Here is a 144,179-nt window from a genome sequence, read left to right on the forward strand (position 1 = left end):
GTGGCATGGGATGTGCATTTACTTCACTTCCACCACCCCATACCTCCCGTTTCTAATGCAAATAAACGGTCTCTTCCATCAAACCTGCTCCCTCTCCCTCCAAGTCCAAATTCTTAGGATCGATGTACCAAACCAGCTGCAGCCTTTCCCCGATGGCCACACCTTCAGCCAAAATCTGAGGCTGCCTTGTAGTGCAGGTCAGTTGAGCAACCTGGTATGTTCTTAATGTCCCACCTCCACGTGCCCCCCCCCCCTCCGCTTTTTTTAAAGAGAATAATTGCTACTCTATGTAAACTTTACATCAGGGCCTCATTTACTGCAAATGTTCTTCGGGAATAATGTAAGTCCCTAAATTGTCACAGGTGTCCTCCCCTGCCCCCTTCTAAAGATATTAACTTGGTAGTGAGGTTAGAAATCTATCAAAACCAATGACAGACATCCGTGCATAAAAATAGCAAGCCTCAAATTTAATACTTTATTGCCATATTTTTAAACAACTGGTTAGGCAGCTGCCACTGTTATCTTCCAATTACTTCTCATTTTTCCAGAGTTTGAAATGCAAGCTGTAACAAATTAAATCTAAATTTCTATATGCATACTTGGGGAAAAAAAAAAAAAGACATTTCAGAAAACTGCAAAAAAAAAAAAAAAGTTGAAGTAGAGGAAGAAAGAGATGTTGCCAGCAAGAAATCAGAACTCGGTTCTGACTGCCGCCAATGTTTCCTGGGCCTCCGACGTGCAGACACCCTTCCCAGCAGCCACACAGCCCCCATTCTGCTCAGGCCTACCTGCAAAACTTTGCCCTCGGCTAAAAATGCACGGGTCCTCGCCAAGTTTATAAAGGTGCTCAGGAAGAAATCCCTTCACCAAATGTGGGATATCTTTTGGGCTCTGGTGTAACTTACACTCTGTCCACGGTGCTCCCACACACAAGAAATCTCTCCACATCTGGAATGGGCCATCTTTTGGAGATTTTCGTTCAGGCAGAACTGCACAGGCTTCGGACTGAATGCGAAGAACAGGGTGGCTCTTTGTGCCAACCTCAACATGTTTTCGCCCTATATTATGAGGCTTGTGTTTAGCAATTATATTTTTGCTAGAAAGATAATACGTACTTAAATCTTCTGTTTTCTCCTCTTCTTTTAAATCTGACTCTAATTAGGGGGAGCTGAGAGTGAAGGTAGGAGGCAGATTGTCTTACTAGTAATTCCTCTCCCTCCTGCTGCCGGATTTCAACACAGATCTCAGCAGAGAAGGCACCACTGAGGCTCCTCCCCGAGGCCCGGCTCAGGGCAAGGCTGTGCAGTGGCCACACTCCGCTGTCCTGTCCTTACAGCTGCCGTGCCTGGTCGCCTGCAGTCAGCAGCCAGTAAACAAAGCCCTGCTATTGTCTCAGGCTCCGTGCACACCTGGTTTGGGAAGCTGATGTCTCTCAAAGGGAAGGCTCGGGCACCTGCATACCAGGCTCCTGCGTAGGGGGCTCTCTGGACCTGCAGGGTGTCCGTCCTGTCTTCTCCCTTCTCCCTCCCTCTTCCTTTTCTCCCCACCCCTGCCCCACACTCCCTTCCTCCAGGCCTAGGTTTATTAATTTTTTTGCTGTGTCTGGATTCCCCTTCCTTCTTCATGACCTGACCTGCTACCCTCAACCTCTAATAGAGGTGGCTACTCTAAAATAATTTATTGCATTATGTCTCCCCAAATCATCTCTGTTAACTGGGGGGGGGGGGGGGGGGGGGCATGATTTCCAGGCTTTGTTTCACACCTGACTGTAAAAATTCCCCAGGTAATAATGACCCAAAGCCAGATTCAGGAACCACTGTTCCAGAGCAAACGTTGGCAAACATCCAATCCTGGGGCGCCTGTTAAAGCACAGGTGGTTAGGCCACACCCTCAAGGCTCCTGATTCCCTGTCTGGGTTGAGGCCCAAGAATTTGCATTTCCTACAAGTTCATAGCGGATGCTCCTCTGGGGGCCACTTAGAGAACCACAGCCCTTGGGGAAGCCCCTGGGTCAGGACTTACTGCCCTTTCATTCCTGATGTTTGTCTGCTGAATCACCACCAGGAGGTGTTCTTACGCTAACACAATACAGAGGAAAACCCACAAGCAGCACCATTTTGAACGGGTAAGTTTGTGATTCCACTTTCATTCGACAGCGATGCTCCATGCGCAAAGTTAGGGCCCACTCGCCAAGTCTGACACAGACTCAGAAGTCACGCCACTCTTCTGGGATGGCTGGCTGACTTCCCTTCCTAAAGCCAGAGCTCTAGTACATAAGCGTCAGGAGAAAAATCATCTTTTCATCACAAGGTGCTTTAAATTTTATAAAGGTGCTCAGGAAGAAATCCCTTCAGCAAACATGGGATATCTTTTGGGCTACAGCTAATACGTATCCAGAATCCATGGAGGACTTCACAGCCAGACTCCAACCACTTTCCGCAGAGCACCCCACAAGTGCTACAGTTCGTTGATACAAGACAGAAGATTGTCATCTGAGACTTGCCACATCAGGGCTTCATCAAAATGCAAAATCAACACCTTCTCTTTCTCCCTCTCCTACCCCAGATGACTGCTGAGTTTCTGTACATTTGTGAATTCACAGAGCATGAACAGAATGACATGAACATCGCAAATGCAAATGTCTTTGTTCCCAACAAATCACTACAGCTCCCTTCCTTCTGTAAGTTGGGGAGAGGGAAGGAATGGACTCTACACACCATCTCATTTCAAGTTCAGGAGGCAGAGACAGGTGAGTTTTCCAAAGCGTTTTGTCAGGAGTAGCTCTGACTCACACACACACATACACATACACACACACACACACACACACACACACACACACCTCCTCAAGTATTCTTTTTCCAACACTGATTTGTACTTTCATAAAACTGACATCTGCATCTCTAAAGAAATAACTTCACTGTCAAAAGAATCAAGCTTAATTTTATTTGCTTGAAATGTTTTCATCTCAGACCAAATTTAGAATCCCCGCCACCTGTTTCTACCACCAATCTCAGCAAAGCAGCAGGAGCTCACCTCTCACATCCACTTCCCTGCCGGAAGATCAGGGTGACGGGGAGGCAGGAGGGGTTCTCATTAGCCCCCCACTCCTTGTTCTTTCTTGAGAGTGTGAAGCCTTTGTGCGCCAAATGCTACGGGGAACACACCTTATCGCCACAGTGCATCCATGAGCAGTGGGCATCTCACCAATAGAAAGGCTCAGCAGGTAAGGGTTTTGTGAGACCCAAGGGCAAGAATACCAACATGCCTCAGAAAGGGCCTGGAACCAGGAAATCCAGGCGTTAGGAACCAGGAAGCATTCTCTCCCATTTACCCCTCTCTGCTTTTTCCTCTATCTATGCTCTTCTCGGCTTCTCAGCCCTTTGTTACAAAGGGCTTAACCAGAGGTTATATTCTCAGGAAGGGAGCCCAGATGGACAATGGAATCCCTCAATCTCAATTTGTGTTCACCAGAAAAGGGTTACTGATTGGGCGAGGTGTCCACCAGGGTCCAATGATATACATGGACATTGGGAACTCATCACTGGGATCCTCTGCATTTAGGGGGTGGGGTGAGTTAGGGGGTGAAATAGTTCCCCAAATTGGGGGGGGGGGGAGACAATGGTTCACCACAAAAGATATCACACAAATAGGAAGCTATTTTGAAACTATTGTTCTAGAGGTTGTGCCATGCACTGGGCAGAGAACCCAAGACCTGAGCTCCAGTCCTGGCCCTGTCTCCTAGGAGTGTGTTAGCTCTAATGTTTTTGTTCACCGTCCCTGAGCAGTAATTCTCCTCCCTTTAGTATTCTCAGCACCAAGCACATTGACTACACAACACATTTGTGTCCCTTTCCCATTTCCTTCCAAATGAGAAAATATACAAGCGCTTTGTGAACTGTAAGATATTAATGTTGAAGATCGTTCTTAAAAGCCGCTTCAAATACAATGTAATTAGTCTATTCACTTTCTTCTCCAAATATCAGGGTCTTTCGCCTCCATAATAGGGGTCCCCCTTGGCAGACATGGAACATCAGAAACCACAAGCCAAAACAATGGTGCCCATCCATTAAGACCAGACTGGATATTTTACATAGGCAGCACATGCATTTTGTATTTCTCTGGCCCATTGCCTCCTGAGAGTGCGTTTCTGTTATAGTACAGTGGCTAGAAGTGGAAATCACCAGCTGCAATTCCTCTCTGTATCTCATTAGAGGGCTAGTTTCCCCTTAATGCACATGAAGACCTTTCATTAGCAATAATGGGAGCTGCACGCATCAAAGAGAAAGAGACCCTCACCATTGTGATCTCAGAGATGAGGTTATTGGGACACTCGCCTGCCTGATTGCAGAATTACGGCATTCGGAGAGGCATGATTAGATCAGGGCAAAAAAAAAAATTAAAATCTTTGCAGCTATTTAAAAAAATGAAATGCAATTTAAAAACCTCAAAATAGAGAAGGGTAAGAATCAAAACTAAGGAATCACATGCAGATTGACTTCAGGAATGAGTTAAGCACGAAAAAGCCAAATGACAAGATAAACAAAGGTGGGGAAAGATTACCCAGGGGATCTGACAAAACAAGAACCATTTCCAATACGTACAAAGTAAAACGTTGGCAAGAGAGACTACGGTCCAGGAAGAAAAGGCGAGGACCATTTGCTGTCAGAAGCAGTAAACACTGCTGAAAGTTAAACAAATCCTCTGCCTCCATGTCCACAAAGGAAGATGGAAGATGACAGAAACGGCTGTGCCCTGGAGAGGGGTCAATGAAAAATAATATTACGGAAGGAAGTAGAAGTGACACCTGAGTTTATGTCTTTGGGTTGACACAAATGCCAGAAGCAAGAATATATCCCTACTGCAATCTGAGTTATTTTAAATAAGGATGCTTGGAAATGGGCCACGCTGCACTGTTACAGGTTTGACGAAGAAATGGTAGAGCCCGGCTGGCATGGCTCAGTGGTTGAGCATTGACCTATGAACCAGGAGGTCACGGTTCGATTCCCGATCAGGGCACATGCCCAGGTTGCAGGCTCGTCCCCCAGTTGGGGGCATGCAGGAGGCAGCTGATTTCCTCTCATCATTGATGTTTCTTTCTCTCTCCCTCTCTCTGAAATCAATAAAAATATATATATTTTTAAAAGAAATGGTAAGAATCCCTCACTTTAATCCAAACGTAAAACCAATAAAACTTTTGGATTAAAAGAGAAAATCATCTTTTTCCTTTCTTTGTAGTACAGGATCAGTGGATCAGAACTTACTTACACTTTTTTTTAAGGAGACAAAGATGCACATGGAAAGAAACTAAATAAGTATCTGCAACCTATTAAAAAAAACTTCCAGGAAGCACGGATTCAGCACCCCATCCACTATCCCTGTAGCTCACGAATGTTCCAGGGAATAAATTAGTGAGACCTGAGGCTGCATCCAATCTTTAGAAGACTGCTTACCACTGATTCAAAGATTGAAAATGGATGCCTAACTCACAGTTGTAAGAAATTCCAACACCAATCCCATGAAGTCAAATTGTGACTCTAAAAAACTGTTCATATGATTGAGTAACCTATGAGAACAAGGAGGATACAGATCAAGAAATGTCTGGGGTAGACTAAATCCCTACAAGGTGGTCCACACTCCCCAGTGCAGGAGTGGTGGCCCTGGGAAACCATTTCTGCATCCATGGACTGCATCCCTAAAACCACCATTGAGGGGTCAGTATAGCCATAGTGGGTACTGCCAGGAGCTGTGGAGCCAAGCACGCTAAGGTGCATTATAGGGAGTGTCATCTATGTAAAAAGAAGCTCAAGGCAGTGGGAATGAGGCCACAACTGTTTGTTCCAATGCACTGTAACCTCCCAGTAGCTCTGGATCTCCATCTACTCACACCCAGTCTTGAGTAACTTGGAGTCAGATCAACCCAATCCAGGGGTGGGCAAACTTTTTGACTCGAGGGCCACAATGGGTTCTTAAACTGGACCAGAGGGCCGGAACAAAAGCATGGATGGAGTGTTCGTGTGAACTAATATAAATTCAAAGTAAAGGAGCGGAGGGGAGAGCAAGAGAACCGGATAGAACAGCCGGATGCGGCCTGTGGGCCGTAGTTTGCCCAAGGCTGGCCCAATCCATCCAAAGAGGTTCAGACACAAGCAGGTTCTCACTACTCCAGCCCTGGGCCATGGGATGCAGAAACCATCACTGCTTTCCCCTCACCTTTGTCAGCATTATGGTAGGCACACACCTGCAACCTTCCCTTTGTTACTTATCTAACAACCACTGTCAGCCCTTCCATACATCCCAAATAAGGGAGGATGCTCTGTTAAATAAAACAAGCCCTATAGCTATTTTGGTTGGCCCCATTTAGTATTATCCCTTCAAGCACCCTTGCTCCATTTCTATGAAAGAACTATGAGAGCAAAAGATGCCTGGTGAGAACAGAAAGGGAAACAATTGATAAATGGTATACTATATATTTAATTTACGAGGAATGTTTACTATAAAAATGGAGTTTACAACTCAAAATAAAAAATTATTTCATAACATCCTGATATCCACACCAGAGTTCTATGCCAGCACAATTTGAAAGTGAAGCCAATGTAGGTTTTCTAAAGAATGTTATAAAAAGCGTGAACAATGAGGTAACATTTTAGAAGACACTAAATATGAAATATTTAGATTCTGTAAATGAGAAACCACAACAACCTCCATTAATTAGGGTAATATTAGATAACCACATTTCAATTTCCAAAAGTGGGGGAAAACGGTTTTACTTTACCTAGATATTAAAAGGATAAGGTATTTTGGGCAGTCTAAAGATTCATTCCCTCAGATATTTTTTAATTAAGCATAATCTGTTTTCTAGAACCTTATAAGGCATTATCAATGATCACGGAGTTAATGGCAAACATTTTTACTTTCTTGATTCATAATTTTCATTTAGATTAACATACTAGACTTTTCTGTCCTTGGGTAAGTGAATGATTTATTAGACCTGGTACTCAGTTTATGAGCTTTTCTCATTTCAACTTGAAGAAACTGCAAATATTTATAGAAGATGAACCACATGTATTTGTTCCTGAAAAATGTCAGAATGTAGCACTCACATCAAATGCAGAACAGAAGCTATTCCCTAACACTACATACTGTGGAGACTTAATTCCCATTGACATGTTTTCCTAAACAGTTTTCCCACCACAGTAATTCTTAATTCAAAAATGACTGCCATCTCCCATTAAGCATGTACTCACGTATTACTGAGTTATGGGTATCTAAACAGTCATATGGAATTTACACCAAAAAAATTTTAAAAATCACACCTTTAAAAAACATAATTGAATTTTGTTAAATTAATCTTACACCAGGAGGAAAACAGTAATTAAGCTTACGTTTGAACTGATTTTTCTTCATTTTGCCGTTACTTGAAGGGTGCTTTGTTCAATTCAATAATATGTATTCCAAGTCCAGGCAATTAGAATGCAGGAAAGTTAATCAATAGAGTATACAGTCCACAAGGGCAGGGACCATGGCCAGTTTTGTTTATCGATAATAACCCTCTGCCTAACAGTAATACTCAAACAGGTGTTGATTCAAGTAAGAAATCACATGTGAGCAAATATTTGGATTCTAGAGTGATCAAGGACCTGGGCTTTTTAAAAGCAAAAACCTGCTAATAACCCCAAAGCCCGAATAGCCTTGAGTGTCTACTACATACCACCACTGTGCCGTGTGCTTCACCCACGTGAGGCTAAGCAACTGGTCTAAGGACAGACACACTAAAGGGAAAAGAGCCAGATATTGATCAGGCTGCCTGATCCAGAGCCCCCCCGGTGCTTCCAAAACAATGTTGTTGAAAAAGAGAATTCTCACCTTCTTACCCTTTGTCCACTCCTTTTTATTATCTTCCAGGATCTAATTCTTCAAGGTGAAAATCACCACAAGTAGCACAGGCACACCACCACCAGCAGGAAAGTCTGACTGGAATTACACAAACAGCGGGATCTTTGATGATCTTTCAAACACAAAATTAATAAAAGTTTTTCTCCAATGTACTACTGTCTTCCCAAATCTTCCTTCCTTCCCCCAAACCTGCTTTTAGCAGAATTTATATCATGGTATGGAAAAGATAAACATGAAGTTCTAAATTTGAAAACACACACAGAAAGAATTTCGTTTTCATACAAAATATAGTCCTTTGGTAAAGTGATTTCTTTTAAAATACCTGTGCCCAATGGCCTATGGGCTTGAGGATTGGCCAACCATCACCTGAGGAAACAAAAAGGTGGACCTCTGAAAAGCTCCCTGAGCGATTCGGGGGGGAGGGGGGGGGGAGGGGGGGGGCGACGACATGGAGCCTGTGGTTCAAGGGGCTTGAACGATGAAGTGCTAGGATTCACACTGGGTTCCAGGCCTCTGGGTCAGGAGTTGGAACAAGCAGTACTGGATTGTGTGGTTGAGAGGTGGCAGCTCAGAGGTAGCCAAGGTGATGGATGGAGGTCAGAGGCTGGTGAAGTTTCTGGTGAAGACTTTTGTATTTTGGAAATTAATAGGTAGAAGGAAGACAAAAATAAGCAACTAATATGTCTCAATCCAAATGAGCAAGCACTCAAGATTGTTTAATTAATATTTTATTATTGGCTAGAAAACTTTTCAAGATGCAAATATATTTCTTCCAAGAGCTGCGCCACTGTGATCTCAAGGGTCCACATTAACTCCTTTTCTGGAAACTTCCTTTTCTTAGCTGTTGTATTCTTGGAGAGCCTGGGCCATGAAGAGTTTGCCTAAGTTCTGGGCAGTGAATTCCTTGATGTTCTGGCAGTAAGTGTTAATCTGGCCTGTGCATTTGGGAAAGTAAGAGAGAGAACTGTAATGTTCCTCAAATTATAAAATGATCTGGAACTCAAACAAGGTCAACACAACACAGAACCACCAGTATTTTGTTCTGTTTTGAGTTAAGAGGATATAAGAATCAATTCTATTTTTCCATAGGGATAATAAAGATTAGAAGTTCTTAAGCTATCTTCTGCTCTTGGTTACATAGAGAAGAAAAATTACAACTTTCAAAAAGATCATCAGCAGTTAAGAACGTATTAGCTGTCAATCGAAATGTACTGACTATGCAGCTGAAATTAATGCTGCACACGGTAGAAAACAGCACTGGTCTTGTTAGCAGGTAGAAAGAACTGCAAACTAAGCCGACCCACCTAGCACAGGCCTGAGCAAGTACAGTGGTTTCCAGTCTGTGCTCTGGAAACACTGAGCTCTCCTCCGCCCCAAAGCTACCAGAGCAGAGCACAGACAGAATCCCCATGCAGAAAGGACACACACTGCTTTTAAGTCATAAAACTAATGACCTAATCTGCTGCAATAATTACCTATTTTCTGAAAGTATGAGGAATACAATTCTGCTTGCACTGGACCTTAAGTAAGGAGTGTGTCTCCGTTTCTCAAATTTAATTTATGTGGGTACAAGAAAGCTTTATAGAATTTAGATTTTCCTCCACCCTAATAATAGTTCAATAGAAATGTATCAATGGGAATTGTAGAAGATCAGCTTTTCTTTGCGTAGGATTTTCGATCCAATAAATGCCTCAAATAGTATTTAACGTTTATATAGAAATAAGGTATTTATAGCTAGTAAGATCATGAATGTTAAATATTCTAAATCAAATCCTAGAGTAGGAAATAAAAACTCTGCCACTTAAAGGAGGTGTTAAATGTTAAGTACCCACAGAGAAAGTCTATCCAGAATTGCATTCGTGTTGCTACAATTTAAGTCTAAGTAAGGGAAACACTCGCTGTTGAGTCAGAAAACTCAATTCAATTCAAACTCCCACACAGACTTGGGCTCAGTGCTGTGCTCCAACAGGAAAAGCAAAAGGCTCCAGCTAAATGATCTGCTACATTATGAGACTGTAAAAAGGTTTTCTTACTTCCCATGAAAGATAACACAAGTAAAACCTCCCATTTTAGAGAGTTTATAATGCCATCTCAAAAATGTTCAGAGAAACACAGAGAAGCACTGAAAGGACCTGGAAAATAAAAGACTGACAAATTCTTTAATTTCAGAAATTACAGGTACTAGACTCAAATTCATCATTCAACCATGTTAAATGCATTAGCTTTTATGATGTACATTCTCTGTTTTTTTCAAATCTCTAACTGCCGCCTACTTTCTAAACAACAGAGAAAACCGCCACATTTGCGCTGGCTGACAGTACCTGCGATGAGCAAAGAATCCATCCTGGCTGGGGGCTGCGGTGGTTTGAAGAGTTTGGAAAGATCCTCCTCAGGAAGTGGGGGTTCTCCTCGACTCTGGCGCTGCATGTTCTCCTGCTGGCGACGCTGCTGATACTAAAATTCAGAGGGTAAAGGACTTGGTTATTTTCCTCTACCGGAGGAGAAAGAAAGACCTCCCTAATTATGTGATCACAGCTCTGAATTCCAATCTGGTTTATCAAGGGTTAATCCTTGGTAACTCTTGCTTCTAAGAGACTAAGTATTGCAACCTTAGAAGAAAATTCCTTTGCTGTAAATTCCAGTCACTCTGAGCTTTAAGAATCTATGACTAGCAATTTGGAAAAGCAAAACTGATTATGTGAGAAACAGGAGGCTTATGAGGCAAAGCAGCTCAAGATTAGTTAGTGCTTGAAAGGGAGAAACGTGACCATTTATGACTATGGGATAAATGACAACACTGTAAGTACGAGTCATCTTAATTTTAATAACTAAGAAATGGAACTACCACAGTGGGAATTCTTTCAACTATCCCTACTGACCAAAACAACAATACTGATAATGTTGTTATACTAGAGGCCTGGTGCACGGATTCATGCACCAGTGGATCTCTCAGCCTGGCCTGCGGGGATCGGGCCAAAACCAGCTCTCCGATATCCCCCAAGGGGTCCCGGATTGCAAGAGGGCAGTTCTCGGGTGACACACCCCAGAACTGGGCTCCCTCCTCTCTGGTTCCAGGTGCGTCACCCGAGAACCGCAGCTGCCATTGCCGCAGCTTCGCAGCTCCTGTGTTGAGCATCTGCCCCCTGGTGGTCACTGCGCATCATAGCTACTGATCAGACAGTCGCTTAGGCTTTTATATATATAGACTAGAGGTGCACCTGCCCGAACCACTCTGCCTGCCTGCCTGATCCCCCTAACTGCCCTCCCCTGCCAGCCTGGTTGCCCCTATTAATTTTTTTAAATTTTTTTATTATTTTTTAAAAATACGTTTTATTGATTTTTTTTGCAGAGAGGAATAGAGAGTTAGAAACATCGATAAGAGGAAACAACGATCAGCTGCCTCCTGCACACCTCCTATTGGGGATGTGCCCGCAACCAAGATACATGCCCTTGACCGGAATCGAACCTGGGACCTTTCAGTCCGCAGGCTGACGCTCTATCCACTGAGCCTAACCAGTTAGGACCCTATTAATTTTTTTTTTAATCTTATCCCCTTCATACACAATTGTATTTCCTTATTGGCTTCTCCCTCTCACACCATTTTTCTCTTTCCTTTATGTAACACTTTTTCCTACTGACTCATCATTTATAAACTTTTCTTTCCTCCTTATTTCTTACTTCTGTTCCATCATCCTTCTTCCCATCTTTCTCCTACCCTCCCTCCCTCCCCACATTCCTTCTTTCCTTTATCTTTACCCCTGCCCTCCCTCCCCTTTTCCTTCCTTCTCACCTTAATTTTCTTCACTTCCTCCCTTGGACCTGCTTTGCTCCCTCCCCCATTTCTTCCTTCTTCCCATTCTCCTTTTAAGCTCTACTGGCTCCCCTTTAAAACTTTTCTTCCCGCCGAAACCGGTTTGGCTCAGTGGATGGAGCGTCGGCCTGCGGACTGAAGGGTCCCGGGTTCGATTCCGGTCAAGGGCATGTACCTTGGTTGCGGGCACGTCCCCAGTGGGAGGTGTGCAGGAGGCAGCTGATCGATGTTTCTCTCTCATCGATGTTTCTAGCTCTCTATCCCTCTCTCTTCCTCTCTGTAAAATATCAATAAAATATATTTAAAAAAAAAAAAAACAACTTTTCTTCCCTCCCACTTTCTCTCTCATCCTACCTTTCCCATACATTCGTCTCTACTTACTTCCACTGTTTTAATATCTATCTATCTACCTGCCTAATTATTCACTATCATTTATTATCTTCTTTCTTTTCTGACTCCTACTTTTAAAATCTGTCTCCAGTACACAACTATACTTGATTTTCATTATAGCTCCTACAGTTCACTCATACATCCTCTTTAACTATGCTCTCTACTGTCTCCTTTATAAAGTTCTTCCCTCCCTCCCTCCCTTCATAAAGCTTCTGTTGGGGAAGGGGGCACGGGGTGGGGGGGGGGGGGCGTTAACCCCCAGCCCAGGGCTCAGTCCCGGCCAGGTGTTTGCCGCCCCCCCTTCCCCGGCCTCCTCACCGCTGTCCTGCTCCCATTCCCTGCCTGGGATGCCTGGCCCAGTGAGGGTGGCCAAGGCCCACGAGGCCCGGGCGCTGCTGCTACCACAAAGTAGGCGTGCCTCCACCCAGAAGGCCTCGGACCGTCCACCACTCCGTCCTGGACCTGTGGGCGCCTCCGTGCCAAGGGCCTGGGCCAGGGGCCACTGCCCTCCTCCTGCATCTGAGCGGGGCTCCTGCCCCGCCCCCTCGCCGGGTGCACCTGCTCCCCCCTCCCTGAGGTTGCCACCCCCTCTGGCGTGCAGCCCTGTGTTTCCTTTCCTTTCTGTGTCTTTTTCTTGTTCCCTTTCTGTATTTCTGTCTCTCCTCTCGGCCTGTCTGCATGCAGGCCTGCCTTCCTCTCCCTCTCCTTTCTTATCCCCTCCTATCGTATCCTATCCTACCCTGGGCCTTGCAGCTGCCTGAGCAGAGGGCGGGGACGCAGCCTGCTGATCTGGTCGTGATGTGACGCTGTAATGGATAATTTGTATATTTCTCTATTATTAGTATAGATTATTTTAGCAGCATCATCACTATTATTATATGAGTAACTACTATTAGTATTAACAACAGATAAACCTGTGCTTTAAGGTCTCTAGCTAGGAATGAATATTAGCTCAGATAATGCTTCCAAAACTTTCAAACTCTGGATTCCTATGATTCTCTGAAGAGAAGGTGGGGATATAAATAAAGGTATAGAACACCTACAAACTTATGAATCAAATCACAGTCAAGAGCTCATAGTTGTAGACTGCTTTCAAAAGCAGGGGGAAGTAACATCCCACACACAGTCTTAACATTTTAAGTTCTTGGAGTCCTACAAAACCAAGGGAAATGACAGCTCTTCCTAAAGTAGAGAAGTAACTTGCTTTGCAAAGATTCCTATATTTAGTGGGGGTTATGAATGGTCAGTAAGAATAAACATCAAACACAAAAATTTAAGACATATCAGAATTCTGGAAAATGTTTCTAAGATTGGTTTTCAGAATCAATAGTCTCATAGGTGACAGATTTTTCAATTTGACACCCCAGGTTGAGTTCTTTAATGAAATAAAGCAGGGTTTTTTCCCCTCAGTTATCAGATATTTTCACCATCATCATCACCATTTTTTTCAGCTAAAATACTTTATAGATTTATATGCGTGTTTATAATTCTAAGTATGGCAGAAACAAAGAATTTAAATTTCACTAAATAAACAAACATATATATATATAAAAAAATTTTAATACAACTCTCTCAGAACCACTTAGTTATGCTTAGAATTCTACTATTAACAACATCTAGTTTAAAGTGCATTTTAATAAATACAAAATAGTCATATACAAACACTTTCCCATATAAACATTCTGGAATCCACTTATCTATGAATCAAATATTAAAAACACTGTAGAGCAATACAGCCCCAGAACAACATTCCAGGAACTGTGAAAATCATGTGGCCTTCAGCAACGCTAATAAAGAAAAGGTTAAATGGCCAGAGCAGTATATGTGTATATGAGAGTCTTCAGGTAATTCTAGGGTTTTTATCTATATTATACCATCTATTTCACAGCAGTTGGTCTATTATTTCCTATCAAAATTGCTTGCTCTTAATCACAATAGCTCAGTTTTTTAAATGAACTGAAGATTGCTAACTATGCTGCAATGAGCCACTACCAAACCAATTATAGTTAGTAAAGAAATGAGCTGTGACACTCTAGAATCTCTTTGCCTCTGATTGTTTCAATAAATGTAACTCTTATTTGCATAACCTTGGCATTACACTCTGAGCTTATACACTGGCTCTCTCTCAGACAGGTATTTTTAAGTACAACTTGTAAATAATATATTAGGAACCTAATACATAAAGAATAATCTTTTTAAATATGATATAGAGCTATTAGCTTTATATCTCAATGCTTTATCAGAGTTAATTTAGGTCATTTTGAAGATGACTCTTGAAGCATCAAACTTAGAAATGAATTCTGTTTGTTGAATTTTTCTGTAATACCAACCTGGTGTTTCTGCTGCTGCTGTTTACTCGTGTTCCTCATGTATGTATTATATTTAACTATATCTTGGCTCATTTCATCCACTCTGTCCATCAGCAACTGTAGAGTCTTTCCCAAATGATTGCTGAAATGTAAAGTAAATATAATGACATGTCATGTTTTCAAGTTATGGCTCTGCCACTGCTCTGAAGAGTTCTGAGATATTAAACTTATCTGCCATTTGCTAAAAGAACAGGAGCCCAGTACACCTGAAAGCAAGGGTAGAGGGAAGACTCTGAGTCAGGATGGTATTTAACCTTCCATATCTGAAATAGCTCAGCTTATTATTGTCAGAGCATTCGCACGTCAGGATAGGAACTGTTCCACATACCTGGCAGGATATCGCCAATGAATACTTTCTTTACAACCAAGTTTCAGTACTCCTGAGCCCTTTTCCTTAGCATCCCCTCCCCCAAACTGTGCACCAGAACACTTAAATTAGCAGCCAAAGGAAGGAAGAACCATGAAAACAGACTAACACTTCTGGCACACGGCGTCTCTATCTAGTAGGTTCTAAATTAGCAGCAGCAGCATTGATTCTGTAAAGCCAAGTGCAGCAAGAAAGTGAGTTCCTTTCCTCTTGCCCTTCCTAGAATCTGTAGTGCAGTCACTTATACGTCTTTCCTTCTCCAAAAATTTCTACTGCAGCTCATTTACCAAAACTTTCTTATAATGTGATACTAATGCACATCACTTTATGTGCGTCACTGATGTCCCAGCTAGGACAGCGACCATCATCCTGATTTCTGCCTGCAACTATCTCCTGCCATCGGAAGGCCTGCTACTACATGTGTGTACTATAAAGCAACTAGCTGACAAACAGTCCTCATTCATTCACTGAAGACCCATTATGTTCCAGTTCAGTGTTAGCAAATAGGGAGACGATAGTGAATGAGACATTCATGATCTCTATCTTCACTGAGCTTATAATTGATTGGGGGGGAGGGGTTGAGAAGAAAGAAAGGGGGAAGCAGAGAGACACTTTAAGTAGTACGGCCAGAATATCACTCTAAGGAGATGACAGGGTGAAAGCAAAGGGTTAGAGGAATCAGCCAGGCAAGAAGGAATGCAGGTGGAAGAAAGCACCGTGCTGAAGGCCTGAGATGGGAGAGAACTGGACAGATAAAAAGAAGAGGATGGGCATGGCTGGAGGACAGTGACAGGGCAGAGAGCTCAGACAAGCACATATGGGAAGTCATTAGCTGCACCACACAGCGCCCATTAATTAACACAGTGTGAATGAGACTCTACACCTTCAAGTGAATGGTGCCCTGGAGTTCTTACATGTCTGTGACTTGTTTTGCCTTAAATTTTCAAATGACCACTCTGGCCCTGACTGGTGTGGCTCAGCTGGTTGGAGCATCACCCCTTACACCAAAAGGTGGCGGGTTCAATTCCTGGTCAGGGCACATACCCTGCCTGTGGGAGGCAACTGATGGACGTTTCTCTTTCTTTCTTCCTCCTCTAAAATTTTGGACGGGATGGGACGGGACGGGAAGGGAAAGGAAGGGAAGAACAGGAAGAAAGAAAGAAAACCACTCTGGCTGCCATGCAGAGAACAGACTGGAGTATAGGAACCAGGAAACCAGTTAAGAGTCTATTGTGGACCCTGGATATGGAACACTCATACATTGTGGTAGGAATAAAATAAAAATGGTGCAGCTGCTGTGGAAAACAGTTTGATGGTTCTTCAGAAAGTTAAACATAGAGTTAATAGATGATCCAGCAATTCCACACCTCGGTATATACTCCAGAGAACTGAAAACATGCTCACACCAAAACTTGTACATGCACGTTAATAGGTGCATTATTCATAACAACCAAAAAGTGGAAAAACCCCAAATGTCTATCAAAGGGTGAATGGATAAATTGTGCTTTATTTGTACAACAGAATACTACTAAGTCATAAAAAGAATGCAGTTACTGACACATGAGTGAAACTGAAAAACATTACACTAAGTGAAAGAAGCCAGATATAAAAAGCCACTTACTATATGGTTCCGTTTATATGAAACGTCCAGAACAGGCAATCCATACAGACAGAAAGTAATCAGTGAGGCCAGGGGATGGGGAAGGAGGAGTGACTGCTTAGTGAGTAAGCGTTTCTGTTCAGGGTGATGAAAATGTTCTGGAATTAGTGGTGATGGTTGCACAACACTGCGAGTACATTAAAATGGCTAATATGGAGGGTTTTATTCTATGTGAATTTTTTAAAAATATATTTTTATTGATTTCAGAGAGGAAGGGAGAGGGAGAGAAAGATAGAAACATCAATAATGAAAGAGAATCATTGACTGGCTGCCTCCTGCTCACCCTCTACTGGGGATCAAGCCCACAACCTGGGACCTTGACTGGAATCGAACCTGGGACCCTTTAGTCCACAGGCTGAAGTCAAAGCACCTAGGGCGTATTCTATGTGAATTTTATCTCTACTTTTAAAACTACACACACACATCGCCTCTACTGTGGTAGTACAGAGACAAACAGAGCTGGCTTGGCCTAGAGCGGGGCAGTATGCATGGAGAAAAGTGGGCAGAACTGAACAGGGAATCAAGAATCAAGGCGGACTCCCAGTTTCCTGCTTTAAGCAGTTGCATGGTTGGTTTCAGCATCCAGAGAAGAAGAAAGCTGAGGAACACAGAGACTGGAAATACTGGGAATGAATGAAAGTAAATCTAGTTGAAGTATGAATTCTATATGGATTCCATCTGTAACTTGAAGAAAATTAGGAAGTTTTTGGCTCTTTCTTAAATAGTAGAAGCGCATAGAACTGGTGTGTCTGCTGGTGTATGTGTGTGTAAATAAATTTACCGTTTAATCCCAAGTCTGGCACTACCTACATAACCTTGACTAAGTGAATTAACCTGTCTGGGAATCAAGTGCTTTTTTCAAATTAAAGCTTTATTTCCTATTTATCTTATTTCGTTGTAATTTTGTGAATCACTTTCAACTTTGTTTCCCCATAGCTAATCAAATGTCCTGGTCCATTTCATTATATAGTCACACTGTTTTCCAAATAACTTCAGGGTTAAAATTTAACAATATTGTGTTATCTCCCATGTATCCTTCCAACACATGCTATCAAGTACATACTAACTTCGCCCGCACTGTTAAATACTAAGAGTTACACTCTGTAAGCCACTATTGCACTCAACACATTCTAGCGAGAAGAGAGGAAGGCAAAAAGATAACTATAACACAGTGGTGTTAACTGCTATAACAGAACAGAAGCATAAAAGACAGTTTGGTAGATCAGATGAGACTTTCTGAATTATGTGACCGCTGAATTTTGAGATTTTGAAAAGGAGTTGGAAATGGGAGTTGGAGACAAGGAAGGCAGGAGGGGGTCACTGCAGATACTGGGCACAGGCAGCATGTTCAAAGACTCCCATGAAAAAGCACAAGGCATTTGAGGAACTACAAGTAATTCGTATACCAGGAGAGCAGGAAAAGGGCAAGAATGGAGGAAATAAACAGCAAAGAAACTAAGGCAGACAACAGTCACAGCGCAGAGACTCTTAGAAGCAAGGACTCTAATCCTCGATTGGAGGACAAAAAGTTTAAGCAAAGGAGTAAGAGGAACATATAACTTGCATTTAGCAAGATCACTGCGATGAAAAAAGAAAAGGTTAAAAGCAGGATGTTAGGAGACTGTGAGAGGAAAGAGGAGCAGAAATAATGAGGTCCTCGCCTAAGGCAGAGACGTGGAAGTCAGATGAAGTCACTCCAGGAATGCACACGGGGAAGGCAGACCCGAGGAACACGGATATTCAGGGATGGGCAAAAGAGGGCTCACCGTGGGGAATAAGGAGCTTAGGTTTCAGACTCCAAAGGTTATCAACATATTAAATGTTTAAGAGTCTGAAAGACTCTATGTTACATCTGGCAATATAGTGATAAAAGCATCTTCAGTGACTTTAGTGAGAGCTCCAACAACACAGAATAGATGGAGCACTAAGTGTTGAAGATAAGTGGGAAATGAGAAAACACACAACAACATGTAGAAAATTCTATTAAAAATTCTGACTATAAAAAAAGAAAATGAAGCAAAAGGTGAAAGAAAATGGATAATAATGGCATGCGGTCAAAAGACGTTCTTTTTGTAACTTCAATTTTAAAATGAGACAGACTTAAACAAGTTTAAATGTCCTTATTCTTAAGAGATGTACTTCAAATCTTTAGGGGTTAAGAGTCAATGTCTGTAATTTTCTTTCAAATGGTTAGGGAAGGGGAGAATACACATTTTTTATGTATGTAGATAGAGAGCCAGTGCAAATGTGGCAAGATACACAACTGGTGAATCTAGGTAAAGGGATATGAGTGTTCATGTATTATTTTTCTGAAGAGTTAAACATTTTCAAAAATTTCTAACATTGGGAAAAACAAGTCAATAAACATAGTAGAAAAGAAACAGCCCAGAGAAACTGAAGATATCTGAGGAAGGAGGGCAGAGGAAAAAATTCGGATACTGAGAGGGCAGAAGAGGCAGGGCTGGGACTGGCCTAAGTTAATTACAGAATTTCTTGCATTTAATCTCATTTTAGAAGAATTGAGGCCCCCAAAATGATATTAAATGCAAGAAATGCCATAATTAACTACACGGTTAGAGTTGTTAAATACTAAGTAAGTCATTTATGTCTGTAAGTGGAACCATCAAAAGAGAAAGTTCATCAATCCTATGAGCAGGTGAATGGGGAGGTGAGAATGGGGGTGCACAGTGACAGTGGAGAAAAACCATGAAGGCAAGTTACTGTCAGATGCAGAGAAAGATCTAGTATTTGTTTCTAGAGTTTAAATCTTGGAGGCTGACTACACTGTAGCAATGAGAAAGGTATTACTAGAATAGACCCTTCCTCTCCACCAAAAAATGTCTTTAAAGTACTATCACTATGTATTATAGGTAAATATAATTATAGTGAAAGAACACAAACAAACAAAAAAGTCTAAAAAACCTGCACAATAGTCTTTGTAAGGCAAAGGAATTAAGTGTAATACATAACTATTTCACAGATACCAGGAAATCACAGGTCCATTACCAAGGGCAATTTTATGGGGATCTTTTCAGTACTAGTTCAACTAGAATTCTGAAACAGGGAGTTATTGTTAGGAGTTTTAATAAAATAGCCTTTTCTTTTATTGCAAAAGAAACAAAGCACTGAACACAGATAACTTAAACAGATGTCAACCAAGACATGCAGTGATAAGTCGGCTCTGGCTACAGTACCAATTTATCTTTAATGTATGATGCCCACCCTTCATTTACTTTTTTAAAAAAAGGAACTAATAGTTTTTTTCATGTGTGAAAAGCTCAAGGCTTTTGTAACACATTTTTAAAAAATTAATAAAAGCTGCTATAAAATAGCTATTACTAGAACTTTCATCTAATAAAATTAAAAATTAGAATTTTTTTAAATGAAAGGAACTGCAGTATGTCTTATTCACAGCACAGGCAAATTTACTAGGTAAATCAATGAATTGGTATCCACATATGGGTTGTGAAAAGCAAGGTCAAGCAAAATGTTTAAGGAGCTGCTTAAGAAAAATTTCTGATGCGGTTTCTTAGAAAAAAATTTATGGCAACTGGCCTGATTAATGTTATAAATTAAAATTTGAGATGAACAAAGTTTGTAAAGTAGTACTATCAATTTGGGTCAATTTAACAGTCCATTGATATAAACTTTGCTTCAAGTTTTCTCTCCCAACAGGAATACCAATTTACTTTTAAAATAACTTAACATGAAGAGCAAAGGGCCTCTCTCCCTATTTCACAAAAAACAGGGAAGATAAACACTATCATGAAGTATTTGTCTAGATCTTAGCAGCTATGGAGAATTGGGAACGTTTTCTTCGCCATTATAGCTGACGCTTTGGATAAGTAAACATCACATGCCACTGTAATGTTAAAGCACAGAAGGGCTATATGTGTTTTGTATGCTCAGTAAGGAAGCTTGGGAAAAGGTGAAGACATAAATTATATAAGCAAAAGCTTTCACATAGTAAATTTAAAATTTTTATATAACTATATACTTAATTCATCAAATTGTAACCCTGCTGAAAAAGGTTCTTAGCCCAAAGCTTTAAATACAGGTGTGCCGAATGGGTTTGTAAAGCAGTAAAGAAAAATATGACCTCCTTAAAGAGATGAACTGGAGAACTACCATGGCTATGTTTGCAGTTAAATGGCATATTCTTTAGTGCCAAATTAGTCTCGAAACCTGGCTGTCTCACCTAGCAATCGTTCACTAACCAGTTTCCTTCTCCTTCCCCTGTGAAGACTTTCTGGGCCTCTGTGGCACAATCATGCAATGAAAAGTGGCACTTCAACCACAGTTCTGCCCATCCAGACCCTGGAGAAGACACCGGGCTCTCTGGTCCTTCTGGGTTGGTTTATCCCACTTGTTTTATGACAAGGAATCTTATATGGTTCTGTTGTACAAGCTTCTCTCTGGGATAACTGAAAATCTGGTAAATAACTGAGCTTCTGTTCTATAATGGTTGCTTAAGAAAATACACTTTTTTTTTTCTTTCAGCCATTCAAACAAATGCATATTGATTGATTACCGACTCTGTCCATTTAATTTCACTCTATGTATCTGTGGTTAACCTCCATCCACCATAAAACAATTACTAATATCAAGCCTAAAGGGCTTTGAAGAGAAGCTATATATAGGAATCTATTCATATTCCTGTTAAGAGAATAAATTGGGGGGGGGGGGCGGTAATTTCATAAAGGAAATGATCTGTTTTGGAACATTTCAGTCAGTGTTTTACCAATATATTAAATAATCTTAGCAACTAGATAGCCAAAGCAGCCACCTGAAGGAAATTATGTCACCACTGTCTAAGATAGCAAGACAGTGTCAGGTCCAGAAAATTCTAAGTTTAGCTGGAAATCAAACGGGAAGCTTTCTACTAATAAAGTCTACATCTGAACAAGGGCAAGTGGCACCAATAAAAGAAAAAAAGTGGTTTTTTGTTTTTCTCCCGAGCATTATTAAATATCCAGACATAGTACCATAGCCTCTGAGGGCAGTGTACAATAAATAACTCTGAACCAAATAAAAACCCTCCCCTATGGGCATTTACCTTATCAGAGCAAAAATGATCCAGCAGAGGCAGCGGAGGGTTGCTAGAACAGGAACTAATTTGTATTCAAACACTGCTTCACTTTATCTGTTTGGCATTTTTCCTGGGATCTTAGCAAGCCAGGACAAGTACTACATGTTGTTACATGTCTTTGTAACCTCCAAATGTGCTTAAGTAATTCTTTTTTCTTGTTTGATAGGTTAGAGTCTAAATAAAAGAATCTTTTGCAGCAAGTGATAAAAAGGCACTTTCATTAGGCAGGACCTCTTACCTGCTAGCAAGACTGAGCAATTCATGTTTATCTGCTACAGCTGACTTCTTCTCAAGCTCCCACATTAGGACGTTGATCAGATGTGAATTTTTAATTACAATCGGCACTTCTTCAAACATGTGCTCAAAGGTGATACTTCCCTTTTTCAATCTGTGAAGCGTGTTAAAAATACTTTAGTCTGGTGGTCAGAATTAAATGTTAAATTGATTATTTCATACATTTTCCTTAATTACAGGCCCTCTCCAGGATCTTTGTTTCATTAGAACTCTCTAAAAAGGGAGAGAATGTTTTAAAGTCAAGCATAACTCGAGAGATTTGAATAACTGAAAATGATCTGAGTTTGCGCTATAAGCCCAGAAAATAAGATTCTTGGCAAAAGAAACTATTCTCTCTTTGTAATCAGGTATCTTCAAAATTTACTTGATAATAGAATATAAGTGTCATAGGAAGTTATGCTATATAATCTATCTCTAAAACATTTAAAATAAATAGCTAAAAAAGAGAAATACTCAAGTTTTTGGCAAGTTCATTTTAAAAGCCTACTGAAATGAAGAGATTAACAACTAGCAGAATACTACTCATAGAATATTGCACATGAATGCTTCACATCTGAATTTGCAAGAATGCAACTTCTCATAGTTTAGTTATAGCTATCACACCCAGAAACTCTTCATGAGTTAGCTTTTCTTTTTAAATTCTTTGCACCTTAATTTCAAAAGAGAAACTAGCAATGAACTGTCTGTCAATCCTACATGAAGTTAAAGCTGCTATAATAAGAATAAAAATTCCTATAATGAACACAAAATGAAGAATTCTGAGTATTTCTTAGAATTTTCAACATAAATATTCCAATGCCATTGTGTAGGATCACAAAACAGCTTTATTGATTAAATTCTATGCATATTTGCACCCATAATATTTCCAGTAAGCCAAATTCCTTACTGAATCTTTAAAATGTTTATACACACACCCCAAGAAACAGGAGCTCAGAAAATAAGACATACAGCACACAACCAGACTGACACAGAGTTTACAATCTGATAGCTGATGATCGTTCATTCCATCTCCCTTTATTTAATCATTTTTTCTTCAAACCCAGTAGCTAATTAATTCCCATTCCAATTGAATTCGCCCATGGTGAGAACAACAGATGAGACTTTCCATAAAGAACAGTTTAAACATGGAAAGGAAGAAATCAAGTGGCACTCGGCCATGCAAAAAACTTCTACCGTCGACATGGCAAAAACATTTTCATGCCACCGAGGATTCAATAAATGTGGCAAACTAAAATCTTAAAAGAAAAACACCCAGTCCTTTACTGTGTGCCTTACAGGCCCCCAAACACTTACGCTTCGGGAGAAAAATCCTTCTCTTTGCAAACTTCCATCAGTTTGGGAGTCAGTCTGTATGCCTTCAGTGAGAGAGACCCTTGGGCAGTTTTTATGGGATCTCAAATGAGAAAAAGAGAAAAAAAAAATTACTAAGAATTTTGTCAGGACCAGTGCTTGAATGACATTGGTTCTAGGCACATTCTGTTACTTAGCATATAATCTTTACAAAATGAAGATCAAAATAAATAATCAGAACACAATTTGAAACAGATTCAAACTAGTATAGCAAATAGGAAGTGAAAATGGAGGAACTTATCCTATTTGTAACAGGTAGAATAATTTCCTCAGCTAGAACCAGCAATCATGATGAAAATCAAATATATGTTCTATACATTTTATATACATTTGTTATGATTAGAAGGAAAATACTGATGAATATTAAGTATTAAAATTCAGTGCATGCATTTGTGTGGTTCTTCAGTCAACTAATTTAGATGACTAGCCCTGCAAACAAAATTTATCCATATTAATATGCATTATTTAAATTTCTTGGTTAAAGCAGATTTTTAAAAAAACATCACTAAAGTCAAAGTGCTATGACAAAAGTGTCATTTTAGTTTTAGAGAAACTCATTATGTCAAAACTAACTGCTTAAACAGTCCATGAGTAAGGGAGCTTAGCACTTGCTGCATGATAACGGCTCCGGCATGCCAATATTCGCCTAAAACCTGTGTTAACATTCATGTTGTCTGAAACTTAACACAGTGAAACTTTTAGCAATAGGTGATAAAATGAAAACCAAAATAGATTGAAACAAGTGGAAAATTCATCAAGGTCTGATGATGCAATGTTTCCAGCCAATATAAGTACACTTTAACAACTTGTTCTTTACTGTAATCCAATTGTTAACATACTGAAACAATTTTGGGGCAGCTCATAAGATTGATCGTATTCATTAGTATTTTTTCTGACAGATACTCAGGACGTTACATTTACTTCTCAGCTGGAAACTATATGCAAGTCTGCCAGATATGGCAAACTGTGAGTGTTTGGGGAGGGGGAAGGCTATAAAGCTGTTAAATTGCCTACAGTTCTGATACAGCACAGAACATCTGGTCTGGAGAGCTTGAGGAAACACCATTAAATAGGCCGAAAAGAAAAAAATCTTTGTGCTAAGAAACAGTCCAGGTTTTGTACGCTGCTGTCAGAGGTATAAAAAAAACTTGGCACGCTGTGTTATGATTGGTCAGTCACGTACAGAGCCAGACACTCCAGCAATCGGGGTTTGTTAGACATCTGGTCTAGTTCCACCAGCCCCTTCAAATGAGGGAGGGGAGATGGAGGAATAAAAATGAAGCAGCTACTCCAGCATTCCAAAATGTACACATCAGGGCTCTGATAGCAAGAAAAATAAACAGAAAGAAGGAAACCCTGTCTAGACTTAGCTGCTGCTGAGGCTGCTGCAGAAACAGGGTTGGTATTTACTTGAGAAGGCCTGCCAGGCTGCTCTTAGAGGCAAAAAGACAGAAAGCAAAAATAGTAGCAGTAATAATATTAAGGGAAGAAAAGAATAATAAAGGAAACTCCTACAAACCGTAAATGAGAACAACAGACTCTTCAATGGCATGCTGGTAGCTGAACTGAGAATCCAAGAGCGCCCTGGTGACGAACGAGCCATAGTATGTGGACTGGTACCAGCCCACATGGAGATGGTCAATGTTGACATGGCGAAGGCTGCGCATCATCTCCATCTGATATTGGACTAAACAATGGGGAGGAGGGGGATAAGAGAGAAATTACTGAATGATGCCACCAATGTAATTTCTGTACAACTATTTATTAGCTAATGGGAACAGGTTTCCAGACTTAAAATTCATTCAGCTCACATACAAAGAAAAAATTAAGCTTTCAAATCATTTCAAATCACTGGGACTTTCCTTTTTCAATCAGTGAAAAAACATTTTGTAGGAAAGGTATTAAAAACCCAATAATACCTGTGCTAAACACGGGATTATTTATTAAATGTAGTTTCCACTCCCCCTTGAAAAACTTAAAAATAGTATACACTTAAGAAAAAAATTTGTGTAATTACTAAACTGGCTGTAAGAAATTTTAATGGAATCAATAAGTGAGAATTGTTATCAATGTCTTCTTCAACACAGCTTTGAGAACTGAAAAGTTAAAACCATTAAGAAAACTAATGGGGAAACAATTAATTACCACATTATTTAAATATGAACAGGATACAAGCTGTAGCTGGCTTAAAAAAGAAGAATTCATTTTTGCCTTCATCTGGTGCCCCCTGCTGCATATGCTAAATTTAAAAAAGAATTCCTTTTTCTGGTTTCTTGTTGCTTTGTGTTAAGTAATAGATAATATTTTTATTAGAATAGAGTTTTATTTTAATCTCCACGTATGGAATAAAAAGATTGGATGACTTTTGCTTTTGTCATATTAATAACTCAATGTATATAATAAAGAAGCATTACTAGAAAAATAGGTGCAAACTGACAGTAAATAAAACATTAGAAGAGCAATATAACCCAATAATGAATAGCAAATATGTGATACAGTAGAAAATTTTATAGTCAATATAACATCTAAGCTATTTCTATATAATGAAAGTATAACTATGTTGAGTAAATATATTTCTTAATTCAAAATCTAACCATTTCATTTTTAAAGCACAATCCAGTTTCAACAAAAGTAAGGTTATATGTCTATCATTTCCTTGGTTATAGCACTACAATTTCACAAAGCAAACAAAATTCAGGATCATAAGTGTAAAAGAACCTCCCTTGGATGGATACCGTCTTATTCTTCAACACTTGTTACTAGGCAAAGAAATTATAAATCTGCTTATTCCAAGGGAGGTTCTATTTCTCATGATTAAAAAATGGCAGCCAACTCATCAACTACTCAAGAATTATACTGATGCCCTCTCCAGTTTGGCTCAGTGGATAGAGCCTTGGCCTGGGGAATGAAGGTTCCCAGGTTTGATTCTGGTCAAGGGCACATGCCTGGGTTGCGGGCTCGATCCCCAGTGGGGGCATGCAGGAGGCAAACAATCAATGACTCTCTTGCATCACTGATGTTTCTATCTCTCTCCTCCCTTCCTTTCTGAAATTAATAAAAATATTTTTAAAAAGAATTACATTGTTGTTGTTTTTCAATTTTTCTTTTTATACACAATATGATGGTCTCAAAAAGAGGGACAAAATTAAAAACAATAGTATTATATCTATCTTTCATCTTAAATTTTAGTCTCTTTAGCACACGAGACCCCTTCCCCAGCTAGTTTAACAGATTCATATCAGCCACATAAATTTAGGACAAAACCACTGCTATGGCCTCTTACTGTTTTAAAATTCCGTAACTTTTTAAAAGTAAAGTAAAATCAGATTTGGCCAATAAAATGTAATCCAATTTGGCTTACAAATAAAAAGTTTCACTATCACAAGTAAAGGGAGAACCAGACAAATTACAATTTATTTTAAAGGGATAGGAAAGAAGAGATGGGGAGAGATTACCAAGCAATTGACAGTACAAACATGATTTTCTAGGATAATTTTTAAACAATCAATACTTCCAAAGCACATGTTAAGTGTACCGTATAGCTATAACATAGACCGAAGTTAGATTCTACTAACTGGCAATAATAGAAAAGAAGACAAGACTTGAATCTAGAGATCAAGGTTCTCATGCCAGCTCTAAGATTTCTCCTGTGGGGAATCTTGCTGTCCAGTTAATGATCCTTCTCTGATGCTTAGTTTTCCCATCTCCAGAAAGATCTGAGCTCATCCCAGGCAAAATGCTGTGACTCCACACTGTTCATCAGATATGCTAACTATAAGTAATGATTTTTCTATAAACTAAAGCAGGCCCTGAGGCAGCATACATTAATACTTTCAAAAGCAATGCATTTCTCTGAAAGATATTCTGTAATATCTTACTAAAGTCTCCCCTCCAGTAGCCTAAATACAACAGATTTTACAATAGCATTTTCAGTATGCAGACAGTAAAAAACTCTATGATCAGTAGCAAACCTCCAAATTCCTTCTTCATCCAGAGTCTTACCTACCTTACAGCCCCCTGGATAAGGAAAAGAATGAAAATGAAGTGTTTCTCTCAGCAAGGGAAGAGACTAAGGGATGAGGCCTGCCATCCTATGGAGTTACCTACCATCCTCCATTGTATTTATTTCTGAGAATCAGAATTCAGAAATGGAGAGATATTACTGGGGACAGAAGGAGGCAATTCCACTTTCTGCTTCTACAGCTCAGAAAACCATGACACAGATTTTGTAAGACTTTATTAAAAACTTATTTTTAATGTGGTTAAAATTTTCATATGTCCTAAATATTATAGATGAATATAAAAATTTAACAGTTAAGATCAATGAGGCGAGTTGACAAAAATGTTTTTGAAAATCTACAATGCTATGGAATTTCGCTATTACAAACACAAAAAAATATGTGCTGGGCCTATTCTATGTGAAATTTCCAGACATTCTCTATCTTGGTTTGGAATTAACGTCGCAATTTTAAAAATCAAACAAAACAAAAACACACAACCTAAAAAAAAAAAGAAGATAAAATGTCCTCTTGGAGACCCCACACGGAAAAACAAGGACTGCAAGTGATCTGTGACAAGAGAAGGATGGGGTGCTTGAGCTCCAAAGTAAAGTTGGGGACCATTGAGGGCCAGTCCTCTCCAAGACTATTCATATGAAGCTCCAAAACTTGCATGGTTTGAAAGGTCATTTTGATTCAATAAAATTCTTAAAAAGTGATATTTTTTTTCTATGTATATACAAACCAAGGAACAAGAAACAACTCACAAACAGCCAAGTGAATTGCTTTATCTCTGCAGACTTTTAGGTCTGTGTCCTTCTGATATATAATCCTTGTCTTCCTTAATCCACACAGTATTTTCTCCTCCTCCAACCCAAGTTTTCAAAAGTACAAAACCAAAAACCTGCAAGAGCATCCTGGTAAACCTAAGTAGAGATAAGAAATGTAGAGCAGACTGTCCACTAAAACAGTGGTCGTCAACCGGTAGTCTGCGGACCACTGGTGGTCCGTGAGGTCAGAAAGGTTGGCGACCACTGCACTAAACTGTCTCAAAACTGTGCTTCCAGGCAGCACCATTAATGAACAGATCTCAGCCACCACACCTACTTACCCCTCCGGCCTACAGAAGAGACAAAGAAAAAAATCCTGAAATGGTGACATGCCAGTAAATTTTACAAGAAAAATAAGGACAGGTCATTCCAGATTCTGATCTCCGGAACAAATGCCATTGCTTGTGTGACTATGCTAGTCTCTCTCAGGAGTTCTATTAAGGGCGGGTAGGTATACATACAAGAAACCCAAATGAGCTATAGCACTAATATATGAGGTACAGGGTACAGGCTCATATTATCTGGAAGTGACTGTGACAATGCTGTGTCAGCCCACAGGCTCTGGCAAGTGGGAGCTGGAGCTGTTGGCCTTCTCATGCCCAGCCAGCCTCATGTTCCTGGGCTGGAGTTTTATTTAATAGGAGGATATAAAAGATGTGACTAGACAGAGATAAGGTTCACTCCTATCTAGGGAGTGTCTCACACCAAAGAACAAAGAGAATCTCTTCAAAGAAACAAGAGGAAAAGGAAAAATGGGGCCCCTTGACATAAAGTGCCTGAACTCCACATTGTTGAGTTAATGCAGATCAATGAAGTAAGAAACAAGCACTTATAGGCAACTTCGTAGAGCTGGTCCAGGTTAGACACGCTTTCATTTTCGTTCTAAAGTTCTCTTATTTAACAGAAACCCAAGCAGCAATTTCAACCAATGATACTACTTCTGAGTTAATGGCTAAATAATCCTGGGGAATTTCCCAAAGATGAATAGCAAGGGGAAAAATTTTTTGAAGGGGGGACTATTTTAGAGTTTATGATAATATTCAACAGAAGGGCTCAGAATTGCATAGTGAAAAGTTTAGAAAAGAACTTTTTAAACATTTGTAGTTTAAAAAGCTAACACCCTATCGAAGTAGTACACAGCAAATGAAAGTCAAAGACAAATCAGTAGTTACTACTAAGCCAATTCAATTTTCTACAAAAGCTACACTTAGATGTAACTGGGGTGGTGCTACAAAACTTTGAAGGATTGTAAAAATGAGCTGAAGTTTTCTAAATCTCTCCAACCTTTACAATTGTCTTAATTTGTTAAGTCTCTCCAAAGCAAAGAAGAGCCTGTTTTACAAAACTAAATAATTTTCCGAAGTCTGGCATCAATATATTCATATTCACTTTTTCCAGCACTTATTATGTCAGACTTCCTGCTAAGTGATCTACATATGTTATCTGACTTTATTCCTCACAATAACTCTAACGAGCTAATCACGATTATTGAAATCCTTTTAGAAAGCTGTCTCCCACAGCTTGTAAAGTGGCAGGACTCAATTTTACTTCAGAATTTGACTTCAAAGCCCAGGCAACCACCCATTTACAAAAATTCATCTCTTCTTACTGGCAAAGTATAAATTATTTCTGAATAAGTAAAGCATAATAAAGAAATACAAGAGAAATCCACAATTTCTAAAAGTTTTCAGAAACCACCGCATTTACCTGTTTGATACTAAGTTAACCAATAATTCAGCACTCCAGTAAGATTTTAAATGATGAAACTACCTTCAAAGATTTTTAAATGTCAAAGTTGATAATTATCGCAAATATGTAATCAAACTCCTAAAATATTTCATTCTGTGTTACTATTTGAAACTTATGCCAAGACTGCTTTATAACTAAGAACTGGCTCAGATCACAGATCACCTGTACAAACACATCAAGTAAGGGAACAGAGACCAAATCTAGTAGTACATACTCTTTGTAGCAAAGAAACAAATTAAACCCAATCAAGAGATGGCTTTAAAAGCAAACAAACAATTCTGAAACAAATCAATGATTTCAACAACAGAATAGGGAAGTGAAACACATCAGAATCTCCTATCTGTTCTAGCATGAGGACTAACCCTTGCAGGACTGTTAAGAAAATAATCACAAGCCTCTTTCCCAGCAGCACCATGGGACACCAGTGAGCACTGGAAGGCTAGGAACTGTGAAGGCTCTGCTCCATTATTTAACAAGACAAACGATCCTGTACTTTTCTCTTCGTATCACATTTTCTGCCAAGCTGCACATACGTTTCAGGCAATGTTCAAAGCTAGTAGCAGATGTAGATTTACGCAAACAGAATGTGCATTTGGAAAAAGAATTAAATACGAGTCTTCTTTGGGTGGAGAGAACAATAGAGTACACACATTTCTTAAAACTTCCATATTATCTTCACCCAGGCTGTATCACATATTCATCATTTTTTCTTTCAATTAGTACATCTGTTATGAAGGCCACCCCTGTGACTGCCTAACAAGTGTGGTTAACAGTTCCATTTTTCACAATATAGTGTCCAATATAATTTCTACTCTACCTATTCCATTTAAATTGGAGTAACAAAAATACTGCCTTTCTTAATAATCTTACAGAAAATATTTAAGTAGTTCATTTGTCCTAGGTGGTTTAATTTCTTCTTTAAAATGTTGATGAATTCTGACAAATAATCTCTTCTTAATACCAAACTGAGAATAAGGGAATGGGAGGAAGGGGGTTATCACTTCATCTTTTAAACCTTGTAAGAGTTTTGAAAATTATTGGAAATCAGGTCTTAATGTGTCTCAAGAAGTTTTCTATGAAATGAACTAGATTTTTCACAGAAAATAATAAAATAACACGTACAAACTGTAACAAATTCATATTATCTTCTTATCCAATTCATGAAACACATCCAGGAGATCCTATTTCTTTGAGATTATAAGAAGTTGAAATATATATGCCCTTGGTCATAAAAACACATGCACATAAGTGGATATTAGAGAACAGCGACTAAGTTAATTGTATGATGCCATTTGAGATCTGTTTATACAAACAAAGTGAATTCACCTTCATGGTAGTAGCAAGAGTTTTAGACCCCTTACCTCTCACCACAAAGAAGTCTCATTTAAAGAATAACCTACTGGCCACTGCTACCTCTTGCAACAATTAAGAGCTTGATATATTAGAAAACCAAATGAGAATTTAGAGATTTAGAAAAATATATTTTTTTTCATGCAATAGACTCTTTCAAGAGGAGAGGTAACACCTGTGTCACATTTACAGCTCTATATCAGGTACTAGATTAATGCTGGCACAGTTAGGTGCTTTTTAAAGTACTAGAGGCCCAGTGCATGAATTCGTGCACGGGTGGAATCCGGCCAGCCTGGCCCCAATCGGCAGATCGGGGCTGGGACTGTCAGGAGGAGGAGCTGGAGGGAGGTTGGCCGGCGGGCCTAGCCAGATCAGGGTGGTGGGGGCCCATCTGGGGCAGGGCCAGCTGGGGGGAGAGGCTGCAGGAGGTTGGCCGGCTAACCTCGCCCCCTATTGGGGTAGGGGGACAATCAGGGGCGGAGCCAGTTGGGGGGAGGGGCTGCAGGTCATGGGGTGTGGGGCTGGCGGGGGGGGGGGGGGGGAGGCCGCGCCCTCGATCGGGGTGAGAGAGGCCTATCAGGGGGCAGAGCCGGCCAGGGGGAGGGGCCACAGGAGGTTAGCTGGCCAGTCACACCCCCTGATCGGGCGGTTCCCTGGCCCCAGTGGGCGTCAGTGGGCATCATAGTGACCGGTCGTTCTGGTCATTCTAGCATTGCGGTCACTGGATTTTCATATATTTAGATTCTAAAAGAAAGGAATGTTTTAAAAACACGATTATTGTTAATACACTAGAGAAAAGTCAAATTAGGAAATTAGGTATCTCCATCTTACCATCCATTTTATGATATTCACCAAGGACATGAAGTAGCATGAAAACACAAAGTAATCAGTAAAATCAGGGCCAGAGAAAATGTGAATTAGAATACAGAAAGTGGAAACTAAAGTGAGGCAAAGACCTACAAGTTAAGCAAGCCACGGATATTTTAATTAAAATACATAAATTTAGTCTGAGCACTCTGACAATCACAACAAAGAGAGAAACATGGTCATTTACATTATCCAAAGGGAGAAAAACATCAGATCTCAAAATAGCTAAAACTTTCTCTAGTTCTTAACCCTAAAGTAAAATTTTCATGTGGAAAAAGGAACATTTTTATGCAATTTTTTGAGAAGCAGAAGGCTTTTCTATAATAGGATAATCAATTATACTTGATTTACCTTTCCTATCAACCTAGGTTTTTTTAACGTAAAACAGAATGGCCACATTAGTACTTTTCATAACACAAAAAAACAGTTTGTACAAGTTATTCCCCACCCTCCAAAAGGAGTAAGGGGCTACCAAAATGAATTTTTTCATCCTGTAAGTTGTTCAAAAAGTAGAATGGGATATATCAGTAGTGAGCACTAAATATTCAAAACAGAATAATAATGACTTTTTGGAAGTACTGTTTGCAGTGAACAAACTCTCTGGGGAGTGAGGGGGAGGGAGGTCTGAAACCTTTTACTAAGTACCACCTGGATGGGAAATCTGATAAAATTATAGTGACATCCTCTTTTAAAAGGTGCTCCCTCTTCAATATGGCTGTCCAAGGAACTGGTGGTAGTTAACAAATTTATCTTTCTGAACCTTAATTTCCTCACCGAGAAATTGGTGGTTTCAACTTCCAGCCATATGATGATGACAATTTTTTTAAAGATTTCTTTTTATTGATTTTTAGGGAGAGGAAGAGAGAGAGAAACATCAATGTGAGAAGAGAACATCTATCAGTTAGTTGCCTCTTGCATACCCTCGATCAGGGACCAAGCACACAACCCAGGCATGTGTCCTGACTGGAACTGAACCCAGCAACCTTTCGATGCATGGGATGACACCCAACCAACTCAGCCACACCAGCCAGGGCTGATGATGACAATTTTAAAAAACTAACATCAAGTCCAGATGGCTCTTTACTTAATGAGCATTTTCAGGGGGAAGTCTCATAGGTACTACATTCTGTAAAAGTATACACTGAATTTATCAATCCCACCTTCCACGCCTGCTACTTCTATGTTTTCTCTCTCATTGAGGGGCTCTGAGTCATCAATCTTGACTACTTCTCCCACTCTAAGCTCAGTCAGTCATCTACCTTCTTGGAAGCTCTCAAATTTGTTTTCTTTGAGGCAAAAATCATTTAGAATGGTTCTAAAAAATTTAACTGGCATGGAATGATGAGATGCTAAAAGAAAAAAGGCAGAATATAAAACTATGAATCATATAAGGCCAATATGTAACTCCTTTCTTTCTCCTAAAGAGGAAGACTGGAAAGAAATATACTAAAATGGTTCTCCAGGGAGTGAGGTCATAGATGACTTTTGTTTTCTTACTTATTCTTACTCTTATTTTTCATGTTTTCTTTGGATGTGTGATTTTGTGTGTTTTTGGCAAAAGAATTATGCAATACATATGATATTAAAGGAGTATGTACACCTATACTGATAAGAATTCTCTTTTGCTGGCCAACTTGCCTTCTGGATACCAGCACTCCGAAACTATGGAAGCAGGGAATAGGATGGTGTACCAGACTACTTACTTAGAATCTTAAGTTTCCAACCTGGTCTGAATACCATCTTCAATAGATCAAATTGTGACCCAACCCAAATTCATATGTTAAAGGCCTAACCCCCAATCTAATGGTATTTAGAAATGAGGACTTTGGAAATAATAAGGTTTAGCTGAGGTCATGTGGGGCCCTCACAATGGGATTAGTGGCCTTATAAGGAGAGACATCAGAAAGCATGCAATCTCTCTCCCTTTCTCCCCGCTCCCTGTGTGTGTGTGTGTGTGTGTGTCCCTACAGGCAGTACTGAACTCTGAGGTGAAGAAACAGTGAGGAGATGGCTGTGAACCACCAAGGAGACAACCCTCACCAGACACCAAATTTGCTGGCACCTTAATATTAGACTTCCAGTCTCTAGAACTATGAGAAATAAATTCCTATTGTTTAAACCACCCAGTCTATGGTATTTGTTAAGGCAGCCCAAACTAAGAAAGATACCATCTTCATCACACATTAGCTGTGTAACCTACTACAAATTATCTGAGCTTGGATCTGCTACATTGTAAAATGGGAGAGAAAACAGTATACTGTAGTTAAGAGGTTTAAATAAAATCATTCACAAGAGCTCAATACACTGAATAAACTAAAAAAGAGCTCAACAGATTTGCAACATCACCTATTATTCAAAACTGCTACCTATAATCCAGTTTAGGTTAGTTACTAGGGTCAAAGAAAAAGTTTTTAGAGAGCCCTAACCGGTATGGCTCAGTGGATAGAGCGTCGGCCTGCGGACTGAAAGGTCCCAGGTTCGATTCCAGTCAAGGGCATGTACCTTGGTTGCAGGCACATCCCCAGTAGGAGCTGTGCAAGAGGCAGCTGATCGATGTTTCTCTCCCATCGATGTTTCTAACTCTCTATCCCTCTTCCTTCCTCTCTGTAACAAATCAATAAAATATATTTAAAAAAAAAAAAAGAAAAAGTTTTTGGAGAACTGGGTCTGACTACAGTGATCCTAGAGTGTTGTGCAAACTTATCCCCTTTTTCCATCTCCATATTGGGAGTAGGAAAAAATCAGGAAAATGGAGAAAGAGATTAGAGGTTGTATATGTGACTTAAACAAAAAGGACTATGAATTTGTAACATTCACTTTATGAAATAGAATACATATGTACAAATGTGAATATGGTCAAAAAACAATCTACCATGAAAAGAAATTATAAGAGGAAAAAAATACTTCTTAGGAAAAAAAACCTAATAAGCTAATTATATTCAGTATAATGAAGAAAAGATTCAATAACAAAGACAAGGTACAGAAATTAGATTTCAAGAAAAAGTAATCTTGGATGTTCTATTATTACTGTGCACATAACAATATAATTGCTTGTGCTCTGTAAGTTTCTATCTCCTGATCCTATTTATAAATCTTCCAAATAAAGGAAATAAGCTCTCTGCCCTCTTCCCAACAGGTGACTTCAAAAACAACACTGAGAATGGGGGTGGGGATGGAAAGGAGGACTGAGTAGCAGTACCAGCTTACCCAGGGGACTCAGTAAAGGTTAGTGGAAATACAGCCCACCCAAGTGAAGTAGCTAAACTCAATTAGATATAACAAACAGCTTTATAATGTGCTGCGTATCACTAAGTGGGATGATCCACTCTGGTTGCCTCAAATATCCAAAGATAGTTTCCTTTACCTTCAAACATCAGGACAATTCGGATTAGAAAATCAGTATTAAAGGTGCTATAAGAAAAAAGCCTGGCCTTAGCTGGTTTGGCCTAGTGGATAGAGCAATGGCCTGCAGACTAAAGGGTCCCGGGTTCGACTCCCAGTTGGGGCGTGCCAGAGGCTGCCAATCAATGATTCTCTCTCATCATTGATGTTTCCATCTCTCTCTCCCTCTCCCTTCCTCTCTGAAATCAATAAAAATACATTAAAAGAAAAGAAAAAAGCCTGAAAGACATAATCTTTTAAAAGTATCCTTAACTGCAAACAAAAGAAGGGAAAGCTAGCAAGAATTAAAAGTGACAGAGATTATAGAAAAGAAAAAGTTAGGAAGGGCAAATAATTTCCATTGGAGTATTTAAATCAGAGAAACGGAGGTACTAATAACTGCACTCTTCATTCACCCTCTCTTGTCCCCATCTTTTTCCCTACATGCTCCTCTTTGTCCAAACTTATTTTTATAGGATAAGGAATACAGAGTTACCATGCTGATAAAATGATCAAGCAGAAATCTTCACAGCAACCACAATAAATCTGAGGTTAGAAAACTTGTGGCTTTTTAAAAATATATATATTTTATTGATATTTTACAGAGAGGAAGGGAGAGGGATAGAGAGCTAGAAACATCGATGAGAGAGAAACATCGATGAGCTGCCTCCTGCACACCTCCCACTGGGGATGTGCCCGCAACAACCCGGGACGCTTCAGTCCACAGGCTGACACTCTATCCACTGAGCCAAACCGGTTTCGGCTTGTGGCTTGTTTTTAAGGAAGCCTGTAGCAATTGCCTTTTCCCAAAAACATACGCATATGCACCTGTAGAAAAAGGATCCAAGGCTTTCACAAATTCTCAAAAGGCCTCAAGATTCAAGAGAATAACCATGACTGAGATGCAATGGAGAACCATCCAAATGTGGTCCTGGCTCTTATGGAACTTCATTCCTTTCTATGTACGTGGTGGGGAAGAAGGGGAGAGGCTAAGTGTGCGTTAGTAATCAATTCAGTTCAGCGGCAGCCAATTAGTAGCACAGATAGCACTGAGATCACCAAAGATACACCATAGAGAAGAGCAAGAACGAGGGGCCAAAGGTCCAGAGAACACCCAGCTCTCAGCAGGAGAACCAACAGAATGTCACTCTTACCCTTGTCCTATCCAGAACAGGAAGTCTACCATGAGGAAGCTGGATGAAGGCTTCACCTAAATCACTCTGTGATCAAAACTAGTAATTCCCACCCTGACCGGTTTGGCTCTGTGGATAGAGCGTCGGCCTGTGGACTGAAGGGTCCCAGGTTCGATTCTAGTCAAGGGCATGTACCTTGGTTGTGGGTACATCCCCAGTGTGGGGTGTGCAGGAGGCGGCTGATCGATGTTTCTCTATCATCAATGTTTCTAACTCTCTATCCCTCTCCCTTCCTCTCTGTAAAAAAAAATCAATAAAAAATATATATTAAAAAAAAAAGAAGAAAAAAAAAACTAGTAATTCCCAAGGGGCAAAGGAAAATAAATACATGCCCTTACCCACAAGGTGATATGACTAGAGCTAGTAAGGCAAGACTATTCTAAAGGCCAGGAGTGGTGATCCTAACAGAGCAGCAATTTTCAACCTTTTTCATGTCAAAGCTCACAAACAAATTACTAAAACTCTGAGGCACATAAAAAAAAAAAAAAAAAAAAAAAAAAAAGATTTTCTTGGCAATCTGACCCACAAAAAAAGGTATAATTTTAATTCATTCACACCAAATGACTATTATTGCATTGGCTGTTGTCATTTTTTTTTAATTTGACAAGCTAAGGGAAAAAAGGTCAGTGCCCCTGACTAAATAATCATCTACTGCACGTTTTAAAAATTCTTGCAGCACACCAGTGCACCAAGGCACACCAGCTGAAAAATCACTGCAATAGAGAGATAACCCTTCTCTATTTGTCGGAAAGTGGGTCTCTAGCAAAAATGTTACATTATAAAAATATGCTCAGCACAAATGGTACTCTGCTAGGTAACAAATACACCTTGGAAGTATAGGCTCTACAGGCACACACAAAAAACCAACCTCAAGCAATTCAGTAGTCCTGTTATCTTTTGAAGTTTTTACAGAGAGATCTCTAGAAGCCACATGTCGAGTCAGTTGTCATTAAGTAATCTGAAGCTCCTGAAGATGCTTTTCTATGGAGGGCCTCTTGGATTAGAGAGGAAGATGAAATACAGTGTAAGCCAAAAAAATTACTGCAGAAAGACGTTGGAAGGCTACAAAACAGACCAAATAATTCCCTTCCGCAATTGGCAGGCAGGATCCTGCCAGATGTTTGAAATAGAATTAACCTCTATGGGCTACATTGATAGAAATAAAAATAAACTGCACAACTATAGATAAATATCTAGGGAAACACAAATAACTCTCTGGGGAAGGACTATCTTTGTTTAACTTTCACTGAACTTCTTTCAGATCATTTCCCCTACCCCATCCCACCAAAAAAAATTGTCCCAGCCCTGAATGATGCTGCCAAGTGGTTAGAGTGTTGGCCTGCACCTGAAGAGTCACAGGTTTGATCAAGGGCACGTACCTGGGTTGCAGGTTCAATTCCCAGCCCCAGTCAGGGCGTGATGTGTCTATCTCACCTCTCTCCATCCCTCCCTCCCTCCCTCCCTCCCTCCCTCCCTCCCTCCCTCCCTCCCTCCCTTCCCCTCCTCCCTCCCTTCCCCTCCTCCTTTAAAAATCAATGGAAAAAGTATCCTCAGGTGAGGATTAACAGCAACAAAAAAATGTGTCCCAGACTGTAGTGTCCACTGGTACTGGGCCAACAGCTATATTGAGGCTTTTGAAAATGTGCCAAAGGCAGATTAAACAATACCTACTTTAAAAACTAAGTTTAATCAGAGTATATGCAATATTTCAAAGCATTTTCAAACCAGGTAATACCACCATAACACCACCAACACCCTCCTTTATCTCCAAAGGATGTATGTCTGTTTCTTGCAGAGAAGATCACAACTCAGTTAGATAAAGGCATTACAAATGGCTTATAGATGTTTCCTCCTTTTATTTTGGGGAAGAAAATCTTGAACAGAAAATTCATACATTCACATGACAAGTACTGATTCCAAGCTCTGATGCGGCAGACTTTTAGGTGCTGTCCAGCATAGGATGATGAAGACAGAAAGGTTCCTGCAGCTGACATTCTAGTGGAGAGGAAAAGATAGGACACACAGAGTGACATTCCTGAGACTATGCAAATGCTTAACGTTCCGTAAGGGAAAAAAAAAAAAAATCTGGGTAATCCCATATAGTTATCTGGGCCTTTAAAGTGAACAAACCATTAATAACTACCAAGAAGAAATCAATCTTCAAAGTCAAAGGCCTGGCTTCTTACCTTGCAAAAATAATACAGTGCAAAAGAGTAGCTGCAGGCTGAGAAAACAGGAGACCTGCACTGCAATTCTGGCTTTGCCATTAACTACAATGAAGCAGAGGAAACCCTCCAAATAACCAAACTGCCTGAAAAAAAGTTTTAAAATCAACCAATTTTTAATTTACCTCAAACAAAAAAATGATTTGATTTAATGTTTATCACATAGTGATGGTTATAATAGTAAATAATAGTCAAATTACCCTTGAAAGAAATGACATTTTAAAAGAGTTAAAGCAGGTACCAGATAAGAATTCCTCCACAAGTAAGTTTTGAAATTTGAATTATCTCTATTGTGTCTTCAAGTGCTAACAGTATATAGATGGACAAATGAAAAAAGTCAGTCTCACTAAAAATATGGTGTAGGAACCCTAACACCAAGAGTGGCCAGAAAGGCAGCAGTAACAAAGACACAGTTTAAGAAGGGGCAAAAGGCCCTGGCCAGGTGGCTCAGCCGGATGGCTCAGTTGGTTGGAGCTTTGTCCCATGCACCAAAATGTTGCAGGTTCAATTCCAGTCAGTGGAGGCACTAATGAGAGGCAGCTGATGGATGTTTCTTTCTCTCTCTCTCCAGCCCTTAGGGTTAAAAAAAAAAGAGGAGGAGGAGGAGGAGGAGGAGGAGGAGGAACAAAAGTTCTAGACTCAGGAGCATATGGGGTTCCCCACACAGGAAACAGGCCCAAGGCTAACCCTGAAGGAGGAGGAAGAGATTGGTAAGTCATTAGATTTTTTCCTCCCAACACTTAAAATTTTATTTCAACAAGCACTGGAACACTGCCTCTCAAAATTTATCATCTATAGATCATTTAATGGACATTTGACATTCATGAAAACCACCAATTTCAAGTTTTAGAAAGTTGTTACCCTAATTTTAATTATATAAATAAAAGTTTTAGTAAATTAAAAACAAAACTGCCGTATATCTCCGACAGAGACGATTTACATCCACCTCCAGGGTTTTAATATACACCCTGGAAATCAATGGCCTGCATTACAGTCAGGAGGTTTCTTTTCTCATTCTATTGCTATGAAATTGGAAGCACCTTACTCAGACTCAGGTCATAAGGACAAGCATCAAGCATTTTCAGGATCCTACATATATGGACAACGGAGACTCCAAAATTATGGAGATTTCTCATTAAATCTCTGTCCAAGGAACACACTTTACTTAAAAATATTTCAATTGGAGAAATTCTGGGGACTAGATTGTAACCCTTGATTTCATTAAGCACTGGAACTATTCCTAACCTACTGCGGTATTTAGATGCAATGGGAACACTTTACTCATCCCAGTATCATAACCCCAAAGTTAAAAGTTGTAATACTTTCACTCACAAGTAATTCTGTAAAGCTACTCAGGGTACTACATGATTAGCTAAAACATGCCACTTTAGCAAATTATTTGAAGGAATGGAAATAGCTTTTATTGGCACTGACTGTATCCTAAAGAAGGTTTAACAATGTAATCTCTTCTCCCATGTCCAAGATTCAGGCAGGTATCTTTCTCCGCACAAGCAGTATGAAATAGCAGGTCATTCGATCTTCTGCCACACATTTCTCACTCGGCATAGGCTAAAGGTAAATACTCTCAGAGATTGCAATTTAATTTTATTTTTCTCACTTTTTGCTTCCATGCAAAGTAAGGTTAGAAAGCATAACAACATTATTTCATCAAGTCTAAAACTCCACTGAGTATAATAAAAGACAAGAGGGCTGGCAATTTTAATTATAAGACACCTTGTATTAAAAATGCATCCTAATTTCATAGACATTCAGGTGCAAAAATAGAAGGAGTGGAGAATGCTAGAGAGTGGAGAATGAAGACAGTGGGCACTGTGGTACCAGTGGCCCTTTCTTGCCAAAAAACAGAACTGTATTCTAGCAGTACTAATCCCAATACACCTCTTCCAGCCTTTCTCATAGCTCACAAAACAATTATTCTATGAGCTATAATGAATAAATAAATAAATACTCTTTTCTCTGGATAACCAAAAACTTTGGGGACTAGAGGCAAATAACTCAACAAGTCAATAAAATCTATTTCCAGGCATGTGTCATAGTAATTCCTATTCACACTTTTTTTTTTCCCAATTGCTTATGTAAATCATCACATTCTTAAATTCACACATATACAGATCCACAATCCACTTAGAATAGGGTTTCTCAACCTGGGTACTACTTACATTTTGGGGCAGAAAATTCTTTGTTGTGGGAAGCTGTCCTGTGGAGTGTAGAATATTTCCCAGCACCACGACTTCTACCCATCAGCTGCCATTAACACACTCTCAGGTGGTGACAACCAATACTGTCTCCCCAAACTGTGCCCAATGTTCCTGGAACAAACCCCAATCTCCTCAGGACACTGATTTAGGCACTGGAGTCCTGTTCAATTGTCACATTCATGTTATCCTGAGATGTGGTGATTATTTTACCATTTTTATGATTGAACCAGAGGCCCGGTACACGAAATTTGTGCATGGGGGAGAGGGGTCCCCTCAGCCCAGCCTGCATACTCTCCAATCTGGGACTCCTCAGGGGATGTCCGACTGCCAGTTTAGGCCCGATCCTGGGGATCGGACCTAAACTGGCAGTCGGACATCCCTCTCACAATCCAGGACTGCTGGCTCCTAACTGCTTACCTGCCTGCCAGCCTGATCGCCCCTAACCGCCTCTGCCTGCTGGCCTGATCGCCCCTAACTGCCACCCCCCCATGGCCTGGAGTGCCACCCCTGCCAACCTGGTTGTCCCAAACTGCCCCCCCCACCAGCCTGGTCGCCTCTTACAGCCCCCCCCACTGACCTGGTCACCCCCAACTGCCCCCCTCTGCCGACCTGATTGCCCCCAACTGCCCCCCCCCCCCCGCCGGCCTGGTCGCCCCCAACTGCCCCACCACTGGCCTGGTCGCCCCACACAGCCTGCTGTTCAGTCGTTTGGTCGTCCCTCACAAACCCCCCTGCCAGCCTTATCGCCCCACACAGCCTGTGTTCGGTCGTCTGTCCGGTTGTTTCGGTCATGACGGCCCCTGGCTTTTTATATATTAGGATTAACCACTCTCCCCCCATTTCTGAGATGGAATTACAACACAATAAAAATTAAAAATCCAAATTCAACTAACAAAAATATGCAATTGACGTAACCAAAAGAAACTACCCTATTAAACTATTACCTGAGACGCAATGACCAATTCACTATACTTTAAGAATTTAACCATTTCTAAGAATGTAGAAGAGTGTTCTAGGAAAGTCATAATCAATCTTACACCTTAATATGTAAAATTGATATGAACACAATGGTTTCAATGCCTCAAATTTGAGGGTAAAAAATGAAATTCTTTAAAAATGTTTCTTTTAAGACTTAACTTATAAAATTCACTACTATCTAAGTGTGACATAGCCCAAGAACAGGCATAATTTTTAAAAGGTTTAGAAAAACTAGCAACAGATACATGTACAATTGAGAGCCTGAAGCTGGGGACCAATTACAGCAATCATACCATCTCATAAGCTTCTCTCTTGGTATACTACTAATACTAATTATAGAAAGGACAAGAGCCCTAGCTGGTCTGGCTCAGTGGATAGAGGGTCAGCCTCCGGACTGAAAGGTGCCGGGTTTGATTCTGGTGGAGGGCACATGCCTAGGTTGCGGGCTCAATCCCCAATCGGGAATGTGCAGGAGGCAGCCAATCAATGATTCTCTCTCATCATTGATGTTTTTCTCTCTCTCTCTCTCCCTTCCTCTCTGAAATCAATAAAAATGTATTTTTTTTAAAAAAGAAAGGACAAGAGGTGGATGGACCACAAGTCTGACCATATATTAATTAATACAGCAGTACTAATATACATGGCAGGCAAGAGAAAAGCTAGACATGTACTACTCATCTTCCAGGCTTTAGCTCAGAAGTCCCTTCTTTCTGGAAACTTTTCAGGTTCCCCAAGTTCAGGATAAGGGTCCCCACTTTGTGCACCATACTACTGCTTTCACAAGATTAGCCCACTATGCTATAGTTGCCTTGCTATATCTACATTTTTCCCAATGAAGCCACTGTGTCCCAAGCACCAAGTAAAATGCCTGGCACAAATGGGTGCTTTAGTAAGTCAGTCCTTGTTAAAAAAGATTTGGATGAATTGTATAACAGCTCTCCTTATGTGATACAAGAAGAAGAATAAAATAGCAGATTTATCCAGAGTAATTAATATTAAGGAACGGAGAAAAAAATCTTGAAAGTAATCTGGAACACTGCAAAGATTCCACATTATTAGGAAGTTCAATGAGCACTGTACAAGACTATCTCTGAATTTAGAAAGGATGACTCAACATTACATAGCAAATTTTACTTACGTCTCTTTTAAAATAATGCACTGCAAAAAAAAATAACGATAATATTTACAATTATTTTTAAATGGAGAATTTTACTTCATTGGGCTTATTCAAAGCAACCCATAATTCAACAGTATTTGTAATCAAATAAATTTGAACTAAAATATGTAATTTTCACCTGAAAAATGTGACTTTAAAAAAATGCCACTGCCGAAACTGGTGTGGCTCAGTGGATAGAGCGTCGGCCTGTGGACTGAAGAGTCCCGGGTTCGATTCCGGTCAAGGGCATGTACCTTGGTTGCTGGCACATCCCCAGTGGGAGGTGTGCAGGAGGCAGCTGATCGATGTTTCTCTCTCATCGATGTTTCTAACTCTCTATCCCTCTCCCTTCCTCTCTGTAAAAAATCAATAAAATACATTTAAAAAAAAAATGCCACTTATGGTTAAGATGTGGTTTAATCACAGGATGGTGTATATTCCAATATGGCTGGATCCCAGTTTACACTTGTCCTGATGTTCCACACGATTTGGCATTGGTTTGGGACTGAAGTGTCCCAGATTGTATAATAAAGTATAGGGTCACACTCAAAATAGTACTCTCATATACTACTACTAACAGCAACAACCTTTAAGGAGAAAGGCTAGTTCTGCCCGGCCAAGGTGGCTCAGTGGCTGAGTGTCAACCTATGAACCAGGGGGACAAGGGTCTGATTCCTGGTCAGGGCACATGCCACGGTTGCCGGCTCAATCCCCAGGAGGCAGCTGATCAATGATTCTCTCCCATCATTGATGTTTCTACCTCTCTCTCCCTCTCCCTTTGTCTCTGAAATCAATAAAAATATATGTAAGAAAAGAAAAAGGCTGGTTCTAAGAATAGCTTCTACCTACTGAGCATTTTAATTTATTGTATTTTAACCAATAAATCATATATTCCCCATACTTCATAAGTAAAGTAGGTATTAGTTAAGTGACCACCACAACTCAAAGGTAGACTTTCCTTTGCTGGAAATCAGCAAAATTGGGGGGCGGGGGGGAGGAGGGCAATAACAAGTTATGTTTTTAAGTGGTCATCAAAAATGTTTATAATAACAAATGAGATACTACCTAATTCACAGCCATGTGTTCATACCTTCAGAAATTTAAGTACCACTTCCACAATGTTGGTAAAGATCATTCAAAAACACAATATGTAATATATATATAATGTGAAATAGATACAAAAAAATAAGAACATTAAAAATTTTAAAGCATGTTTAAAAAATTTAGAAGGGAAAACATCAAATTATTTAACCATCGTTGTGTTAAAGAGACAAGATGCAGAATTTTTCCTCTTTTCCAAATTCTCTGAAATACTGTTCTATTAACTTTTTATAATCCAAGAATCATTTAAAAAAGAAAAACTTAGCAAGGGTTAAAAGTTCAAACAGAGTACATTCTGTTCTCTAACTCATAACAAAAATTACATGCTCACAAAAGTGATAGTTAAGTTTAAAGACATAGATAAGAAAGGAAGAGAAAAACTGAAGAGTGGTGCAAGAATTTGAGGAGTTCAGGAACAGAAGCATTTCAAGAGGTAAACCAGATGTTTCTAAGGAACTGCACAGAGGGTCCAAGACACAGAAACTCATAATGTCGAAGGCTATGATCTGATCAAAGAGCATAAAAATCGGGTCCATTTGCTGCAGAGCTGTCCATTACACTGAAGGGATCAAGCCACATTAAGCTCTCAGCAAAACTCAAAATTAAAATCAGTTGAGGATTGTTAAGAAAGTACAGGAAAGATGAGAAGACTACTTTCTCAAGCATTTCATTGGAAAAAGGTAACTTGGCAATCAGTTCAAAACATAGAGGTAAAAAGCCTAATGTAAGTGAAAAAGTGTCTCATTTGAGGCCATAAAAAGTTACTAAGAATAATTAGCAAATATGCATTTTATTTGATTTCACTACCACCATGTCTTTCTCTCCAAGCATCTCTCCATAGATTAGAAAATGTTATAGACACTTTCTCCAAGGACTTCAAAAAGCAGATGGAAAACTTTAAAAAGACATTCCTGTCCCCAGAGGCAGCCCAGTTCAAATGTCCTCAAAACACTTTACAGGTCACACTTCAAGACAGTAGAGATGCATGTTCTGGATGAATTACTCATAATAGGTAAAAAGTAAAAATTATTCTAAGTGTTTGGTCTATTTCTAATAAATTTACCTTCCCTACAAAATTAAAATGAAATTTTATTAAGGACATGAAGAGCAGTATGAATACACTTGAGCAGCAAATGTTTGATATGGGGTGGTGGGGAGGGAAGTCTTATCTTCCAATTCCCCGTTATTTCTCTTCAAAAACCTCACCAAGGAGATATATAAAAATGAAATGTTGCGATATATTGTTTGCTATGGTTGTAACACATGAACTTTTCCACAGAGACCTCTGCTTAGATGATAATCATCTAACACTGAATTATGACTAGTACATTAAGTGCCTATCTAGAGAAAATCAACTAAACTTGCATAAATATTTAAGGTCAACATATCTCAAAGTACCTACCATCCTACTAAACAATAACATTTTACAGATGGAGTCATAAAACAGAAACTTCAATAGATATCTGCTCTCTGATCAGGAATAAAAGTGGTCAGAGCCATACCCCATACATTAAGCAGAACACCTTTTCCTTGTTGCAATGCCCTATATAATGCACTTATCTCGTTAATATGCCCACTGTTGAGCTTCACTTATTTATCAGTCTTCTTGCACTGCCTTAACATAATATCACAGACTGGGTGGCTTAAATAACAGAAATTTATTTTCTCAGTATTGGAAGGCAGAACGCCCAAGATCAAAGTGCTGGCTCATCTGATTCCTGGCGAGAGCCCTCTTCCTGGCTTACCTGCCTTCTTCCTTGTGGATGGAGAGAGGGTACCAGCTCTCTAGTATCTCTTCTTATAAGGACACAGATTCTGTCGGACTAGGGCCCCACCTCATGATTTCATCTAACCCTAGTTACCTCCCAAAGACTCCAAGTACCATCACATTAGGGTTAGGACTTCACCATATAAACTTTGGAGGGACACAAACATTCAGTTCATCTCAACTTCTATTTAACTTTCTCAATTTAGCAATGGTGTGCATACATAGGGATAGATGACATAAGCTAAAATAATTAATATAAACTACAAAAATTTTTGAATAAAAAATGGCTGATGCCAATAGCTACAGAAAGGACTATAAGAAAACAATATCAGAGAGTATCCAAGATGGCGGCGTAGGTAAATACCTAAACTACTGCCTCGCACAACAATTTCAAAACTACAACTAAAAGACAAAACATCTATCACACAGAACCACGGGAAATGGCAGAGTGGAAGTTCTACAACTAGAAGGAAAGAGAAAACAGCAATGAGAGGTGCACAAGTGCTGAAAAGCTGAGGTACGGAGGCATGCGAATCAGGCTGGCGACAGGCGACTGGGAGCGCTGCTTTTTTTCAACCCGAAGGGAGACAAGCTCCCGATTACTACGAACTCCAGTTTCTGGGGAGATGCCAGGGACCCAAACTCCTACGGGGAGAAGCTGGACTGTCTGCCATCGGGTCGGAGAGTGAGTGAGGCTTGCTTGCAGGGTTGCGCGCAGGAATAATTGTTTACTGTGCTGGGGCGCGGGACACAGAGACATGGTTGGAGGTGCAGAGCCGGCTTACTGGCAGCCATCGCTGTTTGCCACGCCCTAGCCTAGTGACACCCTGAGACCCTGCCCCGCACAATCTACAAACCCACCCAAGCTCCAAGCAGCGGCTTTAGCATATGAATGGCCTGCCCTATCGCAGCTTAACCTAGCAAACTTGCAGCCTGGGTCAGACAGCTCCAAAACCTCCAAACCCCAAGCAAAGAGGAGAAAACTGTAGTTCTCGCTGTAGCTCCTGCTGGGTGGCCTGAGACAGTAGCTGACCTGCACCCCATTGGAGATCCAGAAGCCAGTGTACCTAGTGGTCAGTGTGAGACACCAGATTTCAACTCCTCACATCCATAAGTGACACATTCAAGAGGCAGACTCAGTGAGCACCAAAGCCCCACTGAAACAAGTCCTGCACCATAAGCATGTCTCCAGCGCAGCAGTTCTCCCATTATACACACAGCGGGTCCTCACAGCCAATTGGCCTGGAGGTCAATTCCTCCCAGTGTACCAACAGCAATCAAGGCTTAACTACACCAAGACTTTGCACTCAGCCCACAGAGGGGTGTACCAAGAGTGTCCACCTCAGGTGATTGGGGAGGCTGAGCTACTGGCCCCTATAGGTCACCTACCACACAAAGCCACTCCATCAACACAGGGAAGCAGCAAAATGCGGAGACAAAGAAACATGTCACGAATGAAAGAAGTGGAGGAAAGCAAACTACTGAACAACACAGAGTTCAGAACCACATTTATAAGGTTACTCAAGAATCTTCTAAAAACCGCCGAGAAACTTGATGAGACCTCCGAGGAGCTTAGTGAGACCTTCAAGGACCTTAATGAGAATGCCAAAAAAATGGAAAAGGACCAGTCAGAAATTAAGCAGACACTGTCTGAAATAAAGAATATACAGAAACTCAACTGTAGATCAACATACCCCAAGAATCAAACCAAAGATCTGAAATATGAGAAAACAAAAAACACCCAACCAGAAAAACAAAAAGAAAAAAGAATCCAAAAATATGAAGATAGTGTAAGGAACCTCTGGGACAACTTTAAGCGTACCAACATCCGAATTTTTGGGGTGCCAGAAGAAGACAGAGAGCAAAATATTGAAAACCTATTAGAAGAAATAATGACAGAAAATTTTCCCTACCTGGTGAAAGAAATAGACTTACAAGTCCAAGAAGCGCACAGAACCCCGTACAAGAGGAATCCAAAGAGGACCACACCTAGACACATCATAATTAAAATGCCAAGAGCAAAAGACAAAGAGAGAATATTAAAAGCAGCAAGAGAAAAACGGTTAGTTACCTACAAGGGAGCACCCATACGACTGTCAGCTGATTTCTCGGCAGAAACTATGCAGGCCAGAAGGGAGTGGCAAGAAATACTCAAAGTGATGAACAGCAAGAACCTACAACCAAGATTACTCTACCCAGCAAAGCTATCATTCAGAGTTGAAGGTCAGATAAAGAGCTTCACAGACAAGGAAAAGCTAAAGGAGTTCATCACACCACCAAACCAGGATTACATGAAATGCTGAAGGGTATTCTTTAAGAAGAGGAAGAAGAAAAAGGTAAAGATAAAAATTATGAACAACAAATTGACATCAAATACATACCTACCAACAAGTGAATCTAAAAATCAAGTGAATAAAAAATCTGAAGAACAGAATGGACTGGTGAATATAATAAAATCAGGGACATAGAAAGGGAGTGGACTGACAATTCTCAGGGGGAAGGGGGTGTGAGGGGTTCAGGAAGAGATTGGACAAAAATCTTACACCTATGGATGAAGACAGTGGCGGGGGTAAGGGCATGGGGTGGGCTGGGGAATCAGGTGGAGGGGAGCTATGGGGGGAAAAAAAAAGAGGAACACCTGTAATAATCTGAACAATAAAGATTTATTTTTAAAAAATGTGGGAGCAGGAGTATTCAAAATATCTACAATGTTCTGATTTTTTAAAGATCTGTTCTTTGTAAAATTAAATAGCAATTTTTCCAAAAAAAAAAAAGAAAACTATCAAAGTTAGGCAATGCAATGCAAAAAAACATAATCTTTGGTTATCATGAAGATTCTTTATTTGTAAATGCTAAGGTCACGTCAGCACTGAGTAATCCTAATATATAAAAAGCCAGGGGCTGTCACACCCAAAACAACCGGACGGACGATAGCAGGCTGCATGGGGCAACCAGGCCGGCAGAGGGGGGCAGTTGGGGGAGACCAGGCCAGTGGGGGGGGGAGGGGGGCAGTGAGGGGCGACCAGGCTGGCAGCAGGGGGGCAGTTAGGGGTGACCAGGCCAGTGGGGGGCGATCAGGCCGGCAGGCAGAGGTGGTTAGGGGTGATCAGACTGGCGGGGAGGGGAGGGAGAGCAGTTAGGGGCGATCACACAGGCAGGCAGGTGAGCAGTTAGAAGCCAGCAGTCCCGGATTGTGAGAGAGATGTCTGACTGCCAGTTTAGGCCCGATCCCGGGGATCCCAGATTGGAGAGGGTGCAGGCTGGGCTGAGGGGACCACCCTGTCCCCCTGTGCACAAATTTCATGCACCGGGCCTCTAGTTATTAATAAAAGAGCCTGTCGCTGTTCTGTTTTAATCTCAAAGAGAAGCATTTATGCTACAACCACTACAGAGAGCCACAATGACACCAGTGGAAAGGATCAAGTTCTCACCAGTGGAATTCTCGCAGACATAAGGGCTTTTTCCAAAATATTTTATTCAAAACAGGAAGAACAGAGAGTGTATCTTCTGAAACAGATCCACTATAAAACTGTTCTTGCTGGACGCCCTAAAGTGAAGATGTACAGCAAACACAAATAAAGCAAAGTTCCCAAAAGAAAAGACACTGTGATTCTCCCTTTTTTCAATTATTAAATTATCCAACAGCTATCCTATTCCTTGTATTCCAAAGAAACAAGATGATACATTTCTCCTTAGATACTACTGCTGTTTTTTCAAAGCAATAATCCTTAAAGTTACATAAAACTGCTGGACCATTACTGATGGGAAGGAAAAACACAGAAATTTGGAATATCATGAAATCTCTTCCAGACTCAGAATTATGACTAGTGCTAAAAATCAAAGATTGAAGGAAATAGATAAGAAAATACTTCTTTTGAACTATAAGCATACACTACAGGAAGTATGCATAGCACAAAAAGAACACAGTATTTTACAGTGTTTTATAAATAAACATCCTGCAGATGTTATGATTAAGAATATCCACAATTTGTTCAATTATGAAATGTTTTAAGTTGTCAAATTAGCAAGAAACCTTTCATAGCTGCTTCAAATGCTCATTTGGAAGGAGCATGTAAATCATAAATATTTGTTGCACAATCAACAAAGAATATGACTAGTGTTTATTTCATAAGGGGTACTTCTTGAAATATATATTTCCCAAACTTTTTCATACATAATGTAGACACAATATCAACTAGGAATAGATTTATAAAATGTAGCTGCAGCAAATTCATTTGATATTATGCAAATCACCCAGTCTTTCAGGTTATAAAGGACTGTGACTTTTCTCTCTTATTTATAAACAACCACAGTATGTCTAAAATAAACATCAAATTCTGATTTCTTATAGTGTTTGATACAAGAAACTAACCAGAAGTTTGCCCTAAAGAGAAACAGAACATCTGGTGAATGTGTAACATGCTTCAGGACCACATCTGCTGCGAAGTTAGCATTCCAGTGTGATAGCTGTAATCTCCATGCTAAGTGGTAAAAGCATAACGGAGAATAAAAAGGTACTAAAAAGCATCTTCTTCAGCCACAGAGTGCTTTCTTTTTCTCAGCAATGTGCTAACAACTGGGCCTCACAGAGTACTTGGAGAAATATTTCTGTAATAGGTACACACCAGTTCAAAACACATACCTATTCAGTATACTGCTTCTACCATGTGAAGGCTGATTACAGCCCTCTCCCAAGTATATTAATCGACAGGATGTATGCTATTTCTTGTCTATGATTCATCAATCTACTCTGCTTTTATTTTTCAAATCACAGTAAGACAATTTGGAGTAGAAGAGAAAAGGAAAACAGAGAAAGTGCAGATGACCAGAAGAGATAGCATTATTAACTCAAAATAGGCTACTTGCACGAGCACACCAGACTCAGCAGCCTTTCTCCTCCATTTACTTTTAACTTTCAATGTTCTGCTATAAACAGCAACAACAAAATTCCATGCTTACTGCAATATAAATTGCCATACATTTGTGACACTTTTAAAAGCCCCTACTGTGCCATGAAAGGTTCCCAAACAAGGAAAGATCTGCACAGCAGGGGAGGAACCCACTTACATTTTCTAACAGCTGTAAAGGATCAGTCCCCTAGAGTAACAGAAATCAACTGCAAACTGAAAAGTGTTTAGAAATAAAATGTTTCCATCACCTCACACTATCAGCTACTTCCATTAGTACCCATGACAGAGACACTGGATTTTACCCAGCATTTTAATACAATAAACTTTACTGGCAGTAAAAAAGAGAATACAATTACAGACTAGTTCTACTATTAAACACAGGAAGTCATCAATGAAAAGAATGAACTTGATTTCCCATTTCTGCCTCTTCACTACTGGATGCAACAACTAATTACAAAAACCTTAGGGAATAGTTTACAGAAGTTATTTATGAAACTTATTTTGGGTCCCATGTTCTGAATTAAAACCATATTACTTAAGTATAAAACATTTATCATCACATCAGGAACTGATTTTATACCAAGTTCAAAGTCAATGATAAGCTCTATGGAGTTAATTTTGTATGTTTGTGGTGGTTCTGTGGATACCTTGACTACCTACTAATCAGAAAGGATAACACATCCTGGAAAATAAAAGATGAATGACCACTGGGCTCAAATCATCCATATTACATGAAAAATAGGAGGATGTAAAAAGACATTTAAAGTCATTACAGAGTGAGTCCCAACTCCAATTCCAGATGATCTCTGCCAGTATTTTCTGAGCACCTATCTCTATTTTTAGGCTCTAAGGTAAGAGCTGACAGCCAGCCGTGAATTAAGACTCAGTCCTTGCCTTCAAGCAGTTCACAGTACGTAAGAGAGCCACATGGTAGGCAACAATACCATGCAATAAATTCAACAGAGTATAGGGTGCAGAATTAACAAGAGAACAATGGGAACTAGGCATTAAAAAGGCTTACAGAGGTTCAAAAAAACCTGTGCTAGGTTTTGAAGGATGGTTAAGAGTTTGCCAGACAGAAAAAGTGAGAATAGTCTTCTGGCCTGAAGAAACCACTATGCAAAGGCATAGAAGTGTGAAAGAATTTTTAGGGAACTCTATAGAATGTACACAGCAGAAAGAATAAAAAAAAAAAGGGCAGAAATATAGGCCCTCGCCAAATTGCAAAGGGCTCCATCCAGGCCAGGGAAACTTGAGGTGCTAAAAAGGGGTTTTAGGTAGGTGAGTGACACTCTCAGACTTCTATTTTAAGGTATCTCTTTGGAGTGTATGAAGGACTAATAAGAAAAGATTTGGGCAAGAAAATCCATTAAGAAGCTATCGCAGTAATCCAGACAAGAGATGATAATGATAACCTGAAGTTAGTTAATGTGAACAGACTGAGCAGTTAACATGAAACATTGAATATTCTCAACAACTTTACTTGCAACCTGCAAGTTTTCAAAGAAACAACTGCTACAATTTATAATTACACTAGAGGCCCGATGCACGAAATTTGTGCAACAGGCTTGGCCCTCAAAGCCCCGGCTTTGTCCGGAAGGTCGTCTGGCTGTCTGGTCTAATTAGCATATTATACTTTTATTATTATAGATTATTTTGTTACTATATCATCTAAAGACAAATAAATGTAGGAATTCAAGAAAACTGATTCAGCCATCTGATAGGATTTATAAAGTGTTTTCTACTTGGCTCTGATTTTTCTTTTTTTTTTTTTAGAAGGAAGGGCCAGGAGACATTTGTTTAATTGGGGCATTTATACAGGGTTTTAAAACTGCACATTTCCAAAGTGTTTACCATGATTGCTCTTTCATTTCTGAATAATTTTCAAATCTATTGAAAACCACCTACATTTTAAAAACTTCTAACTATGAAGGAGGGTTGCTAAGTTATTTATGTACTTCATGATTCCTTCTGAAGATACTTATAACAGAAAGGTAGCCACAAAAGCAATCATTCATTCAAATAAGAAACCTAAAATGCCAATGGCACTAATCTAGAATGAATCAGCTCTGGCTACTGCCCACTTACACTTATAATACAAGCTAAGGATAGTTAAAAATAAGTACTTCAGAAGGTCAGGAGACACATTCTGACCACAACTTAAATGAAGCACAACAAAATGTTACTGGTCAATGCAAAGCAATAAAATATAAAGATAAATATCATATTTAGTTGGCCCAATTTAACACACAATTTCCCTCATTTTTATCTATACTAGAGGCGCAGTGCACAAATTCGTGCATACGTGGGTCCCGAGGGGGGTGGGGGTAGGGGGGCAGGCCTTGATCGGCCCTCCGGGCGGGCAGTGGGATACCTTTGCCCACCCGGGATCAGTATCCGTCCTGCTGACATTTGTGCTGGCTGTCAGGAGCCACCTGGTAGCCACTTTTATATTGTTTCTTCCTTGAGGAGCATCTAGGGAAGGGAAGCGGCCGTGGTGCCCGAGGCCAACTTCAAGAGGCCAGTGGTGCTGTCGGGATTGTGCTAGTGGTGCTGGTCCTCTGTCAGTGCCTGGCCCATTCTCCAGAAATTAGACCTGTAGGACTACTGAGGGAATGCGTGGCTGCTGCCGGGCTGGTGGGCAGCCGGGACAGGTGCGTCAGCTGAGCGGCGCTCCCACTGTGGGAGCGCACCGACCACCAGAGGGCAGCTCCTGCATTTAGCGTCTGCCCCCTGGTGGTCAATGTGCATCATAGTGACTCATCAACTGGTCGTTCTGGTCATTCGATCATAGCAGTCGCTTAAACTTTTATATATATAGACTGGAGGCCCGGTGCACGAAATTCGGGCACGGGGGGGGTGTCCCTCAGCCCAGCCTGCACCCTCTCCAATCTGTGACCCCTCGAGGGATGTCCGACTGCCCGTTTAGGCCCGATCCCACCAGGATCAGGCCTAAACGGGCAGTCGGACATCCCTCTCACAATCCAGGACTGCTGGATCCCAACTGCTCGCCTGCCTGCCTTCCTGATTGCCCCTAACCACTTCTGCCTGCCAGCCTGATCACCCCCTAACCACTCCCCTGCCAGCCTGATTGATGCCTTACTGCTCCCCTGCCAGCCTGTTTGCCCCTAACTGCCCTCCCCTGCAGGCCTGGTCACCCCTAACTGCCCTCCCCGGCAGGCCTGGTCACCCCTAACTGCCCTTCCCTACAGGCCTGGTCTCCCCCAACTGCTCTCCCCTACAGGCCCGGGTCCCCCCAACTGCCTTTCCCTGCAGGCCTGGTGACCCCTAACTGCCCTCCCTTGCAGGCCTGGTCCCTCCCAACTGCCCTAACCTGCTGACCTGATCACCCCCAACTGCCCTCCCTTGCAGGCCTGGTCCCTCCCAACTGCCCTCCCTTGCTGGCCATCTTGTGGTGGCCATCTGTGTCCACATGGGGGCAGGATCTTTGACAACATGGGGGCAGCCATCTTGTGTTGGAGTGATGGTCAATCTGCGTATTACTCTTTTATTAGATAGGATAGAGGCCTGTTGCACGGGTGGGGGCCAGCTGGTTTGCCCTGAAGGGTGTCCTGGATCAGGGTGGGGGTTCCCTTGGGGCGTGGATGGCCTGGGCAAGGGGCCTGTGGTGGTTTGCAGGCCGGCCACGGCCCCTGGCGACCCAAGCGGAGGCCCTGGTATCTGGGGTTTATTTATCTTCTATAATTGAAACTTTGTAGCCTGGAGTGGAGCCAAGCCTTCTGCTTGCTCCCTGGCGGCAGCCATTTCTGTTGGAATTTATGTATCTTCTATAATTGAAACTTTGTAGCCTTAAGCAGAGGCTTGGGCCGGCCAGAGTGTGCGGAAAGCTTGGCTTCCTCCATCGCCGTGGGCAACCCTAGCCTCCTGCTCTTTCCAGCTACGTGGCCATTTCTGTTGGGCTATATTTATCTTCTATCATTGAAACTTTGTAGCCTGGAGTGGAGGCCTAGGCTGGCAAGGGCAGGCGGAAAGCTTGGCTTCCTCCATTGCGGGGAAACCCAAGCCTCCCTCCTGCTCTCTGTGGCGGTAGCCATCTTGGTTGGGTTTATTTGCATATTCGCTCCTGATTGGCTTGTGGGCATGGCTTGTGGGTGTAGTGGAGTGATGGTTAATTTGCATATTACTCTTTTATTAGATAGGCTATAGATAGATGATATTCACTTTACTGGGAAAAACTAAAGAAACACCTGAATACCAATGGAAAAGTTCCAAAAATTTTGCAACAAGCAACTACTGTCAAACTCATCACAAACACATTAGACATAGTGAAATGTCTTCTCCAAGTACTAGCTCTAAACACAGAATGGCATCTAATCTCTCCAGTATTCAAACCTTAAATAAGGGTTGTAAATGGCCAACTTTAACATACAAAATGTTTTAACATGTCCAGGGTTCTTAAAAATCTAGAAATTTTACATAAAAATTGGAAATAATCCAATGCCCACTGAGGATAGAACGAATAAATAATGTGAAAAAGTCACACAACAGAATGTAGCAAGGAAAAATGAATGAACTACAGAGGATGAACCTCACAAATACAATGCTGAGTAAGAAGCAAGACATGAAGAAAGTCATTCCATTTATAAAGTTCAGAAACAAACAAAATTAAACTCGTAATGCATACAAACAAAGCTGATAAAATTATAAAACATTAAGCTTCAAAATAGTCAGAATACTCATTACTTCTAGGGGAACACAGGGAGATGTAATCAGGCAGCATAACAGGGAGACTTCTGATGCTACCCATGTTCTATTTCTTGACTCAAGAAGTAGTGGCTATGTGGATGTTTGCTTTATAATTAGTCACCAAACTACACTTCTCCTGTGAATATATTTTGCAATAAAAATGTTTTTAAATGGAATATTTAAAAACTTTTTTAAATGAGGCAAAAAAGCTCAGAATTAATGAGTATCTAGATTTTTTAAAAAATGTCCACACAGAAATGTGTATACAAATGTTTAACAGCAGCATTATTCATAATAGCCAAATGCCTATCAGTTGATAAATAGATAAATAAAATGTGGATTATTACTCAGCCATAATGAAGGATGAAATTCTAATACATGCTACAATATAGATGAACCCTGAAAACATGCTAAAGCGGTGGTCGGCAAACTCATTAGTCAACAGAGCGGCAAACGCGGCTCGCGGGCCGCATGTGGCTCACAAGCCGCAGTTTGCCGACCACTGTGCTAAAGGAACTTAGCCAGACACAAATGGACAAATGCTGCAAGGTTCTACTTATAGGAGGTACCTAGAAAAAAAGTCCAGTTCATAGAGGGGAAAACAGATTAAAGATTACCAGGGGCTTGACGGGGGGGAGGGGTGGCAGAGAAGGAATGATAAGTTACTGCTTAATAGGCAGTTTCTGTCTGCAATGATGAGAAACTTGTGGAAACAGTGGTAATGGGTGCAAAACATAATGGCTATAATTAATGTCACTTAATTGTATACTTAAAATTGTTAAAATGACAAATTTTGTTTTTGTATTTTACCATAAGTATATAAAAAAAATGAAGTACTGATACATGCTACAATATGGAAGAACTTTGAAAACATTATGCTAAGTGAAAGAAATCAATCACACAAAAACCATACAATATATGATTCCATTTATATGTCATGTACAAAACAAAAAAAATCTACGTAAACAGAAAGTAGATTAATGGTGGCTTAAGGCTAGAGGTGGAAGCTGGGGGAGAGAGAGATGTGACAGCTAAAGGGGACAGGTTTTATGAGGTGATGAAAATGTTCTAAAAGTAATTGTAGGGTCCTAGCTGGTTTGGCTTAGTGGACAGAGCATCAGCCTGTGGACTGAAGGGTCAAGGGTTCGATTCTGGCCAAGGGCACATGCCTGGGTTGTGGGCTTGATCCCCGGTAGGAGGCGTGCAGGAGGCAGCCAATCAATGATTCTCTCTCATCATTGACGTTTCTCTCTCTCTCTCCCTTCCTCTCTGAAATCAAAAATATATTAATAAATAAGTAAATAAATGAATGAAAAGTGATTGTAGGGATGGCTGTACATACCTGTGAATATACTAAATACCACTGAATTGTACACTTTAAATGGAAAAATTACATGGCAAAGAAAGTATACTTCAATGAAGTTGTTAAAAAATAGTAATGTGTAAAATTCATCAGTACAGGTGAGAACAATTTTTCTAGCCTCATGTTTAGAAGTAATAATGTAGATGGTGGAACAATCCTCCAAATTATATTTGTAAATGAATATAAATTTCTGAATTAAGTAAATATGCCCTTCAGCAGAATGCAGGAACAAGTTACATTCTTTCATCCAATCATTAATTACAATGAGTGTTTTTAGAACAAAGAACAAATGGAGCCAAAGAAAATAAGCATAATACACAAGAACTGAGTAATATAGATTGTATATGTTCAGATAAGATAGATACAATGTGATGCAGATAGTTACCTTAATCCTTCAAAGAAGGAAGCATTAGCTAAAACTAACTCATGGAGCTGTATTCCAGCATAGTAACAGAGAGTGAGAAAATAAATGTTTCTCTCCACATTTCCTCTATTTATCCCATGATCGTGCCCACACTGCCTTTATAGCAATAAGAAAATCCCATCTAATGCAAAGGTCTTAAAAACTGGAATTAATCTCCTTAAGGCGTGTGCCTAGTTGTGCATAAGTACTTTTTTCTTTTTTCTGAAGAAAAGGTCCATCCATACCTTGGGAGAGAGGGGTGTGTAATGGCCCAGAGCAATGTCCAAGCCAAAAGAGGATAAGAAAGGTAGTCACCAGAGGGTGGCTGGCATGGGGAGTCAGAGACTCAGTCAAGTGAAGAAGGTGGGGGAGTGGGGAACAGTCAGCATCTGAGCAAGGTAAGGAAGGCAACTGGGGTGAGGAAGGTGGTATGGGAGATGGGATGGCACATAGAGAACTTGAAAAGGGGAGGAAGGCATATGCACAGGTAAGGTGCAAATGCAGACATAGATCAGTCACATAAAGGAGAAATTAATCAAATAAATAAATGTATTATAATTTGGGCCAGTATTTCACTTACATGGAAAGGGAGAAAACTAGAATAAACTCTGTTGTAGTGCACTGGAGTTGGACATTTCAGTGTGAACTCATGGTTTCAGCATAGGTAAATACAGAAGTAACATATTTATCTGTATGTTATTGGTGAACTTAAACACATACATCCCATAGGTCTGTCAGCATAAAAGGTCCAGAAGTAGTGCTACTTGAATAGCAATGAGCACACTCAGTGCCCGGTTCTTGTCTCTTAAATAGCATTCTTCTCCAGGAGGATACAGGGATCCTTTGAGAAGTAACTGTGACACAGAAAATATGAAATGAGTCCGGATATCATGTTATGCCATACAGCAAGGAAATGCTTGAAAAATTGATGGGGACATTGCAAAAGGACACAGCTATCCTGAATGGAATCCTACTGATCAAAGCAGGGATAAAACAAACATCAAAATAAATCCTATCTAATAAAAGAATAATACGCAAATTGACTGTACCTCTGCTACACCCACAAACCATGCCCACCAGTCAATCAGGAGCGAGTATGCAAATTAACCCAACCAAGATGGCTGCGGCCACGGAGCGAGCAGGAGGCTTGGGTTTCCCTGGCAATGGAGAAAGCCAAGCTTCCCGCACACCCTGGACGGCCCTGGACTCCACTCAAGGCTACAAAGTTTCAATTATAGAAGATAAATAAATCCCAGAACCAGGGCCTCCGCTTGGGTCGCCAGGGGGTGTGGCCAGCCTGCAAACCACCACAAACCCCTTGCCCAGGTCACCCCATGCCCCAAGGGAACCCCCACCCTGATCCGGGACACCCTTCAGGGCAAACCAGCCGGCCCCCAGCCATGAACCAGGCCTCAATCCTATCTAATAAAAGAGTAATATGCAAATTGACCATCACTCCAACACACAAGATGGCTGCCCCCATGTGGACACAAGATGGCTGCCACAAGATGGCCAGCACGGGGGAGCAGTTGGGAGGGACCAGGCCTGCAAGGGAGGGCAGTTGTGGGCGATCAGGCCTGCTGGGGAGGGCAGTTGGGAGGGAACAGGCCTGCAAGGGAGGGCAGTTGGGGGCAATCAAACCTGCAGGAGAGGGCAGTTGGGGTGACCAGTCTGGCAGAGGAAAGAAGTTGGGGATGACTGAGCCTGCAGGGAAGGGCAGTTGGGGGGGGATCCAGGCCTGCAGGGGAGGGCAGTTGGAGGTGACCAGGCCTGCAGGGGAGGGCTGTTAGGGGTAATCAGGCTGGCAGGGGAGCAGTTAGGCATCAATCGGGTTGGCAGGGGAGTGGTTAGGGGGTGATCAGGCTGGCAGGCAGAAGCAGTTAGGGGCAATCAGGAAGGCAGGCAGGCGAGCAGTTGGGAGCCAGCAGTCCTGGATTGTGAGAGGGATCCCAGATTGGGCTGAGGGACACACACACACCTGTGCACGAATTTCGTGCACAGGGCCTCTAGTAATAATTATAATAACCCATTGAATAAAAGAGGAAACCATTAGTATTTATAGATATAAGTAGGTATTATGATTAGATTGATAATTTTTAAAATAGGATGCTTATGAAGTTTTAAAATATCCCTCCCCCAGCCCAGCCAGTGTGGCTCAGTGGTTGAGCATCGACCCACATGAATCAGGAGGTCACAGTTTGATTCCAAGTCAGGGCACATCCTGGGTTGCAGGCTCGACCCCCAGTAGGGAGCATGCAGGAGGCAGCCAATCAATGATTCTCTCTCATCATTGATGTTTCTATCTCTCTCTCCCTCTTCCTTCCTCTCTCTGAAATCAATAAAAACATATTTTAAAAATATATATGTACTGGAAATACTAGAAAATGGTTCTTGCCTGACACTATTCAAACTTTTCTAGCTCTAATATCCTATATAATAAAAGCATAGTATGCAAATTGTTCCCTCGACCAGGAGTTCAACCAGAGGGCAGGGCTGGCCAGGGGAAGGGAGGGAGGCCCCAGCCGGTGGCTGGCAGCTGCTAGGGACCCTACCAGTGCACGAATTTCATGCACTGGGCCTCTAGTAATTAATAAATAGGAATTATGATTGAAACTTAATAGAAGATAAGCATATTTCATAACTGCATCAAGGATCAGACTCCATAGCACAGTAGAAATTATTTCTGCCTAAAATATAGAGTTCCAGGATTAGGGCTTCAAAATACTTACAATACAGTTGTTTTTTGTTAGCATGATATTAAATTTCTATTATACACTCATATATTTCATCAGTGTATCATGCTTACCCTTCTTGAGAAAAAAAATCAAAATAATTTTTGAGGGTAAAATTGATGAAGTGTGTAAATATGATTACAAAATATATGAGGCAGAACAGCCTTGCTCCAAAAACAAAATGAAAAGCACAGAAACCAAAAATTAAAAAAAAAGAAAAAGAAAAAATAAAAACAGTATATGCAGCCAAACACAAAAGGCAAGCACACCAAGCCTCCTCATCACATGCTTGTTCATATAGTAAGGGCACAGAAGTAGTAGTGGCTTTTCCAAAAAGTTGCAGATTTCCTTAAAGGGCCTGGATAAAATTTTTTAGAAATAAAGAAGACATTTTTAGATTTTTAGAAAAGCATGTTTTCTTAAATGCATGCCTATCTGAAGATCCATTGTTGCCTTTACAGACTCAAATGCTGGTAGTTGCTGGCTTTCCACCTGTTCTACTATCAATTCAAATGCCTTCCTACAGACTGGAAACAGAGTGAAGTTTCCTCCACCAGTGAGCTTATAAGTTAAACTGGAATCGTCAGGATGACCACAACCTTCTCTGTCTATACTCAAGCCACTGTCCCATTTCCTACAAGGAGGTGAGGCTCCCCTTGCACTACGTTACATACTTATTTTTTTACTCCCTTCACCGGAAACCACTAGCTGAGCCTCTCCTCCTCACTGAATTAGTAATGGTTTGTGTTTCTTCCCTCAGGGTCTAAACCTTTATTTGTTCCTATTAAATATCACGCTGTTTAAAAATCTTCTAAATTTTGATTTACCCTGATTACTTTGAATTATACAATGCAAATTAGTATACTCAATAAGGCTTGATCTTGAAATTTGATAAGCATAATCTCAAATGATTAAGTTAAATTATGCTGTGGTGGGAGATAAGGCCCTATACATTTCATTTACCTCCAGGTGTACAATAAACCCAAAATTGATGCCAAAATGTATCCAAAATTATGCATTTGTAAAAAATAACAATTTCTACTCTGCACTGCCTTTATGTTTTACATACATTTTCACTTAATTCCCAGAACAACCCTACTGGGTAAATGTATTATCACAATGACTATCAGATCAGATACAAGTACAACAAGTCTAATTCCAGAGCCTATGCCTCCACTACCACTCCTGAGGGCCACTATCATGACTACTAGAGCTATTGATTTCACGTACAAAATAATTATAATAGTAGTTATTTTTACCATAACTTTAACAAGTGATCAATCTGATATAAATTTGACATGGCTGATTATTCAAAGAAGTAAACCATACACATTTCTTTTAAAATGAGCTTATGCTAAAATTTTCCAGATCATAGCAAGCCCAGTCTACAACTCAAGTTAGCTGTCACTCACTGATGCAAATTACTGCTTTACTCAGAAGGCATCAAATTTCTCATATCTACCCCTTCTCTTCATTCCCATTACCAATTCTCTTCCTTCAGTCTTATATTTTTTCTTAAAATAGATATGAGCATTCTTATAATACTCACAAAAAGCCTGCATAGTTGCCCACTGTCAATGGTACAAAAGGCCAAACTCTTGAACAAAATGGAGGAAACTGACGCTTAAAAGACTAATGTTTAACATATCTCTCATGCAATAGTTCTTATTTCAAAACCTCTCTCTACCACTGATCTCTTTCCCCATTTTGGGAAATCCTAATTTCTCATGTCAGCTCCTACTTTAATGCTGCCAACCCCTAAATTTCACTGTTTTAAGTTTGTTTGTTTTTATAATGAGAGATTAAAAGACATTAGTGTTAACAGCAGTAGCTCATCTTAGCAAAGGACAGAGTGGGGCTGTTAAGAATTTGTATATAGAAATTTTGACTTGCCCTGATTACTTTACACACATATGTATATATGTATACACACACACATGGGTCTGCATACCTAAAACCACTGAGTTACAAGTCCACTATTCTTAAATCACCCAACTATTACCATCTAAAAGACTCAACATCTGATTCCTCTAAGCTCAAAAATCTTTTCCTTAAATATCACCAAAACAGTTTAATGAACATACAGGTGCTATGATTAGGTTCTTCTAAGGGCAAGGGCCCATAAGATCAATGGCAAATGACAATGCAGACTTTTTTTTTTTTTAATGGAAACAATGAAACAGAAGGCAGAATATTTTAACAGTCTTAAGTAGCCATTGATAATCTGGCACTAGAGCAAGAACTGCTTAACTGCCCAGGGAAAGGAGCAGGTGAGAAAATTCATCCTTTGGGCTGGTGGCAATGGCAGCTGAAACAAAAGATTAAAACTCAATTATCAATCTCCTAAAATCTTTTAAAAAATTCCTCTTCACTTTTTAGCTACTACTTAGCAAAGAATCAATCAATGGTCAAATTCAAGCATGACTTACCTTTCTTGTTTCCAGTGGATCAACCAACATGAAAGGAAGAAAATGAAAGAAAGGAAGAAAGAGATTTGTACAATTAGAAGGGAAGCCAGAGAAAGGCATCCATAAGTAAAATGGGCATCCAACAGGGAAGTTAAATTTAGCACACTTAGGGTTCAGAGAGTTCCCTTTTTAATGCAATAGCTAGGTTAAACTTAACATTGGCACTTTTAAACACCTTTTTTGAGATATAGGAAGGGATTTTCTATCACTGCTAATTTACTTAGGAATTATATGTTTTCCCAAATTAAGTCTGCCCTTCTAAATATAAAGTATGCTCAAAACATTTAACCAGCTATCTTTAATCATAAAATAAGACTTCTGGTCTAAATTTATTTTTTAAAATTATTTTCTTTTAATCAGTTCTACTTCAGGCTAACAAGAAAAAACACTTTTTCTAAATACTGTATTAGAATTAAAAAATATATTCCCTAATCACAAACAAAATTAAAACAAAGGAAACTAGAACAGTAAAATTTTTTGTCATGTTATTCAAACACTGTTAATACTGTTCCACTTCCTACTGGATCAAGTTTAACTAGTTTAGTTTTGTATTCAATTCACAAACTCTTTTTTTTTTTTTTTCAGTTCTAGCCAATCATCAAATATTTTATTGAGCTTTTACCATATGCCACTATTCTACATACAAGGGAAATAACCAATCAGTCTTAGCCCCTGAGCTCAATGAGCATCCAGTCTAGTAAAAGTGAATAATAATTGAAAAGATAATTAAGCCCTAACCAGTTTGGCTCAGTGGATAGAGCATCGGCCTGTGGACTGAAAGGTCCCAGGTTCAATTCCAGTCAAGGGCATGTATCTTGGTTGCGGGCACATCTCCAGTACAAGGTGTGCAGGAGGCAGCTGATCGATGTTTCTCTCTCATCCATGTTTCTAATTCTCTATCCCTCTCCCTTCCTCTCTGTAAAAAATCAATAAAATATATTTTTTTAAAAAAAAGATAATTAAAATATAGTCTGAAAATATTTATTACTGGGGTGTTTTTTCATACATCTCCAGAAATTGTTAGATATTCCTCCCACCAGAAGGTGCAACTTAGCTCCCCTCCTCTTGGGTATGGGCTGGACTTAGGAGCTAACTCACTTCTAGGGAAAATCAGTAACTCTTCAATGGAGAAACCTGGAAGTCACCCCTTAAACCAAGTGAACCAGGTTAATATCACCAATACTAAGACATGTTGAGAGAATGTGATGAGAAGGCACTTCACTTCTATTCTTCCTCCAAATCCATAACCTCAATCTAATCATAAGAAAACATCAGCCGGAACCGGTTTGGCTCAGTGGATAGAGCGTCGGCCTGCGGACTGAAGGGTCCCGGGTTCGATTCCGGTCAAGGGCATGTACCTTGGTTGCGGGCACATCCCCAGTGGGGGGTGTGCAGGAGGCAGCTGATCGATGTATCTCTCTCATCGATGTTTCTAGCTATCTATCCTCTCCCTTTCCTCTCTGTAAAAAATCAATAAAATATATTTAAAAAAAAAAAAAAAGAAAACATCAGACAAGCCCAAATTGACAATGAACAAAGCAGCTAAGAGTACTTTTCAAAAGTGTCAAGGTCAGAAAAAAGGATAAGACAAATAGACGGAAAGAGACTAAAGAGACCATGACAACTAAATGCAATATAGTATCCTGAATTAGACCTTGGAACAGAAAAAAATCTAAATAAAGTATATAATTTAGTTATGGTGTTATACCAATTCTTAGTTTTGACAAACGCACCAAGGTTATATAAGATGTCAATATTAAAGGATGCTGGGTAAAGTGTGTACGAGAACTCTTTGCAAACTTCTGTAGGTCTAAAATTAGTTCAAATTAAGAGATTTAAATGTATATAGTCTGATAAGTACCATCAGGGATAAGCATACAGAGCATGCAGTGAGGGCAGGTCTCAAGATATTGGGGGGGAGGGGGCGCACGTGGGGGGCGTGGAGGGGAGAAGGGGGATGCATGACTGAGGATAAACTGAGTCCTGAAAATATAAAGAGTTAATCAGCAGGGATGAGGAGGAAGAATACCATCCGGGAAAAAGACAGATTTTGGTTTGGATGGGAAACAAAATGGTTTAGTACAGCTGACACTTAGCAGTATAAGAGATAAGCTCAGAGGCACAGAAACCAAGATGGCAGCATAAGTAAACCCCTAAACTGCTGCCTCGCTCAACAATTTCAAAACTACAACTACAAGACAAAATGGACATCATCCAGAACCATAGGAAGGCTGGCTGAGTGGAAATTCTACAACTAGAAGGAAAGAGAAAAGTACACTGAGACTCAGAGGAGCTGCAGGAGGCAGAGGTACTGAGACATGCGCATGTAGAGGACTGGCAACTGAGTGTGTGGCTGGCTTTCGCAAGCGGGAGGGAGACAAAAGCTCCCGACTGCGCTGAACTCCAGTTCCGGGCGAGACTCTGGAGACCCAGACTCATAGGGGGTGAAACTGGACTGTCAGGAAAGAGAAAAGCACACTGAGACTCAGAGGAAATGCGGAAGGCAGAGGTAATGAGGCGCGCGCGCAGAGAGGGAGGGCAACTGAGTACGCAGCTGGCTTTCTTAAGCGGGAGGGAGACAAAAGCTCCTGACTGCACTGAACTCCAGTTCCGGGCGAGACTCTGGGGACCCAGACTCATTCGGGGAGAAAATGGACTGTCTGGCAGCGGGCGGAACTCAAGGGCGGCTTTCTCTCAGAGGTGCTTGCAGCGATTACCACGGGACACTGAGACACAGGGGCCTATTAGGGCAGGGCTGACGGGAAACCAATGCTGTCTGCTCAGCCCTGAAACTCCGCCCCATCCAAGCTGAGCACGGAGGCTTTTGCAAGTCTTGTCTCATAAGGGTGTCTCCAGCACAGAAGTTCTCCCATAGTAGACACAGCTGATCCTCACAGCCAATTGGCCTGGAGGTCAATTCCTCCCAGTGATACCAACAACAATCAAGGCTTAACTACAACAAGACTGTGCACAGCCCACAAAGGGGTGCACCAAGAGTGTCTACCTCAGATAACTGGGGTGGCTGAGCCACTGGGCCCTATAGGACACCTAGCACACAAAGCCACTCTATCAACTCAGGGAAGCAGCGAAAATGCGGAGACAAAGAAACAGATCACAAATAAAAGAAATGGAGGAAAGCAAACGACTTGATATAGAGTTCAAAACCATGGTTATAAGGTTTTTCAAGAATTTCCTAGAAAAGGTCGATAAATTTAGCGAGACCCTCGAGGATATGAAAAAGGACCAACTAGAAATTAAAAATACACTGACTGAAATAAAAAATATTATACAGAGATCTAACAGCAGACTAGAGGATCGCAAGAATCAAGTCAAAGATTTGAAATACAAAGAAGCAAAAACACTCAACTGGAAAAGCAAAAAGAATAAAGAATCCAAAAATATGAAGATAGTGTAAGGAGCCTCTGGGACAACTTCAAGCGTACCAACATCAGAATTATGGGGGTGCCAGAAGAAGAGAGAGAGCAAGATACCGAAAACCTATTTGAAGAAATAATGACAGAAAACTTCCCCCACCTGCTGAAAGAAATAGACTTACAAGTCCAGGAAGCGCACAGAACCCCAAACAAAAGGAATCCAAAGAGGACCACACCAAGACACATCATAATTAAAATGCCAAGAGCAAAAGACAAAGAGAGAATATTAAAAGCAGCAAGAGAAAAACAGTTAGTTACCTACAAGGGAGCACCCATACGATTGTCAGCTGATTTCTCAACAGAAACTATGCAGCCCAGACGGAAGTGGCAAGAAATATTCAAAGTGATGAATAGCAAGAACCTACAACCAAGATTACTCAACCCAGCAAAGCTATCATTCAGAATTGAAGCTCAGATAAAGAACTTCACAGATAAAAAAAAAGCTAAAGGAGTTCATCACCACCAAACCAGTATTATATGAAATGTTGAAAGGTATTCTTTAAGAAGTGGAAGAGGAAAAAGGTAAAGATAAAAATTATGAACAACAAATACATATCTATCAACAAGTGAATCTAAAAATCAAGTGAATAAAAAAATCTGATGAACAGAATATACTGGTGAATATAATAAAATCAGGGGCATAGAAAGGGAGTGGGGGAAAGGGGTGTGGGGGGGTGCGGGAAGAGACTGGACAAAAATCATACACCTATGGATGAGGACACTGGGGGAGGGGAGTAAGGGCAGAGGGTGGGGTGGGAACCGGGTGGAGGGGAGCTATGGGGGAAAAAAGAGGAACAATTGTAATAATCTGAACAATAAAGATTTATTAAATTAAAAAAAGAGAGAGATAAGCTCAGAGAGAGATGCAGGAACCACCTATCTTCAAGATGCAGCTCAAATTCCACTAGTTTAACCTAGTGCTGAAGTGACTTCTCTTTTGAAATCATTTCCTATACCAACCATTTGGCTATAACAACACATTGCCTGAAACAACAGTATAGTACTTACTTCATAAAGTAGCCACAGAATTAAATGCATGCATATTAAGTGCTCAGCACAAGGATTGGCACATGGCAAGTGCTCAATAAATGTTAGCAATTACAACTGTGGTTGTAATGTTATCGTTACCAGTATAATAAACAATAAGGATGAAAATGACAACATTGAGAGCATTGCCTCCCAGTGGTTAACTTTCAAGGCTTTTACTTTGTAAAGATCTTTCCCAGTTAAAAAGATAGAGGAAAAAGAAAGCCTGTTACTGCTCTTACTAATAATAACTAGTAAAAATATCTATTTTACTGATATTAAACTCCTGATGTACAGTTGCTGTTTTATGCCGTACACAGAAGAGTGAGGATAGTCCACAAACATAAAGAGATCCTTGGAGCCAATACTCAAATAAAGTTTAAGAACTGCATAAAAGGGAAGTCAAAGGAATGTCCCTACAACTTCAATATATCTTTTCCTAGTTCTTTAACTTTGATAATTTAAAAGCTGGAATGTTTTAAACATCCAAGAGAGACCAGAGAAGCTATTTAAGGCTATTTTAAAGTAAATTATTTCAAACATGTTTTTCTTCGTCTCTTAAATAAGTATCATAGATTGTGTGCCAATATGTAGCTCTCACACTGGTAGCATACTCTATGACAGTGGTCAAAGTTGTATTTACCCTAAATGTAAAATTCCAGAGAATTCCTCTATTCAAAAGGCACTCTGCAGAGGAAAATACCTATGCCAATAACACTGCATCACCCCAGGAAAAGTTAATTGCTATGCCAAATATTTCTGATACTGAAATGCTGATGAGCTACTATGAATGTTCTCCATCATCTGATTTGTATTCTGTTGGAAATGGGTCCTAATCCACCTGCATGATTTTAGATACCCAAAAGTATATTAAAGATGGTATAGTATATAAGTAAAGCAAATGTCCTTCTAATCTGTGTGGAAAGTTACATATTAAGGCACATAACATATAACATATACCCAAATTTTAAAAATAATGAAAAATAGACACCAGAAACATTTATTTATGAAGGTTATCTAGTAGCATGGACAAACTCTCTTGGAAAAATACTATTACCAATGACCCTAAACACCAAGCTCAGTTTCCATAAATATTTCTAATGCAACACCAAGGAGAAAGTCCTGATTAAGTTACAGAATTATGAAGAGCATGATAGTCATCAATTCAGCTAGTTTACTACATATAACTTAAAACCCTTCAGTTCTGTAGTCTCTTGCTGCCTTAATGAGTAAGACCCTAACTCGTATAAGGCTCTGAAAGACACGGTCCTTTAATGTCTCATTTAGCAGGACATATTCACACACACTAGCTTTCTGAGAGTTGCTGAATAATGCCAGGCTCATTCCCATTTCAAGAGTGGCCTGTGCACTTGGTTTGCTTCTACTCCTAGCTCTTCACACAGAAGCTCTTTCTTATCCTTCACTTCAAATAAATTCACTTTATCCTTCAGCTAATATATCTACTAGAGACTCTCTGAGGGACCTGTTTAAGGTGGGGCACCACCCATTAAAGCATCTGTTTATTTCTTCCATAGTACTTAGCACAGCTGCAAATATTTTATTTGCTTAACTGTATATTATTGTCTCTCTCCTCCACATATTCATCATGTTATTCAATATCTGGCAAAGTTCCTGATATAGCTGGCAAAGTTCTGCTAAATGAATGAATAAATGAATCCAACAAGTTGCAAAAACTATCCTTAAGACAGGGCACAACAGCCTAAGGAAACCCACCCATGAATGGACTATTCTGCTGGAAGAATGAAGTACATTTACTTCACTCATTTCTATTTTTAGCAGATCTTAGTTTTGTCCATTAGAGCTTTATAATAAAGATTACTTCTTTTCTTAAGACAGCCCTAAAAATATCAGTTCACATCTATATCACATTGACTATTCCAAACCACGTATATACTTTCAAAATGGCCCAATCAGCTCCCTGATTTAAAATCTTAAATATTTAATATTTCAGTAAAGCTGGTATAAGTGCAGGAATCCCCCTGGTGGTTATCAATGGCTTACATTTTCTATACCCATCTGCTCTGCCACACATACCGTTATCACAGAATAAGTGCTTTTTACAGCAATTCAAGAGGGAAAGGGATGACAAACAGAAATTTAATTATCCTAGAATATGTTAGATATTAAAATTATTTGATACATGAAGCCAAACCCTCAAAATGTGTATGTACCCTTGAACTCAATCTTTTGCCATTTCTTCCATCTCTCTCTCTCTAGTATTCACCTTTTCAATTCTTATTGCTACTATCCATATTTCATTCAAATCCTCATTATCTGCCTGTTCTTCCTGCCTCTAGTCACAAAATATTGATTTTATACTATCACACCTCTGCTGGGGAACCTAGGATAACTCACAACTGCTTCAAGTTTTAAGCTTCTTTTTCAAGCATCAAAGCCTTCCGTAATCTGACCCTATTATTATTTCAGACCATTCCCCTAAACTAAGTCTTTGCTCTAATCAACATATCTTCTCATTTCTCTAAGCTTGTACCACATTCTTGTTCCTAAATCTAACCCTCTGCCTTTTACATGAGTTCATCTTGCCTAAATCAATGTGTTCACATACCTCTAAAACTTAAAGTGCTACTACCTTATTTTCAAAAAATAAGAATGTTACAAATTCTTGTACGCAATCTTTCCAAGGTTCAAATCTTTTCCTATTTTTAACACTTTTCTTCTTTGCCTTATCAGGGAAAACAAAAAGGCTGTTGTTTCACTGCCAAGAGCAAATCATTATTAAAAGAAGACCATCTTAAGTTAGCCCTTAACCAGATTTAAAAGTTACACTGGGACATGGAAACTTCAAGCCAAATTACAACAGTTGTAAGAGTACTCAAAAATCAAAACTGAAAATTAATGAGTATGTGAATAAATCTACAAAGCATTTTACATGTATTATTCAAAATGGCACTTAATAATGATTATTATCATTATGCTAGCAGCAATATAACATCTTAAATTATTAAATATTCCCTGTCCTTCCTTTACTAGTCAAAATGAAAATTTATTTTCCCAAGCCAAAACATTTGCTTAAATACATAACAAAGATACCATTAAATACCTGTAAAACACTACTTCTATAAAAAAAGAAAATTAGTGGAAAGTCTGTTGATTTTGATGACTAAAAATTTCATTCATCTATTTTGGACTAACTAAAGTATAACATTTCAAGTTCAAAGACAAAGCAGGATGATTTATCAAACAAATTAAATTCTGTGATTAGTATAATTCATTCATTATGGATGAAGTAGTTAAAAATCATTCCATAAATTCTCAAAGATGTTCATCAAAACCACTTCATATCAACTAAAGGGAAACCGATAGCAATACTATATTCTCAAAACATGAAATATATATTTTAAATGTATATATTAATACCAAACAATAATTACACCCAACATCCTTATAGTACTCCATTACCACATGATAAACAAAAGTGTGATTATGATCCAAGCAAAAAATAAAAAGAAGCAAGGTCAGAAGAACTTGATATTCAACTGTTATACTTTCAGTTTTTCATTTTATGTTTAACAGATTTTCTCATTCTATGACTTTCCTTAGCTGTTAACTTGCACCTATGCAGAATTTTTGACTTGGCGAGAGCCTTCCTTTTCTTTTCTTTTTTTTTAAATCTCTTTGCAGTGAGAGAAACTATGATCTAAATCACAAAGATGACAAGAAAACTTAGCAATTTAAATAGACAAGCCTTGAAATAATATTGTGATCAAAGTATCAAGCAGCCTAATAAAATCCAGGTGGCTCAGGCTTATCATATATGGTACTCATTACCACAATTGCACTACTTAATCTACTTCCTAGTGTCAACAAAAACTCTCTGCTATTAATTCCCCCCAGTTATGGATCTGCTTAAGTTACTGAAGGTTGCTGATAAGACAACTCTTTGTCTAAAAAAATTTTTTAAAGAGAGCAGGTTTCATTTTAAATGTTTTAGAACTGGAGCCATGCTTGGTAAAACCACAGAAACCACAATGACTTTGTATTATTAGTCATCTATATAAGGTTATGTTAATTTCTAAGGAGGTACCAGATGATTCATGGTTAACAAAGTTTTATAAGGGTTCACATGTTTACCTCAAGAAGGCAATCATATGCACACAAAAAAAAACTATTTTACAAGTTATAAACCTCAGATTGAAATGAGATTTATCCAGTGACAAAGGTATACAGATTAGATTCTGCCAGTCATGTCCTCTTACTCATACACAAATTCTCCATCATATGGATCCCTGTTGGTTACAAATTTAAGATTTCAAAGCTTTTTTAAAAAGTATTTAAATGTTTCTCAGAAAACTTGTTTTATAACATAATTTGTTTCCAAAAAGATTCCATTTAGGCAAAGTAAAAATACTGTGATTATCAAATCTACCTCAATAATGGTGGCAAACACTGAAGCAATAAAAGGATTATAACAAAAAAAAAATAGGGAAAAGTAAGATAATGGAAGCATGATCATTGTTGCTGTCCCTGGATTCCCCAGTTGGTCTCAACCATAGGTACCAAGATATCTGAAAAGGTGAACTGCGTAGATCTTGCACACCTCCAAGTTACAGACAACTAGTTGTACTGGTTACAAAGGAAAATCATTAACTGCTCAGTGTTTCATGAGTGGCACCCAGTGTTCACAGATTCCTTACAACTAACTGATCCATTTCCTTTCCATGCTCCCTTCTCGTTCACTCTGCTTGTGCAGATGGCAGTCACAACAGATTGGAAGCATTGTACAACATACCACTAACCATACTGTGTGAAAAAGGAAATTCACATGACCAGTTTTATCTGTATTGTCTAAGCCAGCCGTGGGCAAACTACGGCCCGCGGGCCGGATCCGGCCTGTTCGGCTGTTCTATCTGGCCCGCGGAGCTGAAAGAGCGGAGGGTTCTCTTGCTCTCCCCTCCGCTCCTTTACTTTGAATTTATATTAGTTCACACAAACACTCCATCCATGCTTTTGTTCCGGCCCTCCAGTCCAGTTTAAGAACCCATTGTGGCCCTCGAGTCAAAAAGTTTGCCCACCCCTGGAAGCCATCTGCAAAGCAATGGATTCTACAAAGTCTTCCCGTGTCATCAATCAGACATCGATTTCCTAAATCAGATTAAACCATCTATTCAAACTGTTTATAATTGCCTTCAGTGGCATTTAATAAGAATACATTTTTCTCCTGAACCTACCCAGATTAATCTACATTTTCAGTTAGTTTCTTTATTCCATGTAACAAAATACCAGAAGGTGTGTTAACATGCAGTATATAATTGGGTTTAGAATATCTGAGCTGACTATTTATACTCAACTACCACTAATTGCGGTTGAACTGAAAACTAGAATTGCCCTTTATTTTTATTTAATACCTGATGTATATACATTCAAACTTAGGAAACTTTCTTAAGATCAGTGTTAAAATTAATCATTTAATTCCAACTGTGCTGATAGTAAATGATAACACCAAAAAGTAGTCTTTTAAGTTAATATATCATGCCTACAAGTCACAACTGCAGGCATCTGTTATCACTCACTCAGTGATTTTGACAAAATACTGGGATTACTGACAACCCTTCTAAATTGTAGGGTTCCTAGTTTAGGATTTGCCACTAATTTTAGACTTGGGTCTCTCTGGGCCTCAGTTTCCCACCTGCTAAAAGAATTACAGAAGTTCCATCCTGGCCACATGGCTAAGTTGGTTGGAGCATCATCCCGTACACCAAAAGGCTATGGGTTCCATCACAGTTGGGGCACGTATCAGAGGCAGCCAATCGATATTTCTCACATCTCTCTCTCTCAAATCAATAAACATATTCTCAGGTGAAGATAAAATGAAATAAAATAAAGAAGAACCACAGCCCAGCCAGCACGGCTCAGCGGTAGAGTGTCAACCTGTGAACTGGGAGATCACAGTTTAATTCCTGGTCAGGGCACATGACCAGGATATTGGCTCAATCCCCAGTGGGGGATGTGCAAGCAGCAGTCGATCAATGATTCTCTCATATCACTGTTGTTTCTCTCTCCCTCTCCTTCCTCCCTGAAATCAATTAAAACACACACACACACACACACACACAGAATCACAGAAGTTCCTATTGTGGTTTACTCCTCAAAAGTGAAAACTGAGGCTGGAGATACCCACTGTTACAATCAGTGGTCAGCCAACTGAAAGTTTAAGAGAACTTTCGCCTGAACTCAGTCTAAATTTCCTTCTTATTATACCTTTCAGAAAGTTTGCAAGATCTGTGTGTATGTATGTATGTGTGTGTGTATATATATATATATGTATATATATATATATATGTGTGTGTGTGTGTGTGTGTGTATATATATATATGAATGATTTTAGGAATTTTCTCAACTGAGAGCTATAATGGTATATGTGTACAGTCATCATGTCCAAATATGCAGAACTGACTATAATTTTTTACCAGATTGCCCATATTTTGAGGAGACAATTTGGAAATACAAATCTGGATTGTGACAAAACATCAATCTCTCTGTTATTCATGTCAAACATCTCCTAAAGAGCAGGGAAGTAACCCAGATTTTTATAGTTCATGTTATATCTATATCATCCCATTCCCCATTTGATCACCAGAGAAAAGGCTAATATCCATCAAGGTATTACATTACCTCATTTACACAACCTTTCACTCTCTTCTAGCACTGAATCTCCTTAATGTTTTGTTTTATCTGTGTAGTAATGGTGGGAGTGGTAAGAGGAAGAAAAGAAGAAACTGTAAAATTAAGCAAAGCCTGCACAGAGTGGCTCAGTTGGTTGAGCATCATCCTGTGCACCGAAAGGTTACCAGTTCCATTTGGGTAGGGGCACACATCTGGGCTGTAGGTTCAGTCCCCAGACAGGGAGATGGGGACCATACAGAAGGCAACTGATAACTGTTTCTCCTCCTCCTCTCCCCTTCCCTCCCCTCCCCTCCTTTTCTTCCTCTCCTCTTCCCTATCTTTAGGCATGTGTCCTCTCGTCCTATCTCTCTCCTTCCTCTCTTTAGGTATGTCCTCGAGTGAGAATTAAAAAAATAATAATAAATTTAAAATAAAATTAAGTAGAAATAATTCATATTACCTTAAGAATTTTGGCAATATACTTTAAAAACTGAGTACATTTACTTACAAATTCAATTACTGACAAAGAAACTTTAAACTTTTGGGAGTCACTGCCAAGTGAGCTAAAAAAAAAAACAACAAAATATTCCTAATATGAAAATGAAAACATGAATAATTTTTAGAAACAAAATTACTTTACAAAGCAATGGAATCCCTTTGAATTGCAAACTTTGAGATGTATAGATTTGCACATATACATTTGTAAATCAAATCATTCTCCAACTACACAAAAATGTTTCACCTGAATAGCTGCATAATCTCCACTTTATACTAATAATCTGACTTCACTAACATAATGTGCTAACAAATCTTCCTATGCTTCTATCCAAATATACTGCTTAGAACAGCTAAGTTGTTTAAATAAGGAACGCTTCAGAAAACAGCCTTAGCAGAGATATAGGTATGCTATGGCCAGTGGAAATGCCTGGAATGTCATTCCCAGAGGAACAAAGAAAAGAAAAGGAGAAAAGTGAGAGCAGATGAATCTAGAAGCTATAGTGGCTTGAGGACAACTGGTACTTGTGGAACCTGCTGCAGTTAACAGCATGCCACAAGTCCAGAGCTCCAACCAGGACTGTGCTGCTGGGCTCTTACAGCCAATTACTGATGGGGGGTTATAAACCTGTCCCCAAAAGATGTCTCCACAAGGTATCTCCTACCCAACTCTGCAAAACAGAAACAAGACAGATACATTTCTGCAAAGACCACTGGAATAATATTATGATCCCCCCACCAATCAAGCAGGGAAGAAAGGGTTTCTTTATGTAAAGTGTCCATAGGTTAAATGTTAGAGAAAACAAAGGGTGAACGTGAATGGGGGTGATGACATGGTGGAGATGCAGGGTTGCATTATAAATCTACGCCTTTCTATTGTTACTAAAGTCAAAATAAATATTGCCTTTGTTTTCAAATATATTAGAAAGCATCTAAAATGTACTCAGAAAAATTAATGACTAAAAAAACAGCAAAAAGTCCTCATGGTGAAATAGAGATAAACCTCTCTGAAATTAATAATAGGTAAACCATGAAGAATAATTTTAAACAGGTGAAAGTTTCAAGAGATATGAAATTTTCACCTAGTGAGAAACACTAGTATAAAACAAAGAGAATACTTCATTAGCATGATTAAGGAACCACTCTTAATATAAAGGGCACTTTGGAAAACTCAGTATTGACACCAAAATATCTTCTCTCATTACAATTCACCTATCAATCTACAAAAGTTGCACATCAGTTGATGTATTTAATTGGGGGGTGAAGCTTGGTAGCACTTCTGGGTAAGGTAGAAAGCAAGCTTAAATTGTGTTGGTTAGAACAATTTTTGAAGAAAATAAAAAAGAAACAGAAATAGCAAAGATCTTTGGTCACACACTGTAACTGTGGCTTTTTGACATTTTAATTAGTGCCAAACACTTCATTTTTAATGGTTATTATCTTAAAGTTTAGAAGTAAATTCAATTTTCTATTCCTAATGTTGTTGTTGTTCAAAACTAGGACAATTTTTATTTAATTAAAATTTAAACCACTGGGAATAGTAATTTAAGTATTACATTTTTAGACTTGGGAAACTTAGGAATTTTAAATACTATTTAAGTACTATAGCCACCTGTAATTTTCAAATCTTAAAGTATTACTTTAAGTCTGCACAAAATTTGAACAGGTTTTACTTGGCTTCTTTCCAAACCATAGCACTTACGCTTTAGGGACCAAGGGAAGGTATAGTGTAAAGCACTTTAATTTCTTTAAGCAGAAAATACTTTACCTTGACCACATTTCCAGTAGTATATCCTTCCATGCACAAGAGTTTATCAACTCATTTAAAACAAAAGAAAACCCTAAGTTTTAAAACATGAAGTAAATGCAAAAATATTGTTCAAGCTTTCAAAATGAAGCTAGACTTTGTTCCTACTCTTAAGACACCCAAAATGGAAGAACAAAAAAGGCATAAAAATACTGGAGTTGATGCTTCATATTTGGATTTTACTTCTTGTATTCTTTATCACCTTAGTAAACCAAATACTGATCATACAAAGTAAGTTTAAGGTTAGTTTTAAATCAATCAAAATACTTTAAGCAAGCAATAGTCTAAAGTTAATTACCCTGAATAGTCAATGATAAATCATTAAATGTGAATGATTTAACATTTTCAAGATACTATCATGAATAACAACAAAGAGATCAGTTCCCAGAATTATAGCCTAATTCAGTTACTGGCCTACCCAATGTTTCATTTTAAATGAAATACATGAATTTTATTAAATATTTAAATTTTATTAAATATATATACTAAATGTTTAAATACAGCTGAGTGCAGCATGGTTCCCAAGTTTGTATAAACATGTCACTAAGTTCTTGTCATGAGTCCCTTCATAGATCAAGAGCCCAGACCTCAAAAACAACTTTTCTACTGGATATAAAATTGGCAACAAAATTTGAAAAATACTGTCAAAAAACAATTATCTCAACAATAAGAATGACAAGTTGAATCTATATTACAGAGTTTATTCTTTATTTCGAGATGCTTGTGTTATTTATGAGGACTAGAAATGTGAATAATTATACATATCTCACAAAACATAAATTCCTTAAAAAATACTTAAAAATACAATTGACATCTACCTACAAAATCACACTTCACCCCCCGCCCCCCCCCCACTTCTCTGTGAAGGCACTCCCAAGAAGAATTAGTAGCTCATAGCTGGGTATTCCCATCATTTTTTGTTTCTTTCCTCACTCTAGACTTGTATCAATTCTGTTTCCCAATTCTTTATTTACACACTTGTCTCTCCCAGTTAAGATCTTTCAAAGCAGTAACCAGAATTTCTTACCTTTGTGTCTTTTTCACCACCCACTCATATGTAATTTGCTGGGTAAAAGCTGAAATGAATTACTAAGATTTTTTTCTGAGATATTTGAACCATTTTATCATACCTCCAACTTAATGATTTGAGGTCACAAAGTAAACATGCTCCTACTTACCCAATAAGTTTCAAAACATTCCAAAACTGTCCAATTTATCCAATATTTCTACCAAGAAAAGCTTTTTATAAAAAATGCAATAAAAGAAACCGGGTTTTTAAAATTTTCTTTTATTGATTTGAGAGAGTAAAAGGGAGGGAGGGAGAGAGAGAGAGAGAGAGAGAGAGAGAGAGAGACACATCGATTTGTTGTTCCACTTATTTATGCATTCATTGGTTGATTCTTGTCTGTACCCTGACCAGGGATCACACCTGTAACCTTAGTGTATGGGGACAACACACTAACCAACAGAGCAACCTGACAGGACCAGAAACAGGATTTAAAAAAAAAAAAAATGAATCTGTCAAACAGATCACAATGCTCACTGCTCCATACAGATAAAAGATAATACAAAATAATAAGTAAACATCATGTCTTTTCACAAAATGTACCCATCTGTCTAAAAAAAATATGAAAAGCTTTCTCTATCCTGATTCAACATTTCCCTGAACTCAAAAGTAATACAAAGCCGAAATAGTAAGCATCAGCTAGGTTTCAAGCAGTTTTACACTGGTGTGGACTGCAGGCAAACTAAGAAAGAAAGATGAGTCTTCAGGAAGCAAGTAATTAAGCAGAGATTTTTCTCCCAACTTAAAATATAACTTACTTATATAGAAAGTATTGCAAATAATATAACTACACAAACCTACTCTCGCTGAACCCAGTGATAAAAAAAACAACACCTATGCTGTGAAAAATTACGCTGAATACGTTTTATTTTAATTACATTTTTGCCAACTCACATTTTAAAAAATCTGTTTAAGACTCTTCACCATTGCTTTTCTTTTGTAAGCTTAATGATAACATAATTATGTACAGCAGTCAGCAGTATTTCTTACTCTAACACCAAACTTAATAAAAAAGAAAATAATTTTCAAGTACTTAAAAATGAACAAAAAAGCTACAAGCTGTGTTTGAATATTACTTCATTGTGTGGAATTATTTTAGTAATTACAAATCTGCACACATTAATACTATCTGAATAAGACATCAATTCATTCCCCTAACTGCATTTTTTAGTAGTAAAATACAGTCTCCATGCTTCATTTTGGAAGGAAACTTATTTTAAAGTCAAGGATCATCCTTTGGGCTGACTTAAAGAAAGCAAAATAAAAAATTTGTCCGCTCCAAATATGAAAATTATGGATTTGGCTCTGATGCAGAATAAAGTAGGCTTCTTATATCACCTGCAATATTAAATTGATTTAGTCTGCTGAAAAACAAGACAGTGAGTTATTGGATCTGTGTTTAATTCAGCGCACTTTATAACATATTTAAGGAATTCAGTTGTATAAAACAGTATCTGAATCTTATCAGATGAAAATATTTTCCCTGTTAGCAAGCCTCGGGTTGCATGTCTGAGAAAACAAATTAGTCTCTACTTCTCCTAAGCTTGATAATAGTGCCCCCTAATGGGAATTTTAATATGAGTTTTTCTCCTCATTTTTTTAAGCCTATATTCTCTAATGTGAGCAAGTTATCTTACTTGCAACTGGAAAAGTGAATTGTTATATAAAAGTGTAACCAAGATTTAAACCACTCAAAGGAGAGTTATCACATGTTCAACAACAAAATGTGAATTCATGGCAGAAACAAAAAGAGAAAAGCTTCATGCCCCGTTTCCTTGATTTTGATCAATCTATTGAACATAATCTAAGGCAGCACTCTCCAAAATGTTAATCTTATAAGGAAATTATCCTTCAGCTATGTTCCCAGTACTCAGTAAAAACAATATGTACTGAATAAATGGACGATATTACGAAGTCATAAAAAAAATGTGATCAGAAGTGAAATTATTCAGTGTCATACAGATCCTAGTAAGACAAGAGCTTCAATTCCCACCCAAGTTTATAGGCCTCACACCATTTCCTTTCCACAATATCTAATCACAAGTCTGAAACCATGAATTCATTGCCTTTCTTCCCTATTATCTATATATAGACAGTTCCCCTAAACAGCGTCAATTCAATATGTAGGGGTTTTCTTAAAGGAAAAAAGAATTTAAATTAAAGCAAATACTACCTATTCTTATACTTTCCAGATGTACCAGTGAAACAAACATCCAGTAATAGTGACATTTTAATTACACTGCCCACAATACATTCTGAACTCAGTCAATGTTAAGGGAAACATGTAGAAGAAATAAACAACCAACAAAAGGTCATCAATTAGTGATGAAAAGAGAGAATTAGCACCTTATTCTTCAATCTAATAGAGGGAAAAGAAGAAAAAACTGTATATACAAAATAGCTGATCAAAATTTCTTAAAGGGTCAGACATTTAAAAATTCAGGCTTGGTGCCCATATGGTCTCTGTCACAAGTACTCAACTACCCCACTGTAACAGAAACGAAGCCACAGAAAATAGAGAAATGAATGGACATGACAGTGTTCCAATAAAACGTTACATGTAAAAGCAGGTCCAAGAATTCTAATTTGCCAACCCCTAATTTAAAACATCTCACTGTTGGACCATAGGTTTAAAATTTATACTTTACTTGAGGTACAAAAACAAATTTAATTTAAAAAAAGAAGAAAAAGGTAAGCAACTCAAAATACATAAACACTAAAATTATGAAATAGTTGGTGAATATTTTACTTCCACAAGGGAGAAGACAGAAGAAAAGATCCTTCCCTGAATCTGGTGGGCCCGTTGGTGCTTGCAAAGCCTTGAGAAGGTTGCCCCTTCTCTGGGCCTCAGTTTCCTCACCTATAAAATTAAGCCAAGGCACGCGCTTCCTACACAGAGAGGTAGAAATCAATGAGAAAATAAACACTGCCCTAGCCAGTGTCGCTCAGTTGGTTGAGCGTCATGCACAGAAATGTCTCAGTTTTGATTCTTCGTCAGGGCACATGCCCAGGTTGTCAATCAATATTTCTCTCTCACATCAATGTTTCTCTCTCTCTCCCCCTCTCCTTTCCTCTCTCTCTCTCTAAAAAAATTAAATAATAAAGATATATTTTTAAATAAATAAAAATAAACATCAAGTGCTAGCCCAGTGCTTGCTCAACAACCAAAACAACAAAAAATCATTCCCTGGCCCACCTGGCATGGCTCAGTGATTGAGCATCGAGCTATGAACCAGGAGGTCACAGTTCGATTCCCAGTCAGGGCACATGCCTGTGTTGCAGGCTTGATCCCCAGTGTGGGATGTGCAGGAGGCAGCCAATCAATGGTTCTCTCTCATCATTGATATTTCTATCTATCTCTCCATCTTCCTTCCTCTCTGAAATCAATAAAAATAATAATAAAAAAAGCTCTACTTCTTTCAGAGCAAACTTTAAAAAATTATTTAAAAAAATCATTCCCTGAAAATATTAGTTTGAGCTGGCACAAAATAACAGAAAAGCAGTAAGCAAAACAATGGGTTTTTAGCATAAGTTAAAATAACATGTAAAAGTATTCTATTCCAGGATATACCCATACAATAGGAAAATTTAGGGGGGTATATGGAGTTCTCACACTTGTTGATTTCAAAACATATTACAAAGCAACCAAAACAGTATAATCTATATATATAAAAGCCTAAGTGACCATCGCAACCAAACGGACGACTGAACAGGCTGCGTGGGGCGACCAGGCTGGCAGGGGGGTTAGTGAGGGGCGACCAAACGACTAAGCAGCAGGCTGCGTGGGGCAACCAGGCCCGCAAGGGGGGCAGTGAGGGGCAACTAGGCTGGCAAAGGGGGGCAGTGAGGGGTGACCAGGCCGGCAGGGGGAGGATGGGGGGTGAGGGGCAGTTGGGGGCGACCAAGCCAGCAGGGGGGGCAGTAAGGGGCGACCAGGCCGGGGGGGAGGGGAGAGCAGTTAGGGCAACCAGGCCAGTGGGGGGGCAATTGGGGGCGACCAAGCCAGCAGGGGGGGGCAGTAAGGGGTGACCAGGCCAGCGGGGGTGCAGTTAGGGGCGATCAGGCAGGCAGGCAGGTGAGCAATTAGGAGCCAGTGGTCCCGGATTGTGAGAGGGATGTCCCCCAAGGGGTCCCAGATTGGAGAGGGTGTAGGCTGGGCTGAGGGGACACTCCCCCCCCCCATGCACGAATTTCATGCACCGGGCCTCTAGTCCTATATAATAAAAGAGTAATATGCAAATTGACCGAACGGCAGAACGACCGGTAGCTATGACATGCACTAACCACCAGGGGGCAGACGCTCAACGCAGAGTAGTCAGTGCGCTCCATGGGAGCACCGCTCAGCCAGAAGCCAGGCTTACGGCTGGCGAGCGCAACAGCGGTGGCGGGAGCCTCTCCCACCTCTGCTGCAGGTGGGAGATAAGGAGCAAGGGGTCCTGGACTGTAAGAGCCCCGGACTGCAAGAGGGATTATCTTTAATACCACCTAAGCTGGCAGGCGGACATCCCCCGAGGGGTCCCAGACTGCAAGAGGGCACAGGCCAGGATGAGGGCCTCCCCCACCCCCAGGGCATGAATCTCGTGCACCAGGCCCTCTAGTACTAGCATAAGAGTCCTAGAAAAAAATACGAGGGAAGAAGCATCATAACATTGGTCTTGCAATGATTTCTTAAATAGTATAGCAAATGCAAAAATAGACAAGTTGAATTACATAAAATTAAGAAACTTCTATGCAGCAAAGGAAACAATCAACAGAATGAAAAAACAATCTATGAAATGGGAGAAAATATTTGCAAACCATATATATGATAAGGCATTAATATTTTGCAATAGAAAAAGAACTCATTCAACTCAACAACAAAAACTCCTATAAAATGAGCAAAGAACTTGAATAAACATTTCTCCAAAGAAGTCATACAAATAGCCAAGAAACATGAAAAGATATTCAACATCACTGTCAGGGAGATTTTCCACTACATTTTTAAAAAATCTTTAGATTATCGCCCTTGGCCTTTGGTAAGTTTTTAAATATTAGCCTTTGCCAAGAAAGCAATTACACCTATAGCACAAAACTGAAATGCTCGAAAATAATCTTTCTGAAAAAGAGAGCTCAACTCATTTCTTCATAAACTTTGTCAAAATACCATAGAAAAAAATGGATGTTGGACACATAATGATGATTCCTGTGCTTCACAATGTAAAGCTCCTATCCAAACTACTAAAATAAGAAGCACAAATTCCAAGTAAGTAAAGGCTAAACTAATGAAGTTTTTTATATGCATCCTCATTTCAGAGAATTTGTATAATTTTTTTAAAAAACTCAGAAATCAAGTGAACTAGGCCACCCTGATAGATTATTAATTGTATTAATAATCAAATGTTATAGTGTGAATTGTATTAACCTTTAGTGTGCATTGCAAAGATATATTTGAGATGAGTATGCTTACCTTCATCGAAGTCAGCATCATCTTCCGTGTGCTGGGGGAAAGGAAAGCAGTTGGTGATTTCAAGCCGATCTTCTACAACCAGGCCCAAAAGCACTCCTTGAACCACCTCAGTGCCTTGTCCTTCTTCTTGATAATGTTTAATTATCTTTAATACCACCTAAAAGAAAATATAGAAACAAGCTTATACACCATTCTTATAGTTTACATTTCCTTTATTTCAAAGAAAATATAAATCATACTAGTGGGTTTCAAAAACCACAAAATTATACAATAGGACTAACCAAATTTCTTACAAATCATTTCCTTTACCCTTACACAAACAATAAAGTGCACGTAGTCTAAATGTACATCTGAAACTCCTCGAGTTTGAAGACATGTCAAAAACATCCTCATGCAGCACTCAAGCCTTTCAGGTCAAGGCTCCTGAGGGTCTGGCATCCAGGAGTTCTTTCAGTCTAATCAAACAATATCACCTTGACCTGAAGTTATTACAGAGGAAATGATCCTGTTAACTTCCTGACAGAACCATCAATAAGACAGAAGAAAAGACTTCAATTATCTGAATGCCTGAAAGCAGAACTGTTCCTCTTACAAGTTCTCAACATCTCAAGATGGTTCCTGAACAGAGCATCTCACTAGTCAGAGGAAGCAACAACAGAAACATGTAACAAAGAAGGATCCGATTGGCAACAGAGAGTACAAAGCAAAATCCAAGACTCCAACACTACCTCATTTTCCTCAAACAGAAAGATACACCAAATAACCTCTAAGGATAAAATAAACAACTCTTATATTTCCTGTAATATTTCTATAAAGATAAGGAGGTAACCACTGTACCATTGAACAAGTAAATGTTCACAGTAACAGTAACCATCTATACTAATAAAAGGGTAATATGCAAATTGGTCAGGACACCCTCACAGTAATGATGGATCAGCAGTCTGCATGGGGCGAAAAGGCCAGCAGGGGGGTTAGTGAGGGATGATCAAACGACTGAACAGCAGGCTGCGTGGGGTGACCAGGCCAGCAGGGGGGTTAGTGAGGGACAACCAAATGACTAAACAGCAGGCTGAGTGGGGCAACCAGTCCGGCAAGGGGGTTAGTGAGGGACGACCAAACGACTGAACAAGCAGGCTGCATGGGGCAACCAGGCTGGCAGAGGGGGACAGTTGGGGGTAACCAGGCCGATGGGTGGGGGGGGGGGGGCAGTTGGGGGTGATCAGGCTGGCGGGAGGGCAAAGTTGGTGGCAACCGGGCCGGCAGGGGGGGCAGTTGGGGGCAACCGGGCCAGCAGGGGGGGAGCACTTGGGAGCGACCAGGCCGGGGGGGCAGTTAGGGGCGATCAGGCCAGCAGGCAGAGGCAGTTAGGGGTGAGCAGTTAGGAGCCAGTGGTCCCTAGGATCGGGCCTAAACTGGCAGTCTGACATCCCCCGAGGGGTCCCGGATTGGAGAGGGTGCAGGCTGGACTGAGGGGACCACCCCCCGTGCACAAATTTCGTGCACCGAGCCTCTAGTCCTATATAATAAAAGCATAACATGCTAAGTGTCCAGTTGTCTGGTCATCCATTCAACCAATCAAAGCGTAATATGTTAATGATATGCTAAGGCTGCTCAACTGACTGCTATGACGTGCACTGACCACCAGGGTGCAGTCATTCAGTCGACCAGTCACTATGACATGCACTGACCACTAGGGTACAGATGCTCCAACTAGTAGGTTAGCTTGCTGCTGGGGTCCGGCCATGCCCTGGAGCCCTCCAGCAGTCCCTCTCCGGCTGGCCAACCTCCCGCATTCCTCTCCGGCCCCAATCGTGCACCAGTGGGATCCCTCGGCCTGGCCTGTGCCCTCTCGCAATCCAGGACCCATTGGGGAATGTCGGAGAGCCAGTTTCGGCCCAATCCCACTTAATGCAGGAGCTGCCCCCTGGTGGTCAGTGCATTCCCACAGGGGGAGCGCCGCTCAGTCAGAAGCTGGGCTCACAGCTGGCAAGCGCAGCAGCAGCGGCGGGAGCCTCTCCTGCCTCCGTGGCAACACTAAGGATGTCAAACTGACAGCTTAGGGTGCAGGCCGGGCTGAGGGTCACCGCCCCCCCGAGTGCACGAATTTCATGCACCAGGCCTCTAGTTAATAATAAATCCTAAAATGTGAGGTGCTTAATATATGTAAAGCGCTTTGAATAGTGTTCTCCTCCCTCCTCCCTCCCCTTCACTCTCTCTAAAATAAATAATCAATGGAAAAATATCCTTGGGTGAGTATAAATTTAAAAACAAACAAGAAGTCTTCTACTTAAACACTGCCTCAATTTTAACAAAAATGAATTTTAAAAGGATTGAAGGAGGAGCAATGTAACCAAACAGCACAGCAACTTGATATGCCTGCCTACAGTCAATACAACTTTATCAGCATCAATAGAAGTACAGTGCTCCCAGAGGAATTATCTCATTTTGCAGCATAGCTGACCTGTTAATATTCAGTTCTCTACTATGACCAAAAAGTCAGTACCCAAATGAGAAATGAGAAAAGCACAGTGGTTTCACTACCTAGCAAAATCAGTGAGTATGAATAAGTACACACAGAAAAGGGTAATTATAAGACAGAAAGCTTAAAACCCTGTGTGGAAGATAAGTCAATGAATTAAAATTTCTCTCCAGAGTAGGGACAATCACAATGAGCACTTTCCAAATACTGAGGCACCAGAGGATGTGTCTTAGAACAGCGGTCGCCAACCGGTAGTCCGCGGACCACTGGTGGTCCGTGAGGTCCAAAAGGTTGGGGACTGCTGTCTTAGAAGGCAAGCTTAGGACCACAGGTGACCGTTTCAGGAAAGAAGTTTTCCACTTTAAGGATGAATTCTCTCTAGCATTTGTGGCTGTCCAAAATAAAAAGCCTTCAGGAAAGGCATGATGAGCACTAATTTCCAACTAGAGCAGGCGTCCTCAAACTACGGCCCGCAGGGCACATGCGGCCTGCTGAGGACATTTATCCGGCCCGCCGGGTGCCGCTGCCTGTCCTGCTTAGCAGCCGACTCGTCCCGGGCCCACAGTGCACATAGGAATTTGTTCATAGTTTTGTTTTTTTTTAAACTATAGTCCGGCCCTCCAACGGTCTGAGGGACAGTGAACTGGCCCCCTGTTTAAAAAGTTTGAGGACCCCTGATAGAGTATATATGATCTTGCCATTTTAATATAATCGGATGAAATAAAGCATTCTTGGGGGGGGGGGTACCATTTTTATCAAAACTAAGCTGACATTCTTCAATCTGACACTTTATGGCCTTCCTATTTCCTACATACACTAAAAATCTCAATTCTTTTGTTCCAAAATAATGTGGTGGAATTATATTACAAACTTGAGAGATGTTCAAAAGAAATCCCTGATCAAAAGTAACTAATTGACATACAGGCAGGGCTTTTAATATTCTATGTAAATAACCAGAAATTTACTGTATACATAAAAATGTTCCATAGATTATGGGTACTTATAAGTGACGGAACCAATGTTCTGCTCATGAAGAGATGCTTTACTCACCTGTGCATACCACAGGTACTGGCACTTAAAAGATATTCAAAATACATTTGCTGAAGGAATGAATGGTAAACATTTATCGATCATTTATGTTATGTCAAGCAGTCCTCTATCTTGCATGCAATGACTCAAATAATTCTTATAAACACTCTATGAAGTCAGTAATATTATTTTCCCATTTATTTGACAGATAAGGAAATAGGTAATCTAACAGGTTAAATCAGAAAGGTGATCTCACTTCTGACTCCAAAGTACTTTTAGTTACAGCAGTTCACAATAAATGAGTAACTTTAAGTGTCCCATAAGTGTTTATAATAAGAAGGCTGAAACAGATAGAATGCAGTGGCAACAGGTGTGGAAGAAATCCCTGTAACTAGGTGGCAGAAGCAGCACTTTGTGCATGAAGTAGTTCAGTGTCGGGTTACAGGGTGAGGGAGTAAGACAGACAATAGGGAATGGTGCTGGAGGTCAAATTTGTCCTGCCCTAATCACTGGAAGTCAAGTAGCATCAGCAGGAAACCTCCATTAGTTGCAAGAATGCAATGCAGCTTTTAATCATCACCAGCACTATTCTCACAAGCCACAAGATGGGAATGTTCTGTCACAAAAGTCCCCTTTCTGTCCTGCTCCATGTCTTTTTTCTCCCTCCAACCAATCATATGCCTCTATCCATAAAACAGTGCTAACACTTTTAATTAATCTTGTTTATTGATGCCATGCTGCTTGTTCTTACTTAAAAATAGATATATGGAAAGCTTAATAGTTGTCCAAAACAAAAACATGCTCCTTTATTATATTTTGTTTATAAAGTGTCACAAATGATTCCACATACTCAGAAGCTTCATAACAGCACTTGTTCTCAGCTTATCAAAATGACCTGAGGAGCCTTAAATGAAGAGGGGTCTTACAGTCATCAGTATTTAAAAAACAAAACAAACAAAAAGAAACTGATGCTGATCCCAATCTCTGAAACTCAGAGTTAACTGATGTGAGCTGGGACTCCTATATTGTTTTGTTTTTCTTTTTTTCGGGGGGGAGGGGATTCCTTCCTATTTTTGGTTTTCGATTCTGCAGATGATTCTAAAATTCTACTTCATTCTAATTTTTTCTTTAAATATATTTTTATTAATTTCAGAGAGGAAGGGAGAGGGAGAGATGGAAACATCAATGATGAGGGAGAATCACTGATTGGCTGCCTCCTGCACACCCCATACAGGGGATGGAGCCCGCGACCTTGGGCATGTGCCCTGATCAGGAATCGAACCATGACCTCCTGGTTCCTTCTTCCAGGAACCATGACCTCCTGATGCTCAACCACTGAGCCATGCCAGCTGGGCTTCATTCTAACTTTTAATGAGAGTATGGACCAGCCTTCCTTTTCCGTTTTAACTCCTCAGGTGATTACAATGCACATAACTAGTTGAAACACAACTTTCCTTTCCTGTTTTAAGACTCCCTGTGTTGCTGAAAAGTGAGTACACTGAGAAATACAGGCATAAAAGTGAACATTTTATTTATAAAAGCATAAATATTACCCCCTCATGAGCGGTACTCAAGCCCTTGGAAGAATCTCCACAGTATAGAAATGAGAGGAAAAGTGCTGCTGCAACCCATCTGAGAAGCATTCAAGTGTCCCATAGCAAAGACTTAGGCATCATGGCTTGACCCATATTTAACACTGCTTTTGAGTTAATGCTGACCAGGTTCCTTTATCCTATAAAAGTGTGGGTAAATAAAGATCTTTCTATAAATTATGCTTAAAGGAATGGAAACTGAGCAGCAGAACCTTAAATTACCAAATTCTTCTACACCTCCCAAACTGTCATAGTCTGGCTCTAAATGCTTATTACCCTACCTGATTTGCCCCAAAGAGTATTGTTCTATGAACAGGTCAGCTGTCTCTAGAACTGTCTCCAGCTTTGAGGTTTATACATTCTCAGGCTGGGCGGGTCTTAGCAAGGAATCCCAACTTGCAAGATAGTAAACAGATGTCCTGTCTGCTGAAATTACCCAAGAGGAACCAATTTTTTCTATTATTATTATTATTCAGTGCAGACAATTTGAAAGAGCAAAGCAGACTATTTTGTAATTTCTAAGGAACACATTATTTTTTAAAGTGTCGGGCTTTTTTCAAAGACTACATACAAGCAACAAAAGATTTCACTTCTAAGACAGAAAGTGTTCTCGATATTATAAAATAAATACAAATAATAACGTAAAATATCCAAATTAATTATACCAGAATAAACCTAAAATCTGAGTTAATAAGCATGATGAGTAAAATTTTCCATCCTCCCTAAAAAGGAACATTTATCAGAATCACTAAGACCTTTCTACCAAAATCGTATCAAAAACTTTCACATACCAAGGAACAATTTAAATCTGGCCAAAATAAAAACTATGCTGTCTGATGAATTAGAATAATTTTCTATCAAACATGATGTCTACAAAAACTAGTTACTACAGAAATATTTGAAAGGCCTGCCCAGAATCACCAGAATTCTGCTATTTTCAAATTCTTTTGTTCACTCTTTAATACATTCATCTAGCTATTTACTTGCTGAGTGACTTTGAAGGCTAGTTACTTCTGCCAGGCCCTGGGAAAATGAAACTGAAACACATAAGGCCTTTGCTATCACAGGCTCATATTTTAGAACAGCAAGTCACAGAGCCCCTCTATCACTCTTAAAAATTATTGAGGATCCGAAAGAACTTTTATATTGATATTTACATATTAGAAATTCAAACTAAAAAATGTTCAAAATATTTATTTAAAAACAACAATAACAAATGCATTGCATGCTAACATAAATTATATTTTATGAAAAATAACTATTTTCCAAAACATAAAAAACTAAATCTGGATACAAAATTGGCATTGTTTTGCATTTTTGTAAAACATTTATATTTCAAGACATTTTAATCAGGACAGATGACATTGTTTTACATTTTTAGAAGTCCTGTTAATCCTATCCTATCTAATAAAAGAGTGATATGCAAATTGACCATCACTCCAAGACACAATATGGCCGCCCCCATGTGGTCAAAGATGGCTGCACCCATGTGGACACAAGGTGGCTGCCACAAGATGGCCTGCAGGGGAGGGCAGTTGGGGGTGACCAGGCCAGCAGAGGAGGGTAGTTGGGGGTGACCAGGCCGGCAGAAGAGGGCAGTTAAGGGTGACTAGGCCAGCAGGGAGGGCAGTTAGGGGTGACCAGGCCGGCAGAGGAGGGCAATTGGGGGAGACCAGGTCAGCAGGGGAGGGCAGTTGGGAGGGACCAAGACAGCAGGGGGGGCAGTTGTGGGGGACCAGGCCTGCAGGGGAGGGCATTTGGGGGGGGGGACCAGGCCTGCAGAGGAAGGCAGTTGAGGGGGCGGGGGGAACCAGAACAGCAGGGGGGGCAGTTATGAGGGACCAGGCCTGCAGGGGAGGGCAGTTGGGGGGGACCAGGCCTGCAGGGGAGGGCAGTTAGGGGTGACCAGGCCAGCAGGGGAGGGCAGTTGGGGGTGACCAAGCCTGCAGGGGAGGACAGTTGGGGGCAACGAGACTGGCAGGGGAGGGCAATCATGGGTGACCAGGCCAGCAGGGGAGGGCAGTTAGGGGCAATCGGGCCAGTTGGGGAGCAGTTAGGCGTCAATCAGGCTGGCAGGGGAGTGGTTAGGGGGTGATCACGCTGGCAGGCAGAAGCGGTTAGGGGCAATCAGGCAGAGGCAGGCGAGCGGTTGGGAGCCAGCAGTCCTGGATTGTGAGAGGGATGTCCGACCGCCCGTTTAGTCCTAATCCACCGGGATCGGGGCTAAACGGGCGGTCGGACATCCCCCAAAGGGGTCCCAGATTGGAGAGGGTGCAGGCTGGGCTGAGGGACACTGGGGACACCCGCCCTCCTCCCCTCCCCCATGAATGAATTTCGTGCACCAGGCTTCTAGTCCTATATAATAAAGAGAGGAATATGCAAATATGCTAATTAGCCATTACGCCCTGAGGCGCAACAACCAAGCGCATCACAACCAGATCACAGATCAGTAGGAGGGTGGGTCATCAAGGTACAAGCAGGCTTCGGAGAGCTACAGGAGGGGGCAGGGCAACACGCTATTGGGAAGGGGGGCGCAGGGGGAGCCACAGGAGGGCTGGGCAGTGGGAGGAGAGCTACTGGAGGGCGGCAGTGACCTACTGGCACACGGATTCATGTACAGGGCTACTAGTTTCTAATAAAAGACAACTGGATTCTCATCTACTTCTGCATTCAATCTTTTATATCACACATCATGTAGCATCTGGAAACCTCCATTAAACACTGACCAAAGAATGAGTAAAAATGACAATGTTTAAATATTACCATAAAAATAGTTTTCACCTCAGACACCCTCTCTAAGAATGTTGGGGAATTCTCTCACTTTAAGAACCACTATTCTAGAATGGCAATTATGAAAATTAATGTGATTACAGACTGCGAAAAGCAATATGAAGAAAACTAAAAAGGGGAATGCAAGGGAAGTAACCATTAGGAGCATGATGGGGGAAGGCCTCTCTCTGAGATAACAACTAAGCAGAGAACTAAAGAACAGGGGGTCAGCCTACAAAGACCTGGTGAAGAAATTATTTGCCAACTATGGATTTTAAGTAACCGTTTAAACAAATATACTCGTATCTGCTTTTCATAAAGTACACAAGTTATACTTTAAGGGAACAAGGAGGCCTAGGGATGGATGAACACTAAGATGGCGAGTAGTACATTTCATGTTTTTACCAAAAGCACTGGTACATAATAAACCCAATCTACTGGCAGAAACAATTATGTCTTAAGATATAATTACCTGATTCAAGACTAGCAATTTTACATAACTTTTGTTGATGAATTATGAAACACTATATATATATATATATACACACACATATATACACACACATACATACACACACACACACACACACACACACACACATAAAGTCCTTTCAGGAAAGGTTTACCATGGCTTTTAATCAGCAATAATACCTCTAAAAAGTGACAGGGTCAATCTTTACCTGGCAAATTTTATAAGCTACCACCCAAAATTCTTCTAATAAAGGTAGAAGAATTTAACTCTCTTAAAGGTAGAAGAAAAGTTCAGAGTTAAAAGTCAACTATTTAAGAAATACATATGAAACCTTCAGGCTTTGAAAAATGCCAATTCGAAGTACTTTAACCTTGTCTACGCCTGTGTCCTGTAGAAATGTTGAATAAACTGCATTTGTAAAATGTTTAAACAGAGAATCAACCAGGCTAGAAGAGGAAATACCCAAGCACTAACCCTGCGAGTTAATGCAGCACTGCACAGAGGAACATCTTGCATAGGTATAATCCCCAAGAGCTAGGAGCTGGGTTGCAACCCAATCTCTGTCCTGGGTCTGGAGATGAGGTTTTGAACTTGCCTAAGTCAAGGAAGTGAAAACTGAGACTCTTCCAAAAAGCTAGAGCTCCATGAAAACTGTTGATGAAAAGGCAGAAAACAATCATTTCAATAGCTTACAGTTAAATATAAACTTACTGCTCTCTTCCTCGGCGCTGCCTACAGAGGTGGCAGCCATCTCCTACTCGGCAGCATGGCTGCCCTCAGACCCCTCGTGAAACCCAAGATTGTCAAAAAGAGGACCAAGAAGTTCATCCGGCACCAGTCAGACCGATATGTCAAAATTAAGCGGAACTGGCGGAAACCCAGAAGCATTGACAATAGGGTGCGTAGAAGATTCAAGGGCCAGATCTTGATGCCCAACATTGGTTATGGGAGCAACAAGAAGACAAAGCACGTGCTGCCCAGTGGCTTTCGGAAGTTTCTGGTCCATAAGGTCAAGGAGCTTGAAGTGCTGCTGATGTGCAATAAATCTTATTGTGCTGAGAATGCTCACAACGTCTCCTCAAAGAACCGCAAAGCCATTGTGGAAAGAGCAGCCCAGCTGACCATCAGAGTCACCAATCCCAATGCCAGGCTGCGCAGCAAAGAAAATAAATAGACAGATTGTGTACACATTGTATTTGTGTTAATAAAATCATAAAATTCTGCCAAAAAAAATTAAAAAAAAATATATAAACTTACTGCATAATCCAAATTCCTATTCCTAGGAATTTACCCAAGAGAAGTAACATATCCAAACACAGAGATATTCACAAATGTTTATAGTAGCATTATTCATAATAACAAAAAATGGAAAGTAATCCAAGAGTCTATCAAATGTAGATGGATAAACAAACTGCAGTATACTCATTCTACGGAATACTACTCAGTAATAAAAAGAACAAAATACCAATATAATGACAGGAATAAAATCTCAACATTATACTAAGTGAAAAAAGTCAAACAAAATGCTACCTACTATGATTTCATTTATATGGGATTCTAGAAAAGGCAAAACTGCTAAGTGGCAGCCTGAGAAGAAGGTAAAAGGGAGGTACTAACTAAAGGGCATACTCTTTAGGGTGAGGCGACTCTTTTATTTTATATCTTGATGTGGTAGCAATTATACAATTATTTACAACTATTAAAGTGCATCATAATGTACATTTAAGATGAGTGGATTTTATTGTGTACAAATACTTAACTCTAAAAGATTGCCCACACTTTAGTCTGTCTAATGAAGGAATATTTATATGTGTACCCAATCCCAATTTCATTCTCAATGTTCAAAGATCCCTGGAAATACTATAAGGATCTAAGTTAAGTTCCTACATTATATTCCTACATTATGTATAATATATATCTATATATAACACAAGTTTATAATAACAAGCTTTTAATAGGCCTCGGTAATCAAGTTAAATTGTATCGTTTTTTAGAAATCAAAGAAGTATAACTTTTAGAATTTTTCTATTATTTTAATGTATTTTAAAATTTAATATAACTACATAATTAATAGACCATTTCAATTACCTAGAAAAACCTGCTATATAAAATTAATTCACTAGAAAAAAAATGTTTAACCCTCCCCCACTAAAAAGATATGGTTAAAAGAAACAATTCACATTACCCAAAGTTCTACATTAACAAGTATACTCAAAGTGTATAAGTACTAAAAGCGAACATTCAAACCTGAAGGCCACAGATGAGCTTCAAGAGTTCTAAGAACCTCTTAAAATCATATGCAATATTATGTGTCTTTGTACATAAGGGCATTTTCCTGGGTGAGGAAGAGAGGGAGGTTTGTTGCATTCATCAGATTCCCAAAGAGGCCCAAGACAAGGGATTAGAAAGGGCTTTAAAAATTAATAGTGCCGAAACCGGTTTGGCTCAGTGGATAGAGCGTCGGCCTGCGGACTCAAGGGTCCCGGGTTCGATTCCGGTCAAGGGCATGTACCTTGGTTGCGGGCACATCCCCAGTGGGGGGTGTGCAGGAGGCAGCTGATTGATGTTTCTCTCTCATCGATGTTTCTAACTCTCTATCCCTCTCCTTTCCTCTCTGTAAAAAAATCAATAAAATATATTTAAAAAAATAAAAAAATAAAAAAATAAAAATAGTAATAAGAACCTATTATATACATGCAGTTATGTTTTTATGTTTTTGTATACAAGAATGGTGTGGAAGGACATACTTTTTCTTTTATGAACCTTTGTATTATTTACTTATAGTAAGCATGTATTTGTTTTCAATTCAAAAAAACACCAGATAAAGGAAAAAAAGGAAAAGATTTTTAAATACAGCAATCACTGCAATTTACTGCATGGAATTTCACAAAGAACAAATTAATATAATTTCCTTTTTTTGATATTCCTACTGAGTTGACAGCATGGTGTGGCTGTATCTTGATTTTAGCATATTCTTTTGGGTATGTTAAAAAAATATGAGCTGAATAAGTAGCTCTGAAAAGACGACAAAAAGAGAAAATCTACACACTGCAAGCCTGAGCACCTGCTGACTTTAAATTCTTATCTCTTGTTGATATGGTTACTCTTCAACTATTGAAATTTGCTACTGCACACATATATACAAATTACCATAAAATATGTATATGTACACACTATCAGGGGAATATAGATTGGTTTTTAACAAGCAGAGATATCTGTTTAAGAGAAGCCTAACATAAGCCAATTATAAATCAGCAAACTATGAACTCAAACTTTGTGCAAACTGATAATAAATCTTCACCAGGAAAAGCAGCAGGTTTCCCATCATCCTTGAAATGCATATAAAAAGGACGTTGAAAACCAGTAAAATTATTAGAGACAAAGTAATTTTATATTGTATAATACCATCTATCATTTTTAGCCTTCCTTTATAAAGCTGAGTTCATTAAGAATGCTGAGAGATTGCAACCTGTATGGTGCACCTAGCAAATACTGACTCTACTTGTTCATCTTTTTAAAAAACTCACAGATGAAGAAATGCTGAAACTATTAAAACATTTTACCACTAAAACTAATAAAAAAGAAAATCAAGTATTTTGTGATCACAATAGTATTTTATTTTTTTACATTTATTTTTTTCAATTTCTTTATTGATTAAGGTATTACATATGTGTCTTTATTCCCCCATTATCCCCCACCTCCCATTTATGACCCCACCCCCTTGTTGTCTGTGTCCATTGATTAGGCTTACATGCATGCATATAAGTCCTTTGGTTGATCTCTCCCCCTTACCTCCACCCTCCCCTACCTTCCCTGAGGTTTGACGTTCTGATTGATGTTTCTCTGTCCCTGGATCTACTTTTGTTCATCAGTTTATGTTGTTCATTATATTCCACAAATGAATGAGATCATGTGATATTTATCTTTCTCTACCTGGCTTATTTCACTTAGCATAATGCTCTCCATCTCCATATGATCCTATTAAATATTATTAGACTCTGGTTAGAGGAAGATGCGATTAGCTAAAATAGGTATGAAAATCCTATAGAGATAAGTCAGTCAGTAACTACCTATAGCATTATTGCAAGGATTAAAAAGTAATACATCCAAAGTACACAATGCATATTAAATTCTCAGTAAAAAGTTACAACTACTATTATTAGAATAAATATTCCATCTAACCTCCTTCACTCATCCAACCATCTATCCAACAAATATTTAGTGCGTGACTAGAATGTGCAAGATATGGCACTGAGACTTGTCTCCCACAACGTTCACAGTCTATTCCTCAAAGGATGTAACTTGTTAAATGCTTATTAAAAATCAACCACCTGACACCAACTTATATTTTTGTTAAAATTTATTAGTCATATCAACCTAAAGGGATTTAGGACATTTTAAAAATCTGTATTGCCCTAACCGGTTTGGCTCAGTGCATAGAGCATCAGCCTGCGGACTCAAGGGTCCCAGGTTTGATTCCGGTCAAGGGCATGTACCTTGGTTGCGGGCACATCCCCAGTGGGGAGTGTGCAGGAGGCAGCTGATCGATGTTTCTCTCTCGTCGACGTTTCTAACTCTCTCTCTCTCTCCCTTCCTCTCTGTAAAAAAATCAATAAAATATATTTTAAAAAAATAAAATAAAACTCTGTATTAAAAAGTCAAAAGTGAGATTAAACTGATTTATTCAAAATATTTGTGTGTAGGGGTGGAGTCTTTCCCCTTGAGTTGGGCTCCCGCCTGGCCCCCAATATTTCCAAATTAATATTTTGCAGTCTCTTTCATGTGGGTGCGGCCTCCTCCAGAGCTCAAACCCTGAACCTGAACCCTGAACCACGTGGAACGTGAAAGGGGTTCACTACAAACTGGCGCCTTCGACCTGGGACCTCTGGAGGGGATGATATTTTCGCCTAGAGCGAAGAAAGGAAGAATACACCAAAAAGGTGGGGAAAAAAATACACCGAAAAGGTGGGGGAAAGATCACCATATAGGTGAGGGAAATTCACTGCACGCAAAACCCAGGATCAACTGCAGAAGTCGAGATCTGATCTCAGTTGTGTCATAGACAGTTAAGACTTAATAGTTAAGGGGAGAAACCAAGATGGCGGCATAGGTAAGCACCTAAACTGCTGCCCAGCACAACAATTTCAAAACTACAACTAAAAGATAGAACGGACACCATCCAGAACCACAGGAAAGCTGGCTGAGTGGAAATTCTACAACTAGAAGGAAAGAGGAAATCTCACGGAGAAGGAGCAGCAAAGAGCTGAGGTACGGAGACACGCACGCAGAGAGGAAGGGTGGCGGAGTGCCTGGCTGGCTTTCTCTGGCGGGAGGGGAAAAGAAGCCCCCGACTGCACTGAACCCCAGTTCCGACTGCACTGAACCTCAGTTCCAGGTGAAACCCTGTGGGCCCAGGCTCATACAGGGGGAGTTTGGACTGTCAGGTAGAGAGAAAGGCACACAGAGACTCGGAGACTCAGGGGAGCCGCAGCGGCAGGGGTCTGGAGGCGTGAGTGTGCACAAAGACTGACTGTGGAGGTTACCACAGGCTATCCCTAGCGGAAGGGAGTCAGAAGCTCCTGACGGCACTAAACCCCAGTTCCGACTGCACTGAACCGCAGTTCCGGGCGAGCCCCTGGGGACCCACACTCTTACAGGGGAAATCTGGACTGTAAGGCGGAAACTCGGGAACTGCGGAAGGCAGACGTCTGGAGACTCGTGCACAAGGGCAGGGCTGACGGGAAGCCAAGACTGTCTGCCCTGCCCTGAGACTTCACCCCTTCAAAGCTGAGCACAGAGGCTTTTGCAATCTGGCAAGGCTAATCCTATAAGGCTGTCTCCAGCACCGAAAATCTCCCAGAGTAGACACAGCTGATCCTCACAGCCAACTGGCCTGCAGGTCAATTCCTCCCAGTGATACCAACAACAATCAAGACTTAACTACAACAAGGCTGTACACACAGTCCACAAAGGTGTGCACCAAGAGTGTCCACTTCAGGTTAACTGGGGAGGCCGATCCACTGGGCCATATAGGAAACCTAGCACACAACTCAGGGAAGCAGTGAAAAATGGGGAGACGAAGAAACAGCTCACAAACGAAAGAAATGGAGGAAAACAAACGACTGGATATAGAATTCAAAACCACAGTTATAAGGCTCTTCAAGAATATCCTAGAAAAGGCCGATAAGTATAACGAGACCCTCGAAGATATGAAAAAGGACCAACTAGAAATTAAACATACACTGACTGAAATAAAAAATATTATACAGAGACCCAACAGCAGACTAGAGGAACGCAAGAATCAAGTCAAAGATTTGAAATACAAAGAAGCAAAAAACACTCAACCGGAAAAGCAAAAAAAAAGAAAAAAGAATCCAAAAAGTTGAAGATAGTGTAAGAAGCCTCTGGGACAACTTCAAGCGTACCAACATCAGAATTATGGGGGTGCCAGAAGAAGAGAGAGAGCAAGATACAGAAAACCTATTGGAAGAAATAATGACAGAAAACTTCGCCACCTGGTGAAAGAAATAGACTTACAAGTCCAGGAAGCGCACAGAACCCCAAACAAAAGGAATCCAAAGAGGACCACACCAAGACACATCATAATTAAAATGCCAAGAGCAAAAGACAAAGAGAGAATATTAAAAGCAGCAAGAGAAAAACAGTTAGTTACCTACAAGGGAGCACCCATACGATTGTCAGCTGATTTCTCAACAGAAACTATGCAGGCCAGACGGGAGTGGCAAGAAATATTCAAAGTGATGAATAGCAAGAACCTATAACCAAGACTACTCTACCCAGCAAAGCTATCATTCAGAATTGAAGGGCAGATAAAGAGCTTCACAGATAAGAAAAAGCTAAAGGAGTTCATCACCACCAAACCAGTATTATATAAATGCTGAAAGGTATTCTTTAAGAAGAGGAAGAAGAAAAAAGTAAAAAGAGAAATTATGAACAACAAATACATATCTATCAACAAGTGAACCTAAAATTCAAGTGAGTTAAAAATCTGAGGAACAGAATAAACTGGTGAATATAATAGAATCAGGGGCATAGAAAGGGAGTGGACTGATAATTCTCAGGGGTAAGAGGTATGGAGGGTGCAGGAAGAGACTGGACAAAATCGTACACCTATGGATGAGGACAGTGTGGGGGGAGGTAAGGGCAAAGGGTGGGGTGGGAACCGGGTGCAGGGGAGCTATGGGGGGGAAAAGGAGAAACAATTATAATAATCTGAACAATAAAGATTTATTAAATTAAAAATATATATATTTGTGTGTACATGTGTTTGTATGTATGTGTATGTATATATATTTTCGAATATGTGTATGTTTCCTTATAAACATCATTATCCTTGCTAAAAATAAAGATGAGATCCACTCCAAAGATTCTTAAAAGTCTGAGATAAAACGACAAACCCAAAAGTACACCAGTTGCTGGCCAGTTGGAAAAGAGGTCAGAGCAGGATGCATGATTCCTAGCAGGCTTTATTCCAGTTTTATAGATTCTGGGAGGTAAGGTCCACAGCCTGAATTTCTCACATCAATCACCATCAAAAACAGCTATTACTGTAAAAGAATTTTAGTCTCAAAAAAACTATAACGTCACAGAATCTCCCCTTAGCATGTTCTGTTAAATCAATATCTAGACTTTCATTTAATTCTGGCATCTTTCAATTACTGGTCTGTGAACTTGGCAGTTTTCTTATTTGGTTAAGTCTACATCATTTCTTCTAACACTGAACAAAGAAGGTAGTTATTGCCAAAATGTAAATTCAAAAAGCAGAAAGCAGCAATAGCCTTAAATTTAACACATTTTATGGCTCGAGTGGGATTGGGGTTCCATTTCATAACTGGCTAAGCCAAATAATAAACAGGATTTAAATCATTACTGTTAAGTTTTGATGTGAAAGAATTTTAAGGAACTTCAATGGGGGGAAAGATATTTTGCTCTGACACATATGGGATTAGTTATGATGCTCCAATACACTTAATCAATATCACTTCTTCAATATTTCAGTTGAAAGAGCATATTTCATTATTATTCTCTTAGATCTAATGCTCACTGATAGTCCACAGTTTTAAAGTTAAATCAACTAATAATTGCTGGAAAAGGGGGAGAAAGGCAATGTAGCCTCAAGAAATTCACAAAATAGCACTGCTCTCATCATAAAATCAGTCATGACAAACTACAATGATGCAATCAAACATACAAATGTATAATCACTATTAAAACAATTAAATGTTAATTGATAATGATGTTCAATTCATAACATTAAGTTTTTACTTTACCAACTCAACATAAAACCTGCAAATTTTCCCATACGTAGCTGGAAAGTAGTTTTCTAAAGTAAAGAGTGCTAAACAGGCTTAGCTGGAACAAAATTTCTTTCCTCCATCAAAGCAAACAAAAAATGTCAACACTATTATGAGCTAGCTGTCTTCTTCCTAAGACATCTAGTCCATTAAATTCACAAGCATGGATATCTGAGTGGCTTCTCGGAGAGCAGGCACACCAAGACCTACAGCAGCCCCAGGTGGAAGGTGCAGGGCAGTTCCCCCATCCTGACAGAGCAGGCACCTACGAAGACCGCTGACAGTGGTGCGCGTGTCCCCCACACCTGCCGCATGCTCCACTCAGCATGGTCTGGCAGTCCCCAGCTGCCCCTCACCAGCCCCTGCCACTCTAGCAAACCCTAGCGAGAACAGCCAGGTGATCCAGGCCCACCCCTCCTATATTATTTCTTTTTTTTTTTTCCACTTAACGTATACATGCACCCACGTACACACAACCAAACACACAGTACTCTAGAAATGTGAGTAAACTCACACAACAACTAGAAACATGCTTCCATCGGAACTCCTTTTAGTAGGAAACCAAAAAATTTGGTTGGAAATCTCAAATCTTTGTAAAATCAATAGTTTATATATGTAAGCGCTTTTTTTTTAAACCATAACATAAAATTTACCATCTCAAGAATTATTGTGTACAGTTCAGTAGTATTAAGTATATTCACACTGTTGTGCAACAGATCTCTAGAACTTTAATCCTGAAAAATTGAAAGTATATACCCATCAATACTCGCCATTTCCCCGGCAACTACCCTTCTACTTTCTATCTCTATGAGTTTGACTTCTTTAGATACTTCATGTAAGTGATCATATAGTTACAATATTTTCTCTTGTGATAAGAACTTTTAAGATCTCTCTCAACTTTCAAATATGCTTTACAATATTAACGATAGAATATTAGATCCCCAAGATTTATTTTATAACTGAAAGTTTGTAGCTTTGACTCCCTTCACCCATTTGGCCCACCACCAAGCTCACACACACCAAAAAAGCATGAACCACTGCATAATTAGAAGGCCTTTCAGTGATTTGGGTTTGTTGTTTTTTTCTGCTTCTTTAACAGGAAGCAGTGCTTCCTAAAACAGGTCCAGAAGGAAATATTAAAGAGTAACGTGGCTGCCTCTGAGAAGATGGTGGTTGAAGACAAATGAAAGTTTTCACTACGTACTCTTTTTTGCCTTTTGATTTATGTACCATGTGTATCCAGTGTAATGGCTGTTTCATTAAATAGGTTTAATAATTAAAAGGGCTTTAGTTTTTCAGTATAAGAAGTATGCCACAGTGCCGAAACCGGTTTGGCTCAGTGGATAGAGCGTCGGCCTGCGGACTCAGGGGTCCCGGGTTTGATTCCGGTCAAGGGCATGTACTGTGGTTGCGGGCACATCCCCAGTGGGGGATGTGCAGGAGGCAGCTGATCGATGTTTCTCTCTCATCGATGTTTCTGACTCTCTATCCCTCTCCCTTCCTCTCTGTAAAATATCAATAAAATATATTTAAAAAAAAAAAAAAAAAAAAAAGAAGTATGCCACAGTAATCGCAGGAAGTGATTACTCACCTTCTTTCTCCTGTAGATGATGGGCTTGAGAAAGGCCACCCCAAAACGTCCCATAATGGCATATTGATTACTTTGAATTAAAGTTACTTGACAAGCCGCCAGTGACAGAAGAGCACCTTGACCCTACACTGTCTCCTTGAGTGCAGGAAATAAATCTCCCCTGTGCAAGGTGCCCTCCCTGCTCCAGGAGGGCTGAGACACCCTTATCACTAGAGCTAAGAGATCCACAGCCAAAGATCTTCTATAAACACTTTATTAATTTACTACCCAAGCCCAAACTTTGCTCAGACTCCTCACTAATACCCAAACCCTGCTTAGATTCCTTTCTCAGGAGGATTAACTTTTTTGTCCTGTGAATTCTGCACAAATTGTCTAAAAAATATTAAAAGGTGCCTGGTTCAATCACTTCTTTGAACCTCATTTTATGATCTGAGCATCGTATTATAATTCTCCCGTGCACATGTATTAATTCAGTTTTTCTATTTAGCTTACCTTGCTTTATTTTTAGTTTTATTACTAGTCCAGAACTAATTAGTTTTATTATTAGTCCAGAACTAATTAGTCTAGAAAGAATTAAAACAGAGTAGAGGGGGAAATTCTCCCCCTCGCCAATGAGGTCGTTCGAAACAAAACTGAAGATTAGGCATATCTGCACAAATATTAAACAGCGGTTTTCTTCTAGCCAAAGAAAAAAAAAATCTTGGTTTTAATTGTTTTAAAGACTATCCTTAAACCAAACTTGAAAACAGCACCTACAGCCATCTCTTGGCAACTAAAAGCCAAAGGTAAAGAGGATCTTTAAAGTCAAGCTATAAAGTTTGGTTTTGTGTAGAGGGTATTTCCAACAGGTTTTTGCATTCTAGGACTACAATTGTCCTTTTAATATGATTATTTACTCAGCAGCATTGTGTGTGATGGTCAAGTACAAAATGGAATCTATAAGGCCAGTCAGTCACATGAGGCCTTTCCAATAGTTCAGGAAAGAGACCAAGGTTTGGCAGCAGCCGCTGAGCAGATTGGACTCCTCTCATTCTCGGCCTCACTCCACTTCTGCAACCATGTCTGACAAACCTGGTATCACTGAGACTGAGAAATCTGGTAAGTCAAAATTGAAGAAGACAGAAATGCAAGAGAAAAAAACCCCACTGCCTTCAAAAGAAATGACTGAACAGTAAAAGCAAGCAGGAAAATTGTACATATACCATCAATATGCACTGTACATTCCACAAGTATTGCCTTCTTCTTTTAACTGCTTAACTTTGTAAAATGCAAAGTGGTTCCATCAAGTTTAAATGACTGAGCTGCCCCTTTCCCATCAGAGAACTACTGACCAAGAAGGACGCACCTGCCTCTCCATTTGCCTGTCTGGCTGGCAGAGAAGGAACAGCACTCGTGTGTTGGTGAAGGAAGAAGCTCGGGGGGACAACAGTGAAATCCAGAGTAAAAATCAAGCTGGTCCAAGACGTCCTACAGGCTGTAGAATGCAGAGTAACCAGAGTGCCATTTTCTTTTGGTTAAAATCCTTTTAATTACTGGTATGCACAATTGTTTAAAATATGCAAATAAAAACGTTTTGAAACCAGAAAGGAGAAAAAGAAATGAAGAGTACAGACAATACAGTTATAAGATTAAAATATAAGTGACCTTAAGAGAATCCAAGGAAAACTAAGGAAAAATCAAAGACGATACCAGAAGTCTGGGTAACTTGGTATTATCACTAACAGACAAGAAATATTTACTGAATTGAATCACTCTAATAAGCATACTGGTTAATTTTTAAAATAAAGACAAAGATTTTTGAAAATCACAATTTTCAATGCCAAGAAATAGCACAGCACTCCAATAACTCTGTAGTGGGGGAGTAAACTGAACCATATATACACCTTTTCTGGAGAACAAGTTGGCAACATACTTAAGAAAATGCATAACCTTTAACCTGCTAACTTCAATTCTAGGTATTTACTAAAGCATAGGAAAAACACTAGAAAAGTAAAGCCCAAAATCTTAATGGTGCTAACCAACCTCATGTTATGAGTTTATAATCTGGCTAATTATCGTTGTGTGCTTTTTTGTGATTTTTCCAAACTTTGCTTACAAATAATGTATACTGGTTTTGTGTTTTTGTTTGTTTTTAATTGTGTTGATTTCAGAGAGGAAGGGAAAGGGAGAGAAAGAAACATCAATGATGAGAATCATTGATCAGCTGCTCCTGCACAGCCACCACCCTCCTGGGGATCGAGCCCACAACCTGGGCATGTGCCCTTGATTGGAATAGAACTTCAGTCCACAGGCCAAAGCCTGGTGGGTGTGGCTTGTGGGTGGAGCAGAGGAATTTGCATATTTATTAGATAGGAGGATTACAGTAAAAAGGCAATGCATTATCCTCATATTAAAGCAGAAGATGGGGCAGAGCAGGCTAGAAGGGATCAATGTGCAAAAAAAGCAGACATATGTAATATTTTCAATCAAGATTTTTATAAAAATAAAATTATCAAGCAGAAGAAACGGAGGCCCAGGGACACTAATTAAATCATCTCCTTCATGAGAAATGCTGTGTATGCTAGGCTCCTTAAATTATCCCAAGACAGCTACAAAAAACAACACTAGCATAGTTTGTCATCACTACTGTACATGCCATGAACACAGGAGGCACTGTCAGAAAAAAATTTTTCAAAGGCAATAGATTTCAATTTCAGTAAGCCCTCTGACCTTAAGGAAAAGGAACAATGGCCAGAGTATCTACAGGATTTATCCAAATATTGGAAGTATACTGAGATGGAAAAGTCAGATGGACTTTGTTAGGAAACTACTTTAATTAGGAATACCTACTAATTCTTCCTCCCTAACTTCCCTTAATATACCTTCTGTTTTCCTCAATGTTTTCCCAATATTTTAACCTGTGTGACCCAGAGACTAAAGGTTGCCTTTTTCCAACTTGAGATTATTTACTAAACTAGAGGCCCAGTGCACAAAATTCATGCACGGGCAGGGGGGTGGGTCCCCCCAAGCCTGGCCTGTCCCCTGTCACAGTGTGGGAGCCCCACGATTGATTGCCCCAAAGAGGTAGGCTGGAGCCGGGGGTCCCGCCTCCACACCGCATGGAGCCGGGACCCCCAGGACCCCCACGCAGGCCTCACCATGCGGAGCTGGAAGGAGGCAGGACCCCCAGGCAGGCTCCATGCCGCGCACACAGCGCCAAGCCCAGCCCCACCCACCTGTGCGCACCTGCTGTGTGTGCAGCCATCTTGTGATGGCATGAGGGCATCACGGCGTGACGACCACTTAGGCTTTTATTAGTAAGGATTAATTTCTTTTAGCTATTAATCTTCTCCTAGAATATGACAATTACATACAAAGATTATGATATTAGCTTTCTCATACATTCTTGAGGATCCTGTCCAGCATGGGTCAATAAACTATGTTCTTAATGATAATACTAAGGCATCAAAACATGGCTAAGCTGTGTTCAATATTTTCTGGCTATAGGGGCAGAAAGTTACGTAATACAGTTCAGAAAGATTCAAACTTAAAATGGCTAAAATGTAAAAATTGATGCTTGAAAGAGTTTCAAGTTATACCACTGAACTATTCACACCATTTTCTATGTAAGACCAGAATTTGAACAAGAGCTTCCATTTCATAGAGGTTAACAAGCTGTTATCTAAACTCTGTAACTTCATATTGTTTCACACACACACACACACACACACACACACACACACACACAAAATAGTGATACATATCATAGCCTCGTATAAGCCCTTTATAAAACTTATTCATTTCAGTTCACAAAGCACTTTGATCAACATTTTCTCATTAGAGCTTAATAACCATCAGGTAAGTAGGGCAGAGATAACATCTACCCCCAAAGCTATCACAGGATCAGATATAACCTAATCAAACTTGCCTACACAGGGTCTTGTAAACAGCAGATGCTTAAGTAACATTAGTGATTTTTCTTTATTTTTTTTTAATTTATCTTATTGATTTTTTTTACAGAGAGGAAGGGAGAGGAATAGAGTTAGAAACATCAATGAGAGAGAGAAACATCCATCGGCTGCCTCCTGCACACCCCTTACTGGGGATGTGCCCGCAACCAAGGTACATGCCCTTGACCAGAATCGAACCTGGGACCCTTCAGTCCATGGGCTGACACTCTATCCACTGAGCCAAACCGGTCAGGGCAGTGATTTTTCTTACTTATAAAGACAATGACACCTAAAAAGACAAAGAACTATGAGCGAGTTTGTAAGGCTAACTGGTCTTCTAGCCTCACTCCTGTGCTCTTTTCTCACCAACACACTAGCATTTACTGAACCAGTTTCCTCATGATTCATTTTCAAGAATATTTCTGTACCACGGGACTGTAATACTTCATTCACAATATTTGAGTGCTATATGTTGGTCAATGTTCTAGACCAGTGGTTCTCAACCTTTTTAATGCCGCGACCCTTTAATACAGTTCCTCATGTTGTGGTGACCCCCAACCATAAAATTATTTTCGTTGCTACTTCATAACTGTAATTTTGCTACTGTTAATGAATCGTAATGTAAATATCTGTGTTTTCCGATTGTCTTAGGTTCTACAGCAGCGGTTCTCAACCTGTGGGTCGAGAGCCACTAGCACAGGTTGAGAACCACTAGCAGCATCGCCTAAGACCATCGGAAAACACAGATATTTACATTACGATTCATTAACAGTAGCAAAATTACAGTTATGAAGTAGCAACGAAAATAATTTTATGGTTGGGGGTCACCACAACATGAGGAACTGTATTAAAGGGTCGTGGCATTAGAAAGGTTGAGAACCACTGGTCTAGACACTTGTAAAAGTTGTAGTGAACAAATCTGGCATTGGTCCTGCTCTCAGGAAGCTGATATTTTAGTGAGAGAAGACAAACAAGCAACAAGTAAACAGTGATGTAAGAAGGGTCAGTGAACTGATGAGGAAGGACACTTTAGATTAGTCAGAAGGTCCCTGTGAGGTGACATCTGAGCTGACATCTGGATGACAAAAAAAAATATATGGAACTCAGCTGGTTTGGCTCAGCAGTTGAGCATCAACCATGAATCAGGAGATGACGGTTTGACTTCTGGTTAGGATACATGCCTGGGTTGTGGGCTTGATCCCCCAGCAGGGGACATGCAGGAAGCAGCCATCAATGATTCTCTCTCCCTCTCCCTCCCTCTTTCTGAAATCAAAAACATATTTTTTAAAAGTATATATACTTTTCACTTTTTCTTACTTTTTCATTTATTAGTAACATTTTCCACCTTACTTCCAATAAAGGAGGGATGAGGTAGCTAATAACTTTAAACAATAAGGCAACTTTTTACATAAAAGGGAAAACAAAATTTAAAAGGTAATAGATTTTGCCCGATGGTATGGCTCAGTTAGTTGAACGTTGTCCCATGCACCAAGAGGTCACGGGTTCTATTCCTGGTCAGGGTACATGCCCAGGGTTTCACACTCAATCCCCAGTAGGGGGCGTGCAGGAGGAAGCCAATCAATGATTCTCTCTCATCATGATGCTTCTATCTCTTCCTCTCCCTTCCTCTCTCTAAAAATCAACAAAAACACTTTTTTTAAAAAAAAGGTAATGGATTTTAAGCACTGGAACTATGTAAGACACAAATGTTTTACACTTTAGCCTTCAGATTATCATCTCAGTGACAAAGGAAAAATACATAAACAGTAAACCATTAATTAACAGTGTATGATCATATGCCAAGATGAATACAAGCCATCATCATAAAAAGTTCAGAGAAAGGAAAAGATCAATGTGGACCAGGGCAGTACTTCTCAAACATTAATGTAAATCATCTGATACACTAGGTCAGGAGAGGGGCCTGAGATTCTGAGATACTTTATTTCTACACTTCTAACAAGCTACCCGAAGCCAATTCTGCTTGTCTTGCTGGTCCATGGACCATACTATATAAGTATCAAAAGTATAATGCACATAAGAAACATAAGATTCAAAGTGGTTTGGGAGCACCCTGCTTGGCCCCGGAGGATGACTGGTTAGCCAGAGAAGGGTAAGATTCCTCAGGGAAGGAACAACCTAAGACAGGCACAGTCGCAGAGGGGCCATCAGGAGAGAACTTGGGGGTCAACAGAGGTGGGGCACAGACCCTCACCCCCCCAACCTTGCAGGGGCCTGAACCCTCACCCCGTCTGAGGGAGGTCTCCTGCCCCCATGGCTGCTTTGCTTCCCATGCCCAGCTCAGATCGGGACACAGGTGACAGACAGTGACTTGGCCGACAGCAGCTGCCCTATATCTAAATCCAGCCTAGCACCAGGAATGCTCAGGGCCTACTCAAGAATGCAAATAATCCTTTCCACCAATATTTACAGGGTAAACTAAGATTGTTGGTAGAGTATTAAATTTGACAGTAAAATAATAATCAAGTTTTCAGATTAATTTAAATAGGCTAATTGAAATAAGTGAATATTCAAGAAAATTTAATTGTACTGGACAAAAAGCTGTTCCTAAAGTAGTAACTAAAATTTCTATTGGTAGTTCATCTCATGGTAAAATTCTAAAGCAGTCATATTTTGTGCAAAAAATTAAAATTTAAAGTTATCAAGACTGCATTATAAAATTTACAAAAGCCTCCATTAATAAAAAAAAAAAAAAGAGGGGGGATAGTAGGGTAATATCATGTAAGGAAAAATATCCTATAAGTAAATTACATCTAGAAAATTTTTACTTTACAAAATTAATTTTCATTTGTAATGCTAACAGCAGGACACCCATGAAAAACACACATGGGCCTAACCGGTTTGGCTCAGTGGATAGAGCGTCGGCCTGTGGACTGAAGGGTCCCAGGTTCGATTCCGGTCAAGGGCATGTACCTGGGTTGCAGGCACATCCCCAGTAGGGGGTGTGCAGGAGGCAGCTGATCGATGTCTCTCTCTCATCGATGTTTCTAACTTTCTATCCCTCTCTTTCCTCTCTGTAAAAAATCAATAAAATATATTAAAAAAAAAAAAAGAAAAAGAAAAACACACATGGTGTCTAAATAAGACAAAGGAAAATCGTTTGGGCAAAAATAAAAAGGATCCCAAATCAATTATATAGAAAAGATTCCTTTATTAACTTTTGGTCGAGAATATGTTTGTATATTTTTTCAGAAAACAACTCCAAGACCATGTGGATTCCTGCAACAGAGAGGAATTGACAGGTCTGCTCCAACCACGAAGACAAGAGGAGAAACAGTCCAGAGATGGAAGACGATGACGACGCCTTGCCTTGCCGTGCTAGCAGTCAGCAGCTGTGCGTCCCAACAGGTTCAACAGGTTGCCTAGGACCAAACCAGAGAGGGTCGGACCTGCATTGCCACCATGTGCCCACCATCCAGTTATCATTACTGACATGTACACATAAGGAACTGTTTGACATTGAAACGGGGACTCAGAGAACAGTTGGACATTGAAATTGGGACTCAAACATTTTTTGTTATATGTTTATTTCTAGTCTGCAGAGGCAAGATTTTTTAAAGGAAAGAAATGGGGAAAAAATAGATACAGAGGCAAAGAAGCATTGAACAGACTGTCAAACTACAGCGGGAAGGCAGGGGAGGTGGGGGGGGGCTGTAAGAGATCAATGGAAGGACTTGTACGCATGCATATAAGCATAACCAATGGATACAAGACACTGGGGGGGGGGAGGGTGCAGGTAAAGGCATGTACTGGGGGGTAGGGGAGGCCGGGGGGAGGTCAATGGGGGAAAAAAAAAGGAGACATATGTACTACTATTTGTAATACTTTAAACAATAAAAAAAAAAGTGGTTTGGGAGAACAAAGTAGGTTTTATATAAGTTCAACAGGAAGAATTAGCTTGATCTTGTCTAGAAACAATGAGACCACTTGACTACAATGAAGATCCACTCCTCCATCCCAAAAAGATGGGCTGAGCACTGATTCTGTGCAGGGTACAGTAAAAGACACATTGACAAGTCTAACAGAATGGACAATTAAATGGAGATACTATTTCACACAAGAAAAAAAGCCATGTAGTTATCCATTAACAGTCAGATAAAGAAATTTGTTATATCCATACAATGAAATGCTGTATAGCAATGAAAATGAATGAATTGCAATTAATCTAGAATGGACTAATCTCAATCATGGTGTGAGATATATATATATATCTGTGTGTGAGATATATATATATATATCTGTGTGTGTGTGTGTGTGTGTGTGTGTGTGTATATATGACATAGAAAAATATACTATGATTTAATTCATTCATATGTGTTAATAAAAACAGGCAAAACTAAACAAAATGTTTAGGAATACTTGTGTAGTGAAGCTACTAAAAAAATTACTGAATCGAAGATCACAATACTGTAGTGATAATAGGGTGGGGAGAAGGGATAGGAGAAAAGGATGAAATGGAAAGGGGCTTCAAAGATATTTGTAATGTTCTGTTTCTGAGGCTGAATAGCAAGCAGGTGAGTGAATATGTATTTAGTGATTATTCAAATTACTAGAGGCCCGATGCACGAAATTCGTGCAAGAGTAGGCCTTCCTTCCCCTGGCTGCCGGCACCAGCTTCCCTCTGGCACCCAGGACCCGAGCTTCCCTCGCAGCCCCAGCTTCATCCGGAATGTCCTACGAAAGGACATCCGGAAGGATGTCAGGGAGGACGTCTGGTCTAATTAGCACATTACGCTTTTATTATTATAGACACTATTTTGCATTTTGATTTTCTTTTTACACTTCTTTGCTAATGTGATCCATTATATTTTTAAAGACTTAGGAAATCGGTGGTGGCAGATTCTAAAAGCAGTGACTTAAAGAAACAGTGGGAGACTGCTAATACAGACAATTTTTAACCACTGACTTCAAGAGGAAAAATATGGGGATTAAGAATGGAACACAATGCTAAGAGACAGAGCTGAACATTTTACCATGGGAATGTCTTGAAAATGTTAAGACATTAAGGGAAAGGTAATATTAAAGAAACAGAGGAATTGATAAGACCAAAGGTAGGAAAGAAAAGGTTCAAGAATATAAGAAAAAAAGTAAGTCGTAGCCACTATCAAGATGTCAGGAACAAATAATATTAAACATCAGGCTTACCACACAGTTCTGTGTGGCTAGAATGTACAGTTCCTAGGAAGTTTGGAAATACTAGGAATTAAACCTAAACACAAAAGCAAGGACATCTTGGTGGGCCCTGAACTCATTGCTAAGTCACCGAAAACATTTCAGAAAGGCAGTTAACAAGATCTGGACTTTCACACACTTTTAATAAAAGTATAAAAAGCAGACTGAAGAAAAGTTTACCCTACTCTCCCGTCCCAATAGCCCCCGAGTCCTAGATCCTTCTCGACACCCAGGGATAACCTACTTGTCTCCCAGAAAAGTTTTTCTCCAAGTCCTCTCTCCCAAGCACCTCAAAACAAGACCCCAAGAATCTGTCACACACACCCCTATCCTCCGTCCCCTTTCTCAGCCCTCTGTTCCCCCGTCAGATGTCAGAGAAAGCTGTAGCGTCTCCCAAACAAAAAGTGGAGACGAAAGAGGAGGATTTTCAGGGAAAACCTTGGTCCAGCCTCACTTAGCCCAGTGGGGAGGCTGCCGGGAAGCGCTCCAGGCGGGACCCGGCTGGGAACTGCGCTCCCCGCGTGGGCCAGGGAAGACGGCACCCCACTCACCAGGCCGTCTATCTGCACTTGCTTCACGGCCGAATCTCCGGCCCCGCCTTTGCCCTTGCCTTTTCCTGCCGCACCGGCGGCGGAGCTGGAAGAAGTGGTGGCCGAGCCGGTGCCTTCCTTGCGGGACGCCATCATTCCAGCGGGACAGGAAGAAAGAGAAACGTGAGTAATCAGAAGCGGAAGTACAAGCTTCGCGTGACGTCATACGCAGTGCGCCGTCCGAGGGGCGGAGCGGGGAGGAAAGGCTAGAGTAGGGCCCCGCCTCCCTTCAACTCCTTCCCTAACGGAATCCTTTGCGCATGCGCATTGTGCGTTAGAGGCTTTCTCGATAAAATGCTTGAAAACCAGTAGACTTTTTTTTTTAAAAGACTTTGTGACAAACACGGCAGAGATTGGAGTGACGTGTCTAGAAGCCAAGGAACCCAAGGATTGCCGGGAACACCGGAAACAAGGGGAAAGGCCTGGAGCAGATTCTCCTTCATTGCCTTCAGGGAGAGCATGGCCCTGAGGACACCCCAACTTCAGGCCACACATTTCTGTTGTTTTAAGCCATGCAGATGTGGTACTTTGTAATGGCAGCCCTTTGTAAGTTGTATTACTTAAGAGAAATTAATACAACTTATTTATGTGCTACTGCATTGATGTATTATGCACATTATAAAACATCCACTGAAATAGATATTGAAAAATGTGTAAAGATGAAAAACTAATGTTTAAAGCATTAGTCTTATTAACTTATAGTGTGCAAAGAGTTTGAGAGCAACGATATTGAATATTTGCCGTTTTTAATCTTTTTATTTGGGGGAAAAATATAAAATGTTTTCCAGTTTATGTTTAGTCAGTCTCCATTAGGCTATTGATAATAGCATTGTAATTCAGACTTACATGGTGTCTCATGTGTAAAAATGCTTTCACTTCTAATTTTTTTTATTAATCCCAATTCCCAATCTTGCAAACTATGAAGTTTCACTAACTCCCATTACACACATTAGGAAACAGATGTGAATTATCCAACCTTATTCTGTTCATTACTGGTGAGCAGTATTGCATTTTGTCTTATGTAATTTTAGATAACTGTCTCTGACCACTTAGATTATACAGAAATTAATTTTTTTCAGAATTACCAGAATAGCCCTTTGCTGCTATTATTTTCATGTAAGATTTACATAAGGACCAAGAAGGTATTTTATGCAAAGTGTTGAAGTATGATGCCAAATATATTCCGTAAAAAAAAAAAACAGACTTAAATGTGAAACACACATCTAACGTATTTATTTATTTATTTTATTTAATCCTCACCCGAGGATATTTTTCCATTGATTTTAGAGAGAGTGGAAGACAGGAATATCAATGTGAAAGAAACACATCGATTGGAGGTATGTGCCCTTGACCAGAGCAGACCGATGCTCTATCCACTGAGCCAAACTGGCTAGTGCCAAGTCTCAAGTATCTAAAGGAATACTTGACAGCTTTACAAAACCATCTTAAATAAGGAATTTATAACTTTGTCTGCTTCCAAATACATTTTGCCTAGTTCTTATTTTGGAAATGTTTACTTATTCAATAAATATGTAGGCAGAACTGATGAAGGGTATTTCCTGCCCTGGGATTTTTGTTGTGAGGGTCTGGTTTCATATTACAATCTGGGAACAGAAACAGTTACACCTGAAAAATTCCTAATGATACAACATAAAAAGTTGTATCCATTATTTTTCAAGTACACATGAAATATTTATCAAAACAGACCACAACCTGGGCCACAGAGAAAGTCTCCACAAATTTAGAACTATTGAAGGTTGATTGTAGTAGAATTACATTAGAAATCAGTAAGAGAAACATAACCAAAAAGAAAAGAGAAGAAGAAAATCCCTCATGGAAGAACCAGATCTAGAAGTTTGTGCCTATCATTGGCTAGCTGCAATTATGAGCACCAGAAAGCAGGTTACTTATAAATAATAATACATTTATTAATTGCCTTATTCTACTATATATATGGTTTTGTTTCAGAATTACAATACTAATATTACTAGTCACAATAAAACTGGTAAGTAAAGTTTTAAATTCCTTTGTAATTTTTTAGCCTTGGAAATATCCCACTAAGATTTTCCAGACATGTGTGCTAATCACACTACATAGGTTCTTTCAACCTGACCCATGTGGCCCGTGCATGAAACAGCCCACAGCCATCCTCAATTTACAATGATTTGACTTAAGATATCTTTTACTTTATAATGGTGCAAAAGTGATTCACGTTCAGTAAAAACCATACTTCAAATTAATTAATAAAGCAATTAATACTTCAAATTTTGAATTTTGATATTTTTCCAGGCTAGCAATATGCGGTATGATACTCTCTCATGATGCTGGGCAGGGCAGTAAAATACAGCTCCCAAGCCAAATTGAGATCTGGATGGTAAGTAATCAATACTTTACAATATACTGTGTTGCCAATGTCTTATGCATATTGTTTTCTGAGCATGTTTATGGTAGGCTAGGGTAAGCTATGATATTAGTTTAGGTGTGTTAAATGCATTTTCAGCTTAGATATTTTCAACTTATAATGGGTTTATAGGGACCTAACCTCATCATAAATCTAGGAGCATCTGTACAAAGAGAGGGAGGGAGAGACACATGAAGTAGAATTTGAAATAGGAAGTCAATATAGAAGCAATGTCACTTCCTTCATTTGGATTTCTGGTTTGCTTCCTATCTCACTGGCTACTCCTTTCTTCTGTCACCATTGATGATTTCTCTACCCTTCCCCAACTTTTTAATATTGAAGGAACTGCACCAGAGTTCTGTTCTTCTACATCTTTGTTCCCTTATCTCTACTCCCTATCATGGTGATCTCATCCACTCTCAGACCTCTAAACTTCATGCATATACTGATGAATCCCAAATTTATATTTCCCCAGACCTCTCCACTGAACTCCACACCAGCATGTCTGTCTCTTCAGCATCTCCTCTTAAATGTCCAACTGGTACCTCCAACTTGACCTTTGTAAAATTGAGCTCCAACCCCCCCCCCAACAAAAAATTGTTCTTCATATAGTCTTCCCCATCTCATTTGATGACAGCTCTGTTCTTCTAGTTAATAAGACCAAAGCCCTTGACTCCTCTGTTTCCCTCTCACCCCGCCCCCTGATCCATCAGATACTCCTCTAGGCTCCATCTTAAAATGTATTCAAAATTCAGACTTCTTCTGAGAAGATGTAAAAATATTTTTCCCTGCTCCTCCCAATAAGTGCATCTAAACCCCTGGGCATTATAGGTAGAAGAAAAATTAGAAGACTTTGCAAGGTGGGAAGAAGAAGGAAGACTGGCTAGGGACATTGGGAGCCAAAGAATAAGAGAGTTGTGATTTCCACATATGTTCCATGCTTGGAGCTGAAGTCCAGTGACCTGGAAACACCACAGGTACAAACAAAACAAAACAAAACAAAACAAAACAAAACAAAACAAAACAAAACACAAAAAGCCTCCAGTAACTGCACTCTGTCAGTGGCGATTTTGTGGAGAATTTGTCCTTTAACCCTTATCAGACGATAATGAGGAAGCCACTCCATCCCCCATAGCAATAAGGAGAACATCAACCCCATGAAGGAAACCTGGAGAGCAGTAATAAGGCAATCCTACCCCTTTCATCCAGGAGGTATCACTGGAAGCCTAGTTGGAGCTGGAACTTCCATCCTCCACCAGTGACAAAGAACTGTTCCCACTCCTGAGAGAATCAGTGAAGGCTGAACATGGAATTTCTATTTGTACCCTCATGGGGCAGTAAAAGGAAGGACTCCCTCCTTCCGTTGCCAGAGCTATGTCAGAGAAAGCCAACTAAAACAGGCCTCAAGATCCAAAGTTCCATAACAAAATATGCAAAAATCAATGCTTCAATTGAAAAGTCATCATCTTACCAAGAACCAGAAAGATATCAAACTGAATGAAGAAAGGCAATCAATAGATGCCAACACTGACCTGACAGAGATGTTAGGGTTATCTGAAAAGACTTTGAAGCAGCCATCATACAATGTTTCAACTACCAATTATAAACACACTTAATATAAAACGTTTCAGCAAAGAAATTGAAAGTCTCAGCCAAGATATAGAAGATATAAATAGGAACCAAATGAAAATTTAGAACTTAAAAAATACAATAACTAAAAATAAAAACTCGATGGGCTTAACAGAAGAATGGAAAGGACAGAGGAAAAAAAATCAGTGACTGGAGATGCAACATAGAAATTACCCAATCTGTACACAGATGAACAGAATATAAAATGGTACAGCCACTGTGAGAAAGAATATGGCAGTTCTTTAAAAAAATTAAACATAGAATTACCAAATGGCCCAGCAATTCCACATCTAGGTATATACCCAAAAGCATTGAAAGCAAGGATGTAAACAAATATTTGTACACCAATATTCATAGCAGCATTACTCAAAATAGCCAAAAGTTGAAAACTATTCAACAGATAAATTAATAAACAAAATGTGACATATACATAAAATTGAATATTATTCAGCCTTAAGAAGAAATGAAAGTCAGATACATGCTACAACATGGATGGATTTTAAAAACATTATGCTAAATGAAATGTCAGATACAAAAGAACAAATATTGTAGGATTTTATTTATATTAAGTACCTAGAATAGTCAAATTTATAGGGAAAGTAGAATAATGGTTACCAGGAGGTGGGAAGAAGGAGGAATAGGGAGTTATTATTTAATGAGCAGAGAGTTTCAATTTGGGATGGTGGAAAAATAGTAATGGTTGTACACAATGTGGACACACTTAATGACACTTAACTATACACTTCAAAGGGGTTTAAATGTTAAAGTTAGTGTTATTTTTCCACAATAAAAAAAAGTGGACTGGAACAAAAAAATGAACAGAGCCTTGAGGAACTGTGGAACTATAAGAAAAATAAATAAATAACAGTCCTGCCCTGGCCTAGTGGCTCAGTTGATTGAAGCATCATCCATGCACCAAAAGATTGTGAGTTGATTCTGGGTCAGGGCATATACCTAGGTTGCCGGTTTGATTCCCAGGGCGAGTACAGCAGGCAACAATTGATGTTTCTCACATTGATATTTCCCTCGTGCTCTCTCGCTCTCTCTCTCTAAAATCAATAAAAACATGTCCTCAGGTGAGGATAAGTAAGTAAATAAATAAATAAAATATAACAATCCTGTCATAGAAGTCTTAGAAAGAGAAAAGAAAGGGAGCAGGGATTAAAAGTTATTAAAGAACTAGCGCCTGAAAACTTCCTTAATATTAGGGGAAAGTCATAGCCTACAGATTAAAGAAGCTTGAGCAAACTCCAAATAGGTTACATCCAAAGAAATGCACACCAAGATATAACAGAGTCAAACTTTAAAAGCCAAAGAAAACATCTTGAAAGCAGCAAGAGACAAGGCCTTACTTTCTAAGAGAAAAACCATTGGAACTAAAATGGATTTCTCAATAGAAACCAAAGACCAGAAGGAAGTTGCATAATATTTTTCAACTGCTAAAAAAAAAAAAAAAAGAACTCTCAACCTAGAAACCTGTATTCAACCAAAATATTGTTAAGGAATAAAAAGGAAATCAGAACATTTTTTAATAAAGAAAAACTAAGAGAATTGTTACTAGCAGTCCTACCCAAAAAGAATGACTAAAAGTAGTTCTCTAACAGGAAAAGGAACAATAAAAGAAAGAACCTTGGGATATCATTAAGGAAGAAAGAGCACAGTAAACAAAAATGTGGGTAATTACAGAAGACTTTCCTTCTTTTGAGTTTCCTAAATTTTTGAGGGTTAAAGCAAAAAATTAGGATAGCAAGAAAGCCAACTACTGTTATAATTATTTTACTTACCTTAAATGAAGTAGATCTGGTATGAGAAATACTTAATAAAAAACAGAATATTCATACAACTTTCATAATTTAATGTGAAACTTTAGAGGCTTGATCTAAGTCTACATTTCTGGCCATGCAAGTATCTTCTGTGTGAAAAATATGCTAGCTCAAAGACACATTAAAAACTTCACCTCCACTTCCCATTTATGTTTTACTAGTTCTGTGCAATTACTATGGCTACTAGCAATTCATATAGGAAATAAAGGTCAGTAATTATTCTGACTAAATTTTTAGAGCAGGTTTATACTTAACACTATCCACACTTATATAGGTTATATAGGTTTCATATTGCACACAATTTATGACTATTATGATTATTACTTTAGATCTTAATATAATGTATTCTCACCTAAACCAGGATTGAAATTTTTAAGTAAGATATTCTGGACTGGCCAATATACCCTTCCTTGCCCCCCTCCAAAAAAAAAATGAGTTTTTAGGCTGCATTAGGAGAAAAATCCTTCACTATGTTTGGATTGGAAAGGAAGCCTACTTTAAAATTTAATTTTAAATAATGATTTGGGGTGATATTTTTATTTTTACTGGGGACAGTTAACACTGGGTTAGTAGACATGTTTTAATTCGGGCTTTATTTTTAAGGCTTTCAGATTGCAACGCATGTGGCTCCAAGCAGCAACTAAGTGCTTTGGGATCATTCACACAAAGATTAAGAAGCTTGTATAAACCATAAAACCCTTTATAAGAAATAAGAATCTATTTTAAAATAATCATATGAACTAAACCTATATATAAAAACATATTGAAACTTAAATATACTCATGTGGCAAAAATTAAAGAAATACCTATACTCCCCTAGCTGGTTTGGCTCAGTGGATAGAGTGTTGGCCTTCAGACTAAAGGAGCCCAGGTTCGATTCCAGCCAAGAACACATGCCTAGGTTGAGGGCTCTATCCGCAGTGGGGGGCATGCAGGAGGCAGCCCATCAGTGATTCTTTCTCATCATTGATGTTTCTATCTCTCTCTCCATCTCCTTTCCTCTCTGAAATCAATAAAAATGTATTTTTTTAAAAGAAATACCTATACTGCCCTTTTTCTTTAGTTGTTTACAAGCACAGCAAACCAATGTTTAAGAGAATTGAGTTCTAAGGGTTTCTCATCTCATCACTTCTAAAGATAAAATGTACTTATCCTCTCTATCATACAAGATAGGAGTATTTAAGAGGGTTGTTAAATTGCTGAGTCTAAGAGAACAAGAGGAAGCAGCAAGAAAGCATAGACAGACCGGGTTTGAAGAGAGTTGGGAATGCTGGTTGTGGTAGGTGGTCTCTGATTTGCTCTTCAGATACACTCACCATCCTTCTCTACCCTGATCTGTGATTCCAGGAGGCTGACCTTTAATAGCTTCATCAACTAGTCTCTCTTGCTCTGTGTCTTCAGATTGGTTTGGCTAATGTGAACTACCAACAGGAGGTTAGAAGTCAGGAGGAAAGCAAGGTAAGAGTATTTACTTCCATGAACCCCCTCAGTGGCTGCCATTTGTCTATTTAAGGTCACAGCTCGTGTTGGGTGGCCTTCTGTTACAATTACAGCACATTCTGAGTTGCAGTCTGTATGCCCCCTTAAGCCTAGTAGTGATAATACAGGCTTCCCACAGTTGCTAGCGTCAGGGTACCTCATCATCTCTTGCATACCCTCCATTCCTTGCACATTTTAAAAAGTAGTCTCTTGCCCTAGCTGGATTGGCTCAGTGGATAGAGTGTCAGCCTGCGGACTGAAAGGTCCCAGGTTCTATTCCAGTCAAGGGCACATGCCCAGGTTTCAGGCTCGATCCCCAGTGAGGCGTGCAGGAGGGAGCCAATCAATGATTCTCTCATCATTGATGTTTCTATCTCTCTCTCTCTACCTCTCCTGTTCTCTCTAAAATCAATAAAAATATACTTTAAAAAATAAAATAAAATAAAAATAAAAAGTAGTCTCTTCATTAAATGCTATTCCATCACTTTTTTCAAGCATGTCATTAATTTTCGGCCAGGACTCTGATTGATACATTGGTAGTGGGGAATGGGAGAAAAGTCAAGGTAGTATTAGGATGTGTTCAACTGCTGGAGAGAGATAGGAAGAGGTTTTCAAATATTTTTACACCATTCTATGAATGTATCATGACTTATGTGACTCCAATAAATTCCTAAATTGCATAATTATTGTGGCTGAGTTCCTGTTTCTTTGCATCCATATCCAATATAAGGGCATGGCTATAGATAGATGTCTGGAATTTACATGACAAGATAAGACTACCAGGATCTATGTGGGTTGATTATGTCATATTAAGACATTTCTCTTATGAAATAAGAATCAACCCAACCCACTGTATCTGCTAAGTTTTTCTAGAAATTCAGACACTTGCTATAGTATGAATTTTTACTGTCAGGTCAATATTATTTGACTTTGCAATATTTCCTTTTATTCTCAGTGTACTCTCCCTCTCAGGGGCACACCTGCGCCTTTCCCTTCCGCTTCCCAGGTGCATTACCTTTGCCTTTCTTTTTCCTAAGCTCCAATGGCCCTTCTATTGCTTCTGTAACTTGTTTCCTATGCAGCCCAGCTGGCTCACTTCTACTACCTCTATAACTTTCTAAATAAACTTTCTCTTATAATTTGGAAAAAAAATATTGCCTAGCAGGTGTGGATCAGTGGTTGAGCATCAACCTATGAACCTGGAGTTCATGGTTCAATTCCAGGTCAGGGCACATGTGGGGATTGAGGGCTCGATCCCCAGTAGGGGGCATGCAGGAGGCAGCTGATCAACTATTCTCTCTCATCATTGATGTTTCTATCTCTCTCACTCTGTCTCGCTTCCTCTCTCTGAAATTAATAAAAACATATTTTTTTAAAAAGGATCTTGGAAGAAACCAAGATGGCAGCATAGGTAAACACCTAAACTGCTGCCTCAGACAACAATTTCAAAATTACAACTAAAAGACAAAATGGACAATATCCAGAACCACAGGAAGGATGGCTGAGTGGAAATTGTACAACTAGAAGGAAAGAGAAAAGCACACTGAGACTCACAGGAGCTGTGGAAGGCAGAGGTACGGAGGCGCGTGCGCAGAGAGGGCTGGCAACTGAGTATGCGACTGGCTTTCTCAATCGGGAGGAAGACAAAAGCTCCCGACTGCTCTGAACTCCAGTTCCATGTGAGACGCTGGGGACCCAGACTCATACAGAGAGAAACTGGACTGTCTGGCAGCAGGCGAAACTCGAGGGCGGCTTTCTCTCAGAGGTGCTTGCAGCGATTACCACGGGACACTGAGACCCAGGGGTCTCTTAGGGCTGGGCTGACGGGAAGCCATTGTTGTTTGCTCCGCCCTAAGACTCCTCCGCCCCATCTAGGCTGAACACAGAGGCTTTTGCATATGAATGGCTTGATCCTTTGAATTCTAAACTTACCTAACAAACTGCAGCTGAGTCAGTGAGACCCAGAAGATCCAAAAGAAGGCCCAAGGCCCTGCAGCAGCTTGCATTGCTTCACAGCTGGGCCTCATCTGGGCACCTCCAAAACCCAAACAAAGAAGAGGAATCTGCAGATCTCTCCGTAGCTCCTTCTAGGTGGCCTCAGGCAGAGGCTAAATTAGCACTTCCTTGGAGATCCAAGAGCCAGTGTACCCAGGGGTCAGAGTGGGACCATCCAGATTAAAACTCCTCAGATCCATAAGGGACACACGCAGGGGGCAGACTCAGTGAGCACCAAAGCCCCACTGAAGAAAGTTTTGTCTCATAAGGGTGTGTCCAGCACAGAGGTTCTCCCATTGTAGACAGAGCTAATCCTCACAGCCAATTGGCCTGGAGGTCAATTCCTCCCAGTGATACCAACAACAATGAAGGCTTAACTACAATAAGACTGTGCACACAGCCCACAAAGGGGTGTACCAAGAGTGTCCACTTCAGGTAATTGGGGAGGCTGAGCCACTGGGCCCTATAGGACACCTAGCACACAAAGCCACTCCATCAACTCAGGGAAGCAGCCAAAATGCGGAGACAAAGAAATAGGTCACAAATGAAAGAAATGGAGGAAAGCAAATGACTGGTTATAGAGTTCAAAACCATGATTATAAGGTTTTTCAAGAATTTTCTAGAAAAGGCCAATAAATTTAGCAAGACCCTCGAGGATATGAAAAAGGACCAACTAGAAATTAAGCATACACTGACTGAAATAAAAAATAATATACAGAGATCCAACAGCAGACTAGAGGATCGCAAGAATCAAGTCAAAGATTTGAAATACAAAGAAGCAAAAAACACCCAACCAGAAAAGCAAAAAGCAAAAAGAATCCAAAAATATGAAGATAATGTAAGGAGCCTCTGGGACAACTTCAAGCATACCAACATCCGAATTATAGGGGTGCCAGAAGAAGAGAGAGAGCAAGATACTGAAAACCTATTTGAAGAAATAATGACTGAAAACTTCCCCCACCTGGTGAAAGAAATAGACTTACAAGTCCAGGAAGTGCACAGAACCCCAAACAAAAGGAATCCAAAGAGGACCACACCAAGACACATCATAATTAAAATGCCAAGAGCAAAAGACAAAGAGAGAATATTAAAAGCAGCAAGAGAAAAACTGTTAGTTACCCACAAGGGCGCACCCATACGACTGTCAGCTGATTTCTCAACAGAAACTATGCAGGCCAGACGGGAGTGGCAAGAAATTTTCAAAGTGATGAATAGCAAGAACCTACAACCAAGATTACTCTACCCAGCAAAGCTATCATTCAGAATTGAAGGGCAGATAAAGAGCTTCGCAGATAAGAAAAAGCTAAAGGAGTTCACCACCACCAAACCAGTATTATATGAAATGCTGAAAGGTATTCTTTAAGAAGAGGAAGAAGAAGAAAAAGGTAAAGATAAAAATTATGAACAACAAATACATATCTATCAACAAGTGAATATAAAAATCAAGTGAATAAAAAATCTGATGAACAGAACAAACTGGTGAATATAATAGAATCAGGGGCATAGAAAGGGAGTGGACTGACAATTCTCGGGGGGAAAGGGGTGTGGGGGTGTGGGAAGAGACTGGACAAAAATCGTACAGCTATGGATGAGGACAGTGGGGGGAGGCGGAGGGGCAGAGGGTGGGGTGGGAACCGGGTGGAGGGGAGGTATGGGGGGAAAAAAGAGGAACAATTGGAATAATCTGAACACTAAAGATTTATAAAAAGAAAAAAAAAGGATCTTGACACTGTCTATACTAACAATAGAGGAATATGCAAGTTGTCCAGGATGACGTGACAGTAACAGTAATGACCAGCAGGCTACCTGGGACAACCAGGCTGGCAGGGGGGCTAGTGAGGGACGACCAAACGACTGAACAGCAGGCTGCGTGGGGCAACCAGGTCAGCAAGAGGGTTAGTGAGGGACGACCAAACGACTGAGCAGCAGGCTGTGTGGGGCGACCAGGTCAGCAAGAGGGTTAGTGAGGGACGACCAAACGACTGAGCAGCAGGCTGTGTGGGGTGACCAGGCCGGCAGAGGGGGGCAGTTGGGGCGACCAGGCCGGCAGGGGGGTCAGTAAGAGATGACCAGGTCAGCGGAGGGGCAGTTAGGGGCAACTAGGTCGGCAGAGGGGGGCTGTTGGGGGCAACCAGGCTGGCAGGGGGGGCAGTAAGGGGCAATCAGGCTGGCAGGCAGGTGAGCAGTTAGGAGCCAGCGGTCCCGGATTGTGAGAGGGGTCCCGGATTGGAAAGGGTGCAGGCTGGGCTGAGGGGACCACCCCCCCCCCATGCATGAATTTCATGCACTGGGCCTCTAGTTACTTAATACAAAATATGTAAGTAAGTAAATAAATATTTTGAAATATATATATATATATATATATATATATATATATCCTTTTATTCTCAAACAGAAATTTGGGAAAGTACAATAATTCCTTCAAGAACCAGTGGTTTAGTGCATTGTTACATTTATATTCACAATTAGATTCAGATTGTTATATTTAAGCATCACTCCAAAAGTGGGTATAAGCCAGGTGACTATTGTTTGTCCATCACTATTAACAGTTTATATAGCTGAAAATTCAGATACCAATTAAAATTTTTTCTCTAACAAGAACCTACTACTTTCCTGCGACAAATTGGACAAGTAGAGTTGTCAGACAGCCAGTGATCAATACAGTGCACATGATATTCATGGGAGCAAGGCAGTATGCGAAGCTTGTTGCCTTCTGTGTACTCTGTGATACAAATGATACAGACTTTCAATGTATCATTTTCAGCAAAAGGTCTCATAGCCAAGTTGTCAATCTCTGCTTTGCTGAGTCCTGTAGGATGGTTATCATTATCATTCAAGAGAAAAAATTGATCAAGGGAGGCCCAAGAGTCACTTTCATCTGACGTTATTGGGGTCATAGATCTACTGTCACTCCAGGTTTCTGATGAGTGTGGTGAGAATCTTCTTTCATCACTGCCTTCAGAGAACAGTGTGCTGATTTCTGAATTTTCATCACTGAAGGAGCTGGAACTGGACATCGGACTGGAGCTGGAAGTGGACATCGGACTGGAGCTGGAACTGGACATCAGACTGGAGCTGGAACTGGACATCAGACTGGAGCTGGAACTGGAGATGAGACTGGAGCTGGAATTGGACATCAGACTGAAACTGGGACTGGATGTGTAACTGGAGTTTGAACTAGAAGTCAATGTGGAATGTAAACAGGAATCACAGCAAGAATTTGAGTTGGAACTAAAACTCCTTCTACCATGAGAACTATCTCTTCCATTGGGTGGCTCTGCCCTTTCCATGTATCGACTTGGGGCTGACTGCCTAGGCTCTAAATCACTCTCATGGTCAATAAGATTACTTGAGTCACTAAAATCTGTCACTGTCTGCCTTAATGTGCTTTGAATTGCACCAGATATTGTATCACTTAAACCTGTACTTAAAATTCTACAAATGGGAATTCCAATGGTACTAACATAAGCTCTCATATCCGCCTGTTCATAATATGAAAACATATGCCTAAGTTCTCCTTGTTCTCTTTCTAAAGTGACAGTGTTATTTGGTATCTCAGATGTTATTTGAGTTCTACTAGTTATGCTGTCTCTCTCAGAATATGCTACAGGATGAACTTGTCCTACTGCAGAACAGAGGCATATTGTTGGATATATCTGTCTCAATCCACAAGATTCACCATCACCAGTTGTGTCTGGAGAAGATTCTCCTTGAACAACATTCCTTGTCCCAGACGTTGCAAAAAGATTCCTATGTTGCAATTCAAGTGCAGCTGTTCGCTGTCTCGATGTTTCTTGGTGCCGAGATCTAAAAAATCTCTCAGTCTCACTTACGAAAGGCTGCTCAAAAGTTGGAGATGATGCACTGTGGTTGAATCTTTGTAAAAGTTCACCCAGTGAACGTGAAGGTGACCTACTTTCATTTCTTGCTCTGGTTCTACTGTGGTCTGGGCTTCCGCTTCTTGCTCTTTTCTGACCTCTAATAGGTAGGACTTTTATTGATGGCCTTGGTGTACTTTGTTCTGATTTAGATGGTCTTGTAAATCTTGATTCAGATTGTGTGTTTTCCATGTGACTGTGGCTATTTTCCATATTTTCTCTTCTGGGAAGTCTTGTAGATGGTGCATACTTATTCTCTGCACCTGGACTACCAGAACTGAATCTGAAATCACAGTGTGAGCCAGGATTAGCCTGGCTCACTTCTCTCCAAGGCTGGTGTTCTCCTTGCCCACATATCACATTTTTAGTTTGCTTGAAAGAGTTCAGCTGGTCTCTTATAGAGCCACTCTTTGGAGATGATTGACTATGATGAGGGCTTTGTGAAATTTGACCCAGTGAACGTGGAGGTGACCTACTTTCAGTTCTTGCTCTGGTTCTACTGTGGTCTGGGCTTCTGCTTCTTGCTATTTTCTGACTTCTAATAGGTAGGACTTTTATTGATGCCCTTGTTATACTTTGTTCTGATTTAGATGGTCTTGTAAATCTTGATTCAGATCGTGGGTTTTCCACATGACTGTGGCTATTTTCTACATTTTCTCTTCTGGGAAGTCTTGTAGATGGTGCATATTTATTTTCTGTACTTGGACTGCCAGAACTGAATCTGAAATCACAGTGTGGATTAGCCTGGCTCACTTCTCTCCAAGGTTGGTGTTCTCTTTGCCCACATATCACATTTTTAGTTTGCTCAAAAGAGTTAAGCTGGTTTCCTATAGAGCCACTCTTTGGAGATGATTGACTATGATGAAGTCTTTGTGAAAGTTGACCCAGTGAACGTGAAGGTGACCTACTTTCAGTTCTTGCTCTGGTTCTACTGTGGTCTGGGCTTCTGCTTCTTGCTCTTTTCTGACCTCTAATAGGTAGGACTTTTATTGATGGCCTTGGTGTACTTTGTTCTGATTTAGATGGTCTTGTAAATCTTGATTCAGATTGTGCGTTTTCCACGTGACTGTGGCTATTTTCCATATTTTCTCTTCTGGGAAGTCTTGTAGATGGTACATATTTATTCTCTGCACTTGGACTGCAAGAACTGAATCTGAAATCACAGTGTGGATTAGCCTGGCTCACTTCTCTCCAAGGTTGATGTTTTCTCTGCCCACATATCACGTTTTTAGTTTGTTCAACAGAGTTAAGCTGGTCTCTTATAGAGCCACTCTTTGGAGATGACTGACTATGATGAAGGCTTTGTGAAAGTGGATGCAGTGAATATGGAGGTGACCTACTTTCAGTTCTTGCTCTGGTTCTACTGTGGTCTGGGCTTCTGCTTCTTGCTCTTTTCTGACCTCTAGTACGTGGGACTTTTATTGATGGCCTTGGTGTACTTTGTTCTGATTTAGATAGTCTTATAAATGGTGATTCAGATTGTGGATTTTCCATGTGATTGTGGCCATTTTCCACACTCTGTCCTCTGGGAAATCTTGTAGATGGTGCATATTTACTCTCTACACTTGAACTGCCAGAACTGAATCTGAAATCACTGGGAGGATTAACCTGGCTCACTTCTCTCCAAGGTTGGGGTTCTCTTTGCCCACTTGTCACATTTTCAGTTGGTTCAAAAGAGATAAGCCAGTCTATTAAAGAGTCACTGCTAGACACATCATCTGAAGAATTTCCTTCACCTGTTAATAAAAAGGTGGGGAGCTCAAAAAGGAAATACCAAGATCAGAGCCATCATAGGATAGCACTCTGAAACGTTTCAAAAACGAACTAAAATGATGATAAATACTCATATCTTGTAAACAAATTTTACATTTATAGAATTAATATTTTGTAAACCATACCGCAAATTGAAAGTTTCAGTTTTATCTGAAAGACAGAGATAATCCTAGATAACTTTAGGGAATTCTTTGATTAAAAATGAATATGGAGGAGGTCTATTTTTAATAGTTCATCATATATATATCCTGAGAGAGGAGTGTCAAGCAACAACAGTTTTTTCACTCTACTGTCAAAATTTACTAATGCGATTAAACAAGACAAATACCAGTTAAGGTACAGTGCTTGTTATTTTTCTTCAGTTTACATTATTATGTAATTCTCATTAGTCCACATTACTTTTAGGCTTTTGGCTTAAGTGCTTTTGATAATATATAAAGTTGTTTTAAAATATAAGACTCTTATAGCCATTACCCAAATATAAAGAAGGTTTATAGGTTTAAAAGTATTGGAATACTTATTAATGTTACCAGTATTTTGAATTGACATGAAATTGAAGGTTAGATAAATGAGTAGACTAAACCTAGCATAGTGCATATAGGACCATGTTCAAGAACCAAACTATTTCAGTATCCTCTTCATTACATAGGAAAAGTCTCTACTTCACACTGGGAGAGAACCACCAGCCCTGAGGTTAGAGCAGCGTTTTTCAACCTTAACACTACTGACATTTTGGCACTATACAATTCTTTATTTAGGGAGCTATCCTGTGCTTTGTGGAATGCTGGGCAGCATTCCGAGCCACTGCCCACAGGATGCCAAAAATATATTTAGATATTGTAAAAACCCCCAGTTGAAAACTACTTGATTAGAATATGAAATACTTGTTTTTGCTAGTGAGAAAGTCATATGTCTATATAGAAAAATAAATAAAATTCAGGTCAGAAGGAGGGATTTTCCATTGAGGTGGAAAACCAAGGAAAATATCAATAGGCTATTTCATAAATAAAACCACCCAAATGTGAATGGGTGGGGGGGAGTCCTTGACATTCTCACCAAAATATGAGTAAATGCTGGTTTTGTGGTTTGTTTGTTTTTTGAGAAGTTACTTAGCACCAAATTAATTTGTGCCACTCTGTGTAATCTCTGGTTGACATTCACTGTTATGAAGTTCCTTATCCATCCCATCCTATTCCCCTCACAAACAAAGTATACCTGTATTTTCACCTGAGTTGCCCGGTAGGTTTTCTTTAACTAGGTGAAGTCTTCTCCGCAACTCTTCTTCTGTACTTTCACCTGCGTTGCCTAGCAAATTGTTACCCTTCATAAGCTTGTACTCGTCTTCACTCAGGTTATTTACAAATCGATAGAAATCCCGAGCTAATCGGTTCGTCTGACTTCTGCGCTGGGCCGCAGATTCATCTCCTTCATCGCCAGAATCTGAGTTTTCCATCTTGATGAACAAGTGGAAAATTATCAGACTTTTACAAAATGATGGTGATACACAAACAAACACTTCCTGCTTCGGTGTCAGGATACGACTCAGTCCATCCACTGATCCACCTCAGCTTATGTTTCTCTCACCTCTCCTGCTGTCACAGTTGTGCAGCTGCTGGTGAGTCAACTGTTGAGACCCACCTTTATACCAAGCATTCTAGTCATTGTTGCCTAGGCAACCATGATCTTCACCATTGTTACCAAATTGGGACCTCATTCAGGTTAGGTTTTATTTCAGTCCAAACCAGCAAATGTTGACAAGGGCTTATTGTGTACCCAGCCCACTCCTTCACCTCCTTTAACCCACATGAACCTATTTTCAGGCTTTCGGGAAGCTTTTCAGACTCTGATAAGCTCTAGTTATTTGTATGTTAAATTATAGAACCCAGATGCAGCTAGTTACAGTATATATGACAGCCTCTTTCAAATGCCATTCTGTCCTAGCTGGTTTGGCTCAGTGGATAGAGTATTAGTCTGCAGACCAAAGGGTCCCACGTTCCATTCTGATCAAGGGCACGTACCTCAGTTGCAGCCTGGGCCCTGGTCAAGGCATGTGCAGGAGGCAACCAATTGATGTGTTTCTCTCACATCCATGGATATTTCTCTCTGTCTTTCCCTCTCTCTTCCACTCTCTCTAAAAATCAATGGAAAAATACCTCGGGTGAGGATTAAAAAAAAAAATGCCTTGCCAAAGTCTCCTAGTACAGCAGTTTTCATGTTTAGGTGCCACAGGGTTTCTGTCTTTTCTCCTCATAATTGCTTAAATCATAGATACTCACTAAGAAAGCCCACATTGTTTTATATTTCACCAGGGCATAGCTGACTCTGTTTAATTGGGTCCTCTCCCTTTTATAAAGCCTTCATCTTGCATTACATAACTCTTTCGTTGTGGGTGGCGGTGGGGTTCTTCCAGTGTCATGAGAAAAAGCATTTCCAGGGACCCTCAAGAAAGGATGAGGGGGAGAAACCAAGATGGCGGCATAGGTAAACAACTAAACTGCTGCCTCCCACAACAATTTCAAAACTATAACTACAAGACAAAACGAACATCATCCAGAACCACAGGAAGGATGGCTGAGTGGAAATTGTACAACTAGAAGGAAAGAGAAAAGCACACTGAGACTCACAGGAGCTGTGGAAGGCAGAGGTATGGAGGCACACGAGCGGAGAGGGCTGGCAACTGAGTACTCGGCGGGCTTTCTCAATCGGGAGGGAGACAAAATCTCCCAACTGCTCTGAACTCCAGTTCCAGGTGAGACTCTAGGGACCCAGACTCATATGAGGAGAAAATGGACTGTCTGGCAGTGGGTGAAACTTGAGGGCAGCTTTCTCTCAGAGGTGCTTGCAGTGATCACCGTGGGAACTGAGAACCAGGGGTCTCTTAGGGCAGGGCTGATGGGAAGCCATCCCTATTTGCCCCATCCTGTGATCCCGCCCCACGAAACCATAGCTGTTTGCTCTGCCATGTGACTCCGCCCCATCCAAGCTGAACACAGAGGCTTTTGCATATGAATGGCATGGTCCTTTGAATTTTAAACTTACCTACAGCTGAGTCACAGAGACCCAGAACATCCAAAAGAAGGCCCAAGGCTCCACAGCAGCTTGCATTGCTTCACAGCTGGGCCTCATCTGGGCACCTCCAAAACCCAAACAAAGAAGAGGAATCTGCAGATCTCTCCATAGCTCCTGCTGGGTGGCCTCAGGCAGAGGCTAAATTAGCACTTCATTGGAGATCCAAGAGCCAGTGTACCCAGAGATCAGAGAGGGACCATCCAGATTAAAACTCCTCAGATCCATAAGGGACACACGCAGGGGGCAGACTCAGTGAGCACCAAAGCCCCACTGAAGCAAGTCTTGCCCCATAAGGGTGTGTCTAGCACAGAAGTTCTCCCATCGTAGACACAGCTGATCCTCACAGCCAATTGGCCTGGAGGTTAATTCTCCCCAGTGATACCAACAACAATCAAGGCTTAAACTACAACAAGACTGTGCACACAGTCCACAAAGGGGTGTACCAAGAGTGTCCACCTCAGGTAACTGGGGAGGCTGAGCCACTGGACCCTATAGGACACCTAGCACACAAAGCCACTCCATCAACTCAGAGAAGCAGCCAAATGTGGAGACAAAGAAACAGGACACAAATGAAAGAAATGGAGGAAAGCAAATGACTGGATATAGAGTTCAAAACCACGGTTATAAGGTTTTTCAAGAATTTTCTAGAAAAGGCCGATAAATTTAGCAAGACCCTCGAGGATATGAAAAAGGACCAACTAGAAATTAAGCATACACTGACTGAAATAAAATATAATATACAGAGATCCAACAGCAGACTAGAGGATCGCAAGAATCAAGTCAAAGATTTGAAATACAAAGAAGCAAAAAACACCCAACCAGAAAAGCAAAAAGAATAAAGAATCCAAAAATATGAAGATAGTGTAAGGAGCCACTGGGACAACTTCAAGCGTACCAACATCCGAATTATATGGGTGCCAGAAGAAGAGAGAGAGCAAGATACCGAAAACCTATTTGAAGAAATAATGACAGAAAACTTCCCCCACCTGGTGAAAGAAATAGACTTACAAGTCCAGGAAGTGTACAGAACCCCAAACAAAAGGAATCCAAAAGGGACCACACCAAGACACATCATAATTAAAATGCCAAGAGCAAAAGACAAAGAGAGAATATTAAAAGCAGCAAGAGAAAAACAGTTAGTTACCTACAAGGGAGCACCCATACGATTGTCAGCTGATTTCTCAACAAACTATGCAGGCCAGACGGGAGTGGCAAGAAATATTCAAAGTGATGAATAGCAAGAACCTACAACCAAGATTACTCTACCCAGCAAAGCTATCATTCAGAATTGAAGGGCAGATAAAGAGCTTCACAGATAAGAAAAAGCTAAAGGAGTTCATCACCGCCAAACCAGTATTATATGAAATGCTGAAAGGTATCCTTTAAGAAGAGGAGGAAGAAGAAAAAGGTAAAGATAAAAATTATGAACAACAAATACATATCTATCAACAAGTGAATCTAAAAATCAAGTGAATGAAAAATCTGAACAGAATAAACTGGTGAATATAATAGAATCAGGGGCATAGAAAGGGAATGGACTGACAATACTCAGGGGAAAAGGGTGTGCAGGAAGAGACTGGACAAAAATTGTACACCTAAGGATGAGGACAGTGGGGGGGAGGGGTAAGGGCAGAAAGGTGGGGTTGGAACTGGGTGGAGGGGAGGTATGGGTGCAAAAAAGAGGAACAATTGTAATAATCTGAACAATAAAGATTTATTTAAAAAAAAGAAAGGATGAGGTCTGATGGCAAAATTTATTCAGGAAGCAAATTAAAGAAGTTCCCCAATGTTCCATCTCTGTCCATCTTGCCTTGAAAACCAGGGCCAGTAAAAGAGTCTATGTCCAGAGGTTCTGTGCCATATTAAAGCTTTTCAGTCCAGCATTCAGCTAACTTAGCTTGTGTTCCTGGCTGCAATCCATTGCTGTGCTGTGGTATCCAGGCTCCCATCGCGAGCCTGTGTTTAGAGTCTGCATGGCTCAAGAGCACATGACTATGGAGAGAGAAGAGGCGAGCGCATGGAACAAGCATGGGTCACGAGCAAAAGAGAGAGAGCTTTGCTCACCTGGAATTAGGTAGTCTCAGGCTTGGGAGGAACCAGAGCTTTTCAAAATAACCAGTCAGTTCCCAGGTTAGATTGACAGGCCTCTATGGTCGAGCAACTCCCCTGTGCCATTTTTACTTTTACTGAGCATTTCCCTATCTCCCCATGCTCCCCCCGCCAACACACACACACAATCTAGTACTGGAGGAGGGAAGTGAGGGGTTTAATCCCTTGGAGGGACAATGCTGCAATTTCTTGGGGTGTCAAGCTGTAGCTTCCTGGTGAAGCAATAAGGCCTCTGCTTCCCAGCTGAACATGCTCAACGATGTCTCCCCCTTTGCTTCCTTTCCCATCAATAACTAGCTAACTATGGTAACACGTCAAGCTTCTGTTTACAAAAAAAACAAAAAAACCCAAAACATTAATTACAAATTTGGCTGGTTTTCTCTCATGCAAAGAATCCCTTAAGAAATTCTCCACAAATGCATCCAGTTTCATTTTTGTTTTTTTCCTCATCGGTATTATAAATATTACTTAAACAAAACTAGCCAGAACATCACAGACACTTTTTAAACAGATCCACAATAGTTATTTTGCCTGCTATAATTCATGCTGACCTTTGCTGATTTTATCCCATGTACGTTAGTGCAGCCAGGGTGGCTTGGTAAAAATGATGCTCATTTGCAATCCTATCTGAAGGAGACCTCTAAGTTTCTGGACTCATTAATATTACCAGAACTTAAAACTTGCTTGGAAATCCTTCATTCAGGTTGTTTGTGGAAAGACAAGATTTGGCTGCTAAATTTGAGACATTATTCCATTTGATTTATTTAATAATTAAATCATCAAACATAAACTGAGTCAGTTACCACCCTAGCCTTCAGAGATATGTTAACTGTTGCAGCAGTCTGTACTCCCAAGTAATTCACAGTCCAGGTGAGGGAGACATCACATGGAAACTATCAAAATACAATATATGTTGTAATAGATTTATTTATGTAGTATTGTGTAAGTGTGAGAACTGTCTGATGATTATTTAATGGGAGTTGGGAAATGTTCATAGTGATATTACATTTAATTCTGAATCTTTAAATATTATCGTGAGTTTCTATAGATGGAGAGTGGCAGTTGGGTATGTGTTGGTGAAGAGAGACTATGTCAGACAGAGGAATAGACTTAAGAGACCTTGGCTTGTTTGGGTAACTGTGGCCACCATTTGGGGGCTGAGGTGGAAATGTTTTGAAATTAATCCCACAAGGAATAATTGACACAGAGTATAAATTGAGGTGTGTGTTTTTTTCCCCTATAAGAAATAGGACACTCGTTAAGATGTTTTATTTTAAGAAAAAACAGTGAATTTTGTTTTTGCCTGCTTAGCATCCACCTAAAATACTTACGATAGTAAGACCCTGATTTTCCTGGGAGAAAACCCAATTCTCCAATCTTAGTCCTGTTTGTTTAGGTTTAATTGAATTCATTGTCATGGCTAAAGGAAGAACACATGATGCAGCCATGTCCAATTAACTTATCTCAAATTTCTGGTTATGGTAATTGTTTAAGCATGGACATGTGACCTAAAGTACATTTAAAAGCTAAATTTGAGATGTTAACTAAAATGAGAAGTCATTTTCACTATGGCTGCTAAGCTGGTAATATGTAAATATGAAGATGCTCATGGCTATCTTGTGTACATGAGAATGAAGAAAATCAACAAAAAGCGACAGAGGAAAACAAAACAGGAAAAGAGCCAGATACATAAGAAAAAAATTGACTTATATGTGAAGCTAGTTGTGCCATAGGATTTTTCGATCTTGTAAACATTGTATTTCATTTTTTAAATATAAGGTTGTGAAGGATGTTCATCACTTATGATTGGAAGGAACCTAATAATTGCAACAGGAGAGTGATATAATCATTAATTTAATTAGATATAAAAAAGTAATTTTAAACAAATTTTCCATGTAAGACTCATTGGCTGTTGTCTATCCTACGAAATTAGCAAAAATTTATAAAAGCAAAAATTAGCCCTAGCCGGTTTGGCTCAGTGGATAGAACATCAGCTTGCAGACTGAAAGGTCTCTGGCTTGATTCCAGTCAAGGGCACATGCCTGGGTTGCAGGCTCGATCCCCAGGAGGGGGCATGCAGGAGGCGGCCGATCAATAATTATCTCTCATCATTGATGTTTCTATCTCTCTCTCCCTCTCCCTTCCTCTCTGAAATCAATAAAAATATTAAAAAAGCAAAAATTAGTGTGGTTCTAAATATATGTAGAATATTTAAAACAATTACATAATTAAAAAACAGTTGGTTAACGGGCATATGAAGGTAAAGTTTCTATACTTCACTTAAACTGGTGAAATGACTAACAGTAAACTAATAAGTTATTCAAATCTAATATAATACCTAGGGAACCACTAAGAAGTTTTACAAAGGGCTACACTAAAAACATTCTAGACAAATCAATATGAAAATTTAAAGAATGTTCAATAACCACAAAATGCAATAAAAAGAAAACAGAAATAAAATGAGAAAGAATAGAAAAAACACAAAATAGTAGTCTTAAGTCTAAATATATTAATAATTAGATTATTATAACTGTTCTAAATATACCAATTAAAAGACAACTATTGGTTGAATGGATAAAAATGACCTAACCATAGGCTGTCAAAAGAAACTCACTTCAAATATAATGATAAAGGCATAATGAAAGTAAAATGATAGGAAAAAAGATATCATGCCAACATTAATTTTAAAAAAAGCAGGAATGGGCATATTATTATCAGATAAAGAAGAATTCAGAGCAAAGAAAATGTCCAGAGACAGAGGAAGACATTTTATAATGGTAAAATGATCAATTACCAAAACCACCTAGCTATACTAAATGTGTACGCCCCAACAACAAAATTGAATTTATGTGAAGAAAAATTCATAAAACTCAAAGGACAAATAAACAATTCCACAATCATAGTTGGAGATGTCAATTTCCCTCTCTCAACAGTTAACAGAACAACTAGAAAGAAAACAAGAATACTGTATAAAGAAAGTAAATAACATCAATCAGTAGGATCTAATCAACATTTATAAAACATTCTACCCAAAGACAGAATACACATTCTTTTTTTAATGTATTTTTATTTATTTCAGAGAGAAGGGGAGAGGGAGAAAGAGATAGAAACCTTAATGATGAGAGAGAATCATTGATGGGCTGCCTCCTGCACACCCCCTACTGAGGATCGAGCCCACAACACAGGCATGTGCCCTGACAGGGTCAAACTATGACCTCCTGGTTCATAGATCAACGCTCAACCACTGAGCAACACCAGCTGGGCTACACAGTCTTTTTAAATGTCCATGGAATATACAGCTCATATCCTGATCTATCAACAAACTAAAAGCATTGAAATCATTCAGAATATGTGCTCTAACCACAATGGATTCAAAATATAAGTCAAAATGTAAAGATAACAAAAAAATTTGCAAATACTTGGAAACTAAACAAAATACTTCTAATAACCCATTGGTCAATGAGGAAATCTTGAAGGAAATTTAAACACACACACACACACACACACACACACACACACACACACACACACAGTGAACTGAATGAATGTGAAAATATAAAATGTCAAAATGTATGGGACGCAGCTACATGAGTGCTGAGAGGGAAGTTTATAGCTCAATGTAAACATTATAAAAGAGGAAAAGTCTCAAATCAATAACCTAAGCTCCCTCTTGAAGATCCTAGAAAAATAAGAGCAAAATAAACCTAAAGCATGCAGAACAGATTAAGTAATCTAATGAACTAAAATAACAGATTAAAGGAGAATGCTGAATATATTCTCTCACCCAGAAAAGGTTGGTCACAACTATAAGTTGTACTTCTGCCACCCCACAAAATGCAGTTTGTTATTGTGGGTATTAATTTCACTGTTGATATTCAGTTGGTGGATAAAATAAATTTACCATTTCCCAACAATATGTTTGACCTGAAGTTTTTAATGTCCTTCTATATTTGCTGAAAATAATTTCAAATTTAGTCAGATGCAAAAAGAGAAAGGATGGTGAGGGCCTTCCAAAGCAAGCTGTGGGCCCTACCCATGGGTGAGTACTGCATGGAGACAGGAAGCAAAGGATAGCTTGCCATACCTGAGTGAACAAAATGAAATAAACAGTCTCCCTAGTTCTGCTTTTGGAGCATAGTAACTCTACCCACAGGGGTAACAGCCCAGTGAATGTCACACTGGACCATTCCATGCCTTCGAACCAGTCAGTGCTGGAGCTGCTTCTCCTTGCTTGGCTAACACTTACTGAAGTATCTTTAACGCAATAAAAGGAAAGAGTCAAGACATCAAAGAGGAGCCCAAGAATTTATCAAAATGTCAATTTATTCCTATTCATTTGTTGCCTGCTTCCAGACCTCTGTGGAAGGCAAGGTACCTTTGAACATCTGACAGCCTTGGACCTGAGCTGAGCCTGCTCTGCTCTCAGTGGTGTTTCGATAGACATAGAGCACTACTGCTCAGAGCTCCCAGCCAGCCTCCATAGGACCAACTTAGCATCTGATGTGAAGGAAAAGGGTGGAAAGTAATCTGACCTTCCTAAGTCTCCTTGGGAAGTAACTGCATTCATGGAATACGACCCAGGGGTGGTTCTGCTCAGGTACCCATTAGAAACCAAGGAAGCAAGGAAGAACCATCTATATATATATATAAAAGCCTAAGTGACCGAATGACCAGTCGACCAGTTGCTATGACATGCACTGACCACCAGGGGACAGATGTTCAATGCACAGGATTGGGCTCCTGTCTGGATCGGGCCTGCGGGGATCCAGCTGAAACTGGCTATCCAACATCCCCCAAGGGATCTTGGATTTCGAGAGGGTGCAGGCCAGGCTGAGTGACCCCAGCTGTGCTCGAATCATGTCACCGGGCCTCTAATATTCAATAAAAGTTTTAAGTACGAGATTGCATTTTTAGCTCTTGTGATTATTTTCTAGAAAGGAGCACAGAGATCTTCTTTTCTCTGGAGAAAGAGAGAGTTATGTGATGGTTACTGGAGCTTCTAAAACATTAGATTAATCCCTTCTGCTTTAGGGAGTCACAAGTTAACAGGTTGAAGTCTACTATCCAACTACTCACTCATGAGAAGGAGGTCAGAAACTCCTGCTCTGCGGAATAGTAGGAAATGGCAATAACTTTCCCATCACCCCCTGACCAAGAAATATATGGCGCCATCACAATTAATGAGCCAGGTCTAAGAAACAAAAACTAGACGCAAGCAAAGCCAGAAGAAACAAGATATAAATAGGCCCAAACTAAAATTCTGGATTCAATTACTATATTTTTTAGAAGTCCATAAATATTCATTTGATCAAAGAGAATCATTTGGCTTAAAACGCTGAACACTTTGCTTAATATTGAACTTGAGTGGAAAAGACTCCTTTGGGAGACAGTTGAAAGCAGCTAATTGCAACAGCTACTTCCGCATCCCAGCCTCTTCACCAGGCGTCCTCAAACTACGGCCCGCGGGCCACATGCGGCCCGCCGAGGACATTTATCTGGCCCGCTGGGTGCCGCTGCCTGTCCCGCTTAGCAGCCGACTCGTCCCGGGCCCGCAGTGCGCATAGGAATTTGTTCATAGTTTTTTTTTTTAAACTATAGTCTGGCCCTCCAACCGTCTGAGGGACAGTGAACTGGCCCCCTGTTTAAAAAGTTTGAGGACCCCTGCTCTTCACAATAAGGATAAAACAAGAGTATACACAGCCGAAACCGGTTTGGCTCGGTGGATAGAGCGTCGACCTGCGGACTGAGGGGTCCCGGGTTCGATTCCGGTCAAGGGCACATGCCTTGGTTGCGGGCACATCCTCGGTGGGAGGTGTGCAGGAGGCAGCTGATCCATGTTTCTCTCTCATTGATGTTTCTAATTCTCTATCCCTCTCCCTTCCTCTCTGTGGAAAATCAATAAAATATATATATATATATAAAAAAAGAGTATACACAGATCATCTTAAATTTCTTTAAAACAAGGTATCAAAAAGGTAATACTATCATTTTAAATACATATTTTGTTTGCCTAGATTTAACAAATATTCCATTAGTTAATATGTTTCAGGCTACAAGTAACAAAATAAGTGGGGGAAAATCACTTTAAACAAGAAGAGGATGTACTCTAGCACATAACTAAATGTGCAGGGGTCCTCAAACTTTTTAAACAGGGGGCCAGTTCACTGTTCCTCAGACGGTTGGAGGGCCAGACTATAGTTTAAAAAAAAAACTATGAACAAATTCCTATGCACACTGCGGGCCCGGGACGAGTCGGCTGCTAAGCGGGACAGGCAGCGGCACCCATCGGGCCAGATAAATGTCCTCGGCGGGCCGCATGTGGCCCTGGGGCGGTAGTTTGAGGACGCCATACTTCCAAATAAAGCAGCATAAAGACTCCAGTTCCATATCTTTATGATTCTCTTGACTCTGTCTTCTGCAATGTTTTGGTTCTGTCCACAGATAGACTACCCCATAATCTCAAAATACCTGCCAGTAACAATGGACACAATGCACTTTTTAAAAATGTTTATTGCAAGAAAAAGAAAACCTCTCCCTTGACCATGGCAAAAGAAAGTATTTCTCTTTAGTCTAATTGGGATCAATTTGAGTCACATGCCTCCTTCTGTGTACTTATGTGGAATGAGACTACAAGAGGTTACACTTGGAAAGGCTAAGTGATTTGTTCAGTATTATGAAAGGAACATTAGGGAGGGTGAAAAGGGAGCCAACAAAAAGAAAAAGTATTCATACATACGACTCAGCATGTGGATATTTTCTATATATTTGCTAAAATAATAATTTTAAAAACGACATTTGACCTCCTCATCCCGGTATTTTGATTTATGACTTACAACTAATATTAAAACAAAGTGATCTTGCATTGAAAACATTTGCTCAGATTCTAAGAGGAACTTTATTTAGTATAATATCATGAAATTAATACCTCATATTGGTGAAATTCAATAATAAGTATGAGACTTTAAAATAATATTCTACTGGATTATTGAAAGCCTGTTTAATTTCTTGCCACCAGACGTTCAGTTTCTGCCCTGAAGTCCTCCTGCTGCTTAAAAATATATATGAAACCAAGATTGAAAGGGTTGTCTCCAACATTTTGTTCAATATAAATAAAGGGTGTTTTTAGAAAATCCTTTTAACGCCATAATCTGACCTAATTTTTAATTTTTAAACTCCTTTAAGTAATAGTAATAATATTTGCTTACCTAGAGTAATTTTATAAGAATTCATTAATCTTCTAAAATGCTTTGAAAGGTTAAAATAAAAGGCCTCGTAGAGTATGACCAGTTTCAGTTATTATTTAATTAAATTTCAAATGGCAGTTTGTTATGCATCAAAGTAAAACATTTTGCTTATTGCTGCCACTTCTAAAGTTTTTGCTCCTCTCTAACAGTTCATGTTACCACTTTAATTATTACCATTAAACATGTAAAATCCCAGTGGAGAGCACTATTCAGATCTGTGATAGTGAACTACTAAATTCCTTTCAACTTACTTCACTTGGTCTCTGCGTGATTTCGTTCAAATAAACTATTACAGCAAGAAAAGTTGCTAGTCTGACTTTACAGCCATATGACAACTGTCGTCTGATCCAGTGACTGTCTGGTTTAGAAATATTTTTCACAAACAGACTTCCCTTGGAACTTTTTTCCTAAGAGACAGTTTCTCGGTGGTCATTTACCTTCAGTAAGAGGGGCAGTACCAGCTGGACCAACAGACAGAAAGTCTTGCTTGCTTGCTTTCATTGACAACTGGATTGTCACTAATTACACTAATATTTCCTTGATGTTTCTTTTGCCCAAGCAGCTGGGGTTTTTCATATTTAACTAACGTTTCTCAACAGGAGATATATCTCACTAACATACCCAGTTCAAATCAAATTGTTTATACTTTCAAAAGAAACAAATGTGAAGATAGCTTCTAGAGTATATAAAAAGGAATTAGTTTGTTTTTCTTTGTTATTCTACCTTTAACAGAAAACTTATAAGCTAGGACTTTGAACCTATTCAAAGAAAAGGCAATTGTATTGGCAAACACTAACTAACTTCAAAGTTTCATGGAAAACATCTGTTAGCATAAAATTCTCTAATTGTGGCAAGTAGTTTTAACTTTATCAATTAGGACTGGGTTTGGCTGCATATAAAAGAAATTGAATGTGTCAATGTAGGTTTATCCTTAGGAGGAGAAGGAAGGGGAGGGGGAGGAGGGGGAGGATGGAGGAGGAAGAGGAGGAGCGGGGGCGGGGGGGGAGAAGGAGAAAAAGGAGACGAAGAAGAAGGAGGTCTCCATCCTCTAGACTACCTCATGGTCTAAAATGGGCTGCTAGGGTTCCATTCATCACATCCAATTCCAGGGAGTAGGAAGGAAGGGAGTAGGGAAAAAAATGCCCATCATCAAGCTAAGCCGCTTCTTTAAGCAGCCTTTCCAGAAGTCCCTTGTAACACTTTCATAGCATTGGTTATAACTACATCATATACTTTTCACTGCACAGATACTGGGAAATGGATTCTCTTTTTCTGGCACATTACTGTTCAGAATAAAATCAGGGTTCTGTTACTAAAAAGAAGAGATGAGATATTGGGTGGCAATTCACAGTTTGTACCACATTTCCATTATGTGGTGCTTTTGTAGGAAATTTCATGTAGCCATTAAAAATAATGAGAGCTATGCTAATTCACCAAGGATTGTTGGGTGAAAAAAGAAAAATGAATAGAAGTGATAAAATATGGTTCGATTTTTAAAATAATATAGGATGACAAAAATCTCTACGTATGTATGCATATACATATGCAAATGATAAACAGTTGACTCTTAAACAACACAGGTTTAAACTGCGCGGTACACTTATATGTGGATTTTTTTCAATAAATACACAGTCAGCCCTCTGTCTCCCCAGGTTTCTAATTCCAGGACTCAACCAACTGTGGATCGAAACCAGCATTTTCCATCTGCTTTTGGAAATCCACACGTTTGCAGGGCCGAGTGTGTGCAATTGTTCTACGTCATTTTATACAAGGGACTTGAGCATCTGCAGATTTTGGTATCTGAAGGGGGTGAGGGGGTCTCCTGTGGATACCAAGGGACAATCATAATTAAGATTTTGAGGATTCAAAAGTTATACACAGACTTTCAACTGTGTGGGAGTTGGCACCCCTAACCCCCAGTTGTTCAAGGGTCAACTGTATAAGAAAATGAATATGGAAAAATACACAGTAGGTTGTCATCATGTGTTATTTGGGCAAGGGGAGAACAGATGAATATCTTTGTGCTATTCCATTGTTCCACTTGTTATAATAGGCATGTGTTATTTTTGTAATTTGTAGTTGTTTTAAAAGATTTATTTACAGAAATATTTTATTTAGAGAGTGTACTAGCTAGATAACATTAGGAAGAACATTGCATTCTTTTTTGAGTTAGTGAATGTTAAGTATAAATACTTAAATGTTTATAAGTATTTAAATATAATGTAAGGCAGAATAATATCACAATATATATCTTTGCTGAATTATCTGGTATTCTAGCATTTATGAAATTAAACAAATAAATTTCATGAATTGAATTTATTGTTTACAAATAGGTAAATGACATTTAGGCCATGAAGCTTTCATGAAAAAGTCTTGTTTGGTAATTAGTCACACCTTACAGGAATAAGTCATTCTCATGTTATCTTGGCTTCTTAAAAATTTCATGAAGAAAAACCTTCTAAATCATGTACAACAACATCACATTATAAATTATATTTTATCCAGACATAATAAAGAATATGAAGAGTATGAAAAAATAAAGAACAAAAATCAATCCCCTACCTACCTAGCTGACCGTCTGTTTGGCATAGAAAATGTCCTGTGTAGTGACCTGAGAAAAGAACTAGCAGCTATTAATCCTGAGACATTATTGATCCTGTGCCATAAGGCCAAAAAAAAAAAAAAAAAAAGACTATTAAACATTTTAATAATAATATTATAATAACCTCAAAGTAAAATCTCAGATTTAAACTTATATCCAAATATATCATCTAATAATGGCCATATTTGGATTCTGCCTTGGTTGTGGTCATACTAGGTTATTTGGCATCAGGCCAAAAAGTGTTCAGTGGACAACTTAATAAACATATTATATTGTATAAACAATGAAATGACCGCTTTACTAAAAGCGGTCATTCAGAAACACTTTTTTAAAAAAATAAATCTTTATTCAGATTATTACAATTGTGTCTCCTTTTTCCCCCCATAGCTCCCCTCCACCCAGTTCCCACTCCACCTTCTGCCCTTACCTCCCCTCCACTGTCCTCATCCATAGGTGTATGATTTTTGTCCAGTCTCTTCCTGAACGCCCCCATACCCCTTTCCCCCTGAGAATTAACAGTCCACTCCCTTTCTTGCCCCTGTTTCTATTATATTCACAAGATTATTCTGTTCCTCAGGTTTTTAATTCACTTGATTTTTAGGTGCACTTGTTGATAGATATGTATTTGTTCATAATTTTTATCTTTACTTTTTTCTTCTTCCTCTTCTTAAAGAATACCTTTCAGCATTTCATATAATACTGGTTTGGTGGTGATGAACTCCTTTAGCTTTTTCTTATCTGTGAAGCTCTTTATCTGCCCTTCAATTCTGAATGATAGCTTTGCTAGGTAGAGTAATCTTGGTTGTAGGTTCTTGCTATTCATCACTTTGAAAATTTCTTGCCACTCCCGTCTGGCCTGCATAGTTTCTGTTGAGAAATCAGCTGACAATCGTATGGGTGCCCCCTTGTAGGTAATTAACTGTTTTTCTCTTGCTGCTTTTAGTATTCTCTCTTTGTCTTTTGCTCTTGGCATTTTAATTATGATGTGTCTTGGTGTGGTCCTCTTTGGATTCCTTTTGTTTGGGTTCTGTGCGCTTCCTGGACTTGTAAGTCTATTTCTTTCACCAGGTAGGGGAAGTTTTCAGTCATTATTTCTTCAAATAGGTTTTCAGTATCTTGCTCTCTCTCTTCTTCTGGCACCCCCATAATTCTGAGGTTGGTACGCTTGAAGTTGTCCCAGAGGCTTCTTACACTATCTTCAACTTTTTGGATTTTTTTTTGCTTTTTGCTTTTTCGGTTGAGTGTTTTTTGCCTCTTTGTATTTCAGTACTTTGACTTGATTCTTGCATTCCTCTAGTCTGTTGTTCAGTCTCTGTATAATATTTTTTATTTCAGTCAGTGTATGTTTAATTTCTATTTGGTCCTTTTTCATATCTTCGAGGGTCTCGTTATATTTATCGGCCTTTTCTAGGATATTCTTGAAAAGCCTTATAACCATGGTTTTGAATTTGTTTTCCTCCATTTCTTTCATTTGTGATCTGTTTCTTTGTCGCCGCATTTTCATTGCTTCCCTGAGTTGGTAGGGTAGCTTTGTGTGCTAGGTTTCCTGTATGGCCCAGTGGGTCGGCCTCCCCAGTTAACCTGAGGTGGATACTCTTGGTGCACCCCTTTGTGGACTGTGTGTACAGCCTTGTTGTAGTTAAGTCTTGATTGTTGTGGTATCACTGGGAGGAATTGACCTCCAGGCCAGTTGGCTGTGAGGATCAGCTGTGTCTATGCTGGGAGAAGTTCGGTGCTGGAGACAGCCTTATAGGATTAGACTTGCCAAATTGCAAAAGCCTCTGTGCTCAGCTTGGATGGGGTGGAGTCTCAGGGCGGAGCAGACAGTCTTGTCTTCCTGTCAGCCTTGTCCTTGCGCGCGCGTGCCTCCAGACCTCTGCCTTCCCCAGCTCCTGAGTCTCCACCCGAGAGTCCAGATTCCCCCCGCAAGAGCGTGGGTCCCCAGGGGCTCACCTGGAACTGGGGTTCAGTGCAGTTAGGAACTTCCGACTCCTTCTGCAAAGAAAACCTGTGGCAACCTCCGCAGTCTTTGTGCACACTGGTTGCGCGCCTCCAGACCCCTGCCCGCCGGGGCTCCCCCGGGTCTCCCCCAGGTCTCCGAGTCTCCAGGTGCCTTTCTCTTTACCTGACAGTCCAGACTCGCCCTGTATGAGCCTGGGTCCACAGGGTTTCGCCCGGAACTGGGGTTCAGTGCAATCGGGGGCTTCCTTCTCCCTCCCGCCAGAGAAAGTCAGCCAGGCTCTCAGCCGCCCTTCCTCTCTGCGTGCACAAAGCCCCTTTGCCATACCTCCAATTCTCTGTGAGCTTTTCTCTTTCCCTAGTTGTAGAATTTCCACTCAGCCAGCTTTCCTGTGGTTCTGGATGGTGTCCATTCTGTCTTTTAGTTGTAGTTTTGAAATTGTTGTGTGAGGCAGCAGTTTAGGTGCTTACCTATGCTGCCATCTTGGTTTCTCTCCCCCAGAAACACTTAATATACATAATAATGACTTGGGGAAATTGTAATAAATGTCACTTCCTCTCTAAATAGTATTCCTCTCCCTCAATACTTATTCTGAATCAGAAATGGGCATTTTATCCCTAGCTGGTTTGGCTCAGTGGATTAGGGTTAGGGTCCCGGGTTCAATTCTGGTCAAGGACATGTACCTTGGTTGTAGACTCCTCCCTGGCCCAGGCTTTGGCCAGGGCGTGTGCAGGTGGCAACCAATCAATGTGTTTCTCTCACATTGATATTTCTCTCTGTCTTTCCCTCTCTTCCACTCTCCCTAAAAGATCATTGGAAAAATATCCTTGGGTGAGGATTAACAAAGGAAGGAAAGAAAGAAAGAAGAAAGAAAGAAAGAAAGAAAGAAAGAAAGGAAGGAAGGAAGGAAGGAAGGAAGGAAGGAAGGAAGGAAGGAAGGAAGGAAGGAAGAAAGGCAGGCATTTTAAACCAGCACACCAAGATCTTTTTCTGCCAGCCTCAGGATCACGTTTTGAGAAACACTTAGATAATAGAAAACTGTTTGAAACTTGATCTTCACCATTATAAACTGTCTTCATGTTTGCAAAATAAGGGTCAGGTGTGCAAATGGCACTGTTATAAACATAGAGCTTGAAAAAAGTTATGCACTAGTTTAGTAAATTTAAAAAAAAACTAGAATATGACTCAAATTCTTAGTCCTGGACCACATTTTTCTCGGTAGTGAAATATGGCCAATGTGATGGAGCTGGAAGATAAATCTGTGAGCCTATTTTTATAAATGTTTTAACTGTTTTTCAGGGCTGGAGTGGTATAATTTCTGTGGTGGATGTATAGTTAGAATGGGGGTTTGGCACACAGGAATAAAGAGGGGATTCAGATTGGAAAGTAGTGAGCAATTATACTCAAGAACCACAAGCCCAATCCTATAATAACTCTTCATGGCTTCCAATTCCTAAATTTATTTTCTGTTAAATGAAAGCAGTCATCTAAGTGATGTTGTGCTGGGAATCAGGACATTATAGAATATCCTAGTTCCAATTCCATAAATCTATATCTTCAAATAAAACCCCCAAGTACAAATAATACATCTCAATCACTTTGTAAATCATTTTTCTGTGTTGGTTCTTTCTCTCCATCTTTAGCCAAAACTTAGAGCTGGGACAGATTCCAGGTGAGCACAAAACTGCAAAATTCTATACTCCCCATTCTTTGGTTATT

General features: G+C 39.9%; 2 protein-coding genes across 2 annotated transcripts; one reads left to right on the forward strand and one right to left on the reverse strand.

The window, feature by feature from the left end:
• Positions 1 to 8,576: 8,576 nt before the first annotated feature.
• On the reverse strand, positions 8,577 to 110,767 carry EIF3H (eukaryotic translation initiation factor 3 subunit H). Its single transcript, XM_080647076.1, has 8 exons — positions 110,460 to 110,767; positions 82,543 to 82,699; positions 24,745 to 24,912; positions 23,169 to 23,268; positions 21,820 to 21,969; positions 14,427 to 14,547; positions 10,217 to 10,349; positions 8,577 to 8,830 (listed from the first exon to the last, which is right to left on the reverse strand). Exons 1-8 carry the CDS (start codon positions 110,592 to 110,594, stop codon positions 8,733 to 8,735), a joined length of 1,062 nt encoding a protein of 353 aa, XP_080503202.1. The 5' UTR covers positions 110,595 to 110,767; the 3' UTR covers positions 8,577 to 8,732.
• Positions 91,619 to 92,057, forward strand: LOC308236842 (large ribosomal subunit protein eL32-like; the record flags this gene model as incomplete). The annotated part of the gene is made up of 1 exon (XM_080646954.1): positions 91,619 to 92,057. The coding sequence occupies exon 1, from the start codon at positions 91,650 to 91,652 to the stop codon at positions 92,055 to 92,057; it is 408 nt and encodes a 135-aa protein (XP_080503080.1). The 5' UTR covers positions 91,619 to 91,649.
• Positions 110,768 to 144,179: the final 33,412 nt, after the last annotated feature.

The sequence above is a fragment of the Plecotus auritus genome (genome assembly GCF_963455305.1).
Source record: "Plecotus auritus genome assembly, chromosome: 11".
NCBI lineage: Eukaryota > Metazoa > Chordata > Mammalia > Chiroptera > Vespertilionidae > Plecotus > Plecotus auritus.

What these genes read in the sequence shown, in the direction of transcription:
- EIF3H (XM_080647076.1), bottom strand. Translation starts at nt 110,594, where the DNA reads ATGATGGCGTCCCGCAAGGAAGGCACCGGCTCGGCCACCACTTCTTCC. An exon ending in AAGTGCAGATAGACGGCCTG is followed by an intron (nt 82,700 to 110,459) that starts GTGAGTGGGGTG and finishes ATTTTCTTTTAG; the next exon opens with GTGGTATTAAAGATAATTAA. An exon ending in TGATGCTGACTTCGATGAAG is followed by an intron (nt 24,913 to 82,542) that starts GTAAGCATACTC and finishes CCCATTGTTTAG; the next exon opens with TCCAATATCAGATGGAGATG.